Raw genomic sequence first — 144,179 nt, 5'->3', positions numbered from 1 at the left:
AATCATTATACATTTTTAACAGGCAGGATCAGACTGGTAAAGGGTTCTTTGAATTAGTCAAATTTACTGCTCAGTAACGGTCTTTCCCTTATGGCTTCTTAGTAAAATATTGACCTCCTCCTAAGAGTGGTTGCAGATTTTTCAAGTTGTCTTCAGAGCTCCTCAAGATGCATGACCATCTCTCCAACTGAAGGCAGAAAGCTCTGCACAAAAGAACATTTAGCATGTGTTATATCTGCTGGAGTGACAGATCCCAGGAAAAAGCAAAGTGCAAGTATGATTAAAGTTCTAAGAGCTTGATTTACATGTACTTTCTCTGAATGATTCCCCTCACTGGGCTTCAGAGCCTCTCCACTACATTTTCAGTTCAACAACAAAGGCAATCAGTGATTTGCCTTAATACCAATAGGAAACAAAAGCCTCTTAAATACCCACTAGTTTGGCTCAGAAAAGCAAAACTAGCTTGCAGTACTTTTCTCTACAAATATCAATAAAAGGCTCTTTCAATGACACTTAAACCCAAGTTGTACTGGAGGAACAGCAGCTATAATGCGATGTATGGCTGTTTTGAGATATTTCTCAGATCATCCCCATGGTCTCACCCATAAACGTGTTACAGAGTCTACAGTTTATTTTGCTATAAGACTAAAAATCTTTTTAATACTTTGAAATTCAATTTTATATAAACTTTTTTCATTAAAGTTAAGGATTAAGTGCTCCCTTATAGCTAACACAGTTTTACCTCTTTGAAATGATAACACGACTACATCCACTTAGGTTTAACTGGTAAATTTTTGTATTTACAAAATTCCATATATTCAATAAATTGGAAACTTAAGATAATTTTATCTTAACATTACCACAATCAGAATGTGGCAGATTTATGTGTTTTTATAGGAAAACTCTATGGATGACACCTAGTAAACCTTCATGGTATCAATGTAACTCATACATGAGTTATTTTAAGGGCTATTAAGTTACTTTAAGCCCATTTTCTCATATAAGGTTTAGACATTACAACCAAATTCTACTTAAAACTGAAGAACTTAAGACCTTAGAGATAATCTAATTCCACCGTTATAGAGCTGAAGAAACTGAGTTCCACTGTGATTAAGTGATTTGCCCAAAATATATCAAACAGCAGAGGCAGGACAATCCAATGAATCTAATACTATTTCCACTAAACCATGCTTTGCACGTTTTAGAAACTTCAATAAATTAAAAATACTATTTATACTTCATGTCTTCCTTTGAAGAAACAAAATAACTCAGACATTAAAAAAAAGATGATGTTTGGAAAGTTCACCTATTGTGTTATACCATTAGAAACAGATGCTTTTTTAAAAAGACATTTTACAAGGGCAGGAAACATATACACTGAAATTCCACACCAATCTTTATTTATATTTTGGGGCCTGAAACAAATCTTATAATTACCTCTTTCCAAATTACATTTTATTCTTTTAATGGTGTGGTTTACCCCCACTCCACAAAAACAAGTATGATTAATACACCAGAAATATTTGAAAAGAAAACCTCTTAAGACAGTTTTTATTAACCAATCCAGACCAATGATTGTCTCAAAAAATTAATCTATTAATTTTCTGGTGGTATCATTTTAGAAAAGACTTCATAACCAAATTACACATCTAATTAACTTACGTATAAGTTTTAGCATTCACATCCCAAATCACGGAAGCCCTATTTATAAAATCTTACCATTCAAGGTAAACATACTCCATTAATGTCAGTGAAATGATGAATTCTCTAAACTGAAAACCCAAATATCTAATTATAATACTGATGTATTTACTAATAATCACATACATCATGACTATGTTTTAAAAAATATCTACAGATAAGAAGCTTGCATATTATGGCAGAGTAAATCAAACTGTCAAATGCTACTTTTGGCTCTAGTTCATATCTTGCTTAAAAATGTGCATATCATAGCCAGTAGACTTTTTCTGTAGAATTTTATTCTGAAAATATTATTTCACTTGAGATTGATCTAAAAAACATTTTTAGATATGAAAATGTTATACAACTTATCTATTACAAATTAATCAGATAATTCCGCAATTAGGTACACTGTGTTAGCTCACCTACATAAAAAATATTGCACATTTTCCTTTACTTATCTCAGATGTGACTGATTCTAAACTATATAGAATTCCAAACTATTTAAAAGTTATTGTGTGAAATGTCAACTTAATAAATATCAGAACTAAATGCACTGTAAAACAATCATTTTGGTAAACATGCATTTATTCACAGTTGACTTCCTCTAGATAAATGCGTAACTGCTCAAAATTATTTAAGAACCTATGTAGAGGTACAAGAGCACACTATTATAAGTCTATTTCTACCTTCATTTTGAGGAAACACTGATCTTGGCAAAAACCTGGCTTACTTTAATATGAACTACTGCTGGTAACAAGGCATACTCTAAAACTCTTGTGACCTGAACCTGCTTTTTCCTTTTTAACTTAAAATTTAAAAGCATTTGTTTTCAAAGATTTATCTTTTGTGGCATAAGTGATTAATCATATAAAGTGGACCCTAAAAGCATTTCAGTTGAGCATTTCAGTGCCTGCAGAGCCTCGTTTTACTCGTAAGTTATGACTGCCTTAAACTGCTAGACCACTCACTGATCATAATTTTAAGAAACTGACAAAACCAAATTTTAATGTTATGAAACTGACACAAACCTGAATAATACAGTATTCCTCCACTGAGCTGAGGTCATATTATACTTTAAAAATATAAATAAATATATCAAATTGTGAGTTTTAGTTCTATAGTAACCCCAAAGTGTTTAAAATATGCTTTAAAACAGAAGTGGGAAACTGCAGAACATAGTTCCAGACTTGCACTGCTGCTACTGTCAAACACAGTAATTCCTTATAAATAATTCTAATGGTGCACTGCTCTGATTGATTCCAGCAATTTCATTTTACAGGAGTGAACCATACTTTATACACACAGAGAACATATTACTTGAAAATCCCCAAAACAGGAAGAAAAGTTTAGAAAGCTGTCAAATGAACGTAAAGATCTATTTCTGGCCCTCTTCTACACCCTTATAGTTAAAATTTGACAAAAATCCATGGGTACAATTTACAGATTTTGACAAACTATTAATTTAAAACCATTTTCTTTGGGGGAGATGAGAGGAAGTACCTTTAAAACCTGTTATACAAAACTCCAGCTGCCTTTTTATAAAAGTACGTTCCTTAGATTAAAATCATAAAATTAATGTGCAAGAGGTTAACAAAAATGAACTAAAGAGCTTTATTGACATCACAGTACATTCAAGAATAATTTTAAGAACATTACAGCTGAAAGAGAATGGCATGTTTATAGTCTTATTATGCACTATTTTTTGAAAAAATGTAATACAAAGAAATCCTATTAAGTAACTTGGAGCAGCATTTGGAAAAAGTACACCTATTTACAGATTAAAAAAAAAAAAAAAATTCTGGTTTCACCTACACAGCCACAATGTGCCTCTATAATGAGACAAGCCCTTAAAACTCATGGAATTTTTTAAACATCATGGCATTCTTGCCACATCATTCCTCAGCGTTTACGACGGGGAGGGGTTGTTGATCTGAAAAAAAGAAAGGGAAAAGATAAAATTTAAAAATAAAAATGTATTTTATACTAAAGAATCTGCAATTTTCAAATAAATAATATTATATAGGATTTCTAAAATTACTTAAGACTATGATCATTTATCAAGTACCAAACTGAGTTTATTAAAGAGAGAGAGAGAAAGGACACTTTCAACTTTGCATAAATTCAGTCAAAATTTTTTTTTTTAAAAATCAGACAAAATACTTTAAAAAGTATACTACCTTGATCGGGACTTAGACTTGTGTTTGCGGCTTGCCTTCTTACCAGACCTTTGAGATTTCTCCATGGATCGCGATCGACTATGTTTAGGCTTCTTAGCCTTCTTTTCTTTGCTACTTCCTGGAGATTCAGAACTGCTCCTTCCACTAGAATCAGAGCCTGAATGTTTTTTACTGTCTTTGGTAGTACTTTTCTTACTATCCTGTCTAGAATCATGTCTTATGATTTTAACAGATATAGAACCACTCCTAGAGAATGTTCTTTCACTTTCTCGTTTCCTTTTTAACCTATCATCCTGACTACTGAACTTAAAATCTTTTTCTTCCCTTTTTTGTTTCTCTTTTCTTTTATCCTGTTCACGCTCCCTTTCTTTGTCTTTCTTTTTCCTATCTTTATCTATACTTCGACTCCTCTCTTTTTTCCTCTCTTGTTCTTTAGCCTCACCTTTATGCTTATGACTGCTCCCACTAAGATTTCCACGTTGATCATCAATTTTACGCCTATCTCGACTCCTACTGCGACTGGACCGATTGGTTCGCCTATCCCTTGAGCGACTTCTACTTCTACGTCTCTCTCGGGAAGGACTTCGATTTCTTCGTCTTTCTCTTTCAATGCTAGTTCTATTAGACCTCCTCCTATCTCTAATCTTTACTCTAGCCCTATTGCTCTCTATTTTAATTCTGCGAGAGTAACTTCTACTCCTACTACGCCTAGCTTTAATTGTTGGCGATCTACTCCTACTATGTCTCTTTTTTCTTTTAGGAGAAGAAGATCGGGAAGAAGTGCGACTACTACCTGAGCTAGAACTGTACGAAGAGCTAGAGACAGTACTACTAGTACTACTACTTCTGCTATTGCTACTGGAACTACCACTACTGGAACTTCCTGATCTACTCCTTCCTTGTTTCTCTTTTTCTTTATGCTCTTTTTTTGGTTCTAAAACTGACGTAGTTTCATTTGGAGTCCTTTTCTTTTCATTAACCACATCACCATCTGCTTCTCTTGCTTCTAGTAGTGATAAACTATTTTGCTCTTTATGGATAAATTCATTCATCTCTTTTGTAACCCTTTCTGTTTGTTGCTTTTCTTCTGAAACAGAAAAAGACAAAAACAGTAAGAAAGGCAAACGTGCAATGAAAACACTCCCATGCTACCAAATTTCAAGCTATCAGACTACAAAAATACAGCAGCACTATTCAACAGAAATAGAATGCAATAAGCAATTCAGGGTTTTTTAACAGCTACATTTAAAAAGTAAAAAGAAACAGGTGAAACTGATTTTCATATTTTATTAACCCAACATATAAAAAATATTATCATTTCAACATGTGATCAGTTAAAAAGAATATTGAGATATTCTGCTTTTTTTTTTTTTAATGTAAAGTCTTTGAAATACAGTGTGTATTTTATACCTACAGCACATCTCAATTTGCGCTGGCTTCATTTGAAATGCTCAATAGCTACATGCAGTTAGCTGCCTTCCTGGACAGTACAGCAATAGAGTACCAAAGTGTAGAGGTACAGTAAAGCAAGTAAGAAAAGATTTCCCTTTTGTACAGTAAGGCAACTTGAAGGTAAGTAAGTAATTTATAGGAGATTTTTGGCTGTTAACTCTTAATAATTACTTCTCAAATTGTCCAAATAAGACTTTTCAAAAAAGAAATTCTAAATAAATATTCTTTCATTATTCCTAGTATCATTATATAAACTAAAACTGTATACATGTACAGCATTTTACATAAAAAACCTTCTAAAAAGTCCTCTATTATCCTTAAATATGCTAGCTACAAATTACTTTTCAATAGTTTACAATATATTTCCCCTTTCAAAAGTTTTTTCATTTTAAGAACTTTTTTTTTTCTTAAAGAATTTTTGATGTGGACCACTTTTAGTCTTTATTGAATTTGTACAACATTGCTTCGGTTTTATGTTTTGGGTTTTTGGCCTTGAGGCACATGGGATCTTAGCTCCCTGACCAGGAATCAAACCTGCACCCCCTGCATTGGAAGGTGAAGTCTCAACCACTGGACCACGAGGGTAGTCCTGTTAAGAACTTTAATAAGAAATAAAAATACACTAAATAGCTTAACTTACAGCCAATGGAACTAATGTCTCCCAAAACAAAACAAAAAAACTTTTATAAACTATAACTTTTTACAATCAATTTTGACTTTAACTTTGATAAAAACTGCAAATGAGCCAAAACACCTTAGTTTCAGTTACATCACATATTATTTATAATCTAGCCTTGATTCTATCGTTTGGTATTTTTAAGTTGGTTACAAAATAAAAAGAAATATGGGGCTTCCCTGGTGGCGCGGTGGTTGAGAGTCCGCCTGCCGATGCAGGGGACATGGGTTTGTGCCCTGGTCCGGAAAGATTCCACGCGCCGCGGAGCAGCTGGGCCCGTGAGCCATGGCTGCTGAGCCTGCGCATCCGGAGCCTGTGCTCCACAACGGGACAGGCCACAACAGTGAGAGGCCCGCGTACCGCAAAAAAAAGAAATAAAATTCAAAAAAAGAAATATGAACAGAACTGTACAAACATTGAGTCTAAAAGATATACCTTCCATCTGTTTATCATGTAACAGCTGCTGTTCTTTTTCTTTTCTCCAAAAAGCTTCCTGTTTTTGCCGGATTCGGTGCCGTAATTCCTCATCATCAGTGTCAGATGACTCAGAACCTCGGTCGCTCCTCTCATCTTCACTGTCTCCTGATCCATAACCACCCAGTCCACCTGTGTGCATAAAGCCCAGTCTATCATATGTAAAAATTATTCTAGGCACTAAAAACTTTTTAAGGTCCGAGAAGAAAGCTCATTTCTTTTTTCATTGCTTTTTCTTGGAAGAATATGCTTATTCGGGGTGGGGAGGAGTATAAATTACAATGCTTAATGAGAACACAGAATCCTCAAGAAAACTGATACTTAGTATCTTATTCTTTCAAGAATATTTCATATATTTCTCACCATAAGGGAATCTTGAAAATGACTGTCTTACTGTCCATGCTAACCAACAAAGCCATTTAATAGGGCAGTAACAAAGCCTTACTAAAGCATAATCAATTCAAACTACCTTACTCAAATTTATGATGATCCTGAAAATATTTCTAAAATTAACTCTTTCATTATTCAAAGCTTAGAAATCCAAGGGATGCTAAATATTTTTTTCCTAACAAAGTTGGAATACTGTAATTCTCACTGATACAGAAATGGTATGGTGCTAAAACTGCTCCCCACCCTGAAGTGATCTACAATAGTAATCATAACAAAATCACATGGGCATTTGGTTTTACCCATTTCTGTTGACCCTCACAAATATTAATTTGAAATGATGATGTGGAAAAGGCAAATTCAAGCTCTTATATACTTGATAATATATCATGCAAATTGCAAATTACGAACACATCAGTACTATCATGCTGTAAGATAAACCCTTTCCTCTATGTAAAAACTTGACTTGCTGCAACACAATCTAAATAAAGGTCCTTAAGAGCAATAGTGGATAGGTTTTTCCCTATGGCATGTATGTAATAATTCTGAAAGTGAGCTTAAATGCTATCATGGCTAAATTATGAACTATTATAACTTGTACTAATAAACTATGAATTAGTCACCACATTTATAATAATCCCACTGTGAATGCTTTAGTAAAAAAAAAAAAAAAAAACCTTTTAGAGGCTATAACCCTAAAACCTAAATTTTATAAACCGTGTAGGACTAGTACAGTTTCAAAACAGAACACGTAGAGAGACAGGTGTCATTTTTCCCTTTAAGGCCCTCTCACAAATAAGGAGAATACTTACCGAGTCCAGTGAGGGAAGCCAGTGCACTGGACTGTGCCAGCTGTTTTGCAGGAGCTTTGTATCACATCAACAACAGGAACAACATGTTAACACAAATAGCCACGATTTCATAGTCATGAGAGTCTATGGTATTGTTAAATCTACTACTATTGCTGCTTTTTGGGGAGAGAAGAAACATTAAAAACATAACATTCATTTTAAACCAGTAGCATGTCTGGCCTTGAAATTATAATTCTGATGTGAGCTGAAATTGGTTGATAATGAGGAAAAATGTTGACCAGTACAGTGGTATTTTTTTTTTTTTTTTAGGTATGGCCCATAATTCAAATTTTTCTTTCAATATACTTTTTAAGTGTTATTAAAAATATGGGGGGGAGGGGACATTAGCTGCTTCTGTAAATATTATAAGTGGTAAACTGTGAAAATTCTGAAGGTTCATAATTCATTAGGCAAACTAATTATATTAGAAATCATATACCAATACCATGGTATCTATATATATATAAAAAAATCAGGTGAAATTGAACATCAAGAATTTTCCACAATACATTTTATAGAACAGCAAAACTGCTAATCTGTCCTCAGGTAGGTTGGATAAAACAAAAATATCTGTATAGTTTTTAATATGGTGTCTACAAATCTAACCTTTCCCAAAGAGTTAAAACATGCAAGAGAATATTCAAAATCTGCTAGTAATTCAACAAGGACAACAAAAAAAGTCCAAAGTAGCCACCAAAACCAAAAGACCCCCAGAAAAAGAGAACCAAGAACACCCACAATATACCTTTCGTTGCTTTCCGGTGTGCATCTTTGGCTACATAATAAATTTCTTCATCTGTGACATCCAGTAGAATTTCAGTCAGAAGCATTTTTGTCAGCAACATCTAAGGAAGGATATTTTATATGTTTTTTTCTAATTTATTATAGCTACTGATACAGTTTGACATTTTCAAAAAAATTAAAAGGCAAAGCCATTTTATAAAACATTTTTAGAGAAGAGATCAGACCAGCTATTCCAAGGAATAGAGTATCTTGAAAATTATTGTATTATCAAAACTTTAAAAATTTTAAAATCATGTGGATTAAAAAATATATATATGAATTTATCTGTATAGTAGAGAAACTGAATTCTAATTCTAGAGACAAAGTATTTTTTTCAAGTTCCTATTAATAAAAGTTTCCACAAGTGTTTTGAGAGGAACATCCCTTCATTTGATAATATTATTAGTAAGCAGCACAATACTAGTTTCTTATGTCACTTAGGAACTTACATTAACCCTCAGCTCAAAGTAAAATTTGAGGGGAAAAAAACAAGGAAAATAACAAAAAGGCAGTCATTCCATTCTGTGAGATGAAGTCCTTTTTTTCTTGATTACTATAGCACAGCGTACAATCGACTTGAAATAAGAGCTGGATTCTAGCACTGGTTTGGCTACCAACAGCTGTTTCAAATGTGGGCCTCTCTGGGATTCAGATTACTCATCTACTAAAATAAGAGTATACTGAATCAGCTTCATCTAAAGACATTTCAAATATCACTGGTCTTTCAATATGAGAAACGCAGCACATTATATTCCCAATCTCAGAAACTGACAATACACATTATAGGCACTGAAGTCTTTGAGAAATCTTGCAATGAAGAAATATGTTTAACTGTGTTCAATCCAGTGCTTCCTAAATTTATATTTCTATGCAGCCTTTTAATCTTTTTCAGTATTCAAAAAACACATTTTAGAAAAATAATAAATGTTCTCTTGGGTCTCATGTAGTAAAACACTGTTTAAAAATGTGCTTAAATAACTGCTTTATAAGCTGTGATTTCCTATTATGTTACTTGGATTTTGCGGACATTATCACCCAGCAAATATACATTTTATAACTGTTCCACAAGTTCTCTCTCAAGTTTGATAGCCAACCAATAATTAAAAAAAATTATAAACAAGATAAACCCTATAATATAATGTAGCATGTCAATTACACCTCAATTAAAAAAAAATTTTTTTAAGCCTGTACATGGTAAAGGTAAGAAATTTAATGTTCTACCATTTGATACTCTTTCTCTTCTTCGGTCATTTCTGGTTCACTTTGATCTTCTTGAGGAACTGGAGATGGACTTCTGGTGACTTTTCCACTGCTTGCGGCCTCCACATTTTCAGTGTCTTCATCTTCCTCATCACTATCCTAAAAAAAGTAATAGCACTTTCAGGTAGCCCAAATTCATACTTATAATATAAAATAATTATCTTATATATTCTATTTTAAAACCCAAATTAAAGTCTATGAAACAGATATATAAAAATGAAATTTCTCTAAATTACATTTTTGTGCTATAGATTTCATTTAAAATGTTACCTGAGAAGAAATATTAAGACTACAAGATGACTTATGAGAATCAATTTCAATTATTTTTCAATTTTTTTCCTTAGTTAAGTTTTACCTTATTTTATAAATAACTAGAAGCACATCAGGCCCAGAGACTGATTTAATTAATATCCATTATATATGATGGTCCTGACATGAGTGGCGTGTAGAATTTTGGATAAATGCACCACAGTCATATTATTAGCCGCTCCGCGGCATGTGGGATCTTCCCAGACGGGGGCACGAACCCGTGTCCTATGCATCGGCAGGCAGACTCTCAACCACTGCGCCACCAGGGAAGCCCTCAGTGTAACTTTTACAGCTGTAAATGTAAGCTATTTACCTAAAATCATGTGACTTAAAAATCTAAAGTCAGTTTCCAGATATCAGCTAGCTAGTGAAATTTGCTTTTTTTTAGCTACGTAACAGACAGATAAGCAAGAAATGAGGTCTACTTCAGATAGAGGAAATACCAGCAGTTTGTCTCTCTGAATGGTTTTAGGTTTTCAGTATCCAGAGAGCATACCTTAAAAAGGGGACTCTTCTTTAGGCAAAGAAGTATTCCATAGTCACTCTAACAATCCTACTAAGTAAAAGACAAGGTGATCACCTAAATACAACTATGGAAAGACTATTTGAACCAGGGGAAGACACATGTGACACAAGTCCAAAAGCATCTGGGAGAAGAGGGAGGATAATCTCCAGTTTTTTTGACACTTAAAAAAAAACATCAAACCTGAAAATCCACTATTTCATGTCTTTTGAAAAAAATTTTTTTTTCTTTGTTAAAGGTGAACTTTAATAGTGGCAGCCTGTTGTTTCTTACCGGTATAACACCCAGAATAAAATCACATCTTTGTCATGGTTCTTTTGTTAAAAAATAAAAGTAATTTATGGCACTCATGGAATTTAAGCAAAGCCAATCTGCTTAAGTCTAGTTAATCTGCTGTCTTTGAGACTTATTGCTGAAGCAGAAAATGGCCTTGGGAGGAAGAACCATTTCCTGAATTGCATTACTGGCCAGTGCTGTGGCTGTCATACCATCTAGGAGCATACTGTTGCTAAACAAAAAAATTTCTAAGCCACTCAATGCCATCTAACTGATGGAATTCTTTTTTTTTTTTTTTAATATTTATTTATTTTGACTGCATTGGGTCTTCATTGTTGCATGCGGGCTTTCTCTAGTTGCAGCAAGCAGCGGCTACTCTTCGCTGCAGTAGGTGGGCTTCTCATTGTGGTGGCTTCTCTTGTTGCAGAGCATGGGCTCTAGGTGCGCAGGCTTCAGTAGTTGTGGCTCGTGGGCTCAGTAGTTGTGGCTCGCGGGCTCTAGAACGCAGGCTCGGTAGTTGTGGCTCACGAGCTTAGTGGCTCCGCGGCACATGGGATCTTCCCGGACCAGGGCTCGAACCCGTGTTCCCTGCATTGGCAGGCGGATTCTTAGCCACTGTGCCACCAGGGAAGCCCACTGATGGAGATTTAAAGAGTTAAAACTTTATGTTACTTTCAGCGCCTATGTCAAAAACTATGAAAGCTATTACATCCTTTGGTGTAAGTATAGTTCTGTTTTATAGTCCATCACTAAGGAGTTAGCTGTACTACAACAAAAGAACACAGACTTGTTAGTCAAAGTAAAGCCTATTATCTAGCACCCCAATGAATAATTTCTCTCTGGAATGAAATGTTCTATAAATTTGCTGTCCCCTTTCTCCTTACTACCCTCAACAATACATACATAAAAACAATCTCCAATATACTTACTGAAAGTAATCTCAAGGATATTACTCTAATACTTTTTTATAAGCTAAATTAATATCTATTTATTTCAGTACTTTTTTAAAATTGAAGTATCGTTGATTTACAATGTTTCAGGAGTACAGCAAGTGATTCAGTATACCTATTTTTTTTTCAGATTCTTCTCCATTATAGGTTATTACAAGATATTGAACAAAGTTCCCTGTGCTATACACTAGGTCCTTGTTGTTTATTTTACTTATAGTAGTGTGTATCTGTTAATCCCAAATTCCCAAATTATCCCTCCCCCCACCTTTCCCCTTTGGTAACCATAAGTTTTTCCATGTCTGTGAGTCTATTCTGTTTTATAAATAAGTTCGTTTGTATCTTGTTTTTTTAGATTCCACATATAAATGATATCATATGATATTTGTAAATGTAAATTGGTGCAGCCACTATGGAAAACAGTATGCAAGTTCCTTAAAAAACTAAAAATAGAGTTCCCATATGATCCAGCAATCCCACTCCTGGGCATATATCCAGAAAAGATGAAATCTAATTCAGGAAGATATATGCGCCCTCATGATCACAGTAGCACTATTTACAGTAGCCAAGACATGGAAGTACCCTAAATGGCCACTGACAGATGAATGAATAAAGAAGACGTGGTGTGCATGTGTAATATTCCATATACACACAATGGAATATTACTCAGCCATAAAAAAGAAATAATGCCATTTACAGTAACATGGATGGACCTAGAGATTATCATACCAAGTCAAATAAGACAGAAAAAGTCAACTAACTTTTCACACAGATGTCACAAGGAGTTTTATGTCAGGAGTGTCTACTTACAAATTTACTTCTCTGAGGTAAACGAGGGCCATCTCCTCCTTCAGCATCTTCTGCAGCCTTCTTTTCTTTTTTGGACAATTGTGAACGTTGTTGTTCCATTCTTTCTTTCTCCAACTTCTTCTGCTTTTCACGTTCCATTTTTTCAAGACCTTCTCGAATCCAAGCTGGAAGAGTCCTGCGTTTTACTGCATCTGTTTCACGTGGGACAAAATATTCGTAAGTCAGCTAAGTAAAAACTGTAAATGCATGAGTTTCTTATTCTTAAATTTCTACAATCTTTGTAACTTAAAAAATAATTCTGGTGCCGCTTGAGTGCTAGTGACAAATACTATCATTCTCCAGCAAGGCAGTGGTAATACAAACAATCCACCAGGGCTTTCCTGGTGGAGCAGTAGTTGAGAGTCCGCCTGCCGATGCAGGGGACACGGGTTCGTGCCCCAGTCCGGGAAGATACCACATGCCGCGGAGCAGCTGGCCCGTGAGCCATGGCCGCTGAGCCTGTGCGCGTCCAGAGCCTGTGCTCCGCGACGGGAGAAGCCACAACAGTGAGAGGCCCACGTACCGCCAAAAATAAAAAAATCCACTAAACATAATGCTTTTCTTTAAAATCATCAATTTTAATAGCAAGAGTGAACACTGCCTTAATGCTTATAATGTGCCAAGGCACTAGGGAAGTCCATCATCTCTCTCTTAATCCCCAAAAGCCCTAAAAGAGCACTACTATTACTCCATCTCTTTTTAAGTGAGGTAACCGAGGCTCAAAGAGATTAAGTGATGTGCTCAAGGTTACAAAGACAATAAGTAGTGATGTGGGCTAATTCAGAGGCAACTGTTATACTATGCTGCTTCCTAAAATGTGAAAACAGAACAGAATTAAACAAAACCACAAGCCTTCACAGTAAGAATTCATCTGAACTAATATTATTCCTTAAGTTAAAACAGAAGTTAGAATCTCTCTAAAATGTCTACTTTGTGATAAAAAAAAAAAAGAGAAAGACTTAAGTGCTAGATTTGGATGTCCAGATAAAAAGGAACATAAATATGTAACTTGTCAGTTGCAATAAACTAGTTCTATTATGTTATTTAAAAATTAAAATTTTCTGCCAAACACTATGGAAAGTGAAATAAATTAATCTGACAGCAGTAATATCAGATGAACTGAGAGTGCAAAGAGTCCATAGAGAACAAACAGGAGGTTTTAAAGGGGGAACTGATCATATACTGGCATAATGTAGCTATCAACATTGAAGAAATATCAACATGCTATGGTCACAATAAATTTAAATTTCATCACAAAACCTGGAGTTTAAGGTAAAGATTCATTTTAAAGAAACATATTCAAAACTTTAAAGATTTTAGATAGCATGCATCTTTTTTGTAATTTTAAGGTTTATGACTATAAAAAGATAGGATTTTAGGGGCTTCCCTGGTGGCGCAGTGGTTGAGAGTCCGCCTGCCGATGCATCACTATGGAAAGTGAAATAAATTAATCTGACAGCAGTAATATCAGATGAACTGAGAGTGCAAAGAGTCCATAGAGAACAAACAGGAGGTTTTAAAGGGGGAACTGATCATATACTGGCATAATGTAGCTATCAACATTGAAGAAATATCAACATGCTATGGTCACAATAAATTTAAATTTCATCACAAAACCTGGAGTTTAAGGTAAAGATTCATTTTAAAGAAACATATTCAAAACTTTAAAGATTTTAGATAGCATGCATCTTTTTTATAATTTTAAGGTTTATGACTATAAAAAGATAGGATTTTAAAGTATCATTTCCTAACATATCAGAGTATTAGAACAATTTAAGAAAAGAAAACATCCTTTTTACATGATCAAAAAATCATGCCAATTGTGGTTCACTAAACTTAAATAGCTACCAATTTGTGGCGGCTCCTGCTTCACAGGAAGTGCAATAGGTGAGCGCTGCCGATCCCTGAATGATGATGGTCTTTCTCTTCGATTCTGGGGAGGTGCCGGAGGTCCTGGAGGTCCTGGTTGCCAATAAGGAGGATGAAATCCACCTTGCGGTGGACCAAAAGCAGCCCCATGCTGAAAGAGTATTGCAGTTTATTTTTCTTCACATTAATACAACATACTCTCTGGGACACACGTGTGTTATGAACTGGGACAGTAGAAATCCATGTGTGCAGCAAATCCAAGAATTCCATGGTTCTAATATCCACCGATATTTCTGTAGCCCCAAGAACCTAGGCTTACTTTTCCTAAGAAAGATAAAGATTTTCTGCCTACGTAAATGCAAAGAGCCATATAAAATCCAGCTGATAATATACTATATTCAAGAAGTATAAAAAAGGATATATAAATGAGCTTTTTCATTCTGAATCCATTTATATCCTTCCACTACCAAGAAATCAAATAAATGCCAGTTTTTCTGTAACTAGAAAACCACAGGAAAAAAAAGTTTTAAATCAATTCCAACTTCCTAGTTATGAACTTATTTCTATCATCTTGCAAGAAATATCTATTTTAAGCTAAGATAAAAGCTACTGAATCATAACATTATATTTTTTTTTTTTGTAACTTTGCCATTTTCAGATGCTTTTCTAAGCCAGATGCCAGCAGAGCTCTTTGTCTTGTTAGCATGGGGATCTACCAAGCAAATGTTGTGTAAGTAGAAGCTCCCCACTACTACATTTTTTCAAAACAAAGAGAAACTGTCCTATCTGTATACCAAATATTCATATACAAAAAGTATCTGAATGAATAAGAGGATTACTGTCTCAAGGTGAATACTGTTTACGATTATGACCATTATCCATACAATTAGTGAAATGAGTTTTTTCCAAAATTTTAAATGATAGCTCAGTTTAAAGGTAACGATTGCAATCAATTATTTCAAAATGACACCTAGCACTATAATTTAAGGGTGGACCCTGGCAGAGTGATTAGAGAAAATATAGCCCCTCTTAACGACACTATTCCCCATAGAGTTCTATGTCCCTAGGAATGAATTAGATGCTACAAAGAAAATTATGTACAATTCCATTAACATGTCATGTCAGAATGGAAAAAAAACGACAACACTAGAAAATGTCTTAACTCTACATAGCCGAAGGAATTGCATTTAGGAAGATGATCTATGTTCTTCATGTATTTTATTCATGTCTTAACCATAATTTTTGGTAAATAATGTATTCAACTACCGTGCATTTTCTAAACTTTATTTAATATTTAAAGGTACCATCTTGAAATTAGAAAACAAAACATCATATAGCTATTGCACTTACACATTTTGCATTTATCCAAATTTTTCCCTAACAATCCTTTATACCATTTTCCTAAGCAAATCAAAAACCAGAAAATAAAAATCTAATGATTTTAATACTCAAAAACTGATAACTTTTTTTGAGACATAATATGTGCTTATCTGTACAAGACTGAAAAGTGAAACACATATCTTAGGTACTCTTGATGAGACACCTCCAAAGAATGGATTACGTGCACATCTACAATATTAAAGCAACAAAATATCTTTCACCTGATAGTCAAACTGGTTCACTGGCCCCACTGCAAAATTATCGGGTGGTCCACCAAAGTTGTGATTGTTCTGGTTAAATATATGCCTGTTGTCAGGGGCAAATTCCCCACTGTCCTGACTGTTGCTGTCTTCGGAAGGAGGAACAATGTCCATTGGGCCTGGTGTTGGTGGCATCCATGGCTGCTCTGGAGGGGGGTGTGGGGGCTGCTGATGCATTCCCCATTCTATTCAGGATTTAGGCATAAAAACATTCAACAGGGGTTATAACAAAATCAGCACACATCTTTAAGATCTCAAGAAAGCTACATTTTTTCAGTAAAGAAACACATTAAAAAATTTATGACTTCTTGGTCCAATTTCTTTTGTATACCTTAAAAATAAGCAATGAATTAATCTAATAAATAATTCGAATGAGCTAACTTCCACTCTAATTCATATCCTAAACAAATGGAAACCAAATGCCCAAAATTATTTTTAATGAACATAACAAAATCCAAAGCAATCTTCTGTTGAATTTTTCTATTTCTGTTCAGTAACAATACCATAAAAATAATACCTTGAGATTTTTATATAATTTCTTTCTTCCGTGAACACATTTATCCTCACAACATCCCTGTGAGGTAGGGAGAAATCAGGTACTATTTTTGCCAATTTCAGGAAGGGAAATTGAGGCACACAGAGGTAAATCACTTGCCTGGGACACAAAGAACACCAGCAGAGTAAAGTTGGGGAAGTGGGAATGCCAGGGTGAATCACTGATGAACTTAGGAACCAAAACATTTTCAAATGTGGGAAAATTTGGCACAGACTCCAGAAAACTAGAAATGAACTACTTCTCAGTATTAAAGATTAGAATATTCGTTATTCTTTTAAAAGTGATATTAGAGGATTACTTCCTGAGTTTTCCATTCTTACATTGAGAAACAATAAGTACTAATAAAGAAAAGGAGCTATGACTCCACCATTAGCATAATCAAAATAAGATTCACCTATAAAAATGTGAAGTGACTGTTAAATAATTAATAACACAAGTCATAGAAAACTGAACTAGCATCAAGGAACCTAGTCATACTGCGAAGTAAAAAAGCAAACAAACAAAAAAAAATAAACAGATAAAAACTTATGGAAGATCTTCACTATCTGAAAAAAAGGGAAGAGAGAGATGGGTGGATGGTAGGGGCAGAGTATATTTGACAGACTAATTTGTCACATAGTGACACAATTTTTCTTTAATTAGAGACTAGACATGTTTTGCTCTGCCAGTGCTGCTGCTGAAAAGGCCAGAGGTTGCAACAGAGAGACATAGAATGCTCTCTTCCCTAGATGCCAAGTGAGGTTTCCAGTGTTCCCAGCCCCTGTCAGCCTAGGAATGAAGAACCAAGAAAAGAATCAAACTGAGTGCCACAATGCTAGCAGATGAGTATAGAATAATTTTAACCACAAAATTTCAAGGTCAAATATAATTGAAACTGCCTAGTCTTTAAGAAGCATTAATTTCAAGAAGTCATAAAACTAAGCAAATTAAACAATTTAATTTTAATCCTCATTTTATTTTAAAAATAGTCCTAAAATTTGGAAAACATAAACAACAAACCTGGTTGCCACATTCTGTTAAAGTTCGAATCCCCTTGGAAATTCCCATGATTGTTTGGACCAGACTCCATTGTAGACATATCTTGTCCATTTGGCATCATTCCTGGTGGTTGTTCTACCATGCTTTGCTGTCCTGAAGCTTCTCTTTGGGCAATCCAAGCTTGAGCCAATGCAGCCCAGTCAATCTGGCCTAACATAATTTAACATAGCAGAATTTGGCATTCAGAATGTAGGAGCTAAAAAAACAGTGCCTCTATGTAAAACAAGCTTCTCAGTTATTCCTTACTAGAGATTTTAAATATTACACAATGTTATAGTTGAAAATAATACATAAAAATAACCCATACTCAGGCTATAAAATAATAAAAATTACTTAAGACATTCAGAAAATTACTTAAGACATCCACAAAAACACTTAACCAATTTCTAATATTAACTCATAAGAAAATTTATTCCCTGCACCTTAAGTTTACTGAATTTTTTAAAACTCTTATTCCTTTTTTAAACCACTATGAAAACAAATGATTAACCTCACTCTTTCTCTAACAGGTCTATTCTGGATCCTATATACCTCACGTGAATATAGATAGCTATTCTCGTTCCTTCTCAGTCACCCTTCTTTAGCATCTTTAACTCCCTTCTCTAGTCAAAATATATCTCCTTAACAACTTCTTAGCCATTCTTTATTCAAAATTCATTGTTTCTGCTATCTTAAAGTTCCTCCTTTCATCATATATCTATAGTTAACATTTTAAGATCTAATTCTATTAATAAAGTAAACAAAGTAGATTAAGATACAGTTTTTTACATCTCAGTTTAGCAAAGATTAAATAAATACATTCTCATACCTTTTGATGAAAATGAAGTTAAACTTGACAATGTACATCTAAAACTTTTAAACGTACAACTGTGATCTATCAAACCTAGCTCTTAGATTTTTTTTTCCTAAGAAAATAATTGGACAAGTAATAATGGTACATATACAAAATTATGGGAATGACTTCAAAAAGCAAAAAGTCACAGACAATCTATCATCTAAAAGTGGATTTATTACAGTACAGTCCTATAACAGAATGCTATGTAGCTATTAAAAAAAAGAAATAGGATAAGATTAACCCAGTCAAGGCAGGACAGTGTAAGGGGTCATATCAGGTTAAAATTGGCTATGAATTAACCACTGCAGGAGCTAAGTAATAAATGGGGGCTCCCTATACTCGTTTCTACATCTGTATATGCTTGAAATATTCCATATTAAAGAGAAATTTAAAAATGATACAGCATACCATCAGTTGACTATGATCTACATAGAATTTTAAGATACCGAATTAACAAAAGTATGATTAAGCAACACATTTAAGACTTTCCTCTTTCTTTAGAAAACAAGAACTAAATCAGTTTTAAAAATATTAAAATCTACATAAAGCTTTCTACTCTTTGAGGAAATCTTCCAAAGGGAAATCCATTCCCTAATATGTATGCTAGGTAAGATTATTTACAAGAAAAAATTAAAATCTGACCATAAAATGATCCAATAAACCAATCCCAACTCTACCTCCCTTAATTCCAGTGCCTATGTCCCACTCATCTCTATACACACCCCTCCCCCGCTCCCCAAATTTAATTTGTTTCCTTACTTGGATCCTGCTGGTGCTGGAATGACTGCATCCATTGTTGTTGATTCAAGGGCCATTGCTGCCAAGGCTGTCCTCCTTGATCCCACATCCTGACTTTTAAAGTGTATCTGGTTTTCTGTCTTCAACAAAATAAACATAGCTTAAAAATGAGAATGAGTGTTCTTTAATGTTAAAGCTCACACATCAGAAATTATTATATGATGATACATTTATGTGATCAGAGCTCTAAAATTCTGCTCAAAAGGTTGCCAAAGGCAATTGGAATTTTTTAGTTGGCAAGCAAGAGTAGAAAATTTCATGTTAATGCTGATGTCAAGAGTTTGGGGGCAAGCACAGCTCTATTCAATTTAGCTCAAAAGGGGGAAAAAATATAATTTTTCCCAATATAACTCTCTGAAAATGTAATTATTTTGAAGATTATTTAAAAAAAGTGATTTAGCCTCCCTCAAAGCAAGGCTCACTGAAGAGGGTAACCAAATAGCTCTAGCTAATGAAGGAAAACTCTTCCTTATAAATTATAGTTAATGAATGCATAAGGTAGAAAAGACTTAGAAAATTGCCATATTGTCAAACCTAATAAAAACAGCTGATTCAGGCAGTCTTTGAAGAAAAGTTGATGGGAAATCAAAAATTCAAAGGTTGCCGAAATATCATCTCTACAGATTAAGTGTCTCCTCACGAGATACAAAATTACATCCCCAGAATCACTATGAATATTTTCACCAAAAATGTTTACCTGAATCCAATTGAGCTTTCAGCTCTCACTTTCAGTGTAAAGAAGTTATTAGGGGACAAAGGTACTGGCCAAATAGTATCAAAAGAAACAATCAGACAAATCTAGAAGGTGAGACAGTCCACAAAACCAGGTATCTTTTCTTTCCTTTTTATTGGTGGGGGGCCGCACTGCACAGCTTGTGGGACCTCAGTTCTCTGACCAGGGATTGAACCCGGTCACTGCAGTGAAAGCCCGGAATGCTAACCACTAGGCCACCAGGGAACTACCCAAGACCAGGTTTCTTAACATATAATTAACATGGAAAAGAAGAGGGGAAAAACATACATTAATACCTATTAAATCTAGGTGATGAGTATGGGGGCAGGGGGGTTCATCACTAGTTTACTTATCTGTAAACTAGTTTGAAAACGTCCATAATAAAAAGTTTTAAATGCTTACAGTCATTTTATTTCTGTACTTCATCCAACACTGATATACAACCCTATTCAAGAACCAATGACACACATAGTAAGCAGAGTATGTTTCTTCATTTTTGTACCCCAGGACTTAGCACATAGCAGGCATTAAATAAATGTTTACTAAATGAATCCTGTCAGACTGACCTTTTCCTCTATTCTAAAAATAATACAAAACTACGCCTTAGTATTTATTGCAGGGTCACAAAAAGTGGGAAAGCCAGATATTAAGGAAGTAACAGACACCAACTTTAATACGACAATTGGCTACTACAATCCAGGCTCTTAGAGCTTGCAACCAGTCTTTGCAGCATTCTCAGAATGTTACATAGTTCTGTCAATGGCAGATCCTGACCTCTCAATTGAAGAACACTGTACATTAGGAAAGATGCATTCCTTTGTTATACCTTGTTTACTTATGAGTCAAGTGCACTTATCTTCTAGTTGTACAATATTCTATTATAATGGGATTATTAGAATACGGCAAAATAGGCACTAAATAGTACCACACCTGAGGCCAACAACTGTACTGGGTATCAATTCCAAGCTAAAAATACTTACTATACCTTTAAAGCCCTTTAAAGACCAATAACTCATTAGCACTCTTGAAAACTTTAATTAACTTTAATTAAAAGGTAACTAAATAAATAAAGAGGAACACCCAGAAGAAATACCAACTGCTATTTTGACTGACCTCAGAGGTTCACCTTCTGTTTAAAATTTAGGTTGATTCAGAACGACAGCTTGGAAGCATAGCAGCAAGATTACTTACGCCCTGAAAAAAAAAAAAGTGTATGTTTGCACTTAAATTATGAAGAGCTATTTGAACTAATAAAAATAAATTCTAGAGCTGCAACACGGAAGTGTGATCATCTCCAAATTAATTTGAACTTTCTCTTCCATTAATTTTATAATGAGAAAAGATTTACCATTATAAAGTTAAGGGAAACAGGTACATCACAAATGAGAAGGCAAAGCTTTAAAAACATTTTTCTTTCAAAAATATCTTTTTTATTTACTTGAACAATTCATTAACAATACAAAATAATGTCAAGCAATTTAGGAATTGTTATATATGCTGAGAAAAAAAGGAACAACAAACATTTTAAAAGATTTCATCCATCTGATATGAACTTAAATGGTACAAATAAGGTAATAAATTCAGATTTTTCTATGGAATTCTAAGTTTAAAAATTACATCAGCAAGGTGAGAACAACTTGTCCCTCAAACGGTTTCATCTTCTTCCCATTAGATTTTTTTTTTTTAGATTTTTTTTGATGTGGACCATTTTTAAAGTCTTTATTGAATTTGTTACATTACTGCTTCTGTTGTTTTTATGTTTTGGTTTTTTGGCCATGAGGCATGTGGGATCTTAGCTCCCCAACAGGGATCAAACCTGCACCCCCCTGCACTGGAAGGCAAAGTCTTAACCACTGGACCACCAGGGAAGTCCCCAGATTAATACCCAGATTAATACCTTTTTAAAGCTGATAGAAAGACAAATGCATTCATCTTTTTACCTTCCAAAGGTACCAGACAGCTTCTTGCTGCCCTAAAGCAAGTGACCAGCAGTCACTAAGCAGCAAATGAATAAACGAATGGTCTATAGGTTCTTCTTTCCCTCTGTTTACTTTTAAAGGTTAATGATAAGAAAGCTGTTGACTATATACAGGAGAACCAAAAAAGCTGGTGTAAGCAGAGCTTGCTATGTTTTCCAAAGCTCTAATAGCACATCAGAGTTCAGTGCATAGATTTTTCTGTCGCAGGTTGTAAACTCATACAATGTAGGCATTATAACTAGCGCTACACAGTGCGTACTGGAGTTGCAAATAGATGTGCACACAATAAAACCACTTTAATGATGAAAATGATGTATATTGACTCCCTATCATCCCTTCCAATACATAGACTTACTTTTCTAGAAATCACTCTAAACTAAGTTTCTTTTACTTACTCCTGTTTAATGGTTATCACGACCAACGTTTTCAATTCCCCTTTTAAGTTTTCTGATTACCACTTGTCACCTAGACTTAAGAACACAAGCCCTGGTTCATGATGCCTGCCTATACCACTCACTAGCTGTGTGAATATGTGCAAATTAACTACTCTCTAATCCTTGGTTTTCTCATCTGTAAAGTGGTGAATGTAATAAATGTCTACCTCATAGGGTTACTGTGAGGATTAAATGGGAAACATATAAAAACTTGGCACAGAAAGCTTCAATAAGTAGTGGTCAATATCACCACTAAGACTTTCTCAGTATTGTTTTTGATAGCACTCAAGTTTACAACTGGAGGTGGGGACGGGTGATCAAGCCAATCCACTTCTACTCAATTCCATTATCTTCTCTTAAAGCAATCTAAGACTTATCCAGATTTCATTTTATCTTTGGAATGTCCCTACTTCTCACAATATCATAGGTTGCAGCTTTTATTAAAACAAAACAAAAACTTCCATGTTTTCCTACGCACAAAGAGCTTTTACTTGCATATTTTCAAGAGTGATCTGTATTATTTGTAGCCATTTTTCTGTTTGTTAAAACCAACCGCTTCTAGTTTTACTATGCTTTCCAAAGCTCTTTTCCCCCTAAAGTTTTTATAGACGCTATTATTCAAATACAATGATTGATACACTTAGGCTGAGAAAAATATGGAAAGGATGTGAACTGTGAGAAACAGAGCAGAATAAAACGCAGCAAAGAAGGTAACAGTAAAAGTCAAGGAAGTAAGAAGTAAGAAGCTATTTAATAAAATGCTTCAATTAAATCTGCAATTGAGAAACTTTATTTGGCTACAGAGGGTGTATTGAACAAGGGTGTAGGTAAAACACCAAATGTTCAGTCTTTTTGGAAGACAAGTTAGCATTAAAGTATTTTATCAAAATTGTAAATAATCATCCCTCTGACCCAGCAACTCCACTTCAAGGACTTAAAACCATGGATGAGCATACACACCATGTAACTCAAAAACCTGCAGCATGTCTGTAACAGTGAACATCTGCTTTCAGAGACACTCAAAGGGCAGTAGGTGAGATAAGAGTGAACCATACAGTGGACTCCTATTCAGCCATTAAAATGAATAAAGTAGACTTTTATATGCTGACATACACTGATGTACGAACTGTATTATGAATTGTATAGTGAAAAAAATCATGTGATACAGGATGAATAATGATGCCACTTGACGTTCCTTTTTTTTAAAGAAGAACACAATTTAGTATAGAAAATTCCTAAATTACCAAAAACCTCTTAAAATTGGTAAGCTCTGGAAAGGGAAAACAGAGATGAGTTAATTTTAATTTTTTATTCACTATCTTTCTATATTCTTTGAATTATTTAACCATGAGTGTGTATTTTTTAAAATAAATCTACTACAGATTTTTTAAGATACGAAGAATCAGGAAGCTGGTCATGAAAATCTTCACGTATTTTGTCTTGGCTCAAACGAGAATCTTCTTGAGGGCAGTGGAAATGTCTTAATAGTTATTTGAATTCTCCAAAGTGCTTTGCCCATATTAAGTGGTAAAATAATTTACTCATTCACTGAAATTTATTATCAAGTAAATATATTAATATTCAACAATGAAGATGAAACTCTAGTACTGCTACTCTGACTTTATAACATCAAAAATCAATTCCAATTTATTTATTCTTCCTTTAGCTTTAATTTTAAAGATTCTTAAGCTCCATTTCTCAAGTTTAGAGAAATGTGATAATTGATGAGCCAGGCTACAAGACTTTCCCTTTACAGGGTTAAATTAATTGCTATTTCCTTGGAAACAACTGGGATTTGGGAAGAACAGAAAGATCAACAACCAGGATTTGCTGCAGATTATGCACATTATCGCACAGAGCTATAAAAATCTAGTTTATGAATTTGACCAGTGTTATGGATTGACTTGTGTCCCCCTAGAAGATATGTTGAAGTCCTACCTCCACTCCCATTAACTGTGAACATGACCTTATTTGGAAATAGGGTCTTGGCAAACGTAGTCCAGTTAAGTTGAGGTCATACTGGATTAAAGCAGGTCCTAATCCAGTAATGATTAGTGCTTTTAGAAGAAGACACAAGACAGGGAGAATGCCACATGACTACAGAAGCAGAGACTGGAATAAAGTGTCTACAGCCAAGGAAAGCCAAAGATTGCTGGGAACCAACAGAAACTAGAAAGAGGCAAGGAAGGATCCTCCCCTAGAGGAGAGACAGAAGAGAGAAGAAAGAAAAGAAAAGAAACGGGGAGAGAGAGAGAGACAGAGAGACAGAGAGAGAGAGAGAGAGAGAGAGAGAGAGGGCTGTCGAGCACACATGCATGAGCCTACCAAAACTTTTATTTCAGTCATATCTGTAGCCTGGAGAACTGTGAAAGAACAAATTTCTGTTGTTTTAAGGCCAGTTTGTGGTAATTTGGTACAGCATCCCTAAGAAACTAACACAGCCAGAAATGAGTGTCATTTATCTTATTTCTTAGATGACTCTATATTAGAACATTCATTGCTCTGAGGTTCTTAAAATTACTTGCTTAAATGACAAACATTAATATTTGCAAAAGTCATCCCTTAGACCATGTGACAGATAAATGAGAATGAAACTGTAGTGCTTGTTTTAAAGCCCTTAAGCATCAATTGCAAAATCAAAGAAATACAGTAACACACCCATCCTTTGGTGCATATAATGAAATGTTTCTCACATCAAACACAAAGTTTAGAAACCACAAAATGCAACAATCCTCTTCTCCCCTGCCATTTCAGTCTTACACTCCAGGTAATGGATCTCAAAGTCAAAAAGAAATCATTTGGATCAATTCAGATTAGGTGGAAATGGCACTAACAAAGTTAATCTTGTAATTATTTGAAAGGTAGTAACCTTTTTTGATACTTGATGTGACATGCATTTTAGTATATACTGAAATACTTTGTAGTCTGCAGCTCAAGAAAGGTAGTCAAAAAATATTGGAGAATTGAATACTTTGGTTATAGATACCAAAAAAAAGTGGTAATTGAAAAATAAATTTGGAAGAAAAAAAAAAGAAATGTAAAAAGCCTAAAGGAAACAACCCCTCAGTGGCAACAAGAACACATGTCTTGGTTCTAATACCATTCTCTAACAAAGGAAAGGAATCAGGGATCATTAGAGAAATAGCTGATTCTTAGAACTGGGGCAAGAAATACACAAAATGAGCCTGGAGCATCTTGTAGTGCCAGGAAGTAAGAAGATGCTCAGAAAAAGGGGGAGGGGAAAAAAGGGGGGAGGAGGAAGATGCGGGCATGTCAAAGGTGCACAGTAGACAACTGAAGGAGCTACCAATGTCCAAAACTGGAACAATCTGGGCAATAAAATAAAGTAGTACTGGATTATAACACAAATTATGACATAAAGATCTATTGAATCCTTACTGACATAAATAAATTGGAGGGAAGAGACAAATCTTCCATGCGGAGGGATTCCAAATAAATTATGTAGATACTCCACCCTAAAGGAGGGAGAGTTTAACTCTCCACTCCTTAAGTGTGCTTTGTGCAAAGGGACTTCCTTCCCAAAGAGTACAATATGGAAAGGAGGGAGTGGACAGAGGAGAGTAACTTTACGGTGGAGAAATTAGACAAATACTACCTCAAGCAGGTGATCAAGGACAATATCAACATGATAAGTCATGTTCATAGTATGTAGCCTTGATAGAATGTGATGAAAAAGGCATTTTACCTCTGTGATCTTATTCCTCAAAACCCCTAATACCAGTCTTATCATGAGAAAAACATCAGACAAATTCCAATAGCAGGTCACCCTACAATATCCCTAGCCAGTACCCCTCAAAACTGTCAAGGTCACTGTATTACTTTGCTAGGGATGCCATAACAAAGTACCACAGACTGGGTAGCTCAAACGACAGAAATTTATTTCCTTATAGTTCTGGAGGCTAGAAGTCCAAGATAAAACTGTCATCAGGGTGGGTTTCATTCTGGGGCCTCTCTTCTTGGCTTGTAGATGGCTGTCTCCTACCTTTGTCTTTATGTGGTCTTCCCTCTGTGTACTGCTCTTTTTATAAGGACACCATTATAGCACACAGGGCCTACCCTAATGACCCCATTTTACTTCTTTAAAGACCCTATCTCCAAATACAGTCATATTCTGAGACACTGAAGTTAGGTCTTCACTGTAAGAATTTTCAGCCTGTAACAGTCATAGAAAACAAGCCTGAAAAACTGTCACAACCAAAGAAGACTAAGAACACATGACAATTAAATGTTATAGGGTGTTCTAAATAGGATCTTGGGCTAGAAAAAGGACATTAGGTTTAAACTTAGGAAATGTGAATAAACTATGGACTTTAAATAACAATAATGTGTCAATATTGGTCCATTCAATGTGACAAATGTACATGTACCATACTAATATATGTTAACAATAGGAAAACCTCTCTGAGGGGGGTTGGGGGGTAGTTCATATGGTAACTCTGTACTATCTGCTCAATTCTTCTGTAAATCAAAACTGTCCTAAAAAAGCAAAGTCTATTAACAACAACAACAACAAAATTTTAACATACAGTCTCAATCAACACCATCTTAAAAGAACTGATTTACTGTTACCTTACCTACAGCCACGTAACACCTTACAAAACACCTTCAAGGTTCCGGTTTTTGTTGCGTTTGCCTTGCTGCACTCAAACCAGAAATTCCAAGTTTATTTTGTTGTTCCATGAATTAACCACCAACAACCAAAATGTGTCGAGTACCCATGATGTTCAGATGACAAAAATATCCATCACAGGATAATAAAACTGAAACGTTGGAAGCTACCTCCTTCTTTCCCGAACCTTACTTAACACAGTGTCTATGACTTTAAAAACACAAGGTTAATACAAACTAAGGAACCTAACTGTAGTTAGTTAAAAGGACACCGTTGCCCTTCGCTGCGCCTGCGGAATCGGAGGTGAACAGCAGAGAAGGTCCAGGTCCGGGCCCCTTCTTCCTCTGCTCCCCTGCACCCCCTCCCCATAAGGGGGGGGGGATTCCCACTGCGCACGCGCAGTGCTTAACGGCCGGTCGGGAGCCCAACAATCACTCCCTTCTCTTCCTAGAGGGAACTCTCACAGTTAGAGGGAGAGGTCGCGAGCACTCTCCTTAATACGAACATTTCCTTTAAACCGGGAGCAGCGCCGTGATTCACCAAGTCAAGCGGACGCCACCGCTTTAAGGGAGATGAGGTTCCAGCGGTCGCGCCAGGCAGCGTACGCAGCCTACGTGTTTAAGTTATACTACCTTCGCCACAGAAACCAAGAAGATTCTAATGAACCGGAAAGTCCCCACGCCTAATCGTTCTCCACCACTTACCCACTCTGATTCCGGAACACCGTGTCGCCACCGTTCCTATAATACCTCTCCAACCCTTTCGATGCTTCTACTTCTTCGCGAACAAGACAAGATGGCGCCCGATTAGTCTCACCCGGAAGTGAATAATAATAACATCCGTTTGTCATTTGAAGCCATACTGTCCCCCAGCCAGGTCTTTGACCACGTGACTGTACCCGGTTAACATTGTTTCAACGCCATTTTTGTTATGGGCAAAACCAGCTCGACTATGTAGTCAGCACCATGCAAATGTCTGGACATTCCTGTACGTTACCTTTTAACGTAGCCAGCGCCATGCCCGACCCACTTTTATCTTTACAGTGGGCAGAAAGCCAAGAGTTTGAGTGTTCTGTACAGAGCGCGCTCAAAATTTTTACTTTAGCAACGTGATCCTCCTTCAAGGGGAGGTATGTTCCCTTCCGAAAAGGTGGCTTGAGTTCGCGGCACTCCTTTCAGACTACGGAGGGGCCCCAGGGTCAAATGAACCGACTCCGGCGGGTTGCTCGGTGCGCCCTTAGCCGTATTTCACACCGACCAGAGTCTGCCCCGAACTTCCGGAATACTCCCGGCTTGTGTCTCACGGAGCGCCTCCGAGGGCTCCGCCTCCAGGGAGACGGGACGTTGGTGAAGTGACCGGTGTAGATGGTAGCTATAGCGGAGACCTTAGCTGACCCCCGCAGCGGTCACTCTTTGTTAACCTCGAAAACATAGCGCCCCCTTCCGGGGACACTTGCTCAGCTCTGCCTCGCCCTGCTAGTCCTGTTGTTTCGTTCCCTCCCCAGGACCTTTAGGGTAAAGTGGCGGAGACGTCCCGTTTCCATCCTGCTGCCCCTTTCTCTCAACCACAAGATGGCCTCCCGACAGGACTTACGCAATTCAGCTCTTCGAATGGAATACTTTGATGCCATGGTGTTTTAATATGAACGACGTTCAGGTATCAAAAGTATCGATTTCCAGGCTAGAAGCTACAAAGAAAATAAAACTGTTCCGAAGATACATTGGAGAATAAATGTTGGAAATAAATATTGGAAAGTGCCTTTCTAGAGAGTAACATGAAACTTTTGCGCACCAAGTATCTAAATTGTTTCATTGGGAATTGTGCAAAAGAAAGAGCAAATAACAGTAGAAATAAAATATTACGAATACATCTAGATGGATAAAGAAGATAAAGATAGACGTGAGAATAGATCCTGTTTGCATGAAATCCAGTCTTCTTGAAGAAACACTTGAAACCCAGATTCTCCTGCATCAGCGTTAGAACAAAGTCCTCAATAGCTAAAGATTCGCTGGTCCTCAAATCCAAGTGGCCCACAACATACAACTTCATCTTGGGAGAAACGATAACTAATTACACCTCTACCAACACAATAATGTGAGGGCATAGTATTACTGGAGGCAAAAAGAAAATTTGGTTCCTTTGACCCTTTCCATAATTTCACAAAAAAAGCGCACACACACACACAAAAGGATGACACAACAGTCTAGTGCGATTTTTATTTATTTTGGGGTATTTTTGGCCAGCCCTGCGGTTTGTGGGATCTTAGTTCCCCCAACAGGTATTGAACCTGGACCCAGGGCAGTGAAAGGACGGAGTCCTAACCACTGGACCGCCAGGAAATTCCCTAGTATGGTTTTTTAAATCACTTTATGGAACAAAAACTAGGAGATGTACCACATATTATCAGTGGTCGTCTCTGATTTTGCTCTGTGATCATTTTCCAAGTTTTTGCCCAGGGCCTGATTTTCAAGTTTCTCTGAGAAACATTCTAATCAGAGAAACATTCTATCTTCCTTGTGAAACCTGATTGCCCTAGAGAAACTTTCATATGTTCCCACTTTCTATAATCATCTTGTATTTGTTTGCTTGTTTCCCTAGTAAAGTTGAAGCAGTTTTCTGGTAGTTTTTTGTTTTTTGTTTTTCCCATCTCTGTTCTCCAGCTGGCCAGCATACTGCTTAGCATACAGAAAGTTCTCCATTTGTCGAATGAGAGAATTATTAAATAACTCACGTTTGTTCTTTCTGCCAGTTTAACGAGGCACTCTCAGCAATCACTGTTTGCCAGACCAGGAAATGAGTTTTACAGTCCCATAGTTCCCTTTCCCTCATTACTTTCACCTAGGATTTCCCTGTAACTTTAGGATTCGAAGGAGACATCATCAGGCACTTGTATTTCAACACCAGACTTTCTCACAATGTATTTTTGTATTAAAGTGTCTATTTGAGCAGCTATTGTGTACACGAGCTGCTGCAGTCCAGTCATTCTGCACCTTGATTAGAAAGTGCAGTAACAGTTGCCATCTTGCCAGTCTTAGCAATCTGCTGTCTATGACTAACAATCAGGGCGCTTCGTAAGTTAAATTTTTTATTAACTTGCCCTCGTTGCAGAGTGTTTGAAGGGGAGGATATATTCAAGTTAGTACTTTGCATTATTATGAAAACAAGTTATCCTTAAGGTAAAGTGGAAAAAGGTTAAATGAGATGTGGAAAAGAAACAGAAATAAATATTCCTACTTCTTGAGATCTGAACCTTTAAGGTGTTATTACGTTCCATATCACATCCATCTTAAAATTTAAGAATAAAAATTATTTAATGGTAACTAGACTTGTGGTAGTGATCACTTTGTAGTGTATACAGATGTTGAATTATAATGCTGTATATATGAAACTTATATAATAAAAAATTATTTAAAGCTGTGGTATATACATACAATCAAATATTATTCAGCCTTAAAAAGGAATGAAATTCTGATACATGCTACAACATGGATGAGCCTTGAAAAGATTACGCTAAGTGAAACAAGACAGACACAAAAGGACAAGTGTTGTATAATTTCACTTATATGAGGTCCCTAGAATAGGCAAATTCATAGAGACAGATAGCAGTTGCTGGGGGTTGGAGGAAGAGAGGAATAGGGAGTTATTATTTAATGGGCACAGAATTTCTGTTGGGGATGAGGACAGGGTTCTAGAGATGGTGATATTTGTACAACATTGTGAATGTACTTAGTGCCACTGAATTGTACACCTAAAAGCGGTTAAAACGGTAAACTTTATGTTACATCTACTTTACCACAGTAGAACTACAATGGAGGATTAAAAAGTATATAAAGCTAATATGCTACAAGCAAATTATTAAAAATTACAACTGTTTTAATTCTTAAATAATAATTCTTAAGACAACTGTTTAAATTCTTAATAAATTACAACTCTTTTAATTCTTACTTAAGCATCTCCTAGAAAGTAGTGAGAATATGTGTCATAATGAAATATGAGAACATACAATAATAATTCAGTTATTTAACAATGGACCATGTAAACTATTATATATAGAATGGATAAACAAGATCCTGCTGTATAGAACAGGGAACCTATATTCAATATCCTGTAATAAACCATAATGAAAAAGAATTTACACAAATATATAACTGAATCACTTTGCTGTACAGCAGAAAATAAGACAACACTGTAAATCAACTATACTTCAGTAAAATAAATTAAGAAAAAAACCCAAAAAAACAATGGACCAAACTGGGCTTTATGCATGTAATGACCATTTAGACCAGGTTGGAGAAAGTAAGGTACACCTACTATGTTCACTGACTGGCATATTCTTACTTAAAAATCTTTTGTGATTCAAACTACTGTTTCTATACTTAAGTCACTTGTATGATGTAGTAGACATTATTAGTATTCACCAATATCGGATTCTCCACTGACTTACAGCACACAGAAGGTTTAAGCCTCCTTAAAGTTTAGGTAGTACTCAGTGAATTACTTCTGGCCGATGGGCTGTGGGTTAAGTGATGACAGTTATTTCTGGACCTAAGCTTACAAGAACTGTAAGCATTGTCACATCAACCAAGAAGTCTACAGGCAGATAAAGGGGCAGCTACAGGTTGGTATATTCTCTGTCAGCCACGATCACCGAGTTGCCTTATGGGAAACAGTGGCCAGAAAGAGCCCCAAATCAGCGAAAGACTTTGCAATGACCACAAAGTAAGTTGCTGAGATTCTGGAGACATTTGTTAATAAAGCACAAGCCTAATTTAGCCTGACACATATAGATATTGGTAACAGGAGTTGGGTGCTGCTCAGAGAACTGAAAATATGTGGCATTAGCTTAGAGGTTGGTTGGTATACATAGGAAACTAATATTGGAGGCTAGAAACAGGGACATCACATTATGCAATGGTAAAAAATTTAATATAACTGTCACCCCCAATAACCTGAGAGGCAGAAAATGTACCTACTGACTTTTGAGCTAGGGGAAGAAGTTGAAAAATAAGTGTGTGTTGGGTACTATTGGATGTATTTGGCACGGTATTATGAGAAAGAGTGGAGCTCAGAGAGGAACGGTTGATTTGTAGAAGCTGACGCGAGGGAATAGAGGCAAGCAAAATTTGAGCCTCACGTTTGTGTTTTTCACCTCCAAGCAGTAGGAGATAAACTTGAGAAAGCCTTTAAATGACAAAGGATCATTAAAACTCAGCCTTGCAGCGAAGATCGTAACTAAGGGTGTAAACATCATAGTTATTTTGGAAATTTTCAGTGGGTTAATTAAGGATGTAATTAAGGTAACCTTAATTTTTTTCTCACTTGGAAAAAAAAATAAAACTAAGGATGGAAATGTGGTTAAGAGGATGGCTCTCCCATCAAAGCTTATAGACAGAAGGTACCTGCCATAAGGTCAGGAGAGAAGTAGGGAGGTAGGAAATCAAAGAAATACAATCAACCCAAGAACTAGTTGTCTCAAAAAAAATGGTATGGTTACTGGCATATAAATCTGACCGTCAACAAATAGGGCTACTAAGCTTTTAAGAGTGGTACTGGAAAAGAAACCATAAGCCTTGGCTAACAGAAATTGTGACTATTCCAAACTTGAAACAAACAAACAAACAACTTCAGCCCCCAATTATCTAGGAAACAGATTGAAACAAAGCTGTGCAACTTCCAAGGATGGCATATTCCTCAACGGCCATTCAGATGTAGGCAAGGAGGATAATTAAAAAAAAAAAAGATTCTTCCAAGGGGTGAAGTCTGGAGTCACAGAGAACAGTGGAAAAGGGAATTCTTAGGGAATAGAGGAAATGTCTAACAATGAACATTCCCCATGCCCAGGGTAAGAGATTGACAATATCTCCATTCTTCTTCCCCTTTCTGAATTAGAATGTTGATTGTGGTTATAGTTCCACTGGTTTCACCACTGTACAGTAAGTTTGTGGAAAACAGAACATATTCTTTTGGCTCCTGGGTCTCCAGACCAGTGGGAGCAACACCCAGACCTGACATAGCACTTCCAAAGAGCCTGGTTCTGGAATGGTGGATGGTCCTTTGGGGCTGTTTCTCTTGAAAAGGGAGTCACTGTGTTCCACGTGTAGAAAGAAGAGCTGAGTATTTGGTGACCAGAGGGTAGACTGTGAGAGACTTCTAGTCCATTCTCCTTTTCTTCTGAGCCCTGGGAGACTTACTCTTTCCTACCCATCTTTCCTTGCAATTAGGCAGGGCCAATGTGACTATTTCTGGCCACTGGGTTGTGCGCAACGCATCCAAGATGAAGAATTTCATTGCTGATGCAAGACCTTTAGTGTTCTCCTCCCCTGCCAGTGAAGAGGCCTGGCATTAAAATGATAGAGCCAGAAGACAATCAGCCAGAGGAATACAGAGTCACCAGTTGGAAAACAGTTGCTTTTGCAGATTGACCAGACTCACAGTGATTTTGGGTGAGGAAGAAATAAACTTTTGTTGTGCTAAGCCACTGGGATGTGAAGTTATTTGTTACTGCAGCATAACCCAGCCTATTCTAATACATATGGGAATGCAAACATTTTAGATATTTCTGCCTGAGTGCAACTTAAAAAAAATGTATGAAAATGGCTTCAGGGGGTCTGTGAGCCTCTGAAATTACATACAAAAATCTGGGGCATATATTTTTCTAAGAAGATGTAAGTGCCAAGATTTCCCTTCCCAGCCTCTCTATTGCCATTAGCAGGAGTGAGGAGAGGGCCCCAGAATTAAAACCCTCCACTTCCTCCAACACTCATAGCTTCTCTTTGGGACTATCAGGACTAATATCATACATCTTTTATCCCTAGAACATCCTTCATCCCATGGACCTTAATTCCCATATGGCTCTGTGGGTAATGTTGCTTGATTTTTCTCCATATCATTTACCATTTGAAATATCTTTTCTTTAATCTTCACTTCTTAGAATGTCTATTTCCTCACTTCTTAGAGAGATTTCTATCTCCCATGGTCAATGCTGTATCCCCAATGCCTACCACACAGCAGATATTCGATAAATATGAAAGATGGTCTATAACATTCATTATAATCTCAAAGAGCTTCATAACCTAAAAAAGGTTAAATACAAAAAGGTAGACAAAATGTTTCCTAATGAATTATCCTGCCTAAAAAACTCAAAGAAACATCTGAAAGGATGAAGACTCACCCTTGGCAGACACTGAAATATGAATGAAAGAGGCCCATGAGATATTTTATTTGGAAACGATAAACTTCTGAAATAGGAAGGATATTTTGAATATAGCTAAGTAAGTAAATACAGTGTTTGTACACAAAATATTCTGTCAATAATGTGCATTGAAAAAAACTCCAGGACCAATCTTGAAACATAAATATGAATTTAATATTTTATGCATGTTTATACAGTAACATCAAAATAATGCTCCATAAGTTACACAGCTATTTTCCAAAAACACTGCAAAAAAAAGATAAAATGGTAGGAATGATATATATAATCAATTATTATTCAAAATTAAAAAATATAGTCATCTATCTTTTAAATAGATTTGAATTGATGGATTTCTACATGAACCAGAACATTTTAAATATCTAAAAATAGTCTTTCTTAATGCAGCAGATAATATATAAAGAATCACTTTTATTGCACATAACATATCTGGTTTAGGCTTATTTTTTCAGGTAGCACGCAGACAAATTATGAGTATGAATTTAATAAAAGTAGGCAAGATACTATTTTATACCTCAAAAATTAGATGAAGGTTATATATTTCACAGCTTAATCCTCAGGAAATTTTATTCAGATATCATATAAAATCATTGACTAAAGTCAAACATGCGAACTAAGAGCTCTTAAATACGTATCATAGTAAAATAGTCTTGTTGGCACATTTACAATAAGAAAACAGGTATCAACTGCTCTTAGAACTGACACCACTCTCCCTGGCCACTCAAAAAGGTGGCCTTCACATCAGTTTTAAAAACATTAAATGACAAAATCTTAAATATAAACATACATTTGGTTATGTCAAAAATATTCACATAATTGGCATATAGTCAAAAATGTATCATTTTAAACATGGAAAAACTAGGGGAACCCGAGGTTAGATATAAACCAGTTTCTAAATAAAGCTAGTTAAACTCCCGTTTTACTTCTTAAATTCATTTCGCCAAACACTATAGTAGTTTTTTTGAGGATCTGTAAACATTCTCACTGATTTGTACTGTTTCCTGAGGTCATCTGGAAGCCACTGTTACTAAAGTAGCTCACAATTTAGTACCCCTGCAAATGTGCTTTGGAAATATTCAAAATAAAAACAAAAATTTAAATGTAGATCCATGTGTAACTTAACATACTTTCTCTATTACAAAAGCTATCTTTAGGAAAGTCTTAGATCTCAAAATCAAATTTATTCCATTACCAGCAGACCTGGACAAGCAAAGCATTCATAAACTTTAGGCCACAAAAAAACAGATTTCAGAATTAACTCATTTAACACTGTGGCAATGAAAATAAAAGTATCTTATTACTTCTAGAATAATGTCTAAAACTTACATAGGCCTCTTCATTTTAAAACATGTTAAAACAGTGTCAGCCCAGGGCCTGACCCTTAGTAGATGTTCAATAAATATATACTTAATGAATAAATGTAAAGTTAAGCATAAAAACTACTGTGGTATTTGAGTACTGAGGTAATGTTCTGAAGCTACAATGTATCACTCACTTAATGAAAAATCAGTCTTAACTGGTATTCAGAATAAAGCTTAAAAGATCTCCTAATTTGATAAATTTAGCACTAGTTCATTTCCTGGCATCCAATGAAAAGAGGAACTAGGCACTTTCCTTGATTCTTGCCCTCACTTATCACTTACCATCTCTACTTAACTCTAAGGGATAAGCCAAGAGGCAACAGAAAAGAATGGTCTTGTTTCTTTCCCTCCTTTCTTGCTTCCTTTCCCTCTTTCTTTCTTTCTTTCTTTTCTTTCTTTCTCTCTCTCTCTCTTTCATCTATCCATCTATCAATGAAATAAGAAGCAGGTGACCATCCAATGAAAAGTTCATGCCTCTTAATGGTATCTTTTCTAGGAGAAAAATGAGACAATTTAATATTTACATTTGGGGGAGGGGATGGTAATTGTCATTACCAAGACGGTTGACTTGAATAAAGAGGATTAACTAATAGTTTTCAAAAAATTTCACTGCTCTGGTACTGAAGTCTTCAATGTTAATGCATTACAATTAAACAGAAAACACTTTAAACACTGTTTACCTTTTACATGACACAACCTGAGTTTACAGGTTAACTTATAAAGATACATTTCTCCATCATTTCACTGTTAAAAATCAAGAAAACCACTATTATTGAAATTTCAACAGCTTGAAAATACAATTTATGCAATGACATTTTTAAGCTCTGAATTTCGTACATTATTACCATCTTTAACACTAATCACAATTCCATTCATCCATATATCAAAAGGCGGCACTGGTAACCTTGATAATATTACATATACTTAAATATTAAGAAGGGTGAGAGTCTTCATGAAATATTTCCACACATTAACTACAGCCATTATTCTTATCCTTCCTTAACAAGAGGAGAATGAACTAGGACCAGGCACTTACCCAGCATCTGCCTGTACTATCATTCGTTAGCCCTAATGATTAGGATGCTTGAACCATGCAGTTATGTGTTTTGATTTAATAATGTAACACCAAAGTAGTCATTTTTTAAAAATTTAAGCCTAAGTAATGGTAACATTTTCATGCCAAGTTTTGACAGCTTAATAATTTGTTTTCTAGGGGAGAAAAACTACCATATGTTTGCTATTAATTATTTTAAAAGAAAATCCAAAATGCCAACTTTATGCTCCATTAAAATAAAAACTAAACCTTTTTGAACTTACTGATGATGCTTGCTGAAGATAAAAGGTGATCTCAAAACCCCAAAACTATGATTAATATTTACTGATCTACAGAACTAGAAAATGTATTACATTTTCCTATTAAGCATAATAAGAATAGAATTCTCTATCATTTACAAATATGATTTGGTAATTTACATTTCAAAGGTATCCTATGGTCCCATATGGATTAACAACTTCTATTTACCAATTCTGCATGTAACAATTATCTATAAATATATTTTGACTGGCTAATCACTTGCAAATTATTCTCAACTCCATCAGGAATAGGCTGCAAATAATATGTTGATAAAATATTTCAGTATTTTTCCAGTTCTCAAAACCTCAAAGCAATAAGCTAACCAGTATATTATTTGTAAATCCATATTACTGAAGCTACAGTGGTACCTTTTTATATGGTTGAATCATACAAAATATGACCAGGTCAGTATGCCAATTGTGTAAGTATATGTTATAGCAATGTGTCCCACACAGCAGTGTAATATACCACTGGATAGCCCTGAGATGATTTTTAGTGAAGTGCTACAGGAATGAGCAATTTTTCTTTAGTTATATATTTATTTTAATGTTTATTAGGAAAAAATGTAACTAGCACATAAAATGTAGAATATGCTCAAAATAAGACTATGGCTTAAAAAGGCTAAAAAAATAAGCTTAAAAATAATAAGTAAACAATGGCATAGGAGATATATATACATATATATATGAAAACAGAAAGGTGGTATTGACTCACATTTGGGAAACACTGTTTTAAAGGAATGATTTGACTTAGCCAGCATCATTTCTGAATGCTTGTAGTAATAAGCCACATTATAAAGGAGTTTCCTCTACTACTGTAAATTCTGTGGTTTTTTTGGCCAGGACAAATATGTTTTTAAAAACATGTGTTTACATTTATTTTAAGAATATAATTTTGAAAGCATTTAGTAAATTTAATTTACTTTAAAAGGATTCACCAAAATGGTAAACATGTCCAGGAGCATTTGAGGGACATGCCATTCCTACAGAAAAGACTACAAAGACACATTGCATATAATGGTTGTCGCTGCAGCATTTAAATAAAAGTGATCTAAATAATCATTACCATTAACAATTAACAAATAATTATAATATTCTTTCATAAAAAAGAAGGTACGCTTGTGCGCTAAGTGCTCTTGATTCTGGAACCACCTGCACGTAAGTGTCACTAACATGGACCCACTGGCCTGCTGACTCACTATCAGGTTCTTTCAAACCTAACAAAACAAAAAGAAATATAATTTTACAATAAGTATGTTCTGACTTTACATTAGAGACAACACATTTATCACAAACTCTAATGCTAGACTTTATTGCATAAGGCTGTTTCTTCTTGGGCTAAACATCTTCCAAAATGAACTCTTTCAAAGCGTTAATATTAGTATCATTTACTTTAAATATCTATGAAATATTAGTCTTATGAATATTTATTTATTCAAGGAAAAGGGCATCTGCACTAAAAGAGAAGGAAGAAATTACACAGTTCGTTTGCTGAAGCAAATTTTCAACTCCAACTCTAGTCTGAGGACCTGGTATGTCTTTAAAAACTATTGATATTGTTAAATAAAATGCTATTCCACTGCAATACACGATGACTTAACACCTTGAAAAACTGGGTGTCACTTCACATGACCTGAAGGGTACAGTTTTATGATATTTAAGATTATCTAGGTACTCTTAAAGGTTTTCCTCACTTAAAGTGAATCCACTTGAAGTATCCATGAAAGAACTTACCTCTTCCAGAAAAGGAAGAATGAATTCATTTGTTTTTAGGAATAAAATAAACTTAGGATGGCATACCAGGTACATTTTTCTTTCCAGTGATATGTTCCAGTAACTTCCTGGACGGTGTTCTCACTTTCACGTAAGCAGTGTAGTGGCCTCCTCTCATTGAGCCACTATGTTCCACTACGCCATAGAGACCATAGAGGACTTTATCTCCCACACTTACATTCTTTTAGACAAAGAAAAAAACCTCAAATTAATTAGTAATATTTAGTGAACTCTTATTATAAGGAAAATTAAGCCAAATGCAAGTCCTACTTAAAATAAGAGCAATGCATTTTTTTTTTTTTTTTTTGAGCAATGCATATTAAAACTACACTGGCATATGTTCCCACCTGTATTAGACCAGCAAAATGAAAAAGCTTGACAACATTCTCTGTTAGCTGGGCTGTAGGGAAAAGAACGCTCTCATATGGGAACGCAAAGGGGTACACCCCTATTCAGGGATATTTCACGTTATCTAGCTAAGTTACACAGGTATTACTCTTGGATTTATCGATCCTTTTTCTAGGACAGGAACATGAGCAATATGTAAAAAGACATGTACCATACTAGTGATTGCAGGATTATTTGTAATATCAAAAAACTGGAGTAGACTCAAATGTCCATAAATTGGGGACTGATTGAATAAACTATAATGCATCCATACAATAGAGTACTATGCTATTTGAAAAACGGAGGGCAGACTATCTCTAAATACTACTATGAAATAATCTCCAGGATACAATGTTAAGAATAAGGTAGAAAAAAGGATACATATTGTAAGCTATAATTATTAAAGAGGCGAGATGCAGATATATATACCTATTTGTTTACATTTAAAAAAAATAATAGATGAATAAACAATAATTTGAAAAAATGGTTATCTAAAAAGGGAGGAAAGAAACAGGTAGAACAGACATGGAGAAAAACTACACTTGTTTGAATTTACCTTGTTTTATACATTTGACTTTGGAACTACATAAATATTTTATGTAATTATTAAAAAAATTTTAATTTAAGTAACAATCCCTAAAAATGAAAATTTTAAAATTAAGCAAATGAATATCCAGTTGGTGGCATAATCACTCAGAGAGCAACCACAAGGGTCATGTCAAAAGAACCCAGGAGCCAACTTGAAGTGGCTCTCAGTAGCCAACATAGACCCATTAGACTAACGTATTAGACCACGAATTAAAAGAAAAGTGCAGTAAATTGAAATATTATTAATGTGTTTAAATCCGTGAATTCATAATGATAAATTAACTGATCACAGTTTGAGGATGACAGTGAATTAATTCATTATTCTGAAAACTGGTTTAAAAGGGGGAGGGGGAGAGAACTGAGCATTTACTCTGTCTTTTCGGTAAGAACTATACCATAAGATAACTAAATAGATGAAAGGAATTTCTCTTTATATAGAAGTATTCTAGCAAATAAATGAAGAAAGAATAACAGGATTACAATTCTGTAATTCTTAATGAACTCATTGAGCAACGCTGGTTGCTAATATCACAGAAAGGTAACTGGCATTTATGTGCCACCTGATGAAAGAACAGAACACTCCCTATGAAATAGCCTTACCGGGAGTGGGAGGAATATCAAACCTGAAACTGTTCAAGCCTCTCTTGATCCAACTACCTATCTGTAGGAAATAAAGAGGATAGAGGAATAATCATCAAAATCTAAACTATAGGAAACTACCAGAAAGATGATCCAGTTTCTTCAACAAATAAACTGCAAGGGGCAGAGATGCGAAAGGGACACTGTATATTAAAAGGGACTAAAAGATATTTTTCAATCATGATGTGTAGTCCTTACTTTGATACTAATGCATTTTGAAAATTTCATTTATTAGACAACTGGAAATATATACACTAGATGATATGAAAAAAATTGTTAATTTTTTTAGTGTGAAAGTGGTATTGTGGTTACGTTTAAAAAGGTGGGGGTGATTCTTATCTTTTAGAGACACGTATAGGAAAAGATTTATGAATGAAATGATGTCTGATACCTGCTTCAAAATAACGTAAGAGAAAAAAAATAATATAAGAGGAGGAAGTAGATGAGCATGTGCATGGGGCAGGACTGGCCATATATCTAAGGTTTGGAGGCAAGGTGATGTGTGCTTGAGGTTCATTGTACTGTTCTGTCTACTTTGGTGTATGTTGGAAATTCTCCATAATAGGTACTTCTAAAAAATATGTTTCTGTAAGTTTAATACAGAGATTGCTAGATATTTTGTTTACCATACTATCAAATTCTGTGAATACTGAATGTGAATAATTGACAGATAGTGCTAGTATTCCATAGCAGATGAATTGGATTCACTGACAAATTGCATTTAAGATATTTCGCTTTGATTGATCAATGTATTGAAAGTATTAAGTTCAGTAAGTTTATGTATCACAAATCCTAGACTGCTAACCAGTAATTGTGAGCAGGACAACATGTTAGTTACCCTAGAACTGTGCAGTTCCCTCACGGAAAGCAAAGTCATCAATTTCACCTACAGAGTTCTTACATACAAGTACGAGCAATTATAAACCAATTTGCTTTCTATATCTAAGTATTAAAGTATTAGTAATTGTAAAGTATCATACTCAGTTCACAAGTACACTATTCTCAGTAGTGTACATGAAATGGCATGAAAAACAGTGCACTAGTATATCGATTTACAAAAGATAAAGACCTCTTCAACTGCTAAAACTACTGTCAATTAAGCACAACATTCACAAGGAACAGGAGAGGGCACAAAATCTGCTTACTTCTCTCAGCAGCTATCTGATTCTAGCAGCATTTACAAGCAGCTCTGATCTTCATGAACATCGTGCCCCGCTCATGCTTTATGCATCTTTTCAACTTATTCTATCTCCCAAAAGACAAAAGTGATAGTGTGTTAAGTGTTGGATGGAAGGAAGAAAGGGAGGGAAGGAGGGGGAGAGAGAGAGAAGGTGGGAGGGAGAGAGGAAGACACGGCCTAATAAACAATATATAGGATACTTTGAAGCATATTATTTGTATGACAATTAAATATCTTAATAATATACTATACCTTACAGGTAGCAGAACAGAATGGTGCTAAGTCAAGCGTCAGTGGGAAATCTACATGTCTGTTTACTTTGCGAAGACTCAGGCCAGCCTCAAAAAACAACAACAAATTTTTCTTAATGCAACAAACTTAATCTAGATCATTGCGTTTGTTAATTAAAACCAAAACAGGAATCCTAGGGCTTCCCTGATGGCGCAGTGGTTGAGAGTCCGCCTGCCGATGCAGGGGACGCGGGTTTGTGCCCCGGTCCGGGCGAATTCCTCATGCCGCGGGGCGGCTGGGTCCGTGAGCCATGGCCGCTGGGCCTGCGCGTCCGGAGCCTGTGCTCCGCAGCGGGAGAGGCCACAGCAGTGAGAGGCCCGCGTACCGCAAAGAAAAAAAAAAAAAAGAGGAATCCTTGACCTTTTTTCATAGATATAAAAATATGACTAATGAACAGTCCAAAACTGATATATGACTAAGTTCTCAATTAGGTTTCATAAACTGTTATTGCAAAGATCATTCATTTACATGGGTATTTTTACCACAAACAATATGAAAATAATCGCTTTCACTGTGCCTTTCAACACTTACGGGAAAATAAATTCAATGTGATAAAAGCTCAGCTACTGATACATATGCTATCATAAAAATGTACTCAACTGAAGAGTCAGGAGTCTGGTGTTCTAGGCCTAACTCAACGACTGGTTAACCGTTGTCTTGACTCTAGACAACCTCATCTAGATCAAGGCAGAAAACGGGTATAAATGGATCATATTAGGTCCCTTCAGTTCTAAAATTCAGTGATATTCATTCATTAAAAAGAGAAAAATCTGAACACTCAAATCATTTTAACAGTAAAAGTAAACATTACATATTATATAAATCAAAATGAATATTCATGTTGTTAAGCAAGCTCTATTTCTTTCCCTACTTTTAGTTTCCAAAGGCAGGCCTTGAAAAATGTACACTTTGCATTTAAGTAATGATAAAAATTTGCTGATAGACCACTGAAGATATTGGATAAGAAACCCACAAATAGAAACAGACTCTCTTGGAATAACAAGATACTTAAATCTGAGTTGTTTGGGTCGACAAAATTAACAGATGCAACCTTTTATGCAAAGCTTTCATGACTTACTTCAACGACTAGTCTTTTTATTTGCATACTAATCACATAACTTTTACTACAGTTCTGTTGCCTATTTCTTACCTTTAAAGAAAAAAAAAAAAAAAAACTTATTTTTTGACCAAAATATAGCCACATAGTGATTTGTATTTTCAAGTAATCTTTAGAAGTCTTAACATGATATCAGACATGAAATTATGAAGTCATATGTCTGGAATAATTATTTAATATGTATTTAATTTGTTTGCCTCCTTTCTTCTCATCAGGTGACCTCTATAAGCAGCTGGTACCAGCACTGTCTGAGATCATTTCAGGCTAATGTGTCCTCCCCAGACGGTACTTTGCTATTGAGAAATTACCCCTTATTAGAAGAGACTTCTATCAACACTATTATGATCTTTGCCAATTTGGACAGGCTAAAAAAGGAATCTCACTGCCATTTTATTTTGCATTTGTTTTGCTGGAAAGAGTGGACCTTTCATACTTTCTTGGAATTTTTACTTCTTCTATGAACTGTCAATTCATGTTCTTTACCATTTTACTATTAGAGTCTTGATATTTTTCTTATTGATCTTTAAGAGCTCTTTACATACTTACAATATTAATCATTTGCCATATTTAGGACAAAGAGCTCTATCTTGTTAAGATTTGCCTTTCAGTGCTGTGGATGTTTCTGATATACAACTCTAAAGTTACTACAGGGAAACAGGCTTTCAGGGACACTGAAAAACTAGAAGCAAAGACATTGCTTAGAGAATCTGATCCGTAAAATTCACAGTCCCAGAGAATGAGAACGTGGCTTTGCAGACATTACATTTAGGCTGAGAACAAGAAGGGACCGAGATATCTATAAAAATCTCCCTTTAAGGGCATGAATTCTTTCTGTAAGTTGTTCCTAAAAGGGATGCAAGTACCAAATATAAAATAACTGTGCTACATCATTCTCAGATCTGGCATGACCCTATCTCATTCACACAGAGTCACTGCAGATATACACCTTCTATTTCACATTCTGATGTAATGAGACTCAATACATCTGCTTCTGCTCTCCATGGCCATTTCATCTCCACTGGGTTTCTGTAATGTTGGCTATAGAAAATCAAGAACTTAATCGAATTTCCATGGATAGGGATGGGGGTATAGAGAAAAATCTCTTCCTGCCCATCTGTGGCCCACCTGAAATGTTGCAAATATATACTCAAAGCTTTCAATCTCTTCCCTTGAGATTTCTTTCAAGGGTTTTATACTTAGAAAATCTTTCACACAGAGGTCAGGTTAATAATTTTCATCAAGTTTTCTTCTAGTCTTTTGATAATTTGTTTCATACAATTAAAAAACATTTATCTGAAAATAGTATTGATATATATGGTCTGGAAGGAAGCTCTAAATTTTTGTTTCTTCAAACACCCATCTTTCCTAAGTCCTTTACTGAGTAATCTAGCCTCTTCCCCAACTGATTTGAGATTCATCCTGTATCATAACAAAAGAGCTTTAAATTATACTCAAATTTTATTTATTGACAATTCTGACCATACTGTTTTAATTATTAAAGTTTCTTCCAGAGAAACTTTAAAATCGTTTTATCAAATGCAAAAAAAAAAAAAAAAAAAAACAGAGAGAGAGAGACAAGGCATTGAATTAAAACTATGAACAATTAGATAAAAACTTGATACATTATATTTAGGTTCTCTCCCATTAGTCCTACAAGAGTGGGGCCTGCCTTGCAGCCCTTTTTGCAATTGGTCCCAGCCAACCACACCCAGCCCACGTACAACTCTCATTGGAATGAAAGCTCAGAAAGTTATGTGCACCCTGTTATTTCTCTGCTTCTAAGGGTTCTTAATAAATCTTATTTTCCATTCACACACACACGCGCGTGCACACGCACGCATGCCACTGAGGTTCCGACCACCTAAGTCTTCAAATATTGTGAATTAAACAATCTTATTTAGAAAAGTCTTGTAAGCTATTATGGATGAAAAAGCAATAAATCTTATATGACAAATTTTTTTTTAATATTTATTTATTTGGCTGCCCAGTCTTTGTTGCAGCGGCATGTGCAATCTTTAGTTGCAGTATGTGGGCTCTTAGTTCCCTGACCGGGGATGGAACCCAGGCCCCCTGCCTTGGGAGCACGGAGTCTTAACCACTGGACCACCAGGGAAGTCCCTCATATGACAAATTTTTAAATTCAATAAATTACTGTCTAATCCTTGACAGTAATTTACAAGACTTAGGGCTCTGCAAAACATATGATGAAAATGTATATAGTGTTACTAAAGGGAATTTACCTGATGAAATCTTTTAAGATGGAGAATTAGGATAGCTGGAACAGCAGAAATGAGCAATTGCTTCCTGGCATTAGTATAAACCCCTCCTGCTTTCTTTTCTGCATAAAATACAAGATAACAAAGTTACTTGTAAATTTCCATCTTATACATTATCTACCCTATAATACAGTAAACATTTAAATAGAAGCATCATACCACATTTTCAAAAATGTTAAAAAAGAAATTAGACCTCTGATTACAGGGAGCCTCTACTCGTCCCCAAAACTCCACTAATATGAAAGGGAGTATTTTTTAAGGCACACACTTATAAGGAGAAAGAATAGGGGAGGTGACACTTGCAACATAACTTTGGAAACTGGAAAGCAAATAGACCAGTAGTGACTTATGTCAATGACCACCAGTCAAAGAACAACAGAAACACACCTGTAGTTGAAAAAACTGGGTCATTACTCATTGCAGTGAAAAGAGATCATGTATCATGGGAATGATGGGTCATTTCAATGAGAGGTTGTTAAAAAAGACTTGTGATAGGATTTGAATATGGCTAATTGCATATTTAACTGGGATTAATGTAAGCTGGCATTTCTTCCTCTCCCATATAGACATTTCTTTAATTACTAATGTATTAATCATGTCTTTATTCTGATGCTTTGACATCTGGAGCCTTGCTGACACTGGAAAGGGCCTTTCCCAGATCTAGCTAATTCCTAGATACTAAACAACTTAAGTGTGCCTTTCATATGCAAAACAACCAATCCAAAACCCATATCCCAACCACCTCCTTTATTGAGCTCTAATAACTCTAGGCCACTATTCACCTTCCCTAATCACACCAGAGCCAGGTACCAGACAGCTAGGGACAGCCCCTATACTGCAGAGTCCACTGAAAATTTCAAAACTAGTCAATCCTAAGCCTGTCTATCCTGCCGCATCCATTCCTCCCCTTAGAAACCACAACAAAGGCTCCTGCCTGCATTTTCCCCCTTGCTCCCTCTGTCTCCTGACCAACACTGGTGCTTCCCCTTGTGGCCCTGTGTGGCGTGGCTCAGCATGCCACCTCCTCTTGGGAACTATAAGTAATAAACTATCTTTTCAGTGGCAATCGTCTCCTTATCTGTTAGACTCATCATACCTGAATAATAAAACCTGCATTTTGAAACAACTAGTCACCAAGTAATCAGAGTGTTCTCTCCATTTAATCAAGGCTAGAGGTACACCAGAAATTTTTACTTGACAAATCCCCCTTTTCTACTTTTCTCTGGTCAACAAAGTAGTTATTATATTGCTAGCTTTATAACATACAGTTACTTAAAATCTTCAAATTTATATCTTATGATATGACTTTACACTAGATTGATGGGATTTATGAAGAACATTAATCTCACTAGTGTTGTAATTTTAAGTTTTACAGAATTTTTTTCTGGAAAGATTTCAGATAGCTAGTTTCCTGAAATAAGATTATGTGGGTCTGCATTTTCGAGGCAGAGATGGATACTTCCTGTCCTTCAATTTATTTCAACAAAAATCTACTGAAAAGTCACTCTGCCCAGTCAGTGTCTTCAGTGTTGAGGTACAAATATGATAAGACAACCCCTGCCTCCAAGCAGCTAAAGTACGCAGACAAGGTTCTTAGGCTCCTCTTTGTGGGATCTATAACCCACTAGTCACTGTTTATCAGATAATCCATGAATGCTTAAAAAAAATTAAGCTAAATATTTACCTGCAGAACTGGTTTCCTTTGGGTACTTCTGTTTCTTTTCAGTACAGTTCTCACACAGAAGCTTGTTGTTCCCCATTAGTAATTCCATAGATGTAAACTGATAGAGACAGGACTGAATTGAACATTCTTTAGAAGTGGTTATATAGCTCTGAGAAAGGGTCTGAAAAGCATTTTGGGGGCTGTAAGACACCATATGCTTGTCCTCTGAAAAACACAAATTATTTGAAACGTTTAGTGGCTGATTTTCTCTGTCAAGAACCCTATCTCCAGTTCCAGTGCTGCTCAGATGAAGTTCAGAAATAGCTCCAGCCACTCCCTCATCACCACCGTCACCCTCCTTGGTGAGTGGTTCACTCTCTGACGGATGGCGAAGGTGTCCATTTGTGTGCACATAGTATCCACTGCTGGATCTCAACAACGAAGTCTGCTTAGGAGCACTTTCAGACTCTGAAGCCTCGCTGTCAGCACCAACACTACTTTCAGAAAGGCTGGCTTCTTTCTCACTGCCGTCGGTAGGGCTTTCAGTCAGAGCCGACTCAGTGTGCACGATGCTTGCAAACGATGAGGAGTCTCTATTCATTTCAAGGTTTTCATTTTTCTGGTATATGACAACAGCTTTATCTTCTCCAGGTGACAATTTTCTTGTACATTTTCTGCCATGAATTAGTTGATTCTGTAAGTTGATAGTGTTTTCAGAGAAAAGAATCTTGTGACCTTACTGAAAATAAATGCCAGTAAGTCTTATTTAAACATTCGACAATTTCTAAAATACTATTTCTAGTACCTCTGAAATCCATTTCCTAAATCTACTCAAAGTACAATCAATAGAAGATATGCTAACAAAGAGCTCTAATTTGAAAATAAACTTTTACACAAGAAACCGACAATAATGGTTACCTATTCATGGAGAGGGAACAGGACTTTTGTAGAACAGTGCTATGAAGGAGGCTTTTCAAGTGTAAACCTTTGCATAATCTCTGTAGTCTTGCCCCTTAAAGGACCTTCTAACAGAGTAAGTTAAATCTGGTAATACATCAATTTGCCAAGTTAGTACAAATCATATCATGTAAAAAAGTGTTTTTTTAATGAGGTGCAAATTCAGATTGATGTCTTTAAATGTAGATGGCATAATTCATCAACCAGGTATGTCCCTAGAGAAATAATGGGTCTAGACAATGGTCATCAATGACTGATAACATTACAGAAAGAGAAACATCAAACATGATGTGCACCTCCTGATGGAAATATACAACACCACTTAAAAGTTTTCTTGCCAAAAATTAAATAAATAATCAAACTTAAACCTAATAAGGCCCTAACTGCCTTAGAGAGGAAACAAAAGGAACAGAGGCACCTCTTAACAACATGCAGATGAATTACTGCATGCAAAATGAATTACCACAACATACAAACTGAATTACTATAGCATGCAAAATGAAACACTATTGATGTGGGAATGTGAGAGACTGATGAAAAAAATGATATGATCACTTCAACAAATGAACTGCAAAGAAAAAAAAAAGGTGGAATCTGTGGATTAAAAGACATTTAAAAGACATGGCAATCTATAGATCTTTTTTAGATCCTAAATTCAAATATGCTTTCAAAAGCAAAAACAAGTATTTTATGAGACAACTGCAGAAATTTTAATTATGACTAGATATTTATGCTATTAAGAAGTTTTAAATATTTTAGGTACAGTAATGATACAATAGTTATGTCTTTAAAAAGCATCTTTTAGAGATATACATTTAAGTATATGATATATTGGGGATTTATTTCAAAATAATCTAGGATGGTGAGGAGGAAATGTGGGATAGATACAGATAAAACATGGTTAGCTGTGAGATGATAACTATGACGCTGAGAAATGGGTACATGGGAGTTTATCATACTTCCTTACTTTTGAAATGTTTTTTAATAAAATGTTTTAAAAAACAGATGTCTCACAAATGCATATAATCTTACCTTATCTTTAGATGAAGAATGCTTCTTGGTGGCTCTAGGTTGATGAGTATTTTCTATAGTAATAGTGCCACTGTATTCACCATTATCTGTGTCCTGTAAACTTCTATATTTACTCATTCTTCCCAAAAGTACAGGTTTTGAAACCTATTAGATACCATATATATAACACAAAGCTTCTTTAGGAAATAAATTCTGGATATCATCTATTTTTTAAAATTTCTAATTCATCTGAAATGTAATTTCCTAAACATTAATTCTCAAAATATGAAGCATAAAAGTTTAAATTCCTTGAGAATAAGAACTATATCATAGGGGCTTCCCTGGTGGCACAGTGGTTATGAATCCGCCTACCAATGCAGGGGACATGGGTTCGAGCTCCGATCCAGGAAGATCCCACATGCCGCGGAGCAACTAAGCCCATGCACCACAACTACTGAGCCTGTGCTCTAGAGCCCGCGAGCCACAACTACTGAGCCCGTGTGCCACAACTACTGAAGCCCGCACACCTAGAGCCCGTGCTCTGCCACAAGAGAAGCCACTGCAATGAGAAGCCTGCGCACTGCAATGAAAAGTAGCCCCCGCTCGCCGCAACTAGAGAAAGCCTGTGCACAGCAACGAAGACCCAACACAGCCAAAAATAAATAAATAAATTTATATATATATAAAAGAACTATATCATACTTTACACATACATATACAAACTCCAATATCACATACACTGTACAAACTCAATTACTGTATATAAAAAGTAATGACGCTCAGATGTCTAATAATATACTCAACAAATGCCTAAATATATGAATTTATAAATGCTCTTCACAAAAAGACTTAAGTTTTTTTCTCCTTACCCTTTCTTCTATTATAGGAAGTGAAATATCAATAAAAGGATCTTTTACTGTGGAGATCTTAAAAAGAAAACATATTGAGAACTTCAGTTAGAATTCTAATATAGACAATGTAGTTTTGTAAAGTCTTAAAGAAATCAAACTTCCCAGGCAACTAAAATCTTAAGTTAAAAAACGTTCCTGGAACAAACAGTAATTTAATTGGGTATAGCAACACATATTGTTAATCAAAACAAGATATCCCAAAACGTCAATAAATGCAACCCAGCTGAATTTTATAATACTGTTAATATGACTAACCTGTAATACATAAAGTAACTAAAATAAACTGTGTTTAATAAAAGTGATTAACTGAAGATATAAACATATTTTTGGTGAAATTATGGCCATAACATAAATAAAATATGAAATGTTAAGAAAAAGCCATGAAAAAAGCCAGAGAGCTTGACTGTGTTTTGTAGATTCCTTAGGATAATTCTATTTTAAAAGATACTTGGGCTTCCCTGGTGGCGCAGTGGTTGAGAGTCCGCCTGCCGATGCTGGGGACACGGGTTCGTGCCCCGGTCCGGGGAGCCATGGCCGCGGAGCCTGCGCGTCCGGAGCCTATGCTCCGCAACGGGAGAGGCCACAACAGTGAGAGACCCGTGTACAGCAAAAAAAAAAAAAAAAGATACTCTCTAGCTTGTGAAAAAGAAATTAACTTCTACATTGAATATACTAAAAATTTAAGTGGGGTTTGACCATTGAACAAGGCGGGGCTTAGGGATGCTGACCCCCATCCCACCCAACTGTCAAAAAACACAGTATAACTTTACAGTTGGTGCTCAGTATCCAGGGTTCCACATCTGCAGATTCAACCAAATGCACATTGTGTGGTACTGCAGTACTGATAGCATTTATTGAAAAAAATTTGCGTATAAGTGGGCCCTTGCAGTTTAAACCCATGTTGTTCAAGGGTCAACCGTAATATCATGATGATACATTCTGTGCTTCAGTATGACAGGCTAGAAGGAGATATAATATATAATCCTGACTTTATAAAACTAGAGGGGAAATGTACTCCATAATCTGGGACAGGAAGATGGACATAAAGACTCCTTTATGATTAAAATCTGACAGAAGTTGAAACCTATCATACGTCACACGGTTTCAGAAATATTCCTTACCAAGCAACTGGAAACCTATAAAAATTTATACATTCTTTAAGAAGTTATTAAAGTACAGACGGCATTCAAAATGAAAATTATCACTAAATTCAAAGATGAGTCAAGTCTGCTTAAAAACAACTCCAACAAATCAAATAAATGTAAACTTTAAAAGCAGATCAGCCAGGGGCTTCCCTAGTGGCGCAGTGGTTGAGAGTCCGCCTGCCGATGCAGGGGACACGGGTTCGTGCCCCGGTTCGGGAAGATCCCACATGCCGCGGAGCGGCTGGGCCCGTGAGCCGTGGCCGCTGAGCCTGCGCGTCCGGAGCCTGTGCTCCACAACGGGACAGGCCACAGCGGTGAGAGGCCCGCGTACCGCAAAAAAAAAAAAAGTAGATCAGCCTAAATTGTGTTATGACATTAAGTTATTTCTATTGGGATTACAATTTAGGGCAATGCATAATTATATTAACATAGTTACTCTCTTCGCAGAAGTTTCTCTTTCATTTTCAATCCAAATGAGTAGCTAACACATTGGAGCATATTAAAATAGGCTAAATGAACTTCACAGGTGTGTCAAGAGGAAAAATTAGATAACACGTTTACTTAAAAAAATTATACATTATGTTTATTTTCTAGGAGTGAAGGATATATTTTTAAAAGACTTTTTAAAACTACTATGTAGTCATGTGTGACAAATAAAAATAAATGACTGCAGATGATTACATGTGAAAGAAAACAATAAAAACAATGTGACCATAATCTATTCCATGTTGAAGTGAATTCCAAAGTACCTACATTTGCACATTCTTCACACATGACTGTGCTAGTTAATTCACCAATAAAGATACGATCTATGAAGTTCATTTTCACACCTTCTCTTCCATATGCTGTAAAAATAATACTTTTAATGCAAAAAACATGTCAGCCATTAACCTAACAATGTAATAGGCTTTTTTCCCATTGAATCAAAAGAAATCTGAATAAGGCAGATCTCCAGGACCATATTTAATAATATATTTCACTATATGATGTTATAATGTCTTTCTCCTTTACAATTCCACAGAGAAAATGTGACTATCAACTACTGTAGTCTCAAAGAAATAGCAAACTGTTCTTAAACTTAAGAAGTAAAATAATTAGAGTATTAACCACTATTCATACCACACTCAACTGCTCCAACCAAACCCTTTAAAGCCTCTGTGCCTATCCTAGAGGCAGATAGAGGGATGGGAAAAGAGATTATGATTTAGGACTACAGATGCCAGGACCATAACTATGGAAACAACAGAGTAGTAAAGGACAAGTAAACACTGCATAGGATAAAGAACTAACATGGCAATTACTAACTCAGTTATATATGTAACTCCTGTTACATAAAAATGTTTAAATTATTCTCTTTGGGAAATATTTATAAATAAAAGAAAATTATACTTATGATTTGCTTCAAAATAATATGTAGTTGGGGGAGAACAGATGAAACATAATACACCATAAGTTGAATGTAATTTAAGTGGGGTGATGGGCACACAGGTACATGGTCTTCATTATACTAGTCTCTCTAATGGAAATTTGAAATTTTCCATAGTAAACCATGGGGAAAAACATATTAAAAAACATATTCACTCCTCTTTCAAACTTTTCTTCTATCCTTTTTTGATCTCTACCTTCAAATTTCATGAAAACATTTTAAATCATTTTAGAACATTACTTGAAGCACTGAATGACAGAGCAGACTTTTATCTGGATATATCAATAACTATTTATTAATTATGATGATAACTATTTAGAAGTTATGTTAAACTAAGATGTTTCATTAACAAAAATTGTACAAGGGATTGAAAATAGTTAAGATTACAAAACTGGAAAGAAGTGAAGGAATAAATGAGCAGTTATTCTAAACATGCACTAGATGGCACTATCTGAAAACAAGAGAACAAGTATACTTGAGAGTGTATTTTTCAAAATCTTGAACTTTTAACTGCACATAAAGTTTTGTAATATACAATCATAATGTATGTATATTTGTTTATAAATTACAGACGTGTAGTATGTACACGTAATGCTACCAAAAAAACCCAGATGTTAAAAAAGAGAGTAAAATACAAATAATATTTGTAAACATTTTCTATAAATGATGACTACACATTACCACTGGTTACTATCTCAAGGCAGAATATACTTTCCAGACAAGGTAAATCGTTAATAACATGGGATATAAATCCACACTTAAATACTGATCACTGTAAATGATCATCTTTGATTAGTTAATCACGGTTTCTGCCTCATATTTTGGCTGATGAAGACTCAACATTAGGAGTAGACATGTAAGCTTGATTTAATAGTACTCTCATAAATAATGGTTTCCTTGCATTGGGAGCAATTTTTGGAGAATTTTTGGAGCACTGAAGCATTTTGTCTAGTTAAGACTAGACAATATCCATAAATCCACCTATCTAAGTACACTTCAACTGCAAAATGATACAATGTGATAAAAGTGAACTTCTAAGCAAGGTTGCTACTTTCAACAACCTTTCAAGTCTCCCATAAGATACTTCACTTAAGGGCATCAGTGTCAATCTGTATATTTGATATTATTTTTATTTTTTAAAATTCACATGGATTCTAACATTTTCTTTCGATGACTCATTAGACTGTCTTGCAGCCACAGGAGTAAGTTCACCCTCCTTTTAAGGCCATTAGTTCACATAATGCTCAGTTCCTTTCCCTGCCCCAAAAAGAAACTTACAATATTTTCTTCTAGAAAAAAGTTTTAATAGTGAAATAGTCAACATACCTTTGACTTTTTTTCTAGTTTCATCATCAGCAGTTTTAGTAGTTGGGTTGTTAAATGCTTTGAGAATGCCAGCTTGTATTCGCTATAAAACAAAGTAATAAGAATTTATTAAGAATCTATACTAGAATATATTCTTTCAAAGCATTATTTTGTGTTCCTGTAAATAGGATCTGGTTTTAGTGCCAATCAACTCAAGCTTCATCCTCTTAATAAGACGAGGACTTTCAAACAGCAAGGTACAGTGGATCTCAGTTCCCTAGTAAAATAAAATGACTGAATTTTTAAAAAAATCAAATATGTCCTTTCTTCTAGTTCTAAAATTCCACTAATGAATAATGCTCTAATGCCAAATCCTCCCCCAAACAAAAGTCAAAGATTCCCAAGTTTAGGTTCTCTCTTGGGTTTAAAGCATTTTCCTCAGTCGACAAAAAGCAAGCAGCCTAGTTTCATTTTGCTTATAGGTTTAGAGTAAGTTCTCCTTTTCCCTTCTCTCCCCTATCTCTCCCCGTCTCCTGCCCCCTCTCTTCCTCTCCCCCACTCTGTCCCTAAAATGATTTACTCCTTAATTAGGACAAAAAGTAACAAATAGACCATAGGAAATTTCTTACCTGTGAAGAAAATCTTAATATAAATATATAAGAAGCTATTAAACTGGTCACTATGACCTCCATGTAGATTATTTTACTTATATACATAGATGACTAAAGTCCAGAATATCCTCCACAGCAAGAGCCCAAATCTTAAGTGTTGTTTTATTTGAATTTAGTTGTCAATAACAATCATGTGTTAAAGTCATTAGCAACTCTTAGTAAATGATAAAGTTTATGGTTCCACATCTGTTGCATGTGTTTTAGGAAAGATCCAACCTCACAAAAAACTCTCAGAATAAAACTATATATATTCCAAAAATAAAGACATTTAAACTAATAAATTATCATCTTTTACACTAATTATGGTCCTACTTAGTGGATGAATTTAATCTTCTTTAATTCACATTTTAACAGTGGGGTGAGGGGAAAGCTTATTAATTATTTTTCAAAATATATTTTTTAAGTAAAGTCTTAATCACAGGTTTTCATATATGTGAAACCACTGTTAGACCTGGACTTCTTGGTGTGAAAATGATACATAAATCTGCTGTTAAAAAATTATTATGTCAGAGAAATTAAACCCAACTGCAGACTTCCCAGAGAATAATAAAACTTTGCATATCAGAATCCAAGATACTTCCCACCGTTCAGAAGAAAATTCACAGCTTTATATATTTAAATCAGTTGAAAAGAATAAAAACAAATGAATTAAGCAGCCAACTTATAAATTTAGAAAAGGACATCAAACCAAACAAAAGTATAAGGAAAGAGTTAATGAAGATAAAAGTAGAAATTGAAGAGAATAAATGAATCGAAAGCTGACTCTTTTTTTTTTATTTTGCGGTACGAGGGCCTCTCACTGCTGTCGCCTCTCCCGTTGCGGAGCACAGGCTCCGGACGCGCAGGCTCAGCGGCCATGGCTCACGGGCCCAGCCGCTCTGTGGCATGTGGGATCTTCCCGGACCGGGGCATGAACCCATGTCCCCTGCGTCGGCAGGCAGACTCTCAACCACTGCGCCACCAGGGAAGCACCCCCAGTTTTATAAAACTAAACAATATATTATTTAAGCATACAGAGGTAGCTCTCAAAAACTATAAGAAAAAGCAGTGGAATGATTTCTGTAAAAGTCAAAATAGTGGTTGCCTCTGATGAGGAAGAAGTATTTGAAAAAAAGAAGTAGGTAGTTTTTATGGTACTAATAACATTCTTTTCTTTTAACTCTGGGGGTGGTTGTAGGGAGAAGTGCTAATAATATTTATAATAATATTATGCTTTAAACTATATGTATATTGGTACACATTCTTCTGTATGTGTGATATGTTTTACAATAAGTTTTTAACACCCTCCCCCAATAATTAGGAAAGTGAGTTTTGTTTATTAACTAGCCTATGATCAGCACATTTTATTTCCTAGAACTGCTCACTATTCTCTTCAAGTGTTGTTTTGAAAGTTAATGCAATGTATACCTTACATATATACAAAGTAGGGTAGAAAAGTGAACATACAGCAATCCATACCATGTCACACTCTCCTGAAATATACTTATATGTGAAGGAAACTGAAATAATGCGTCCCAGAAGCTATTAAGTATTGAAATAATCTCCAATTCAGACTCAATAAACTTGAAAGTTTATATAATTTGGATATTGTCCAAGCTAAACTTGACTTTTATACCTTGAACAGAGAACTTATTAAACTAAAATATGAAAATTAGAATGGTGTGAATTCCATGTAAGAGAAACTTTTAATGGACTTAAATGAAAGATGCCAATAAATACCCATGTTCACCTATAAATATTTAATATAACTGTAAAAAGCCTCTCCAGCCACTGAAGATAAAGCCTCTAATTCAACTTAGAAGTCTATAAATTTATTCTACAATTTTGAACATTCAGACGACTTTCAATAGAATTTAATGAGCCTTTACCATACTCTAAAATGTAAGCTATGATATCACACTTTTAAAAAAGTAAAAACAATTAAGCTGTTTAAATTATTGACTTTTAAACTATTAGACTTTTGCTTTTTTATTTTATCCTAGCCACAAATTTATATTCTCTGCTCTAAATTGTTAAAGAGTTAATAGGTAGTTCATCAAGCTGAATAAAATAAATAGGCTTAGGTCCATCTCCAACCTTTCATTGTTGTGCTTTGAACCATTTAGGTTTAAAAAAAAAAAAGACTTTGGTTAGGGAGTGACTAACAACCACAGCACATAAATCATTTAGCAGTAACCATGTTCGACTAGTTCAAATCTCCATGTTAAACTTCTTTCAAAAATAATGCAAACACTCATAATTTAAGTTAGCTGAGATATTCTACCTTTAAAATAATCTTACCCAGTAATGTATTAAAGCGATATAGCTTTGATAATGCAAATGTAATTACCATTAATTTAGAGATAGCTCAAATTAAAAGGAAAAAAGTAAAGAAGCATATATTTCTAAGGTAAAAAGGTTGCCTATAAAAGAAGTTCTTATTGTGAATTTTATTTTGTTTATTTCACACATAAAAAATTTAGAATTTTTGCACAGATGATCCCTTTCTTTAGCTCTCTACTCAGCGAGTTATATTCCTCGACTTCAGAGTCATAAAAAAAGACCCTAATGAAACAATATGAAAAGAGGTCAGTAGTTTTTAATCATCACTAGAAGAGTCTGGTGGCAGACATACCGCTGTAGCCTTCCTTCAAGCAAAAAACACATGGCAGAGACAAACTACAACAGCAGCCCGATTAACAGCTGCGGAGTTCCCAGGCCAGACAATGCAGCTCCTGCTTGGGTACTCACTGTAACTGACTGGCACAACTGTCCTTGCTTACGAGACTGAATAGATCCACAGACTTGACATTTTAATTGTGCCACACCATCTAAAACCCTCAAATAAAGGAAGAAAGATAAGAGCTTTCAAAAACCAATGTTTCCTGCTGTACTGCCTGAGTTTTCAAGATACTGTGAATCATCATAATGTATCATTATGACAAAAGAATAATTTCATTGTAACAAAGAATGCCATCAAGTAATACAAGTAAAACAGAAAAAAATTACAGGGATAGATTATTGTTTTATTTGTAATATCAGCAGAGAAAAACATTGTAAAGAGTGACTTTTAATTCCATTTACAATGATACATGACCACCATGTAGCAAATGTATCCTGCAAATCATAGGGGAAAAAATATTATGCTAGCAACTGATGGTTTGAATTAATCCTAAAGTAACTACTATGTCATCTGTAGGCTCAGAAGGTCAAAATGCATTTACTACTCATAACACAAAGACAGAGCATCTCTTTCCACCTTACTACCTTGCATCGACCCCTTCAATAAGAGTATCAATATATCATAGTTATTAAATCAGAGTTAATACTTTTTTCAAAGAGTGAAATAATTATGGTTAAATTTTAAATAGCAAGCTTAAAAAATGGGTGATTTATACTAGTCACTGATGACCAAGAATTAAAATTAAACTTTAATAAGCAGTATTGGATAAAATTAGATAATTAGTTTCGAGGTCAGAAAGACTTAAGTTTGAATCTCCATTCTTGATATCAGTTTCTAGATCTAAGAAAATGTGATCAAATATTAGCTCAGGGGGATTGTGTTAATGTCCCAAAACTTAACTAATTATAAATCTCTTTACTGACTTTTTTCAAAACAAATTACAGGTAAAACATAACGCAGAATTACCCTGTCAATTTAACAGTTTATCCAAATTATAACATATTCAAAATAACTGCAAATCCCCAAGTAACTAGCTAGTATAAATCATTTAAGAGACTGTTTTCTTCCCAATTCAAATTCTCAAGAAATACTGTCCATTTAAAGGGTAAGCACAGGGAATTCCCTGGTGGTCCAGTGGTTAGGACTCGGTGCTTTCACTGCCAGGGGCACAGGTTTGATCCCTGGTCTGGGAATGAAGATCCAACAAGCCATGAGGCGTGGCCAACAAAAAAAAAAGGGCGTGGGGCAGGGGGTAAGCACAGGCAACATATTCAACAAACATTCACTGAGCACTACTGTGTGCAAGGCACATGGGATACCATTCCTTGAGGAGACCACAATCTAAGAGAGATGATAGACGTAAATCTAAATAGAAGGTAGTAGGGTTCATAATCAAAATACATAAAAATAGATGGCAGAAAAGGAGTGACACCTTCAGAAGCTGAATTCAACTAATTTAATATGAAAGTCTAACAACAGCCAATTAAGGATAGGATTGTAATATACACTGTTTGGTAGCAGGAGGGGGTAATTAACTCATTCTTTTTTTTTTTTTTCCGCTGTACGCAGGCCTCTCACTGTTGTGGCCTCTCCCCTTGCGGAGCACAGGCTCCGGACGCGCAGGCCCAGCAGCCATGGCTCACGGGCCTAGCTGTCCGCAGCATGTGGGATCTTCCCAGACCAGGGCACGAACCCGTGTCCCCTGCATCGGCAGGCAGACTCTCAACCACTGTGCCACCATGGATGCCCTTAACTCATTCTTTAAGATAATTTACGAAAAAATATTAGAACCATAACTCTCTCTTCACTAAAAACTGGCCATTAGGAGTAAAGAAACACTACAATGTTATGTACAATTCAAACAAAGTAGAATTTAAAAAAAAAAAGGAGGGTCCACCCTGCCTAGTAACATAGTAAACACCTACCACAAACATATCAGCACTTCATTTTCACCTGGTTGCTCTACTACCATATTAATATTTAGATTAAGAAGGGTATTCACCTTGAACAGAAAACAGGATTTCACCTGTTATTAACAATTATGATTGGCAGGGGCTGCCCAGAGTGCTGTGTTGAGAATGATTCTGAGACTGAACACTGACTCAGTGGAACTGTTATGAATGATGAGCAGGGTCTGCTATGAGAGAGAAAGGGAGGAAGTGGAGGATATGTGCTGTGTATTTGATATCTTGCATCTTTAATATCTTGTATTTTCTCTGAAAAATTGTATACTATTTGCATACGACCCCACCAAAAAAAGTGAATATAACTTAATATTAAAGTCAACCGACAGCCAATCAATTAAGGGACAGGATTACAATAAACCCTGTTTGGGAAATCTAACCAGTCCTTTTTTACTCAGAAACAGTCCCTGATCCAGGAGGCTGGGACCCCAATTTCCTGGTTCCTGAGTGGACTGCAATCCAACATGGGATAATGGGACTTCTCTCTTTCGGGAATTTAGAATTGGGATTCACAAGCAGCAAGCCATGGTGGTCAGGTGCTACCACTCAGACAGGGAAACAAAGAAACTATTCTGTCCACAGAGAGATGGGTAAAGAAAATCTATAGAGCCATAGAAACTGGGGGGAAAAGGAGAATACTTTCCGGATTCCTGAGAACCTTCCTGTCCTATGTCCCCCTTTATTTGGATTATTAGATTTCCTTTTCTTTATTTAAGCTAGTATTAATTAATTTCTGTTATTTATAGCCAAAGGGCATTAACTAATAAAGGGTAACAGAGTTGCGAAAGAGTGAAAAAATAATCTTCTGGTAGAAGGGGCAAAAAAGTGGGGGGAAGAGAAGAGTAAATAGAAGTTTAAAAAAAAATCAAATTACTCTCAAACGTACATTAAAATTTTGGTAAAAATTCCTTCAGTTTTGTACCCTCTTCTTAAAGAGAATATGTGATAAACACAAAGAAACCTGACCTTTGTTTCTTCTGTCCTCACAGCATCAAGCAGATAATGAAGAAGTTCCTGACTGTCCTGTTGTTGAAAACTTTTAAATCCAGGGGCCCTATGATTTAAAAACAAAACAGGAAAGAAAAAAAGAACATTTTATCAACAATATATTATTATTATTTAAAATCACCTTGAAATAACATATATTCAAAGATTCAATTTACTCCTTTTTCTATAAATAGAAAGACAAAATGTGGTTACTGTTCCAATTAGGATGAGATCTTCAGTACACTGAGAATAATATGGCTAAACACTTATTAAGCAACTACTACATGCCAAGTACAGTACATATGTTAAGCTTCACATAATCCTGAAACAAGCTTGGAATGTACTATTTTCTTTAGCTTATATATGAGGGTTCAGAGGGACTATTTAATTTGCAAGGTCACACAGAACGTAAAAAAGCAGTATTCAAACCCAAGCTACTGTGATCTATTATCTTCCTAACTTATATAACCAAAAGAAAAGCAAGAGATTATTTATATTAATATAAAGAACTATAAACTGTTATCTCTATGAAGGTTTTCATTTTATGAATTTGACAATCAGATTTCCTGTGTATTAATTAAATAAAAGAATAAGGGGTTATTCATGGAGAAATCAGCACAGCAAATGTTTAGCTGATTTCAGTAACTTTAAAAAGTAATATTTACTACAATTAACTCAATGCTAAAATGAATATTTTTGCCTTAAATGCAAACAATTACTAAATTTAAAAAGTGCTCTGAGCTAAGATGAAGAAAGAATTTTGTCAAAATAATACAAAATAGTAAGACTATCTCATGGTAGTACAAGTTTACAATGGTCTTATTATGACATATACCACATATTTCATTTGATGTACACAACAATGCTGTTAAGGAATTATAAATACATACTCCGCCATTTTATATAAGGGACTTGAGCATCCATGGATTTTGGTATCCTCGGGGGTCCTGGGACCAATCCTCTGTGGATACCAAGGGACAACTGTAATACGAACTCCACTTTACGCTTGAGAAAACTGAAGAACAAGTTGAGTGCCACTGACATAAATCCAGGTCTTCTGATTCTTGAGTCCAGTACTTTAAGCATTATTCCTCATCATCTCACGATGATTATTCATCCTAGTAATGTACTAGTGTGAGTCCCTGGTGCTAAAACACTCTCTGAACTACTGGCGAATCTAGCCTGAAACAGGAACCATCATTTCAGTTACTCTTGCTAAGAAGTAGCAAATAGCAGCATGATGTAGAGAACACTTTCACTTACGCCCTTGGTGGGCTTCCCTTTCTGTGTGTGGTGGATAGTGCCCACCTCCTAGATCGGAGATGAGGACAGAAACCAAGATGGATACAAACTCCAACCCCCTTAGGGCCTCCCCAGTTGGAATTCATAAAGGCAGAAATTGCATGACACTACACTTAGGCTGTAGGTATCAGGAAAGGTCTGGGAAGTAGAAGAAGACTGGGAGGGGAAATGGGGATCCTTCAGAGAGCCTCACAGCCAGGCGGCAGGTAGGAGGAGATAGTTTATGGCTTTCGAAGCAGACACACAGGCAGAAATAGTTCCCAAACAAAGGAGAAACTGTCTTCACCAGGTCTCTACCTATAGCTCCATCTCAACCATGCACAAAGCACTTACTGCCTTCTAAACCACTGAAGAAAATTTAATAAACCTAGATTTTTTTCTTTCTTCTTTCACTTAGGGCTGGGGAACAAATCATATGATGACTTATAGAATCTCTACCAATAAATACCAAAAGAGACCTTCAAACTTAAAGGATAAACACAGAAAAATCACTAAATATATGAAAAAATTCACCCTATTCAAAACAAGGGAAACTCTAAACATTCACAGGAACTGTGCCTTAGTGAAAGCGTTACTGTGGGAAAGAGTTGAGAACTTTCAGAAATCTCAAATTCTAAGAGGAAAATGTATAGACACTCATAAAACAGGAACAGACTGCCAAGACAAAGAAATTTAAGACAAGAGAGACTTCATGGAGATGTCTTCTGGGTGCAGATGAATCAGTCTGTTCATAATCCAAAAACTCTCTGCTCCAAACATAACAAAATATAAAAAAAGAAAACAAACAAACAAAAAAGGCTTAAGTGGGATTCAATACAAAAAAGTCTCACAGAACAAAAATATTAGAACATGAAATTGTAGGCAGACTAAAAAACAGACTTGACAGGCTCTAGGCCTGAAAGAGCTCAGTCCTGAAGGGTAAAGAAAACTAAAAGTACTTCAGACAGAGACCAGAGCCAGGATCATTGTTTAAGGATGGTTGATCTTACCAAGAGCCTGAAAGGAAGCCCTTAGGCAAGTGTTACCTAAAGCTACAACAGAACACAGGCACAGCCTAGGGACCTGAACCTGAGCCAAACCTTCTACAGACTCTTCTCCCATCTGCTAACCAGGGCAGCATGGTAACTGAATCATTAAGAGAGCTGGATCTCCAAGGCCAGCCTGGAGGGAAGGGGTGAGGCTATCATAAAATTTAAAATTTTTAGGCAGAAAGAGGAGGTGGATATGAGGAAGGGAGAGGATGGGAGAAAGCAAAGGAGTCGAAGACAGGAGCAGAAGAACAAAAAATTCACTCCAAAGAAGACTACAATCCAGTATTATAAAACACATAAAGAAATCTAATGTTAAAAACAACTGAAATGAATTTACTTCACTCCAAATAAATTGTATAGAACCGTCCCAAAGGTGTTATCATAAATATGTTGAGAATGTCCAAAAGCATAAAATAAAGGCATAACTGCCAATAAAAGCCCAGATACTACAAAAAATAGAAAAAAATTTAAATAAGAACATGTAGATATAAGATAGCAAATTAAAATATTAGAAATAAGAAAACTACAGATATAAAAATACAAAATATAGGATAAACTCTAAACTATACACAGTTGAAGGGTAAATTAGTAAATTAGAAGATAATACTGAAGAACATACCCAGAATACTATATAGCACACTGAACTTTCACCTTTTTTTTCGGCTGGGCCGCCATGCAATCAGGATCTTAGTTCCCCGACCAGGCCAACCAGGGACTGAACCCATGCCCCCTGCAGTGGAAGCGAGGAGTCTTAACCACTGGACTGCCAGGCAAGTCCCTGAACTTTCAACTTATTTTGAGACTTTGATGGCATCCTTAATGTACGTGACACACCACAAAATATCACAAAACTAGGAATATATGTGTGTGTGTGTGTGTGTGTGTGTGTGTGTAATTTCTTCATGGACAAAACCCAAAGAAAGCTCAGCACATCAATACTAGTTAGCAACATGAAGGAATAAAGGAAGCAAAAAGGTGGGTGTGAATGAGGGACTTCCCTGGTGGCACAGTGGTTAAGACTCCGAGTTTCCAATGCAGTGGGCCTGGGTTCGACCCCTGGTCCAGGAACTAGATCCCACATGCATGCCACAACTAAGAGTTTGCATGCCACAACTAAGGAGCCCTCGAGCCTCAACTAAGGAGCCTGCCTGCAGCCACTAAGACCCAATGCAATGAAATAAATAAATATTTTTTTAAATGGGCATGAATGAGAATGGAGACATAGAATCACTCTAGCATCTCTGAACCTTTCAGGGAAGAGTTCATGTAAAAACTAGTGACACCCAAATAAGATCTATACCGGAGTTGATAGTACTATGTTAATGTCAATTCTCTGGTTTTGACAATGCACTACTATCATATAAGATATTATCACTGATGGAAGCTGGATGCAGCGTACACAGGAACTCTGTACTCTTCTTGTAACTTTTTGTGAGTCTCAAAACTATTGCAAAATAAGATACTGAAGGGGAAAGAAAAGCCAGAGGAAAGCTGAAGAACTTGCTCCCAACAATTCATCACAAGTGGTCAAAGTGTCTGACAATCACCATTATAACAGAATCTTCAAGAGATTGGCTCAACTTCCAAAAATCAATCAATGTATGCATACAACATGGAAGAATATCAAAATAATTATGCCAAGTGAAAGAAGCCAGACCAAAAAAAGAGTACATGTTGTATGATTCTATTTATAGTTGACCCTTGAACAACACAAGTTTGAAGAGTACGGGTCCATTCACATGCAAATTTTTTTCAGTAAATACATACTAGAGTACTACACGATCCTCAGTTGGCTGAATCAACAAATGTGGAACCTGGGATCTGGAGAGCCGACTGACTGTAAAGTTATATGCAGATTTTTGACTTCAGGGAGGGTTGGTACCCCAAAACCCTGTGTTGTTCAAGGGTCAACTGTATACAGAATTCTAAAAAATGCAAACTAATCTATAGTGGCAAAAAATAGGTAAGGGGTAGCCCTGGGGCGGCGCTTGGGGAGGGAGTCCAGAGAGGGATTACAAAGGGGCCCAAGAAAACTTTTAGGGGTGACAGATACATTCATCATATTGACTGTGGCAATGGTGTTACAAGTGTATACATATGTTAAAACTTAAGTGATATTACACTTTACATACATACAGTTTATTGTAAATCAAATATGTTCACTAAAGCTATTCAGAATATCCATTAATACAATTCACTATTTCAACAGGTTAAAAATATATATGATTATTTTAATAGATGCAGAAAAAGCACTCAGTAAAATTTAATACCCATTCTTTTTTCTTATAAAACAACAAACATTTATTATCTCATTTTCTCTGGGCCAGGAATCAAGGTATACCAATACCCATTCTTGATAAGATCTCTCAGAAAAAACTAGGGATGAGAATTTCCTCAACCTGATAAAAGGCATCTATGAAAAACCTACAGCTCTTATCATTCTTATGTGTGAAAGCCTGAATGCTCTGCCCCTTATATCAGGAACAAAGCAAGGATGTCTATTATATCACTCCATCACCACACTAGAGATCCTTGCCAGCAATATAAGGTAAGAAAAATATATAAAAGGATACAGCTTGGAAAAGAAGAAATAAAATGGTCTGTGTTTACCAATGACATTACTGTCTACATAAGAAATCCCAAAGAATCTACATAAAGCTACTCTAACCAGTAAGTGAACTGAGCAAGGAAGCAAGAAAAAAGGTCAATACACAAAAATCAACTGTATTTCTCTATATTAGCAATGAGCAACTAGAAATTGAAAAAAAATTTAAGTACCAAATTACAATAACTACCATTAAAAAAAAACATGAAATTCTTAAGGTAAATCTAACAAAATGGGTGAAGGATTCATAGGATGAAAGACATAAAATTTTGATGAGGAAAAATCAAGGACCTAAATAAATGAAAAGGTATCTGATAATCATGCATTGGAAGACTCAACATTGTTAAGATGTCATTTCTCTCCAAACTGATCTACACATTCAATGTAATCCCAACTGACAAACTAATTTAAAAGTCACATAAAAAGTGAAGGACCTAGAGCAGTAACCCACCCCCCCAAAAAAAGAAAATTTGAGGACTCACACCATCTAATTCCAAGACTTAGTATGAAGCTATAGTAATCAAGACAGTACAGTATTGGGGTAAGAACAGACATATAGATCAATGGAACAGAACAAAGTCCAAAAATAGACCCAACATATATGGCTTAAATCTTCACCTGACTTTTTCTTTTTAATCACTTTTGTTAATATATACATATCTCTTTTTAAAATAAATACAATAAAGCAAAAGAAAATGCAATTTAAAAATATTTTCAAATAACATTTGATCCAGTAATTCTATTTATCCCACAGACATACTCTCATAAGTGCAATGATATACACACATATCTATATGTAAAATCAAATAAGTTATAGCCACATGTACTAACATAGAAAGATGTATAAAACACATTAAGCAAAACAAGCAAGTTGCAAACAACTTATTTTTATGTCTATGTATGCATAATCACTTTTGGATAGCATAAAGAAAACAGATAACAGTAGTCTGAATTTTTATCTATGAGCACTTATCATTTTAATAATAATTAGAAAATGTTTACAAATCTCTATAAAACCAGAAAAAAAAAAAGACACAAAACAAAGTTATTTTGGGGAGAGTCAAAAACAAATTTCTAAAGTACATAATGTCCTAAAAACTTTTTAACTCTATGAGGCACCCAGGTCTCTGAGACTTTTAAAGGCTTTTTTTGTTCTTTAGGCTTTGAAAAAACAGCACCTGGCAACCAAATAAAACATATAATAAACCCTCCATATTTTGGACTACCTTTAAAATACCATGGCACATTATGCTAAGTGAAATAAGTCAGTTACAATAAGACAAATAATGCATGATTCCAATTATATGAAGTACCTAGAAAGGGGGGAGGGGAAAAGTGGAGTTACTAATTAATGAACAAGTTTTCGTCAAGCAAGATGAATAAGCTCTAGAGATCTGCTGTTCAACACTGTACCTACAGTCAACAATAACACATTGTACACTTGAAATTTTTTTAAGAGGGTAGATCTCATGTTGTGTTCTTTCCATGCATCGGCAGGCAGACTCTCAACCACTGCGCCACCAGGGAAGCCCCACAATAAACTTTTTTTAAAAAGAAAGTTAACATTGGTACAATACTATGAGATAAAATAAAATGCAATAAAATATAATACAATACCATGGCTTAGGTAACTAGCTTAAATTAAAATGAAATTTTAAAACCTGGAGATATACAAAAATGCAAGTTCACATTTAAAGAATTTTGTTTCTACATATTTTACTAATTGTGGACTGGACTAGTTTATGAGCTCCTAAAAGGGTCTGTTTTTAATAAATTATAAGCTGTGTACCCCTGGACTCTAGCAACTACTTGTAGTTGATCTCAAATTTCTATAAAGGAATAAATGAACGTCAGGTCCCTTATGACATGTGTTTATTTCTAGGCACACAAGTATTTTGTTTTTAAATATACTGTGATATCTTGGGAAATTTACTTAAATTCTGCATGCCTCAAAGCTCATCCTTTTTTTTTTTTTTTAAAGCTCATCTTTAAAAATAAGAAAACTAGGTTAGATGATCTATTATAGCACTCTTAGATTTTATAATTCTATAATTTTCTCACTTTATGGTATTACATCATGGGCTTCTGAGTCAGGACAGGTATCTATTTAAACCCTATTTTTGTCACCATGAAACAAGGTAAGCTACTCAACTTCTGGGGGGGGGGGGTCTCAGTTTCCTTATATATAAAATGGGGATAAACAATCACTTCTTCAGAGTATTATGAGATATAATTTAGATAAGGCACACAGCTGCAACTAAACGAATGTTAGTTCTTTCTCTTGGTAGTCTAGGCAATAACAGCCATGTCACAGTCAGAGTCAAACTACTCATATTAAGTGATAAACACATTAGTGTTTTGTAACTCATGATTATTTATATTAAGAATGTAGATGTACCCACTTCTGACAAAGCTGATTAAAAAGAACTCTGGGAGAAAGCGGTCCTCTTTCAGTCTCCTTCATGCTGTGAAGAAACAGGAACAAGGCTGAGGTCAATGGTCCAGGGCTTGAAAGTTCCACCACTAATGGGTCCTTTAAAAACATGATCAACTCTATATCAGAAATACACAATTTTTAAATAAAATATTTTTAAAAATCTAAGTTACACTCTGTTTAAATGATGACTAAATCACCTCAAGTGTATATAAGATGAATATATAAAAAATGAAATTAAATGCCTTACCTTGAAAAATACAGGTATTTTCATATCCTCTGCCCTTTACTTAATAAAACTATTAGCTTAAGAGTGAAAAACCAGCTTGTAACTGTCCCTTAATGTGCTCTCCTAAAATAAAATTACTCATCGACTTGATATTTGTACAAATTCATAAATTTGTACAAATTCACAAATAATCACAAATTAAATTTATGAGCAAAACCCCATACTCTTCTTTTCCCCAAATATTTTACTAACAAAATAAGGAATGAGAAATTATGTCACAAATTGGTACACTATCTCCCTCTTTTAAAGGAGAGAGACATACAGTTTGACAAAAGCAGCTACAACTGTGTGAAGGAGCAACACTCTTTATTCTAGAATTTTTTCCCCATCAAGTTTTATCTTCTAAAATGTTATCCTTGCTAGTAACCCCTCTCCTTACAGACAATGAATAAAAAGCAGATCCCAAATATAATCCTCAGACTCTATAGAATGTTATCTTCTAAGACAACTATCACATACGTTGTCTCATTCATAAACTCATGAAATACAAATTACATATATATTTCATACCAACTATCCTTAAAAATCAGCCATCTGGCTAAAACCACAGAAAAGACAGGCTATAATTTTCTATAGCTTTTGAATATCATAAGTGATTTCTGCAATGTTCAGTAAATTGAAAGCTACCTCAAGGGTCAAAAGTAAAATCTAAGGCAGTTTCAAAGCTCAAGCACTAAGGTGCAGTATCCCCTGCTCCCAACTTAAGTATTTTGAGACAGTTTAAAAACTTCAGAACTGAGTGAGTAAATAACCTGTTTTTAAAAGTATATTTAAAATTTGAAAACAAAAGCAAGTTTATTGATGAGAATGCAATATGGGTGAATCTCACTAACATGTTGACAGAAGCCAAATGTAAAAGAGTCCATATTGTATAACTTCATTTATATATAATATTAAAACAGGCAAAACTAATCTGCCCTTTAGAAACCAGGTTAGTGGCTCTCCTTGTGAGGCAGGAAGGCAGGGAATGGAAGGCAACCTGAAGGGGGCTTCTAGCAGCTGGTAAAGCTCTGTTTCTTGAGAAAAATGTTGGTTAGTTTCAGTTCAGTGTATTCAGTTTGTGAAAATTCATCATCTATTTGTAGTAAGCTGGATGGATCTAGAGTCTGTCATACAGAGTGAAGTAAGTCAGAAAGAGAAAAACAAATACCATATGCTAACACATATATATGGAATTTAAAAAAAACAAAAAGGTTCTGATGAACCTAGGGACAGGACAGGAATAAAGATGCAGACGTAGAGAATGGACTTGAGGACATGGGGAGGGGGAAGGGGAAGCTCACCAAGTGAGAGAGTAGCATTGGCATATATACACTACCAAATGTAAAACAGATAGCTAGTGGGAAGCAGCCGCATAGCACAGGGAGATCAGCTCGGTGCTTTGTGTCCACCTAGAGGGGTGGGATAAGGAGGGTGGGAGGGAGGCGCAAGAGGGAGGGGATATGGGGATATATGTATACGTATAGCTGATTCACTTTGTTATACAGCAGAAACTAACACAACATTGTACAGCAATTATACTCCAATAAAGATGTTAAAAAAAAAGTAAGCACACTGCTGATATTCATATAAATATTAACAAATTGAATCCAGCAACATAGAAGAAGAAGAATACATCATAACTAACAGGGGTTTGTCCCAGGAATACAAGATAGGTTTAACATTTGAAAATCAATCAATGTAACTTACCACATTAACAGAGAATAAAGAAGAAAAACTATGATAATCTCAGTAGATGCTGGAAAAGCACTTGACAAAATTCAACATCCATTCATGATGAAACGCTCAGAAAACTAGGAATAGAAGGGAATGTCCTCAACCTTATAAAGAACACCTGTGAAAAACCTACAGTTAAGTTCATTCTCTTTGGGCTTCCCTGGTGGCGCAGTGGTTGAGAATCTGCCTGCTAATGCAGGGGACACGGGTTCCAGCCCTGGTCTGGGAGGATCCCCCATGCCGCGGAGCAACTAGGCCCATGAGTCACAACTACTGAGCCTGCGCCTCTGGAGCCTGTGCTCCACAACAAGAGAGGCCGCGATAGTGAGAGGCCCGCACACCGTGATGAAGAGTGGCCCCCGCTCGCCACAACCAGAGAAAGCCTTCGCACAGAAACGAAGACGCAACACAGCAAAAATAAATTAATTAATAAAAACTCCTACCCCCAACATCAAAAATTAATTAATTAAAAAGTTCATTCTTTTTTTTTTCGGTGCAGTGTCTAGTCTGTTTTTTTTTCTTTAAGAAGATGTTGGGGGTAGGAGATTATTTATTTATTTATTTATTTATTTATTTTTGGCTGTGTTGGGTCTTTGTTTCTGTGCAAGGGCTTTCTCTAGTTGTGGTGAGCGGGGGCCACTCTTCTTCATGGGGCGCGGGCCTCTCACTGTCGCGGCCTCTCTTGTTGCAGAGCACAGGCTCCAGACGCGCAGGCTCAGTAGTTGTGGCTCACGGGCCTAGTTGCTCCGCAGCATGTGGGATCCTCCCAGACCAGGGCTCGAACCTGTGTGCCCTGCATTAGCAGGCAGACTCTCAACCACTGCACCACCAGGGAAGCCCCTGCAGTGTCTAGTCTTAAATCCTCTTCTTTTTTTTTAAATTGAAGTATATTGGTGTACAATATTACATAAGTTACAGGTGTACAATATTATTATTCATAATTTTTAAAAGTTATACACCATTTATAGTTATTATAAAATATTGGCTATTCCCCGTGTTGTACAATATAACTTGTAGCTTATTTTGTACCTACTCTTTTCTTTTTTTTATGGCCTCACCATGCAGGATCTTAGTTCCCCAACCAAGGACAGGACCCATGCCCCCTGCATTGGGAGTGCAGAGTTTTAACCATTGGACTGCCAGGGAAGTCCCTGTACCTACTCTTTATAATGAAGGACTGAGTGTTTTTCCCTTAATTTTGGGATTAAAGCAAGGATGTCTGCTCTCATCACTTCTATTCAACATGTTACTGGTGGCTCGAGCCAGCACAATAAAGTAAGGAAAAGAAAGAAAAGGCATACAGATTACGAAGGACCAAATAAAACTGGTGACTGAAAGAGTAGTGATCTACACTGATAGTCCCACAGCCCAGGTCTGCTGTATGTCCTAAAAAACTAAGACCTAAGATTGAAAATTCCCCTCTTAGAATGACACAAACCTACAGTGATCAGCTGTAATATGATTGCCATATATAGTAATTTCACAGCTCCACATGTGAAATACTTCAACCTAACATCCAATCACAGTTAATAAGAAATCTTTTCAAATGACTAGCATTAACTCCCATTTAGTAAAGTAGTCTTCACTATCTCACTACAATCTAGAAGAGGGCACTGGGCTCTAACATAAATATTTTAAGAGGCTGAACAGGCAATGAGTTTACAGACTGCCTTTTCAACAAAAAAATACAACAATATTGTCTTTAAAAATTGCCTCCTTGGAAGAAAAATCTAAGATTACTACACTGGGCTAAGAACTTTTAGAATTCCTCTTTCTTAAGTATTTCAAAAGCCAGATCATGAGCTATACATTCACTCTCTGTTCTTCTAAAACACACACACACAAATCAATTTCTAACTGAAATCATAACTATTAGTGTAAATGCCCTCCAGCCCAAGACCACCAGGAACACATCTGTAGTTGAACAAGGTGGGTTTATTACTTGTTCTACTGAGGGAGAACACACACAATGGGGAACCATGGAGTGTCTCTCAGAGGGTATTCAAAAGAACTATTGTAGAATTTGGGCTTTAGTTGCGTGATTTAGGGAAGAAGTTAATCTAAGGAAAATAATCTAAGGAAGCAGAGGTCTGCTCTCAATTGGATGCTGTCCGAAAGTGAGGGTATTTCTACAATTGGATATCTCAATAAAAGGAGGCTAGAATGAGGATAAAGCTGTAACTAGTTAAAAAAAAAGTCGCAGTGACTCATTTAGGCCAAAAGAGGGTGTTTGGGATTTTCTAAGTGGTAGAGTTTGTGTTTAGAGAAAATTATGAAGTGGCCTTGCTCTGTCTCATTGTTAACAGTCTTGGAGTAACCTAGCTCGAGTCTGGTATTCTGTGAGATTGTTTGAATAACATGGCCTAACTGGGGGGTGTCAGGCTAGCTTCTGAATGTCAAAGGCTGCCTTTTTTCCCCTTTCTCATTAGTTTAAAAACCCAATGTCAAATTAGGCTCCAAAAAACCTTTAGATGGTCACTATTAAAATTAAATCTACCTTTAAAGAGCAAAAATGCTGTATTTAAGTAGTTGTCACCAGTAACTACGAAACAGGAATCCTAGACATTTCATTCAACAAAAGGCAAAACCGTTTGTCTTTTCTAGTATGTCTGTTTGAAAGCTGCCTCAACATTTTTTGTGCTGTCTGACCCATGATACGTTTGAACTATAACATACCTTAAAGCTATAACTTTAGAAGCTTTAAATCTTATCATTTATTTTTACAAAACGCTTCTGAATTATTTTTTCAAATTCTTTGACTACCATCTCAATTGATAGTTGTGACAAATAAGAAAGGTAGGTTTTGGCAACATCACTGGCTTATCTAAACAGAGCTATTATCCAGCTAATTATATTTCTCACCAGTGGAGAGTCTGAGGAAGGAACAATCTTGAGTTTTGTACCGTGTTCTTTGATCTCATTCATCAGTTCAGTAAGAATGTAAGACTGTGCCAAATTCTGAAAGAAAACAAAAGCAACATGTTTTGATTCAGTTATAATATGCCTCTGATTTTACAGAATAAATACTCTCCCAAAGCTTCAAATGTCATCTGGTCTAGCAAAAATATTTTTAAGTTTTAGAAAATTTAACTGAATGCATTTTACATTTAATAAGCGTCACTACTACTGACAGAGCCATGGTAAAATACAGAGATCTTTCAGAAGCACTGTGGAAAAAGAAGGTGTATGTATGTGTATGACAATGGCTAAAGATAGCTTAACCAATCAAAAAGAAAACAGACAGACTTCTAGACGAACATTTAGCAGTCATGTGACAGTCCACAGGCGTGCCAATAAACACAAATTAATTAATATAATTTTAATATATTATTTTAATTTTAATATAATATAATATTAATTACATTTTACAAAGTTTTCTCATGGCTCTTACCTGCATGACTGCATTAAAAAAGCAAGTATTTCCTAAATTTGTAATTCCTTTTACAGATGTTACACTGCTGTCTTTTCTTCCCTTTTTATCACCTGTTTCACATTTTTCTTCATAAAGTTTTATGATTCTAGAAAATGCATCTAAGTTAGAGAAAACATAATGGACACGAGATTTAAAATTAAATACATATCATTTGACATAATTTAAATGTATTATTTAAAATTAAATAAGATTTTCCTCTGAATCAATGTTCCTGAAGGGCAAGAATACAAACGCAAAGAAGCATCTCCTGTTTTGTATCCTACTGCTAAAGCAGTTAATTTTAATTCATCTTAATATACACATCCGTACCTCAGACCACACTGTAGAATAAATTCCAGATGAATTTAAAAATAAAATATTTTAGGGGCTTCCCTGGTGGCGCAGTGGTTGGGAGTCCGCCTGCCGATGTGGGGGACACGGGTTCGTGCCCCGGTCCGGGAGGATCCCACATGCAGCGGAGCGGCTGGGCCCGTGAGCCATGGCCGCTGAGCCTGTGCGTCCGGAGCCTGTGCTCCACAGCGGGAGAGGCCACAACAGTGAGAGGCCCGTGTACCGCAAAAAAATAAATAAATAAATAAAATAAAATATTTTAAAATGAAGTTAAAAAAAAGTAGGAAGGACCAGATCTTGGTTTCTAAACACCATTCCCACTAAAAGGAATGAAGACCCCTTGAAGGAAAGGCTGATTCTAAACCTGGGGCAGCAAAAGAGGCAAATGAGCCTATAACATTTTTGTTATGCCAGAAAATAAGGAAGTGCTCAAAAAAAACACAAAGGTACATCAAAACACACAGGCGTCATTTTAAACAGGTTCCCAGTGGTCCAATCTGGAACAATTTGAATATCAAAATAAAGAAGGGTACTGATAAAATTATTATTCACTGAACAAAATGAGAATGAGTCTGCCCTGATAATAGATTTTTAAAATGAGGATAAAAGAAAAAAAGTTTTCCTTACAAGAGAATGCCAACTAATAGAAAGAAGATCTTCCCAGACCAGGGCTCGAACCCATGTCCCCTGCATTGGCAGGTGGATTCTTAACCACTGCGCCACCAGGGAAGCCCTCACACGGTTTTCATAAGGATTAAATGAGCTAAATGTTTTTAAAATACATTTATTTATTTATTTTTAAATTTTTGGCTGCATTGGGTCTTCGTTGCTGCATGCGGGCTTTCTCTAGTTGTGGCGAGCGGGGGCTACTCTTCGCTGCAGTGCGTGGGCTCCTCATTGCGGTGGCTTCTCTTCTTGTGGAGCATGGGCTCTAGACACACAGGCTTCAGTAGTTTTGGCACGTGGGCTCAGTAGTTGTGGCTCACAGGCTCTAGAGCACAGGCTCAATAGTTGTGGTGCACGGGCTTAACTGCTCTGAGGCATGTGGGATCTTCCCAGACCAGGGCTCAAACCTGTGTCCCCTGCATTGGCAGGTGGATTCTTAACCACTGTGCCACCAGGGAAGGCCCTAATGAGTTAAATTTGCTTTGCAAAGCACCTGGCATGCTAAGCACTATTTAAGAGTGTGAAAAACAGCCCAGAGAGGCCCCCGAAATTATTTGTGCCAAAATCCGTATCTTCATGAACTATCCTTCATGTCCTCTGTTTATCTGCTCTCACTTTTCTCTCTTTAATCATTTCCTATATTTTCTGGGGGTGTTCCCCTCAAGTTTATCTCATTTCTAACTGGATTTTCTGAATTGCTAATATGAGTTTTGCCTTTTACATTGACTTTGTGGTTTTCATGATCGTGGCTTTTCTTTCTGACACGTGGAAACCTCTCATTGAGAGAAATAAATTGGTGGTTTCTCAGATGTTTCTTTCATTAAGCAAATCTATTACAAGGAAAAAGATTTTCTTTCAACTCTTAACTTTTATCCTGTGATGCAATATTTTATCATAAACTCTATTACCTGTTTTTCCCCTTTATTCCTGTTTGTTTATTCTTTAAACATTATTGGTTGTTACTGGATATCTGTTGTCTAGATAATGAAGAGCTGTTTTTAACGCCCAACCCTAGAATTCTGAGTTAACAGAGAAAAGAACTAGCAAAATAGATCTCTTCTCCTATCCTCCAGATATTAAAATAAGTGATAAAAATTAAACCCCATTACAGAGCTTGGGGACAAAGGCTGGTACAATCAATGGAGAAGGTCACTGAGGTGCAGAGTCCAGGCACAGAAAAAAGGAAAAGCAGGAAAAGGCCAGACAGTATTCAAACCTACAAGGGAATGTAAAAGCAAATGAAAAAAGCCAGCCAGTGCGTAAGAAGCACTACACAAACAAGAGGAAGCCCCATACAGATCCTGGCTGGGTTTGCAAACAAGAGCAATCCACCTCTTAATTATATCTGAGATTCTAACTAAAGCCCAGAATTAGCCGGTTTCAGGCTCACATTATAGCTGTTGCCACTAGATGGTTTCACAGTGATTTTTAAGAGATTTAAGATGAAAGAGTAATTAAATCCAAGCAGCGCTCCATCTTTTGGGGCAAGGCTGTTACTCTGATTTTACGTTAACAAAACTCAGTTTCCAACAGGTTAAGTGATTTGCCCAAAGGTATAATGATAATCTTTTGATTATAAATCTGTTGTCATTTTGCCAGGTAATTTCTCTTCAGTGATTCATGCACAATGAGAAGAATTACAAAAACTAGCAGGAAAGATTCTTACAGATTTGAGTATATGCAACCACAAACAAACATGCCTTCTCAAAAGTATTTCCTTTCGTTAACATCCTTAATAAATGTTGCCATAATATTTTTTAGCTTATTAATATGAAAACAGAGTGGTTGGGGAAAATAAACTATATAGATTATATTAACTATATATAAATATATAATATATATCATAAATATATATTTATTATTCACTTGGAAAAATACTTCCAGAAATAAATTATATTTTAGTCTTATAAGCCCAAATAGCATTTTTTAAACCATAATATGCAAATGATTTATGTATCTGTGTACCACATTTACCCATCAGTTTTCAAAACATCTGGGATAGCATCCTAAAGTAAACAATGTTCATAAGACCATCTGGTCAAAACTGCAGGCAAAAAAAAGCGTAAGCATATGGAAAAACAGATTTTACCCTTCCCTTCAGCAGTAAGGGATGACAAATGTCAAACCTAGATATATCCACGCTTCACTGTGCGATGCTTTTCAGCACCACCTGGCTCTCCATGCATATAGCCACCAAATATGGACAGCACTGCCAGAAAGAACATATCCACGGGGCAATGGCAATAAAAATAGTTTATTTCATGGTTAAATAGCCACTTCACACAAGTGGCAAGAGTCTGTTTGTTGACTTTTACATTTATTAAGTCTGTAAGAATATGCTCAAAATTAATTAGGCTATTAGACTTGAATATTAAATAAATCAGATAATATAACTAGAAAATAGAATGACATTTTCTAAGAACTATTTATATGTATCTTAAAGTGCAATTTTTTCATTTTCTTAATACTAAGTAGCATGTTTATAAAATGTAACAACTCAAATAAAATTGATTTATCAAATGTCCACTGTGTACCAGGTACTATATGAACCACTATCTGTAATTATTTATAACTAATTGCCTATGATTTATGAATAGAGTATAAGGACATATAGTGAACAGCATAGAGATATTAAGCCTTAAATTCATGATAACACCTTGGTAAAACTTTTAGAAACTGAGTATTTATGTACATTTGCTCACTAAGAAACTGTCAGCCGAGAGTTTAAGATTCTAGTTTAAAACAAGCATGTTTGAATCAGTCTCTCAATTATCTGACCTACAAACAGGTATGCATTTTAATAAAATGCAATTTATTATTTCCAATGAAGAATAATTATTGATCATTTTGTCTTTAGAGACAACAAAGCTTTCTCAATATGGCAGTGATTTTAGATCATATTCACTTTAAGAACTCTTCCTTTACAAACACAGAATGAATGCACTAAGGACTGAACTTCAAGATGTTTTGAAGTATGATATAATTAAAAGGACAAAGCTGCTACAGCAATAACAAAAAAGATAAACTATACAAAATTTTGATCATTTGTTGTTTTCCTCAAGTTTTACCTGAACCCATGAAATGCCTGTAATTAAAAAGAATCTTCACAGAATTTCAGGGTTAGAAGGTTATTAATAATATATATCACATATATAAATATAATATATGTAAGATATATTTATAATAAAATATATATATATCATTATCTCACCTTACTTATCTCCTTTATATTACCAACACTGTCATCAGGTATTGCACTTATGTAATAATATAACAGAGACCCCAGAATGCAAAGAACATTAAGAGGAAACTTCAGGCATTCTAGATAAATTTTTTATAGGTCTTTTATATTCCTATCTTTTTATAGGTCTTTTATAGGTCTTATATATCTTTAAGCCTATAATCTGAGTACTCAAAGAGTAGCTGGTTAATTGAGCAGACCTGATGGGCTTTGTACATAACTCAAGTCTCATAAGACAGAAAACTGGCTGAAGCACCAGCAAAGCCAAAATAAAGAGAAGAAAAACACCGTTTCCACACTTGGCTAAGACTAAGGCTATCTAATATCTAAAAAGTAACCTTAAGTATGTCAAATTTTTCTACCATAAAAACGACTCCAACACAAAGATCCTCTAATTACTTTTTTAAACCAAGTTTAAAGATATTAAGTTATAAATTTTAAAAAACCCTGAATGTACCAGAAAACTGTGGGTGAATATCTTTATAAACGTGGAGTACAAAAGACTTTCAAAGCATGACCCCAAAGGCTAAAAAACCATTACAGAAAAGACTGATGGACTTGGCAACAATGACACTAAAAACTTCATTACTGCCCCCCCCAAACCAAACCAAAAAACCTAAAAACTATAAACAAAGTTAAACATGGAAAAACAAGTATTCTTGTCAACTATACCCTTTGTATAATCTTTCTGGAGGCAGCTAAACAACAGTAATCAAAATTTAAGATGTGTTTATAAATTGGCCAGAAATTCCAAAAAATTTAACCTACAGAAACAGAAGAATAAGTACACAGAAATGCTGCTTTGCTCATCTTGGAGAAAACTGAAAACAACCAATAGTGGATTTGTTGCCAAGTAATATTAAATGTCTCTCTTTTCTCAAAGGTATAAATATTTGTGAATTGCCTTGGTTAAACCAGAAACGGAACACTGGTACATCCCAAGTTTCTCACAGGCACGGGAAAAGCAAACTTATTTTGCAGTTTGCTTATTTAAGGAAAAAGTCTGAGAGCATCATCTCCTCTGATAACTTTCCCCACTGTAAAGATGATGATCAAACGAAGGCACACAGCTATGTGTAGGGAGTAGATTTAAACCCAGGTAGTCTGGGTTCAGAATCCACACACTTAACCATTATGATCTGCTATCTGTCTGTATAACGATGGATGATAAGGTTAATACGTGTGACAAGTTAAGACACTAATGAAATGCTAGTAGTGATATGAAAGAAAAGACCACTTCTTTTAAGCAAAAGCTGGATGTAATCAATTGCTGGATGCCTTTGGGGTGTGAATTTACAGTTTGTTTTTGTTTTCTTTGCGGTACGCGGGCCTCTCACTGTTGTGGCCTCTCCCGTTGCAGAGCAACAGGCTCCGGACGCGCAGGCTCAGCGGCCATGGCTCACGGGCCCAGCCGCTCCGCGGCATGTGGGATCTTCCCGGACCGGGGCACGGACACGCGTCCCCTGCATCGGCAGGCGGACTCTCAACCACTGCGCCACCAGGGAAGCCCGAATTTACAGTTTTATTAAAGTTTATAGTAGCCCTTCTCAAAGGGTTCCTCAAAAAAAATTAAGCCCTAATGCCATAGGTACCCACTGTACCCAATTAACTTCTCCCTATATATATCCACAAGTTAGTGCCATTTTGGGGGGGAGCTCAGAAAACAGTCATTCAAGTAACTCTGTGTTCTGTAGTTCGGATGAGGAACCACAGATTTACATCCCTACAGGTAAAACAAATTGTTTTTGAAGTGTTCAACATTTTTTGTCCCTAACCCCTTTTATATATGGAAATAACTATTTTTAGTACTTATTTATGAAAATGCAAATTTCTTAGGCATATGGACTGTCACTTTATAGTAGAACAAAATGTATTACTTTATAAAGAAAAGTCAAAGTATTACATTACAAACTGTTACTGTAAAAGGGTACAATATTATTTATTCTCAGATACATTATTTCAGATCCCAAATGTACCATACTTTCTTATTTCAAAAAGATACAGCAGGGCTTCCCTGGTGGTGCAGTGGTTGAGAGTCCGCCTGCCGATGCAGGGGACGCGTGTCCGTGCCCCGGTCCGGGAAGATCCCACGTGCCGCGGAGCGGCTAGGCCCGTGAGCCATGGCCGCTGAGCCTGCGCGTCCGGAGCCTTTGTTCCGCAACGGGAGAGGCCACAACAGTGAGAGGCGCGCATACCGCAAAAAAAAAAAAAGATACAGCAAACTTATACTTAATAAAACCAAAAGAACCAACATAACAAGTCTTTCTATACCAAGAGCATAAGCTTAATGAATTTAACAGAATATTTTATGCTCTCTTTAAGTTCTTTGAAAATGGCATCCCACCAGTATTAAAATTATGGGCCAAATTTATTGGTTTAGAAAAGAATGTGGGATTATCTATCATCTGTCTAGTTCACACATAGCAAACCAATATTCAATGATATAATTTCAACAGGAATTCCCGTATTCTATAAGTGTTTGTTGAACACTTGCATGACATTTACTAGACTACCAAAGTGAGAAATAAGCCCTTCAGAGAATATTGGCCCACTTTTGTTTTTTTTTGTTGTTGTTGTTTTTGTTTTTGTTTTTTTCTTTTTTGCGGTACGCGGGCCCCTCACCGCTGCGGCCTCTCCCGCTGCGGAGCACAGGCTCCGGATGCGCAGGCTCGGCGGCCATGGCTCACGGGCCCAGCCGCTCCGCGGCATGTGGGATCTTCCCGGACCGGGGCACGAACCCGTGTCCCCTGCATCGGCAGGCGGACTCTCAACCGCTGCGCCACCAGGGAAGCCCCCACTTTTAACAACACATATTTCTGGGTGGGTCTCACAAGAAAGTTTTCTTGCTCTTTTTCAATCTTGTGTTATATGACCTTTTCGTTATATGGGGATTTTATTTGTTGTTTTTAGTTTTCTTGTACATGTTTGAGGGGGAGAGTGTGGAGAGATTTTTTTTTTAAAAGCAAATCCTAGCATCAGATGTGGCATCTACACAGCTGTAAACATTCTTCTGGGAACCAGCACTGGGATTCCCTCAACTGCTTAATGCAATTACCTAAACCAGTCATGTAGTATTAATGTAATTTGCCCATTTCTACAGCTGAAAAGAAGTTTAATCTTTAAAGAGTAAAAAGGAAAAACTTGCTATTCCACTACTTGTCTACTTTGGAACCAACTAAGAATTACCTCATATGTTTGTTCTCAAAATTCCACTAACTCCTAGTTAACCATTAGCCTTAGAAATCTTTATTTGGTCATATAATAAATTGATATTGACATATGAATGGGCAGGTATACATATTAAGGCATTCCTCTGTATCTCCCTCCATAGTACAGCAAGTGATCTTTCTGAAATACAAAACTGATCATCCACTTCTCCTCTTAGAACCTATAAGTGGCTCTTCATTGCCTCCAGGATAAACTCTAAACTTACAAGGCTCTTCAACAGCTGCTTCTACTTACCTCCAGAGTCTCACCTCTCACCACCCCCGCATCATCACAAAACTCAACCCTGCAGCTCTATACAATCCCCTGAACGTATCAGGCTCCCTCATTTATGAGCTATCTCCTCTGCCTGGAGCACACACCCCTTCCCTCTCTGCCTACCTAACATCTAGCTATCCTTCAGATTCCAGCTTAGAAATCTCTTCCTCTCAATAAAACCTTCCTGGATCCTCTAGTCCAGATTAGATACTACTCCGAAGTGCTCTCACAGGCCCCTGTTCTTGCTCCTCACAGCACTATTTAAACAGCAATTATAATTGTGATTTGTCAATATCCCTCACTAACCAAAAGATCAATAATGGCAGGAACTGAGAAATAGATCTCATTCACCACCGTATCTCCAATATCTAGCACAGTGTCTGGCACAAGGTAGAAACTCAAGTATATTAATAGACTGAATGAATAAATAAAATAATTTGATAATATTCAGGGGTGTTTTGGTGAAAATGCCAAGCGTATCTACTTCCTCAGTAAAAACTGCTCACATGCTAGTTCAGTTCAATTCAGCAGTATTTACTACCTAGATATATGAGAATCAAAAAGAATATAGGCCAGGGTACAATCCTCAAGGCATGTACAGTTTTATAAACAAGACACAGATACATATGAAAGCTGAACGCCACAAAATCAAGTGTTAAGATTCTAAAGTATGCTACATAGAAGAAGAGATAAAACAAAGGATTGGGAAAGTGTCACTGAAGTAGGATCTGAGCTGAGCCTTAAGGCAAGAAAGACTGAAGACAGAAACTATAAAGACAGAAATGTGCTAGTTTAGCAGTTCTCAAAGTGTATCTGAAGACAAGCCCCCCCTTTTGGGTGTCCTTAAGCTCCAAGATATTTTCATAATAAGCCCAAGATGTTATTTGGTTTTCTTACTTTTGTTCATTCTCAATTATACAATGCAGTCTTACAGAGGCTACAGGACATGTGATATCAGAACAGACTGAATGCAGAAGTAGATATGAGAATCCAGCTGTTTCTATTAAGCCAGACATTCAAGAGATTTGGAGAAATGTAAAACAATGCCACTCATTAGGTTTGTGTTGTTTTGGAAACCATTATCTTTTCTAAAAATATGTTATTTGTGTTAACATGTAATGGAATTACAGCTATTTTTTCAGTAAATTAATAAATATTCTAATTTTTTATATTTAATTTCTAATATGATAAATATTAATAGATATACCCTACCTAACCAAAGCTCTTTAAGTCCTCAATAATTTTTTAAGAGTCTAAAGGGCTACTGGGAACAAAAGTTGAGATTCACTGAGCAGAGAAGCTGAATTAGATGTATCAGACATGAAATTAGCCCAGGCATCGTATAACTTAAAAACATGTTTAAGGTACAGGCACAGGCTTTCCTCTCAGTAGTTATATTTACTTAATGCAAAATATAAAAAGGCTCCATTTAAATCACTCTCATCCTGCCATCTGAACACAATATATACAGTTTCATAGTCTTTTTGAATTACCATATACAGACATTTCTACAATCGTCACGATTATCATTTAAAATAGCTATATAATCATATCCAGCATTCTTACAAACCTCAATAGCAACTTTCATATTTGATTTGTAAAGTATCTTATAAAAATATTACTACCCCAAAAAACTTACTTCTAAAATACCAAGGGATATTATTTTAAATCAAACTTGCCTGAGAGCTACTGTAACTTGGAACACAAAGATACTAACATTTTGCCCTAGAACTTCTGGAAACCCTGGATTCAGAACTATGTCTCACCCTAACTTTTTTTTCTTGCAGTACGTGGGCTGCTTCACCGCTGTGGTCTACTCCCGCCGCGGAGCACAAGCTCCGGACGCGCAGGCTCAGCAGCCATGGCTCACGGCCTAGCCACTCCGCGGCATGCGGGATCCTCCCTGACCGGGGCACGAACCCACGTCCCCTGCATCAGCAGGCGGACTCCCAACCACTGCGCCACCAGGTAAGCCCTGTCTCACCCTAACTTTAAAGGCTCTACACACTCTCAAACTCTTTCAAGAACCTGTTTCCCCCATTCCAGGTGCTACCCATGGTTGCATAAACACAATTAAAGCTTCCATTGGTGTTTCCTTCCCGGCACCTGAAATGATTTCTTCTCTCCTCTCTACCTACTCAAGTTCATCCTTTAAGGGTCGGCTTGGAAGCCAGCTCCTCCACGATTCCTTTTGAGTTCCTTTCAATTGAACACTGCATCCCGCTTTGAATGTTTGAAGGACTCTGAACATCACTCAAAATACAAACAAATTCTTTTCGACTTACATCATTTTTTAAATCTCACACCTTTTTTAAACTTCTTTAGGAAAGGTCTTATCAATCTCTTTTCCCATGGGAAAGAGGAAGAACGTGCTGAGGAAAATGAGGCTCAGACAAACTGTAATATGCCCCAGGTCACAGAGCTAGTGATTGAAAGAGTCAAATTTGAATGCCAGACTCCCCTGACTCAAAGCCCATGGTTTTTCTCCCATACCATTCCACGCTCCCTACCTTACATCCTTTGTGATAATAAATATTCAAGAAATCTGTAAAACTGAATGGATTCAGACTGGCTTTGTTCTTAACCTCAAGGAACCTGTAACGTAAAAAATCCAGAGAAAATAATTTCTACAGTTGTACTTTTGCCACCCTTGCCATCATACCCCTACATTTCTTCTTTTTTTTTTTAATTTATTTTAATTTTATTTTTGGCTGTGTTGGGTCTTTGTTGCTGCACGTGGGCTTTCTCTAGTTGCGGCGAGCGGGGGCTACTCTTCGTTGCAGTGTGTCGGCTTCTCATTGTAGTGGCTTCTCTTGTCGCAGAGCGTGGGCTCTAAGCGCGTGGGCTTCAGTAGTTGTGGCACATGGGCTCAGTAGTTGTGGCTCACGGGTTCTAGAGCGCAGGCTCAGTAGTTGTGGCACACAGGCTTAGTTGCCCCACGGCATGTGGGATCTTCCTGGACCAGAGCTCGAACCCGTGTCCCCTGCATTGGCAGGCGGATTCTTAACCACTGCGCCACAAGGGAAGCCCCCTACATTTTTTCTTATGGCCAACAAAACTAATGGGCAGCTTTCAGGAGACAGCATTAAGACCAGCCTCTGTTCTATAAGTATTAAATGCCTATAACCACCATATTTTCCAATGAATGAGTGATAAAATTAATCATTTCTTCTGCTGTCCAAGAACCTGAGTTTACCTCCTCTAGTTCCTCCTCCAATGTCTTCATCATTACTGTCTCAGAGCAACAGCTACCAAAAATCATTCTATATTGAGCTACAGAAAATACAGCTGAAAACTATATTTCTACATAATTTTTCAGTTTCTGATGCCACCTACTAAGCAGTTCAATTCCTGCTCTAAAGGCATTTCCAAATTACCATGGCCATTTATTCCCATTCACCTAGTTAATCAAAATCCTGAGGTATGTACTTGATTCCTCCTACTTTCCCTCACTCATTACACCTAGTCCACCCACTCTCCACCAGAACCCCTACTCATCTCTCACCCGCCCTACCACAATAACCTCCTTTTACCTCCTTAAGGATCTCCCCACCTCCAATCTTAACCCACAACAGTCTATTCTCCATTTGGTAGAGTTATCTTTATTTTTAAAAAGATGAAATGACTATTACTCTTCTGCTTAAAACACTTTAATAGCTTCCATTACACTGCCAATAAAATAAAAATTCTTTACCATGGAATTCCTTACAGTATCCTTCATGACCTGCCCACCTACATCTTAACTTTAACCACATTCTGCTTTCTCCCAGCAAACCACACTCCAGCCATATTGGCCTTTCTTGATCACTATGACCATGAGATTATTACTTATCACTGCAATCTGTTCTTTTCCTTTGTAGCACTTATCAAAGTTACATATGTGTTATGTTTCTGTCTGTCTCTCCCACTATGCTCTAAACTTCATGAGGGCAACATAAAAACTATTTTTGCTTTACCACTACATATCAAATAAAGCATAAAGCATGGCATGTGGTAGGCACTTAATATTTTTGAATGAAGAAACTCCTTCCCTATATATTCGTAATTTATATTAATGTGTATTATATACTGCTTATATGTTAGACAACAAAGTACAATATATAATACGTTACTATTGTATAATAAAGGATTTGGCTGTCTTTTGTCCCAGGTTCCTGAGAAGCCCCCTCTAAATCCTTGGATTTCCAGAGTGACAGGAGTGTCTGTTTTACTCATGGTGGACCCCTCAGACCACACTTGATAGTTTATGTTAACAAAGTATTTTTTTTTTTTTTTGCGGTACGCGGGCCTCTCACTGTCGTGGCCTCTCCCGTTGTGGAGCACAGGCTCCGGACGCGCAGGCTCAGCGGCCATGGCTCTCGGGCCCAGCCGCTCCGCGGCATGTGGGATCTTCCCGGACCCGGGCACGAACCCGTGTCCCCTGCATCGGCAGGCGGACTCTCAACCACTGCGCCACCAGGGAAGCCCCAAAGTATTTTTTTAATCATTGTGGGACCTTAGACAATGTATGCGAATGAGATGACTCAGGATGGGAGCCAGCCATGCCAGAAAGACCAAACGTGTGATTAGAGGGTTGGGATCCTGGAGACTGAGTTCCATCATGTGGCCAATGATTCAGTCAGCCATGCCTATGCAATGAAACCCTAATAAAAACGCTAGACACCAAAACTCCAGTGAGCTTCCCTGGTTAACAACAGTCTGTGTGTATTGTTACACATCGATGTGCTGAGAAGGTGATGCATCCTGACCCCACAGGAAGAAGACAGAAAAGTTTCATGTTTGGTACCTTCCCAGACCTCACCTTACATGTCTTTTCTTTTGGCCGGTCCTGATTTCTATTTCTTTTTGTTGTTGTTGCTATAATGAAACTGTAATTGTAAGTATAGCACTTTCCAGTGTTTTCTGAGTCATTCTAGCAAATTATTGAATTAAGAGGACAGTGGGAACCCCTGTAGCCAGTTGGTCGGAAATGGGGGGGGGCGTCCTGAGAACACCTAGCTTGAGAATGGTGTCTGAAGTAAGGGCAATCTTTTGGGGGAACTGAGCCCTTAATCTGCAAGGTTAGCCTAATTCCAGGTAGTTAGCGTCAGAACAGTATTCCAATGATATAACAGATATCATTTCATAAATGTGTCAGGGACTATGCAAGTATTTTTACACACATTATTTCTAAATCTTTAGAAAACATCCCTAAGCTTCACAACATTCCCACTTGATAGAATTATCGTACTAATTTTTTACATGAGGAAACTAAGGAGTCAAAGTCACACAGACAGTAGGTAATTTAGGTGGAACCTAAATTCAAATTCAGCATTGTTTGATTCAAAAGCCCACAATCCAGTCACTATCCTCTCCGACTTCTCATTATTAGTTATGTAAATACAACACAAGATAACATCACAAAACTGCTACCTAAGAATTCATGGCACTCATACTGAGAGGTCACAGTAAAATCCAAAGTACTCTTTATGAATTTATTATCTCTTTATAAGAATTAAAAAATATGATACTTTAATACAAATTTCTTTAGCAACTGCTGTTAACTTACTTGTTTGTGTTTTTGAAACATGTTTCTGGAGAAAATCAACTATCTGAGCCAAAACCTTCTTATTACAATGTGTTGATAATTTTTCATCGCACTCATAACACCTGAAAAAATATACAATGTAAGCAAATATTATGAAAGCATCTTCAATAATTTTGCACATCAGGTAATAAAGTTGGTATTTATCTACTTTTGTCTTTAAGTCATGGGGTAAGGGGGATACATAGGGTGAGGCAAGAGAAATGAGGTAAATAAGTCTACAGAAATAAGCAGGGGACAGTTCATACAGAGCCTTAGCGTTCAAATTAGAGTTTTGGTAGTTTATCCTAAGTGTAATGGAGTGCCATGAGAGGCTTAAAAAGCAGGCGAGTGATAAGATCCAATTTACATTTTGAAAACATCACTCTGACTAATGTCAGATTGGATGGCATCAGGAATAGAGAGAGATCAGGGCAGATGCAGTGGATCTGGAGAGAAATGAACAGACATATATTTTCAGGTAGAAGCAGTTAACGAATTGGATATAAAAGATAAGGAAGAGGAAAGGGAGAAGCTGATGTGGGTATGTCAGTGATTCTCAAACAGGAGCAATTTTGTCCCCCAGGGGACATTTGGCAGAATTGTGAAACATTTTTGGTTGTCACAACTGGGAAAGCTGCTACTGGCACCCAGTGGTTAGAGGCCAGAGCTAATCCTGTCCCCTCACAGGACAGCCCCCCTCACAACAAAGAATTATCAACTCAAATGACAACAGTATTGAGACTGAGAAATCCTGGTCTAGATGAAACAAGATATCCTGTGAGCACACAGTGTTTAAAGCTGGGTGGTGGATATAGAGGAATTCATTATACCATATGTTTACTTTTGTTAAAAGGTTGAAAAATAAAATAAGATAAAAAGGGGAAGGAAACAACTGCAAGGCTCCTGGCTTAAATACTTAAGCGATGGAGGTTCCACTTACAGAGACAGGGAAGACTGGATGAGGTGTTTTATTTTGTTTGGAGTTTATTTGTGAAAAGGGGGTTAGAGAAGAGATTTTGAAAAGCACATTCCTTTTCAGAAAACTACCCTCCACTAAGTTTACTCATTAGTGCATATAGTTAATAAAGGTTTCTTCTATCTATTCTCATCTTAATGAGATCCAATGATCAAATAAGAACAGTGTTTGACCATATTGAAAGTGTTTTATAAATGTAATGCATTATACCAACATGACCTTACATACTCACAATCTTTAAATTTCTATAAATGCATGTGACAAACCTGAATTTCTTTCTTTGAAAGAGAAGTAATTCTATGGACCCCCAAATGTGACTTAAAATTATTTTCAGTATAATATAAATCTCACAAATCCATAATCTCACAAAACTCAATAAATTCACCATCCTTGTAACTCTATATAACTATGAAATCAAAATTACAATTAAATATAAAATAAAATTTTAAAATAAATTTAAATAAAATTTAAAAAACAATTAAATTATAACAACCCTAATTGATTATGCTAGGTAAGGCATTTTTGCTGAAATTAAATCATGATTCATACCATAATCGGGGTCCTAAGAGCTACAACAGACGTTCCATTTCAGATTCACTTGAGATGAACCTATTTTACCAGGTGCCACTCAATTCTCCCACCATCTTTTTCTACTTCAGTGGTCCTCAAACTATGGTCCCAGGCCAGCAGCACTGGCAACACCTGGGAACTTGTTAGAAATGCAACTTCTCAGGCCCCACCCCAGAACTAGTAAATCAGAATCTCTAAGCCTGAGACCCAGCAATCTATTCCAACAAGCCTCCCAGTGATTCTGATACACCCTATCGCTGCAGACCACTGCTCTATTCAGACTACAGAGAAATGTTTATTGAGCTGCCACACTGTGGGATCATTCCCCTCTCCCTTGGCTCCAATGTTTCATTTACATATTAAGTTCTAGCAATTCTTTCCTCATTCACCCCAATTTTATTACTTGGGGCCAACAACAAAAACACAAATGCAGCAGCCATCCAACCCTGTGGCTGAGTTAAATTATATGATGATGGTCTCTCTTACAAACCAAAATATCCTTATATTAATTTTAGAACCCTGAAATGAAGCACAAAGTTAAAATATTTTTGTCTTAAAACTTGAAAACGCCTGAAAGTTCATCTGAATAACCCTAGGAGTCTATAAATTCATGAGAAAAGTTTTGCTGTAAAATATAGGAAAAGCTTTTCAATACAGTGTCCAGTTAAACCACTGAAGCAGTGTGGTATGCTGGTAAGGGACTAAAGAATCAAAAAGACTTGTTTTAGTGCCTGGATCTTTACTTTGTAACCACAAAAAGGTAAATAAATGATACTCAGTGTCCTTACACATAAAGTGAGGGAACTGGACTTAGTACCCAACCAGGCTTAAGTAGTAGAATCCCCTGAGAAGTTTTTACAAACTATCTATGCCTAGGCTTTCCTTGTCCCCTGCAGAGAATGGCCAACTGGCTTGACTGCTTGAAGTACCTTCCTCCACTAGAACTCTGACATTCTAATTTAGCAAGTTCATTACCAAAATGTCAACTAGCAACAATTTTTCTTTACTGTACAAAGAAAGTGTTAAAGAAAACTACAGGGATGACTAAAATTTTTACTTACATTTTATATTCATGGATACTGTTAATTTTCTTAAATGATTCCATAGGTTGTGTTTAGGCTAAAAAGTACGAGCTGGTATATCATCTTTAAATATCGTACCTTATAAAACTCAAAGACAGTTTTTATAGTGAACACAAGTACTAACGAAATCTAACTTACCAAATGATCCATGTGCTCAGACTAATTATAATACAGTGAAACTGTGCTCTCCAGCTCTTGAAGTGCTTCAGTGAATGCTGGCTTTCTGAGTTTTTACCACATCCCTAAAGATGAACAGAACACTCTTTGTATGATTTACATACAAGTTTATTTCAAATTAATCAAAACTTAAATCATACTCAAACACACTAGAAGTTTTGTTTTGTTTTTAGTTTCAAGCAGGAGGGAAAAGTTTCAGAAAACAATAGGATTCTCATTAAATTCAATTTCTTGCAAAAAGGCTAACTTGTTTCTGTTACATAGAAAAACAGTCATGAGCCAAGCTAATTTCCATACCATTTAAAAGTGTACACGCTCTCTGTCTGAAGCATGGTGGGACACTGAGCATCCTCACAGGCCAGTGGTGCCCCTCCCCTATACACACATCTCCTAACACCCTACACACCTCCACCCAACTCCACTGAAAACTAGTGAGACAGACCAATCACAGTGACTTCCATCACCAGGTAAGTAAAGAAATGAGATTCAATTCCAGTCAACGTCCCATGAGGGGCAGTCTGATGGATGTTTCTGGAAAAGTTTTACGTATTTTAAAAAAGAACACAGGGAAGGGATGTACTTTTTGCCTTCTTTCTGGCCTTTGGGGATTGCTGTGTGATACACCATGCATGAAACGTCTTTTACCATCCTGAAACCATGAAACTGAGGGTGGCACAGCAGAAAAATGGAAGAAATCTCAGTTTTTAATGTTCTTTCCATTGAAGCAAGTAACTTTAAGTGGCCCTACTTCTGGCTTTCTATGTGAGATAATAAAGATGCTTCTTATTCTAAAAAATACATATATACTTTTAATTTTATTTAAAAATTCCTTTATTAAAGATATCAATAGGTTCTACAACATTGTAAACCAACTATACTCCAGTTAAAAAAAAAAAAGATACCAATAGCTTCTAAGCTCTGAAGAGAAGTTACTTTGCAAAAAAAAAAGAAAGACAGAATAATCACTTTTCATAGAGAAAAAAATGAATCCAAAAAGATTTTTAAAAAACCCCAAAACTTGGATCCATTTCCTAAGTAAATACAAATAGGTAAAGGCAGGACCACATATAAGAACTACTGCAAGTGGGCTGGATTCCCTTTCAAAGTATTTATAAACCACACATGATTAATTTCTGAACATACACACATTTTACTTTACCTTAAACATTTCTAAGCTCGGCCTTGGAGAGTTATATCTAAACACAGAATAAATTAATCTTAAGTTCTAAGCATTACCAACAGTCAGAGCTCACAGTAAGATTTAAGGAAAATATTTAAGACAAACTCTCACATAAAAGAGACTTTTCTCACCTGAAAACCACACTTGAGGCACAACCAAATATCAGAAGGAAGTACTGGCTGTCCATCATAGAATTTTCTTTCTTTTAAACATTCCAAGCAAACTGACCATAGATTCTCAACTATTGCTTTTTTCACATGATTCACACTGATAGCATTACTTACATGTTGGCAAGTGAAACCTACTGAATAAGACAAAAATTTGAACATTTTCTTTGCTAAACCAAAGTGATACCATTAGCAAGCAAAAGTCAACAGTACTAAAATGCTATAACTAAAAAGCACAGAGATTCAAAAAACAAAATAACTCAAAATGATACATACTGCATGATTCCATTTACAAAACATTTGTGAAATAACAAAATTATAGAGTTGGAGAACAGATTAGCAGCTGCCAGGGGCTTTAGATGGGGAGCAGTGGTGGGGCTATGAATAACTAGCACTCAAGGTGGTGATACTGTAATCAAGTATTTTGACTGGTGGTTATAGAAAGCTACATATGTAATTAAACTGCATACATATATACACACACACACACACACACAAGTGCATGTATATCTGGTGAAACCTGAATAAGCTCTAAGGATTGTACCGATGTCAGTTTCCTGGTTTTGGTACTGTGCTATAGAAATACAAGATGTTACATCAGGAGAGACTGGATGAAGGTTGAATGGGACCTCCTTGTATACATGTTGTACCTTCCTGTAAATCTAAGATTAATTCAAAAATTAAAAGTTTAATAAATAAGAAGATTATTTATTGAACAGCTACTATGTATCAAGCATTTTGAATGTATTTTCTTTCACTAAGATACACAAGTAAAAATCTTCTCATGGGCTAGCTCTGCTATGATACTATTTTCACCATTGTTGCGAGAAAGAAAAGAGAAGAACAAACAAAGGCATAATTTGCAGGAACAAGAATTCTCAGAATTCTCCTTAATGACTATTCCCAAATAACAAATGATTTTGCATGGTCCTTCATTATCCTTTATAACAGATTCTTACTGTGTGCACTGTGGGGAGACAAATGGCCAAAATGAGCAAATATGTTTTTAATTTATCAAATAACCATATTCTTCTCTCAAGGGTTCAATAACACTTCCATTCCTCCCAAATACCTGAACACTTCAATTTCTAACCCTCAAATATCCCAAACACCAAATCTACAGCTATCTGCCAAAACCAAACAACAAAAGCAGAGACTGAATACCTTGAAGAAGGAAACAAAAGGAGTATGTACATTTCAACTTTCTCCACTTCCCTTTCTGAATGCAAAGCATTCCTTTTCACCTACTGGTTAACTAGGGAGGAGGCATTAGTTCCACTTCATTCTGAAGATAAAGAATGTGATTCCTGACAATTACTTATAATAAATACTTTCAACAAAAATAATATGTAAATCTGATAAAAGATTAAAACTTCTAATTTTACACCAAGAGTAAGTTATAGACATAAAAGGAGTAATTCTGAAGTCCTATGTTTGAAAAGCAAGGATGCATGCCATTAAAGAAAGGGCTGTTCAGGGCAAGACCGACAAAACTGACCACACAAGTACAGGACCTAGAAATGGTTTACCAAATGTCATTGCTTTGAGTTTTTATATTTTAAAATTCTAAGGGAAAAATCATTCCACACACCTTCTATATCATCTGGCCAGAGTAAAACTTAACCATTCTCTGATTCTACAATTTAGACTTATGAAACTGAAACTTAATGAATTCAGAGATAAGTGAATTCAAGATAAAAAAGCTTCTAGGCCCCTAAATTAAATCTATTAGCTTTTAAATATCTCAACCATATATACTTTTTATAAGTAAATTAAAAAGTCTGAGGTTTTCCTACAAAAGCTAACCAATGTTTAAACAGTATTCACTATCTTTTGTGGGGGGAAAATGTGAAAAATATCCTCTATGTTAATAAGTAAATTTCCTCAGTTTTCTGCAATTCATTTAATCATATAATTGTCTAAATTTCATTTGGCAAATAGGTCCTCTAGAGATTCCTAAATAAAAATATAAAAATGTATTAAAGTCTAGAGTTGTTTCACATTAACAAATCAAAAACAATAATCAAAATCTCCATATTTTTTACTTTAAATATTAATAAACATTTTACAAGGAGTCTTCCAGTTTGCAAATGGTGGCATAAAATTAACACTTCCCCTTTCTCCTCCCCAAAACTATCCAAGGGCAAAAAGAACAGAAAAAAGAAATACAGAGTTCATTTTCAGAGAAACCAGGAGACAGCTGAAGCCCCAAGTCACAAATTAAGTGGAAAGCCTCCCACCTCAAAGCAGCAGAGATCAAACAGGGGTGCGCACAGAAGGAGGCAGAGAGAACACTGCAGCAGTAGATTTCACAGAGAACAAGGCATGCTTTGCAGACATAGAACAAAACCTAAATCTCTGTGCTGCAACAACAGTGGCAGGAGCACCCCTCTATCCAATTTTGTTTTGAGAAGAATCGAAAGAAGGGGATTTCTCATTCACTAAGTGAAAAGAAAAAAGCAAGCCATAATTGCAGGGAACAGCCTTATCTCTATGGCAGTTGGAAAGAAGAGATAATTTGGATTCTGAAAAAAAACCCAGGGCTGCATAATCCTGGTGGCTGGAAAGAAGTAAAGCCTATATGAGCTCAAATTGAACAGTTAGGTCTCAACAGTGCTCTGGCCCACCTTCTTACACAAATATTCTAAAACGAACTAGTCCAAGAAAAGCAACCCTACATCAAAGAAAATCAAAGCCACAAATTCTTTGCTAAGATAATATAAGAAAAAGGAAGGAAGGAAAAGGAAAAATGGCAGAGCAATCGCTGCCACGCAATAAAACCACAAAAAAGAAGCAAACGCTTTAGGCTCAGGGGGCAGAGCAATAGGAAGTGACTAGCAGAGTTTAGGATCAAAAACTAAATAAATAACACCACAAAAACGAATGCAAAATTAAAAAGAGTGTAAGGTGAAAGCAACACTGCTGAACACACAGTAAAAACTAAAAATGAAAACAGCACGCAAAGGGAAAGGGAATAGGAGTTTTAGAGGATTTGAGAAAAAATGATAACTATGGAAGATAGGCAAAAGAGAGTTAACATAAGAATAAGAATCCCTGAAGAAACCTTATTAACAGAATAGAACAAACATTTAAAGACATAATTCAGACTTCTTTCAATACAGCAATCTATCCTGAAACATTATCCAAGTTAAAAACACTTAAAAATGGAAATAATATATTAAAAACCTCTTTTTAAGTGGAGAACTGAACTGGTAAGTCAGTAAGGAAAATCCTCAGAAGCTAAAACCCAAGACGTGAGGCTAAAGAGAAAAGCAAGCCAGGAGGCTAGCAGCTCCCCAGGGTCATCTGCCAACCTCACTGGCTTGAGGGCTTGGTTTTCACAGCCAGGAGAAACAAACAACAACAAGATGCCAATTCTAAGTCAAATATAAAATAAACAAAATCTCAATTAAAAATGCCCACAGGATCTAGACAAGCTGATTTTACAGTTCATGCAGAAAACAGTCATTAAAAACATATATTAAAAAAAAAACACACATATATTATTATTTCTCTTCTGCAACACTATTCAGGATGCCAGACATCATAGTTTACCAGCAATGTCATCTGAAGAGTCTTCATCATGAGGTATGGTAGGCCTTCTACTTCTTTTGGCTTTCTCAGGTAAAGCTTTGGATGGCTCTTTCACCCGCATCTGTTAGTTACTGAAAAGGTTGGGGGTAAAAATACACATTAATCCTCAAAATTAAAACTTTATGTATTTTACTTAACGCATATTAAAATGGAAATGACTTCAAGTTTAACGGGCCGAGTAAATTAACAGAGGAGGAAGAAGGGAGCACCAGCTGAAACCAAAGAAATCTTTATTAAACCAATAAACTTTTTTTATACAAAAAGTCAAACTACATTTGACTTTTACCAACGGTTCCCTACATGTATGATGTCCAGGTGAATAAAAAAAACCTGAAGTGTACGCTGCTTCTGGTTCCTGTGCTTCCCTTGCCCTTTCTCTCGTTTCACCAGGTAGAAGACAGGCGGAGCTGCAAGAGCCGTAACGGGCCAGGGGTGGAGGCCTAGTGCCAAGCATAGCAGGGCCGCCCTACGTGCAGTGAGCGGCCCTGCGCTGGGCGGCCCAGCACTGGACAACTTAAAGAGAAATACATTTCTACCTTTTTAGGCGGACTCTCAACCACTGCACCACCAGGGAAGCATTTTTTGTGAGTTTTTCCCCCACTTTTTTATTATGAAAAATTTTAGACTTCCAAGAAAGTTACAAGAACAGGATAATGAACACCCATATACTATCTAGATTCCACATCTCAAATATCTTGCCCTATTGGTTTTATCTAAATATCAATGTGTATATAGACATATCTATACATATGTATACACATTGTATGTTTGTTTGTTTTTGCTGAACTATTTAAAAGTAAGTTGCAGAGAGCATACATCCCTTAAGGCAGGGGTCCCCACACCCTGGGCTGCTAACGGTCCACGACCTTTAGGAATCGGGCCACAGAGCAGGAGGTGAGTGGGGGGGCGAACGAGCAGAGCTTCATCTGCTGCTCCCCCTCGCTCACATTACCGCCTAAACCATCCCCCTCTTCCCATGGAAAAACTGTCTTCCACGAAACCGGTCCCTGCTGCCAAAAAGGCTGGGGACCACTGCCTTAAGGAGATTCTCCTATACAGTCCTATCATTATCACTTCTAAGAAAATTAACAGTAATTCCTTAATATCATCTCATATCCTATCATATTCTAATTTCTTCAGCTGACCCAAAGTATCATCTGTACTGGTTTTCTGAATAAGGATTTAATCAAGGTTTGCACTTTGTACTGGTTATGTCAGTATCTTTTAATCTACAACTGTTCTTCCCATAAGAAATGGAGAACTAATACTGTCTTACTTTCCTAAGACACTGGCTTTTTTTAAGAGATCAGGCCAGTACGTGAGTCAAACTGGAGATCTTGTTAAAATGTGGATAGCAAAGTGATTCAGAGACATATATATATTTGTGTGTGTATATATATATATATATATATGTGTGTGTGTGTGTGTATATATATATTCTTTTTTATATTCTTTTCCATTATGGTTTATCATAAGGAAAACTTTTTTTTTGGCTGCGATGGGTCTTTGTTGCTGCGCGCAGGCTTTCTCTAGTTGTGGCGAGTGGGGGCTACTCTTTGTTGCGGTGTGCGGGTTTCTCATTGCGGTGGCTTCTCTTGTGAAGCACGGGCTCTAAGCGTACGGGCTTCAGTAGTTGTGGCACACGGGCTCAGTAGTTGTGGCACACTGGCTCTAGAGTGCAGGTTCAGTAGTTGTGGCGCATGGGCTTAGTTGCTCCATGCTCCGCGGCATGTGGGATCTTCCCAGATCAGGGCTCAAACCCGTGTCCCCTGCATTGGCAGGCGGATTCTTAACCACGTGCCACCAGGGAAGCTCCTCTAAATATATTTTTAAGAAATCCCTTCTATTTCTTAAAAACTCAAAGTTAATTCTAAAGATTTTAGATACAAGTTAATGCATTTTTTTAAACCACTATATCCTAAATCCTACTTAATACCATGCTACTCCATGGCTAAGCTATACTGTAATTTTTGTGGTTGTTTATTTGCTTTCATTGATCAAGGTGGAAGAATCTTTCAATTCAATAACAAATTCTGAATCCTGATTTAGTCATACTATGTTCCACATAAGGAAGCTTTTGAGTTTACCATTTTAAGAGCCATTTCCTTAAGTCCAAGGATCATCACTATTGAACAAGGCTGCAATAAATTAAGGCCTTAGGGGTTACAGAGATGCAGAAGGTCTCCAAGTTCCTTGACCACTTCATTTCTGACTGCCTTCGCCCTCCAGACTGCCTCATCCACTTATCCCTACAGTTCCACCTTGCAAAATCACTAATTCAAGTATTCTGTTCTCTGATCACAACTTCAAGTTTTGCCGGCTTGCTTCCATCAGCCACTCCAATACTCCTTTAGTGCCCAGGCTGACAAGAGGCTGCATCTCAACAAGTGCTTCCATGATCACTGTAGCAGGGAAGGAAGAAAGGGAAGTGGCAAATCGAGTGCTGGTCCTTCAAGTTTCACTTGCAAGTGTATTTTACTGGCCAAAGCAAGTCATATGGCCACATTTAGCTTCAAACAGACAAAAGGGGGAGGGGCACGGGGGGTAGTGTACAAAGAGTACAACCTTAACATGTACCCAGAAAGAACAGAATATGTGTGCACAGCCTTAATGACTTACCACACCACCCCTCTAACAGAACTCCAATCCTAGACAAATCCAATTAACCACTTTCTCCATGAATGCATCCAATCAGGCTGGAGAAAGTCTTGTAAGAAAGGAGATTGGGTCCACTAAATTCATAATCATGACCACAAACGGATCAAGACACCCCATTATCTACTACACCTTCTGGCCAACTCACTTATATACTCCTCACACAGCCTTCTGAAATCTTTTTCACTCTCCCAAACCTCCAACTCCTCCTCTCCCTACTCCTCCAAATTATCATCTGATCTTCTACTTGACTGAGAGAAAAGAGATGTAATCAAATAGCAAATCGGATCTTTCTACCCCCCAATTTACAAACTTACCTCCAACTCTTTTAACTTGATGTCTTGGAAAGAGATAGGCGTAACTAAGAGAATCCAAGAAAAATGGCCCATGAGAAATTGGTCATATTTTTACACCCCCTGCACAGGTAAACTCTTGATAAGGTTGAGCATTAACACATAGCTAATACTGGCAGAATAACCAAAAGAACCAGGTAGCTGACCTAGAATCTATAAAACACCTATGCCTTTTTTCAAAAACACTGACTCATACTTAACTTGGCAATGTAGAGTCAATTTCCAGTGATTTTTCTGACACATGTATGTACATGTCTAAACATACAGAGTCATTTTGGATGGTAACACACTATTTAGCAGTCACCTATCTGTATAGCTTTCTTCTTCAATTCCCCATTCAGGCAAAAAGAGACAAAATTAAAGTCCGATTATTGGAGCTTCAAATACTGTCTATCATCAATATTGTGTTTGGGGAGTTCCGAGACCGCCCTCTCACTTGGAGATTTACTATAAGGACTCACAAAACCCAGCATATAGTTGTATTCATGGCTAACACTTATTACAGCAATGTAGTATGGACGTACAGCTTGATCATAATGAAAAAGACACAGGTGAAGTCTAGAGGAATCCAAGTGCAGGCTTCCTTATCATTCTCTCCCTCCCAAGAGGGGTCACCACACTCTTCCCCCAATAAGTAAAATCCAGTAATGTCTATGAAACGTTTCTGCTCAGGGAAGCCCATTACAGACTCACTGGTGCAGATTTTTAGGGGGCTAGAAACTTCTGCATAAACTGTACCCGACAACATAAAACATGTTGTTCCCAGATGCCAAGCAAGGGCTAACCTTTCTAAGGACAGCAGTCTCAGGCACGCTATGTTAAGTGTTTTCAGCACAAATAAATTCTGGCCATTTTTCTCACGTGGTTTCCCAAACAAAACTTTCGTTTTCAACTTCCGCGTTTACCTACACCTGTCTTTTCTCTAATATAGGATGTGCAACTGTTTACAAATGTTTGATTTTTTTAAAAGGCCGTGCATACAAAAGCCCATATTCTCAAAAAAGAAAAAAAAATTTTTTCCCTACTCTTGGGCGATTATTTTCGGCGTGGATGCCGGGGGAGGGAAGAAAGAGACAAAACTCTCTTTTTAGAAGCTCAAAAAGATGACCAGCACTTACATACTTTTTTGTGCATCGCACTCGGTTCTCAGCACTGAAGAGATACTAACCCACTTCATCCTCCCAACCACCAACCACCTTATGAGATAGGTTACTATTATTTCTCCCATTTTATACTTGAAACTGAGACACACAGTAGTTAGGTGACTTGCAGAAGCCAGGAGCCAGTAAGCTGTGGATGGAGATTTGGACCCAGGCAGTCCATCTCCAGGGTTCCTAATACTACACGATGCTCCCAGACACCCGCGGTAAGACTCGTCCTCTCGTCTCTAACAAAAACATCCCAAGTTTCTGAAGAGAAAATGCGCCGTGAGGATGAGCGCGGAAAGGAGGCCGGAAGGGTGCTGGGTCGCCGCGACCCTGGTCAAGGTGAGGCGGCTCCTCTCCCGCCCCACCTCGCCGGCTCCTCCCGCCGCAGCCCGGACACCCGGCCAGCCCGGCCACGCTCACGCGGCCCTCGGTGATCGCCTGGAGCCCCCAAGGATCGGGAAGGCGAGGGAGCGTGGGAGGGGCGGGGGGCGTTCTTTCCCAGGCCAGTCAAGCCACAAGGGCTCGGGGTTGTGGAAACGAAGACGGAGAAACTGCGGCGACCCCAGCGCCGAGCCCCAACTCACCCTGCCAGGCCCGGCGGCCGCCTCTACAACTGGAAGAGACTGCGCCTGCGCGTCCGCCCCTCCCGCTGGCAGGGGCGGGGCCTCGTGTGCCCGCCCCCACGTTCGGTGGGTGGGGGGTTGGGGCCGCCCCTCGCGTGGCCGCGCACCCGGAGTTGGGCGTGGACAGGGAGGGGCCGACTCGCGTCGCGCCTGCGTCCTGTAAGTTTGCAGGTCTAGGTAGGCCCCGGCCAATCTTAGAAAAATGTTAAGTGGACTGTTAATTGGATCCTGATAGTGGCCTGGAGTTCGCGCAGCTGAGGTGTTCTTGGAGTCAGGATTAAGTCCCACTTGTTGCCGGACAGCGTGCCCGGACAGCCTCCGACTTCTCGCCGTCACATTCTTCTGTGCAATAAAATCACATCAGACATCATATATTTTCTTGTTTTTTCTCGTTACTGTTGTCTTACCTGTCGTTCTCTTTTTTAAATTTTTTTTTTAATTTATTTTTATTTATTTATTTTTGGCTGCATTGGGTCTTCATTGCTGCGCTCCGGTTTTCTCTAGTTGTGGCGAGTGGGGACTACTCTTCCTTGTGATGCACGGGCTTCTCATTGCGGTGGCTTCTCTTGTTGCGGAGCTCAGGCTCTAGAGCACAGGCTCAGTAGTTGTGGCACACGGGCTTAGTTGTTCCCCGTCATGTGGGATCTTCCCGGACCAGGGCTTGAGCCTGTGTCCCCTGCATTGGCAGGTGGATTCTTAACCACTGCAACACCAGGGAATTCCTTCACTTCTTTATTAGAAAATTTCTTGACCTATACCTAGACCTCTTCGAAGCTCGATTACCCGTTAAAGTGGTTTGCACTTTGCATATGTTTAGTAAAAGTAATTGGTTGAAAAATACTTCGTTTGAATGATATTGCAGACATCAACACTAGTTACAGATAAACTCTACGATTCTTGTAATCTTTCACAATTCTTCAGCCAGGGGACAGGTGTGGCCTTATGGAAAGAACCTTGGATTCCTATTTGATGGATTCTTCAAAGGAAGGAAATTATTTTTAAATGGTACCTAGTAAGTATATTTTTACTGCTATTGCAAAGACATTATGACAAAACATCAAATAGAAATATAAATGTGCTTAAGGTCAGCTCTGTATACATTTCAAATAATGTTAAGTATCTTAATTTTACCGTCATTGTTCTGTCTGAAAATGTATGGAATACTTTGCTAAGCTATAGGCTATACATATATTAAGTTTTATCGTGTATTTTAAAAGATACATTCTTTATTATAAAAGTAATACATGAAAGTTTCACATAAAGTTCCTCACCTTTTCCTCCTTCTCTCATTCCCATTTGCTTTCCTCAGAGGTAACATTTCCTCTTCTCTATTTTCTGTTTCTTGTGTATAGTTTCAGGAATTGTCTTTGCACATACATTATGCCTTTGTACTACATTTTTATATGATTACCATTTGTTAAAAGAGAACACAGTCAGGTTAAATTACGGTCTATTTTCTATTCTACAACTTGATTTTTTTTCACTGGATCGTATATCTTGGACATATCTCCACACCAGCCTCATTCTTTTTACTTGTTGCTTAGAACTCCAGTGAATGGATGTATCATTTTTTCCCAATCAGTCCCCTGTTAATGTACATTTATCTTTGCCTACTTGTGCAGGTATTTTCAGTAGATAAACTATTGGCGGTGAAAATGCTGAGTCAACAGATGCTCAAGGGCTTCCCTGGTTGCACAGTGGTTAAGAATCCGCCTGCCAGTGCAGGGAACACGGGTTCGAGCCCTGGTCCGGGAAGATCCCACATGCCGCGGAGCAACTAAGCCCGTGCGCCACAACTACTGAGCCTGCGCTCTAGAGCCCGCGAGCCACAACTACTGAAGCCCGCGTGCCTAGAGCCCGTGCTCCGCAACAAGAGAAGCCAACGCAATGAGAAGCCCACGCACCGCAACGAACAGTAGCCCCCACTCGCCACAACTAGAGAAAGCCCGCGTGCAGCAACAAAGACCCAACACAGCCAAAAATAAATAAATTAAAAAAAAAAAGATGTTCAAGTTTTGATAAACTTTTGGAAAAAACGTTGCATGAAAGGCAATACATTTCCTAATTCTTCATTTGATTTGTCTAAAATCTGCGGGCTTGATGTGGATTTAGAAAGAAATGGGAAAAATCCCAAGTCTCTTAAAAATCCTCTCCTTTCCAATTGTCTTTCACTTGCATTGTGGTGAAAAATAAAATGAGTTGTTTGAGAATTAATGACTCATATCAACTCAGCACTAGTAGACCTTTCCCAGAAAACATTACATTATTTCTCTGCCTTTCATTCCACTTCAAGCCTTACTTCCCTCGGTCACACTGACTCTGAAGGAAGAACTTGGACATTTGTCCAAGGAGCAATGATCAGTACTCCTGTTTGACAAGATCTTTTTGCTCTAAGCCCTCTTTAATAAACCAAGTTCGGCACTGTGCTAGTTATAGGAGGACACATTCATCTTTTCAGAAAAAGAAATCCTACAGGAAAATATTTCTCAAATAATCAGTCATGAACACTTGAAAAGAATTGTTTAGTAATATGTGCTCTTGCAAAAGTGTAAATTAGATCAAATGTGATTCATTGAGGCCAAGTACATTGTTTCCATATCTGTGTCCATACTACCTGTGGTTTATGATGTGGATGCCACAGAGAGTACATGAATCTACAATATTTAATGACATCTTAGTTCAAAGTCAATCCACAAAGTAGATTACACAGAGACTATGGTTAAACTTCAAATGACTTGGAAAACATAACTGTAAACGTTGTCATTGGTATAGAAATCTGAAGTCATTTTATTATTAAATTATTGAAAGCTGAATAATTTTAAAGTGCATGCTTAATGAAATTATTCCTTGAACACATACTTTAATAATGCCATTTGGAAACTAATTTTAAAAAATTTCACTGTGAATCCATTTGCAGTTAAATATGGCTTTCATTATCCTTGGGAACCAAATTGAGAATAAATTAAAAATAAGGTAATGAACCAAGTTGAGAATAAAGTAAAAACAAGGTAATAAGAAACTTTATATGCTGTAGGCTGAATATGCTCCCTCCACAACCACACACCAAGGTGTTCTAATTCCTGGAACCTATGAATATGTTACCTTACATGGCAAAAGGATTTTGTGCATATGATTAAATCAGGATTATCCCAGTGGTCCCAGTGTAATCACAAAGGTCCTTATGAAAGGGAGGCAGAAGGGTGAGAGGAAGAGAAGAGGATGTGACAGCACAAGCAGAGGTCGGAATTAGAGATCTGAAGATGCCAAACTGTTGGCTTTGAAGATGGGGAAACGGACCAATAGCCAAGGAATGCAGGCAGCCTCTCCTAGATGGAAAAGTTTAAGTACAGAAATTCTCCCCTACAGCCTTCAGAAGGAACACAGGCTTGCTGACACCTTAATTTTAGTCTAGTGACTTCTGACCTTCAAAACTGTACATAATAAATTTGTGTTGTTTTAAGTCAATAAGTTTGTGGTATAGTAGCAATTGGAAACTAACACATTTTATAAATTAGTTGGACTTGACTCTGAGTTATCATCAAATATAGTCAAATATCATCAAGTTGTGGGGAAAAGATGACAGCATGAGATTAATACTGACATCAGTTGAACCAGCTATGGGAGTGAAGAGCAATTCTTAGAAAAGTGCACATGTGCTTTGCTTTAATTCAATGCATGAGAATCCTGTTATGAAGTAAATTGGAGAAATTTATTTACTTTATATATTTAAATACTATCTTTGTTATATTCTCTTTCCACTTTTAAACTTTGTCTCTCCTTAAAAAAATAATAATCATAAGCAAAAAAGCAAACCCAACCCTTAGTTTCTTACCAGGCAGTTTTACAGCAGGGCACGTTTCCGTCCGCGATTACTCCTAGTGGCAATACCCGGTTCGGCCGGAGCCTGGCTGGAGGGCGCTCGAGAGCCCGGCGCGCTTCGCCGGGCGGCGGGAGGAGGAGGAGGACCAGGAGGAGGAAGTGGTTAGTAGCCCCGAGGCTCGATCCGGAGATGAGGCTGCTGCAACTATTGCACTTGAGTGGGCGCCTGGCGATCCTCGGGTCCGCAGAGGCTGCTCTCTGGGGTGAGCTCGGGGTTCCCGGGGAAAGGGAGAACGCCTAACCTCGGGCCCCTGAGAAGGGATGGCGTTGGTGAGGGTGATCGCTTCTTTTTTAAAGGCTTCCAGTTAAAAGTCAGACCCAGGGCTTCCCTGGTGGCGCAGTGGTTGAGAGTAAGCCTGCCGATTCAGGGGACACGGGTTTGTGTCCCGGTCTGGGAAGATCCCACATGCCGCGGAGCGGCTGGGCCCGTGAGCCGTGGCCGCTGAGCCTGCGCGTCCGGAGCCTGTGCTCCGCAGCGGGAGAGGCCACAGCAGTGAGAGGCCCGCGTACCGAAAAAAAAAAAAAAGTCAGACCCAGTACACTTGGCACCTGGGAATGTAACACCCACTTGCGGTTCTTGTTCCTTCAGATTCCGGGCTACTGGGGTTGCTCTCGGGGTACGCACGGAGAAGGAGAGGGGCAAACTGCTCCAGGGAGCTCGCGTGGGAAGGCAGTTATAGATGTACGGGTGCTTGACTGAGCAATGAAGGTCAGTTCGCGACTCAGTGAAGTGAGCTCAGTGGCCAGTTCCTGCCGGGGAGAGTTGCAATGAGGAACCCAGTCTTGCGAGTTATACTTGTGACCCACTAGAGGGCAGCACTCATGGGCTGATGAAACCTACAGTTGCCACGTTAGGGCTGTAATAGTACCACCCCTAATTTTACAGCTGGCGGAACAGAAGCCAGAGAAGCGAAGGTGGTCAGTGGAGGAGGTGGGTCTAGAACCCAGAGCAGGCCTCCAGTCCCTTCTCTTTGCTTTACGTGCTGCCTCTCCTTTAGCAACAACCTTTGTGGATAAAGATACAGGGGCCCCAGCGTAACACTTTCTCCCCGCCCCGCCCCCGCCCCAGTTATTCCATTTTAACTCTTGGTACAGCCTCTGTAGTTGAAGAGGTGTCATTCCTGCAAATTCTGTTATTTGGTTTTACCTTTAATCAGCAATCATTTATTGAGCTCCTAATCTGCCAGACGTCCTGCTGGGGATACAGTTTACTTCACCATTTTGGGGTTAGACACACACAAACCATCACCACACACAGCCCAGTCGAATGAGACTGCAATGGAAAGGACTGAGTTGGAGAAGGTGTTAGAGAAAAGGTGCCTGTTTCATTTAAAAAATTCTACTTGTAATACATGATTATATTCTCATTATATTAAAACAAACAATAAAGCACAGCATGAGTCCCCTTTATGCACTCTCCCCAGATATGAGTATACATAAATATATGTACACATGAAAATACTATGTGTGTTAATATATATAATAGATTAGTATATATATGGATATCTATAGTATCTGTCTGTCTGTATATATACTATACACCATAGATACATATATTCTATATACTATAGATATCTATATATAATGTGATCTACACTGTGCTTGCTTTTCTGTAATTTTTTTCTCACCTAGGTATTCAGAAGCTTTCTATGGCAGCACATATAACTCTTTTAACCACTGCATATATCCCCTACTATGAATTACCACAGTTTATTTAACTAGTCCCTTATTGATGGATATTTTGGTTTCCAAGTTTTTTGCTATTATAAAAAGTTCTCAATAGTTATCATTGTACATGCTTCTTTGTGCATATGTACAAGTATTTTACAAGAATAGATACCTAGAAGTGGAATTGTTGTATCAAAGGGGAGGTGACAAGTGACATTTAACAGGGTCATAAAAGAGACTTAGAGTATGAGACTTAGACTTAGAGATGAGAGAGAAAGGTACTCCCTTCAGAGGGAACAATGTCCATAAATCATGAAGGAAATGTGAAAATAGATATTTATTGTGCACTGTATAGAGTATTTAAACCTCACAGCAACTCTAAAAGGTTAAATAATATTATTTGATTTTACAAATAAGAAGCTAAGTACCACAGAGTTTAAGTAATCTGCCCAGGGTCACAGAGCCAAGTGGGCAAGCCAGGATTTTAACCTAGGTTTATCTGACTCTAAAATTCCTGCTCTTTCCACTATAAAAATGAGATTAGAGCACATGTATACTTTTTATGTTGCTGGAGGGTAGGATAATTGGGGCAGAGAAGGAATGAGGAGGTTTGGTAAGTTATATTGGTAAGGGGTGTGGGTTGGAGGACATTATAGAACATACTAAGAAGCTTGGACTGTGAATCCTGTAATGTAGGCTGTAGGGAGTAACCAGGTGAGGTTGGATCTACCAGTGTGGAAACAGCAAAATTGGAGTTTATTCGAAGTTTAAGCTCAAAAAGTGAAAATTAGGTATAGCGTGTATTACTCTTGAAAATCCCTCAAGAGAACCACACATCATCTCTCAGTGTTTCCCAAACAGCCAGTTTTTCTTCACTGTAGGAGCAGTCCACTGTTTCCTTGGTTGAGCATCAGATGAAGTGGTTAATTTACAAGTGGAGGCCATGTTGTACAAAAACACACACACACTATAGCTTTAAATAATTAGTGTGGAGTACAGACTCATACCGTGAGAGGCTTGGGGGAACTGAGACTCATCAAGGGACCATGCTTGGGACTTCCCTGGTGGTCCAGTGGCTAAGACTCCGCGCTCCCAATGCAGGGGGCCTGGGTTTGATCCCTGGTCAGGGAACTAGATCCCACATACCGCAACTAAAGATCCCGCATGCTGTAACGAAGATTCCACGTGCCACAACTAAAAAAAGATTCGGCATGCCGCAGTGAAGATCCCACAGGCAGCAATGAAGATCCCGCCTGCCACAACTAAGACCCGGTGCAGCCAAATAAATAAATAAATAATTTTTTTTTTTAAAGGGACCATGCTTGCTTCAGGCTTTTGCTTACCAAGTGGAAAGGCAGGAAATCCAGTCTTACTGATTACTCTTCCCGTTCTCCACACCTCCCCCCCACCCCACTCCTTGCTGAATTAGAGAAAGTTAAACGTCGGTTTAATATGACTCTACTACACAAGAAAAACTTAGATTAGGGTAAGATTTACAAACTATTTGCAAAATTCAGTTACCAAATGTTGAATGTGTATTTATAAACTCTCCCTCCAATTAAAGGGCTTAGAGAGAGTAGAATATTGGAGGTGGCCCAAGACCAGCCATAAGTATGCAGGGCAGGAGGATAGGGTTGCATCTTATACTGTCCAGTCAGGCTGTATGTAAAATATATACATTGATTATACAGTTTAGTAAAGTCAAAAGATCAATATGGTTAGCTGACCGGAACAATGGGGAAAATTCCTTTGACCTACTCTTTCCAGATATTAATAGAGATGTCATTTTGAAAGTACCTAAATTATTTTATTCTTTCCAGGTTTGAAGTCACTAAAAGGAAGCTGCAACAATTTTTGTACTGCTATTTGTAAAGATGTCACTTATATGGAACTTAAAAACCTCTTGAAGTCCAAAAAAATTATGTTAATTGATGTTAGAGAACCATGGGAAATTCTTGAGTATGGAAAAATCCCCGGGTCTGTCAATATACCATGTAAGTGACATGTGTCTTAACTGATTCATTAGAAATATATATCCAGTAACTGACTGTATCTAAAATTTAATCGAAATTCTTAACATTTTCTTTCAGTGGATAACGTAGATGAAGCTCTACAGATGAACCCAAAAGACTTCAAAGAGAAGTACAATGAAGTAAAGCCATCCAAATCTGACAGTCTAGTGTTTTCTTGTTTAGCTGGAGTGAGAAGCAAGAAGGCTATGGACACAGCAATATCTCTGGGCTTTAACAGGTGTGTAGATGAAGGATAAAAATGGGTTTAAGAGTATGTATTGCAGTATTTCATGGGTATATTTTTATTGGCCTACTGAAGAATTTCTTATAATTACTATGTTAGCAATGGCAGGATAGACTATAGACTCTTATAGACTGAGTCTCTACTTTTCATCCTACAATCTTTCAAATAGGCTCAAAGTCTAAATAGTATGGTGAGAAGCCATTGCATCTCTAAATCTCTAAATTTCTTATCTCTAAAGTTCCTATGAACCTTGTGCTGTAAAGCAGGAGAACTAATTATTTGATGTATGTTTTTAGTGCTCAACACTACGCTGGAGGATGGAAGGAATGGGCAACCTATGAATTTTCGGAGAAGAAACAAGGAAATTGAATTTTGGAATACAAGCAGGCCCTTTCCTTGTGTACGTGCAGCCTAGGATAGTGGAATAAGCAAAAGAATCAAAATGTAGCCCTGGAACCACTGGTTAATGGGAAGGGGACTTTGTGTAAGTCAATTATTTGTTGAATCTTTTTCTCACCTATAAATTGGGAATACCACTTCCCCCTGCCTACTTCCAAAGGCTAATGAGGCTTGCTATAATGTATGTGACTTGCCATGGAAACATAAGGGTTGGGATTCTAAAAATTAATTTTTAAATAGTTTACTATAGTTCAATAGTATTCCAAAAGACCTGGTTACTTGTATTACCTAATCATAATGTGTGACCACTTCTGTTAATATAGTGCCTATACTCTTCAAAGAGGCTATGAACTAGACCCGTCAATTAAGACTTAACCTTAAAACACCAAGAATCTGGGGTGCAGAAAAGTAGGTGAAATATGAACAATGAAAATACAACATTAGCAATATCCAAAGACTTATGGCACTGTGACCAGCATGGTAGTGATATAATTTGCAGTTTAAAAAAGTAATATGATCTATGGGGAAAGTAATCAGAACAGTGGTTGCTTCTGTTGAAGGAAGGAAATTAACAAGAAAATCAAGGAGGAAAATTTCTAGGGTGATGGAAGTGCTCTATATCTTGACTGAGGCGTTGGTACTTAGGTATATACATTTACCAAAACTCATTGAACACTTTAAAACTATACATTATCTGTAATTACATCTCAAAAATAATGAAAATAGAAAAAAGTTTAAATGCAAATGACTCCCACTAGCATATTTCTTTGGAATGTTAAGTCCTACACTTGTCAGTGCACTAGTGCACTGGTGAGTGGTAAAACGAATTTGTGCTTTCTTCCATCCATGTCTCTTCAGACCCATCTGTTTTTACTCTCATTTATATAGTCACTCAGAACATGGAAGGCCTGGCAAGTAAACTATAAGGACTTGGTTTTGTCCTAAATGACTTATTAAGCCATTGGAGAATCTGTGGTAGGTATGTGATATTATCACCTTGAACTTCGATTTCTGATATGTCAGTCTACTTTCTAGCAACTCCCTACAAGAACTAGAAAAGCTGGAAAATACACATAATACAGACACAGACACAGACACAGACACAGACACACACACACTTTTCAATGTTGGTTCATCCTCTACAGCTTTCCTTCTCCCAGGATCATGACTCTTCAAATCCTCGCTGTCTCTGTAATTCTTTCATGCCTTTAAACAAAGGCATGAAAGAATTACATATTTATTTATATATTTATATAAACAAATATTACTAGGGCATATATATTAAGGAAGTGAGGATCTGAAGAGCCACAAGCTCACGGAGAAGAAAAGCTATAGAGAGTGAACCACCATTGAAGTACTGGGCCCAACCAGGAACAGGTAAATACACCAGGGTATAGAGTCTAGGGAAACACACCAGGCTTTTCCGGAAAGACAAAAAATATTCTAAAAGAAAGGAAATACTAAAGAACACAACATTATCTATGTATATGTAATATATACTGAATATGAGTTTAACAAAAATTATGCAATTAAATTGGGAGGATGATGGGAGTATAAGTCCCAGGGTAGAACAAGTTTAGGGGTGGGGAGGGGGTGGGAGCTGGAAGTGGAGAGCAGGTGTGTGAGAAAGTAAAATCTTCATCTTCCAGAGTAGGAAGTTAAGAGATAATATTTACAAGTGAAAAAAAAAAAAAGGAAACTGGAGGGTAAGCAGAAGAGGAGTATAGTAAAGTGTTTAAGAGCCTGGGACCTGCAGCCCAGATGCCCAGGTTTTAATAAGATTCTAATCCAAGCTCTTGTCACTTACTTGTGACTGCGTAAGTTACTTAACCTTCTGTTCCTGAGTTTCCTCATCTCTGAAATGATTGCTCTGAGAATTAAATGACTTCATAATGTAGAGCGCTTGGAATATACTTGTCACATAATAAGTGCTCAATAAATGCTATAATTATAAGCTTGTTACTTGGAAGTGTGGAAGTAACACAACAGCAGAGAAATGACTAAAAGTTGCTCTGGGGAGCAGGAATAAGAAGCAGGGAAAATGGGACTGGGACCTAACATCTTCCTTATATCTTATAGCAACACTGTCCAAAAGAATTATGATGCAAGCCATTATGTGATTTTTACGTTTCTTACACTTAAGTAAAATAGGTGAAATTAATTTGAATAGTGTTTTATTTAGTCCTATGTATCTAAAAAATCATCATTTAAAACATGTAATCAATATAAACAAATTAGATATTTTACATTCTTTTGTTTTGTACCAAGTATTGAAATCCAATGTGTTTTTACATTTATAGCACATTTCAATTCAGACTAGCTACATTTTTAGTGTTCCATAGCCACGTGTGGCTAGTGGCTATCTCACTGGACAGTGCAGCCTATGGTAATATTTGATGTTTAGAAAGAATACACATCATCAATGGCTGCTAAATCACAGAAAGAGACAACCAGCCATTATATACCTCCTGAGAGGAGATACTTTATACAGTAGTCTATAATGGAAAAAAAAAAATTTGAGCCTGAACCTGATCAAGCTTTTGCATTCAATTACCAATTTATAGAAATACAGAGAAGAACAGAACATGTTAAGTAGCACCTCAAGGATACACTCAGCAAAATACATATGGTGGGAGATTCTTAGTGGACAAGCAAACCAAAATGGGGAATTTTTTTAATGAAATAAAGGAGAAATCCATGAATCTTAAAAGATTTAAAGGATTTATCAATGAATTGCATGTGTGGTCTTTATTTAGATCCTAAGTAGAATTATTTAATAATATTTATGATATTGAGATAACTGAAAATGTAAACACTGGATATTTGATATTACATAATTACTTTGACTAACTCTTTTGGGTACAGTAAGACTTCTATTGGGTTTTTGGGGGGTTTTGTTTTGTTTTTTAAAGAGCCATTATCTCTTAGGAATACATACTGAAATAATTATGGACAAAATGATATCTTGTATTTGCTTCAAAATAATATGCATGTGGAGGAAGTGGTGGGAGTTTAGATGAAATGAAATTGGACATGTGTCGATAATTGTTAAAGTTGTGTGATAGGTATATGGAGGTTCATTACAATATTTTATCTACTCTTGTATATGTTGTGTTAAAATTTCTACTTAAATAAGAGGTTGGAAATAAAACTACTAGGCATATGTATTTTCAAAATAAAATTTTTTTAGAAATATAGGTAAGCTTAAAGGAAAAATTAGGGTTAAGTCAATGATTACAATATATAATCACTCTGCCCTTCCAACCCAAGCCCAATCTTAATTCCTTCAGACCTGAGGAGAGCTTTTTTTTCTTATTTCATAAGCCTAGGAGACCTACTTCTGTCACTGGTACTGACTTTATAATCTCTTTCCAGCTTATGTGATACTATCCACAAGGAAGCAGAACTCTAAAAGTCTGGTTATAAACCATTTGAAATTAATTACCTACTTGATAAACTATGAAGGCTTTAATACTTATCCAAAGGAAGAAAGACTCAGAAGACAACATAAGGCAGATTCAAAAAGATAAATTCAAGACATTAGTCAATATAGCTGGAGAATTTACTTTTATTCTTGCAGTTTTATACTAGGAAGTCAACATTTAATAATCCATTGTTCACAATTGATTTATAAAAAATTTTAATCCTTAAATTGTACATCAATATCCTATGATTCCAAATCTTATTTATCACTCTCCTTCAAGTCTGAAGAAAATGATCACGTAATTGATTAACTTCCACAGACAGCACAGTCCCACTGACATAACATTTAGTCTGAAGTCCTACACTCATATGAGAATTAAGAATAGCCAGTATCAAACTGGCCTGCAACCTGACTGTGTTCCTGGCTCAGGATACCTGTAGTACATTTGTAAGTCCACACTAAGACACAAAAATAAACTAGGGTGTGTATGTCATATAAAAAACTTTTCACAGTAGAGTAAAAATAACATTAAAATGTTACCAAATTTCAATCATATTACGGTGTTTTATCCAATTCGCTTTCAAAATGCCTGATTAACTGAATTAAATGCAAATAACTTTGTATAGGATTTTTTTTTATGTTTGCCCAGCATTTCAAAACGGTTATGGAATATAACTTTTAAAATGTCAAAATATGCTATACATATTGCACTTTTATGCTAGGCTGGGCTAGTATCCTCCATGGCAAGATACCAAAACTATTGAATAAAATACGCTTTAAAATCAATAGGTACTTGATTAATTTCCCTGAAATTATCATCATCATTATCAAAACCTTCCAGGATTTTGTAAGATTTGATTCCTTAAATACAGTTTCAAAGTTTAACTTAAGGAGGGAAAAAAAAACCCTCATATATTTGACTTTTTATTTCCTTTTTTGGTCGCTCAATGACCAAAGAGAATTTTAAACAAATTATGCTTCATCTTTCCTGGCTTAATAAAAAGCAACAATTTCTATTATCCAAATTAAGAAAAATTATACTAATCAAAAGCTATTAACTTTCAAATGTCTATGTATGTCTGTCTGTAGGTCCCCTTAGAACCTTTCCAAACTTTCATAAACAATAGATTTTAATCAATCATGTACTAGAATCAAATTCAGTAAGGAAAAACTTATTTTGCAAAAATAAAATCACTTCCCAACATGCTTGACAGAAACAAGCTATTCATTTTCATTTGTGTTCCATTGAAGACATTATTGAAATCTGTCCAATGGTTTATTTCCAACTGGTCCACTACAGAATTCTTCGGAATGTTTTAAGATTGGCTGTAGCTAGAGTTCTGACTTCCATTTGGACCCTGCTCTCCTTCACTGTTCAAGTGGGGAAGAAAGAGATTTTACACCAATTAAAAGACTCGTTTTCAACACCCTGATAAACCTACTAATTTTTAAAGTTATTCCACGCTACAACTCTACAAAACAAAGACGTTCCCAATTATAAGACACAGATGTGGAAAAATTAAAATCCAGAAGACTAACATTTGGTTTTATGTTTTTATTCTTATGTAACTTAGTGCCCTCACACATAACAAGCATTCTGGAAGTTAGTGTCCATTACACTCCAAAATTTAAATTAGGGTATGGGATTTTGTTGTCATTACAGGTATCACTCAACATAGAGATTAGAGCTTCTTCTAGACAAATTTCCTATAAAATTAAATCGTACATAGAAAATCTTATTCCTACTAATTATGAAAATCAAGAAGTGTTCTTCCAAAAAAAATTATTGTCCAAAGGCGTAATAAAACCATATGTAAGTACAGCAAACCTTTATAATTAAAAGTCAGAAAGAAATATGGTAATTTCCTGGAAAACGCTGAATATTTAAAATAAAAACTAAAACTGAAGATACCAGTAACTGTGGCAATAGGATTATTGCCTTATCTTGTCCATCATCATCTTGCAGCTTCAGGCCCTGCCACTAGTGAAGAATCACTCAGGGAATTTCTGCAAAAAATGCATCCAAAGGCAGCTGTTTGAATGACTGCCTTAAACAGCTCCTTGTATAAGTCAAGTATTAATTTTTTCCAAATGGTAACATTAACATATCAGATCTACAAATCTATCTTAATGTTATATAACTTATTTATTTTTCTTAATAAATGATTAAGATGGGTAGCATTTCTTTGTTTCCCTTCTGACCTTTTTTCCCTACCCCAAACGATCTGATGTACAGTGAGAGCTGAGAACCACTGAACTTAAATGAACAGATCCTATTAAAAAAAAAAAAACAAACAAACAGAAAAACACACAAAAAAACCCACCACAACAAAAAAACCTTTTTAGGACAAGTGACTCATACTTAGCAAAATTATGTTACTGTTTACAATGGATCTTTGAGTCACTCAAAAGCCAAAATTATTTATTTACCTTTACAATATCAGATCAATCATCTATGTTTTTGAAAAATGTTACTGAAATTTATAAATAGGATAACAGCCAGTAGTGGGGGGAAAAAGTCAAACTGACATGGAACTACTACAGAATTCTTTATCCCTAAATTTTAGATGAACTTGCCTCTCTCTGTTCTGTTTAAATTTATGTACAGTATATAATCATATGTTGAGGGATACCTGTAATAGACCTGCCATTGCATTAGGAAAAGTTACTTAACAGATGATCAGATTAATGTATTTTTTTAAATGAGATGTTCTCAATCTATCAAGTCACAAATTAAGAAAAAATATGTCATGAAGTTTCGGAAGAAATTTTACAAAAACAAAACAACATAATCTATGAAAAATTATGATAATGCATATGAAATATATAATTAAATAAAATCAATAACTAAAGTCTACAAAGTACCTGTTTGGAGGAGGTTTTGGTTTTGGCATCTTACTAAGAATAGTTGCCATCTCTTTTCTCTCATCAAAATTCTTCCACTGCTCATACAGTTTTAAAATAACCCTGATTATTTCCAAAATCTAGAAGAAAATATTTGAAAAGTTCTCAATGGCAAATTATCAAGCATCATTTAGTATACAAGGAACACACATCATATCCTAGACATCCCTTAGAAAACAATGAAAAGATAGTCTCTATCCTTCAGATTAGGTTAGACAATCCTGATAAATGTGAAAGTATATGTATGCTCAGTCTATCCTCATCCATCTCTGTAGTTGGTTTCCTTCTACCTACTGATACCTTAAACCAAAACAAAATAGTGAGGTACTAGAAATAGAGGTCTAAATCATGAAAGAGTATGTCACTATAGAGTACACTCCTCTAATACCAATTGTTTCAAACAATTTAATGGGAGGTAGTGCACAAAAGACTGTTTTGATTCTCTACTAACTACTCTGCACATGAGTTAAGGTGCTCAAAAACCGGCAGCTATACAAATCTGTCAAATCCAGTTTCCAAATTAGCCCTTCTTCTGCATCTGAGTAGACCTAACCTTGGATTGATTCTAGAACATTTCAGCAGAAAAGGTAGAAGGACAAAAATCACTTTGTCAGGAGATAGTCTGTGTTACAGAATTTACAGTAGTCACTAGGTAGCTTTTAAAATAGCCCTGGCAATTAGAGGTGACTTTGCAACCAATCAAACATATATTTACCATTCTGTTTAATCCTAAACTGAAGAGAAATATAACCTAAATGGTCAACATCAGTTCTTCTTGCCAACACATTTCTTAACATTTCTTTACCGAAAATATTCTTAGCCTGGCTAAGAATTTTAGGCTCAGGGTAAGTAAATATGACATTAACTTTAAAATGTTCAAGTTATATTCAGTCAAGGGAATCTTAAAGATTACCTTCTCCATATCCACAGAAAGCTCAGCAAACCACTGTCTGGCATCTTTCTGCTGTACAACACAGGCTACATGCAGGCAAGCTGGAGAGAAAATGAGACACAAAGGTCCATGTTTAACTGCAAACATGGAATGTATGGACTCAGAACAAGATATTCACTTAAATTTTTATGTGTATTTTCTTATATTCTTTTTAAAAATTCTATAGATTCATATAATAGTTACCACTGACCATCCCATCAACTTAATCTTACAGGGAGGAAAAGTTACTGGGCTATATATATATTAAGGTCCTTACATCTGCTCTCACTGTGAGCTAGTCATGATGCAGGTGCCTTGAGAGGGCACGTCAGAGAGGAAGAAGTCCACTGAGGAAATCAGAGCAGGGAAAGGATCCCTGCATAGCAGTACACAGTAGTGGTCAAAATGCACCCAAAAGTCAGAGTGACAAAACAAACAAACCAAAAAACCAGCAAATCAATATACTGATAAATTTCAACACTACTCTGTTTTGGTATTTCAATTAAAAGCAGTGTTGCCTCTGCTTTTTAAAGTTATTAGCGAATGATCAAGTTAGGTGAAAACTGGGCACCCTAGTACAGAGTTCAGTGTTGTAATCAAACAGAGCTGAGAGGAAAAAAAATGTAATGCACTGCATACAATGTAATTATATACATTACTTACAACACAAACTAACAAAGATAGTGAAAAAGCCCAAAGACAACAGTCTACATCATAAGTTTGCCTAATATAATTCCTCCCAAGCAGCCTGCCTACCTTGATCCCACACAAGCTTGTTAAATGTTATATTCCCTGGTCTGGTTACCCATATGACTTTGCTAAGAATGACATTCTAGGCAAACAGCAACTCAAACGTGCATGAACATTCTGGTTGCCCCAAGTTAAAGAATGCTATAAAGTAGGGCTTAGGTTCAGGAAGGATTGAGAGGCTAAAGGACAAATTATAAAAACAGGTAATAAAAATACAGTGGAAAATGCCACGACAGGGCATACATAGAGTAAATTAGGGAAAGAGACATCCTAAACCCAGACTGAGGTGATGTGGAGAGTGCGGAGTTGGGGACTGTGTCACTAAAGAGATGATATCTGAGCCAAGTCTTTAAAAAAGGTGAGAGTGGGAGCAGAGAATGATATATACATAAATGGTAAAAAGAAGCTATGGATTTTATCCAGAAATTGGGAGGAGCACTGAAAGATTTTAACTGAAGTGCAAATTCTGCATTTTAAAAAGCTCTTTCTAGCTGAGTTTCTCAACCTTAGCACTACTGACATTATGAATTGGACAACTCTTTGAGACTGCCCTATGCACTGCAGGATGCTTAGCAGCATCCCTGGCTTCTACTCACTAGATGCCAGTAGCATCCCACCCCAGTTGTTACCACCAAAACCATCTCCCAACATTGCCAAAAATCCTGTGGGGAACAAAATTATCCCTGGTTGATAATTGCTAGCCTTGCTCAAGTGTGGAGGATAGACTGGCTCTCTGAGAACAGGGATGCTGGAGGCCAACTAGCCAGGAAGGAGACTGCTGTGATAACCTGGATAAAAATGAGAAGGTGGCTATGAGATTACTAAAGAATGTGGCACAACAGGTGTTGGTTACCAACTAGACGTAGGTATCGAGGAAGATGAAAGAGCCTAACTACTGGGTTTCCAACTAAGGTAACTAGTGCTATTCACCAACATAGCAAAGACATTAAAAAGAGTATATCTGGGGGCACACTGATGAGTTCAGTCCTAATCATGAGTCTGAAGGCCAGTGAGATGCCAAAGGAAGCTATCCAAAAGGCAGAGATTGATATAAAGGCCAGTTCAGGAGCAAGATCTTGGTTAAATAAAGAAATTGAAATGTTCCAACACATAAGAGATAGCAGAACCCATGGGTCTCAGTGAGACTGCCTGGGAAGAACAAAAACAGCAAGGATGACAAAGATGTGGCACATGGCCTTCCTACCCATGCAGATGCCAGTATTCCTTCCCACTGAACCCAGATGACACTTCAGAATCCTTCCAGGGAGCCTCCAGTACTACAAAAGTATAACCTATTTACCACCCCTCATGTAAGAAGGTGGAGAAACACTAACATTTAAGGGGTAACTGAATAAAGAGAAACCAACAAAAATTAGTCTGGACGGGTAAAAGAATGGGGGGAAAATCAAGAAGACAGAGTCATAGAAAGGAATACAAGACAGAAAGGGAACAGAAACTAACAAGTGCCTAATATATGGCAGGCATTATTTAAAAGATAACTCGTTTAATTCTTGTAACAACTCTATACTGAGTTTTTAGTACCCTCCCCCTATTTTACAATTAAGGAAACCAACTCAGAAAGGTTAGATAATTTTCCCACGATTGTAAAGAAAGAAAAGTTTAAACCTAGGACCATCTGTTCTAACTCATGACAGTACTGCCTTCCACAGATAATAGAATGGTGGCTAACTTTCCCTCTAGCAAGGCATTAAGGACCACAAAAGGCTCCTTTACTTGACTGCTGAGGACCTAATTGGGCTCAGGAAATAAAAGACCTAGTTATTTTATATAAGTTACAACTAGTATTAGAAGGCTTAATTCCAAACTCCTCCCACTAAACCAACAAAAATGTTCTATTCAGACACTGGTTAAAATTATTTTAAACGATTTAAAAAAAAAAACTTACCAAAAAAGGGGGGTGGGGGGACAATAATCCTGATTTGTGATAGTTGCAGTTCATATTATTGAAAGTTCACATGCAAGGAATAGTCTATTACTTCAAGGAACATAAAAACATAAAGTACAATAGGGTGAAATTTCTTTTAGGATGACCTAAATAGGTATACAACAATTTAGCTGCTAAAGGTACACCACATTTACATACCTAAAGCTATCATGAAAGGAGGATACAGTAGGCAAAGATCCGTTCTGTAGGTATCATTCACTATCCTCCTATAGAAATGTAAATCATATTATTACTGAAAGCAGAACTACCTAATATGACTGTACATTACCCTCCAGAGAGGGCCAGATTTCCCGTATCTGTATATATTTATATCTCTTTTATATTACCGTAACACAGAAACAAAGGTGAACAACAAAGGAAAAAGATGGATACATGAATGTGACAATGAATAAGCATATTTTAATGAATAAAATTACAGCTAAATATATTTAAAATTTTAAAACCTCACAATAAATTTTAATATAAGATAAACATTTTTCTAATTTTCCAAAAATTAGAAAATCAGATAGGAAACCAGAAATTATACAATGAATTAATATATATGTTGAATACCACCAAAAATATTCTGATTATTTTAAAGATAACATTTAATTTATTTTACGGAAATACAGTTGAAATCAATGTTGTGTTAATTTCTACTGTACAGCACAGTGATTCAGTTATACATATATTTACATTCTTTTTCATATTCTTTTCCATTATAATTTAAAGATAACAATCTTAATTTTCATGTAAACAGTCTGTTTTTCATAAGAATCAAATTTTACTGGAAATATTCATCAAATAGATAATTTAAAGATCTATCATTTTAGCATTTATACCAGTATAGTTATTAGAATTCAACAAGCAGATATTTCACTCAACATAAAATATCTTGGGGCACTAGTTTAATTACTTTAAAAATACTAAACTTCATATTTAATTGTCAACCTTCCTAGCTAATAACATGTTACACTATGAATAACTTCTGTTCTAATTACCATGCAAGGGGAAGCAACATGTCTTCTTGGCCCATGTCCTGCACATACTGGAGCAAAGGTCTATAAGGATGATACACTATCAAGCAACAATCCTAGAAACAGTTTAAAAAATGTGTATGTATAAAAACAGATTTATTATAACACAAAAACCTTACCATTACCCAACTGATTTTTAATTGTGTATTTCAAAATGTATTTTTCTAACTCATGCTTGCTTCCCTCTTATTGTCTTAAGCAAGCAGTATGGCAGCCCTAAACTCTACTGTAATAGTGAAGGCAGTGCTCTCTCTGAAATATACCTTGGTAAATCGGTTGGCAGTCAGTCAGCATCCATTCCCTTAGAGACTCAAAGTGTCACATCTGCAACACACTGAAACCTCTTATTAGCCTATAAATCCGTAATTCCCAACTGGAGGAGCAGAATTCTGCCAAAGACATAATCTATCTTTAAATAACACCACACACATACACAAATTGTGCAAATAATTTACAGTGGTTTAATGTCCTGACTGGTTTGCTTGTAATCCTCTTATTATAGTTACTATAGAACAGAAAAAATTTCCCATCCTAAGTAGTATATACAAACTATTTTACAGGCTTCCAAGAGCATATAGGTGATGATGCCACTAGGTACTATGATTTACCATCACATATCACTTGGATGGTTTTAAAATGCACCTCCCTACAATTATTTCTTTAAATTTATGACTTCACTAAATTTGAAAGTAAGTTTTACTCTATTAATCACAAGGAAGAAATATACTTACCATTAATTCTAAAAGATAGAATTCACATTCTAATATCTGTTAAAAAGAAAGATTATAAATGTCAACATGAAACCAAATTAGATGAGTCTACTTAGTCTAACATAAGAATGTAATTAGGATTTATCAAAAATTTTACTAAAATTTTTTTAAATCAAGAAAACACAATAGCTTATATCAGAATGAACATATGCTATAAACAATTACTTGTTATACAATGCATGCAACTGTGATTATGAAACATTTTAATCCTTGTAAGGAAAAGCCAGCCTCATATAAGTGTTCTTATTACTTATTATTATTTTTTTTCTTATTACTTATTTTTATTTAAAATAATCCTGTATAAGCTTCAGATTTTCCAATATACTTCCCACTCAACAAATGCAAAAATGTAATTATCTCTACTTAACTGTTATTCTTGTTATATTACAAATTAATAATAGAAGAGAATACTGAAAATGAAACAAAAATACAATTTAAATAGAATGAAAAAATCTCTTGCAAAGTGGAAAAAGAAAAACATGCCTATTAAAATGGCAATAGAAATGCATCTTCTAAAATAATGTAAAATTTCAAGTATCTTTTTCATTCTGTTCCATTATAGTAATTCTCAACCCCAGCTGCACATTGGTAGCCACCTGGGAGCTTTAGGAAATACCAGTGTCCAGGTTTCAAGCCTGAAAATTCTGATTTAGTTGATCCAGAGAGGCCCTGACATCAGTATTATTAAAAAAGCTCCCAACGTGATTTAATGGGCACCCAGGGTTGATAACCACTGCTACAAAGTATTTTTTTAAATGGTAGAAGCACTTTAGCTTTAATTTAGAAATAAATTCCATATTCTCGTAGAATCTGAAACTGCCATTCCTAGGAGACTATTCAGTTTATTTTAATATAAAATGTTGCTAGTTTACATACAGCTTTAACAAGTAGTTTTATTTTTTACAATATACTTACATGATTCATCCTATAAGGAAATTCCTTTGGAAAGGCATATGAAAATCTAGTTTTCACTGCAGAAAACAAACAAACAAAAAAACCTTAAACTGAGAAAATGGGGAGTGAATAAACACAAAACTTCTTTAATACAATGTAAAATATTAGAGGTAGAGCTAAATCATTTTTAATTTTTAGTAGGAGCTCTTGAATATGATTAGGGATGCAGATTTTTTTGTTTTCAGGCAAGGGGAAAGACTGAGTGGCAGAAAGCCCTAGGCCCCCATCTATATTACAATTAGAGAGTTTCAATGATATATTTAATATATTTAATGATATATTTCAATGATATATTTCAATGATATATTTAATATATTAAGAAAGAGTTCTGCTGCTTAAAAACTAAAGGAAATGGGAAATGGAAAATGGGAAAAAAATGGGAAATGGAAAATGGGAAATGGAAAATGGAAAATGGGAAAAAAAACATTTCATTTCTAAAATCTTTCCAGCTCTAGAATGGTATTGCTCTATTTAGTAATTTAGCTTAAAAGGAACATGGGTTATATATGTGTTCACAAGTATATATATATATATATGTTTATATTTGTAAATATATACAGTTGACCCTTGAACAACACAGGTTTGAACTATGCATGTCCATGCATACACATATTTTTCCAATAAATAGGTACTACATGAACCAAGATTGTATATGTAGATTTTCCAACTTTGCAGAGAGTCAGAGGGTCAGCACCTCGAACCCCTGTGTTGTTCAAGGGTCAACTATATATATAAATATTGGAATGATAATACAACCAAAAAATGTTAACAGTAGTTATCTCTGAGATTTAAGGATTTTTACTAATCTGAACTTTCTAAGCTTTTTATAATAGGTATTTCTTTACCAAAAGACATATTTTAATAAAATCATGAATATGTGCAAAGGTCTCTAGGACTTTCTTCATACCACACACAAATATATACACACACACTCTTAGTCACTAAGAAAGTACAAACGAAAAAACTGTTAATTAATCCTCTATCTCCTCAAAAATGGTAGGAATTAAGTATTCTAACAGCTAATTTAGATACGTAACATTTGCCAAGATTTGAAACCTAAGCCATTTAAACTTGACATTAGGAAATGTCTACTTAACTTTTCCTTTCCTCTCCTTTTAGTTAATTTAAAAATGTACCCATCAAGGTTACTGAGTTTTACAAATCCCGCCCCCTTTTGTAATTTTTTTATTTTTTGGCCATGCTGCATGGCATCAGGATCTTAGTTCCCCAACCAGGGATCGAACTTGCACCCCTGCAGTGGAAGCACAGAGTCTTAACCATTGGACCACCAGGAAAGTCCCCACAAATCCATTTAATGTAAGCAAGATATGAAGTGTCCAAGCAAAACAGGTACTTACATAATGTTAACCAATTAACAAGGTAAAATTATCTCTGTATATAAAGCAAATTTACATCCCTAACCCCTGGACCTTGACACCTAACTTACTGAATTAGATTTTACCTGATGCTGTCAACTTCTCTCCTATTCCATGATAAAATTGCTCTGCGTTTTGATTTTCTACTTCCTAATCCTTTTCTTCTGACCTGGAGGAAAATGCATCTCTCCTCTCTATTGCTACCCCTACCACTTGTACATTTGCTTTCATCTACTCAACTGACAGTCAACATTTTTCCTTTGCACCTTTAACCATTCCTCCTCCAATAAATCTGTCCTATCACTTACTAATATGCTCAAATTTCCCTTAAAAGCAAAACAAATGAAACCTCTACCAAATTATATGCCTCTACTTTTTAAAAGTAAGACTCTTGAGTAGGCTGCCATGTAAGAACTCACTGAGAGGGAGGCTGTCTGGAGGCCAGGAAGCTAATCATGGCCAATCAAGGAACTGATCAAGGCACGCACTTTGACCTTGGACTTCCCAGCCTCCAGAACTGTGAGAAATAAATGTCTTGTTTAAGCCACCCAGACTTTGGTGTTTTGCTATAGCAGCTGAAGCAGACCAAGACGCCCCCTCACCCAGAATCCTGTTATTAACATGTTACATTAGTATGGTATATTTATTATAATTAATGAACTAAGATAGATACATTATTACTAACTAAAATCCATAGTTTATTCTGATCTCCTTAGTTTTTAACCTAATGTCCTTTTTGTTTTAGGCTCTCTTTCAGGACGCCACATTACATTTACTTGTCATGTCTCCTTAGGTTCTGTATGTGGTGGCAGTTTTTCAGACATAACTTATTTTTGATGACTTTTAACAGTTTTTAGGAGAACCAGTCAAGTATTCCGTAGGTTGATTCCCTATTGGAATCTGATGTTTAATGATTAGACCAGGGTTTGGGGTTTTCAGAAAGAAGACCACAGAGGGGAAGTGCCATTTCATTATATTACAGCAAAAGTACATACTATTAATGTCATTTATCATTGTTGATACTGACTTTGATCACCTGGCTGAGACAGTGCTTGTCAGGTTTCTCCACTGTAAAATTATACTCCCATCTTCTTTCATAATATACACATTAGAAGAAAAGTCACTATGCATAGCCAACACCTAAGGAGTAGGAATTTATGCTTCCTCTACTTGAGGGGGGAGTTGGCTATATAAATTATTTGAAATTCTTCTGTATGGGAGATTTGTCTCCCCCCCCATTTATTTATTTACGCTATCATTTATTTATATCAGTATGGATGCATGAATATTTATTTTATACTTGGGTTATACTTTGGGTTATAATGCAGTATTATTCTTTTTTATTTTGTTGCTCAAATTCTTCCAGCTTTGGCCATTGAAAGCTCTTTCAGTTGGCTCCTATATGTCTTCGACATACCCCCATTAATAAGGGGTTTTGTTTTTTTGTTTTGTTTTGTTTTGTTTGTTTGTTTGTTTTTTGCAGTACGCGGGCCTCTCACTGTTGTGGCCTCTCCCGTTGCGGAGCACAGGCTCCGGACGCGCAGGCTCAGCGGCCGTGGCTCACGGGCCTCGCCGCTCCATGGCATGTGGGATCCTCCCGGACCGGGGCACGAACCTGTATCCCCTGCATCGGCAGGCGGACTCTAAACCACTGTGCCACCAGGGAAGCCCTGTTTTGTTTTGTTTTGTTTTTTTTGAGTACTTACTTACTTATTGGCACTATAAGATGCTCTAGGTCCACCTTGTATGTTTCCTGCCTGATCACAAACCCAAAGGTCTGGTTTTTTTATCTGGTATACATCTTCTGTGCAGCGAAAGACACTATGCAGCTCTCTTAAAAGGTATCAAGTCTCAAATTTCTATCACTGGCTTCACATTTCTAAGAGGATGTTCTACTGATACATTTACACTCAGAATGTTGAAGAGTAAATCTTAATTCTTTTCAGAACCAACTCATTCTCCTCTTCCAGTACCACCTTCACCTCCCAATGCCCAGGTATAAAACCTCAAATATCATTTTTGACTCTTCTTAAATCTTTTCTTTTCAAAAGTCCTGCTGACTCTATCATTCAAACCTAGCTTGCTTATTCTCCTTGCTGGCTACCAAAACATTATTTTAAGGCTTCATTAGTGTTTACCTTATTATTTCAATAACTTAAAAGTTTTTTCCTACCTTAAAATAGTTAGCTTTACTTCTTACAGCACCCAGTGGTGACAGTACTCACTACAGTTTGCCGTATATATAAAACTATTTCGGAAAGGGTTTTTTTCGGTGAGTTTTTTTGATTGTTTTTTGGGGGGTTTTTTTGGCCATGCCACGCGGCTTGTGGGATCTTAGTTCCCCGACCAGGGGTTGAACCTAGGGCCATGGCAATGAAAGCACCAAATCCTAACCACTGGACCACCAGGGAACTCCCGGTGGTTTTTAAATTGTGGTAAAATATACATTACATATAATTTACCATCTTTAACCGTTATTTTTTTCTTTTAACATCTTTATTGGAGTAACTGCTTTACAATGGTGTGTTAGTTTCTGTTGTTAACCGTTTTTAGATATACAGCTCAGTAGTATTAATTACATTCACACTGTTATGTAGCTATCACCACCGTCCATCTCCAGAACTCTCTTCCTCTTGCAAAACGGAAACTCTATATTCATTAGGCAACAGCTCCCCATTTCCCGCTCCCTCCAGCCCCTGACAGCCACCATTCTACTTTCTATGCCTAGTAATTTGATTACTCTAAGTACCTCATATAAGTAGAATCACACAGTATTTACCTTTTTGTGACTGGCTTATTTCACTTATCATAATATCCTCAAGGTTCATCCATGCTGTATCACATGAAAAACTTCAAATTTTGTCTACTTCGACTCACACTCTCCTCCAATTCATCTTACACAATTCTGCCAGAATCATCTTCCTAATACACAACTCTGGTATCACCCTCATATTGAAAAATAAAGCTTTCATAGGTACTGCCACTGACAACAAAACAAGCTGCAAATTCTTCACTGAAGGCCATTATCTGGCCTTAGCCAGGTAGGGGGGCTATTTCCCACTATTTCCTTACTCACCATTCACTGAATGTAACTCAGTAGATTTTCTTATATTGATCAAACTGTTCAATGCTCCTAGACTATCTTTCCCCTGCATTTCCCCAGGTTCAAATTCTTTCTTCACCAAATTCTATTTAAGCCTTTTTGGATTCACCTAACAAATCAACTTTTCCCACTCAAAACATTCATTACATCCTCTGTTACTCTCTTATGCCACTTAGTTCCTTCTGTATTAATATTTGTATATTGATGTCTTATTTTCTTGTCCTTAAATTCTTTGTTTTTATTTTTATATCCACCACTGCATCCAGTCTGGTGTTTTCCAGTGATAATGATGCTGTTGTTGATGACAATGATAGTAACCACTACAGTTTACTGAGTATTATGAATTGAATTATCCCCCCAACACCCACCAAATTTACATGTTGAAGCGCTAACCCCCAATGTGGCTGTTATTTTGAGACAGGGCCTTTAAAGAGGCAATTAAGGTTAAATGAGGTCATAAGCATGGGGCCTAATTCTACAGGACTGGTATCCTTACAAAGGGAAGAAACACTAAGGATGCACACACACAGAGAAAGGGCCACAAGAGGACACAGCAGCAAGGCAGCCATCTGCAAGCCAGGGAGAGAGGCCTCAGGAAACTTAACTTGTTGACGCCCTGATCTTGGACTTCCAGCTTCCAAAACCATGAGAAAATAAACTGTTGTTGTTTAAACCACGCAGGCTCTGGCATTTTGTTATGGCTGCCCTAGCAAACTAACACACTGGACAAAGCACGGTTCTAAGAGCTTTATTGATATTAATTTATTTGATCCTCACAACAACCGTATGACATAGATGTTATTAATATCCTCATACAGCAGAGAGATTATATTTTGCTTAATTTGTCATGTCAAAAGCACTGGGGCTGAAATTTGAAAACTAAGCTGTCTGGGCGATATAATACACTGTAAAATTTATGAAATAAGTAAAATAGTCTACTATAAAGTTCCCTATTCATTGGTAAAATGAATATGAGTGTGCCTTTTACCCTTTGCATGAGAAATAAAAAACAAACCCTGGTAATAGGTATTTTACATTTTCAAAAATATACACCTTCTAAAAAATCTGGAAAACAGAAACTAAAGTAAGAAGAAAATAAGGCATCTATAATCTACTCAGAGATGAGCACTGCTAACATTCTGGTACATTTCCTTGCAGTCATTTTTCAATTTTTTTAATAATTTTGATTTTCCAGAGGGCAATTCAATACTTCACCAATGGGATATATTTGACATATTAAATTCTATGGCAAAACTGATTATTACTCTTCTATCCTCAAAATAAGATATGACATGAAAAAGATTGAATTAGATTATTACACTCCTTTCAGAAAGGGAAATGACCCCAAAAACATGAAATTCTGGCTCAGAAACTTAATACAAAATGCCTCTGCCTCTTCTGTGTAAGATCACAGAAGTAAAAAATAATAATTTTAATTCTCTTTTGTTAGGTGATATCTTTTTGCTTAACCTATGAAGATGGAACACAGCATAATATTATTACCTTGTGTACAATACTTTACGATTGCTACTTTACAATGTTATTTCCTTTAATGCCATGATTCATAGGCACGTAAACCCCATGTTTGTAGGTAAAGAACTAAGGCCAACAGGTAAAGCAACTTGTTCAAGGTTATACAGCTGCTGCTTAGAGACAGAACTGGTGCTTAGAATCAGCTCTACGGACTAAAGAGTCAGAATATTTTTCTGTGCCATAGTTTTCCATAAAGAGGGAAAAAACACAATTCCCATCAAAGACATAATTACAATTGCTAAAGAAATAGTTTATTTCACCCACAAGAATGACTCAATAGCTAGTTATTATGAAGCAATAAAGTACAATAAAATTGAAGAATAAAAATTCTTTCTTAACCTTATTATAAAATTAAGAGCCACAGAGTTGATGTTTTTGGCTCAATAGTTACTACCCGTTTTTAGCATTAAAAGTAATGTCTTAGGGCTTCCCTGGTGGCGCAGTGGTTGAGAGTCGCCTGCCGATGCAAGGGACACAGGTTCATGCCCCGGTCCGGGAAGATCCCACATGCCGCGGAGCGGCTGGGCCCGTGAGCCATGGCCGCTGAGCCTGCGCGTCCAGAGCCTGTGCTCCGCAACGGGAGAGGCCACAACAGTGAGAGGCCCGCGTACCACAAAAAAAAAAAAAAAAAAAAAAAAAAAAAAGTAATGTCTTAGAGATAATACTTTAAGTGGTTTTAAAATTTTTTGTATTTTAAAATTTTTAGCCAAATACATTAGGCATAAAGGTGATCTCACCTCAGGAGATTGAATAGACCCAATTAATCTCTCATAGGTCTCATAAACTGAAAAACATCTATGTCCTATGGAGCTTTCTTTAGAATTACAATCTTAAAGCAGGATATATTTTTTGCACTTACATACAGAAGTAGCAGCAGAAATCAATCTTGTATTTGAGACTACTCCAAATTCCTAGAAAAAGAAAAGTAAACGAGATTAGGTAACCCAATGAACCTAAGTATATCTGAGGTCTATTCAAAACAGAGCATTTCCTATGTTCCTCTGATGTTTGCAGTTATCTACCTACTTGAGGAATGATGTACTTAAATCTCTAAATTTATGACCTTTCCTTAAAATTACTACACTTTAACACACATGCTTAAATAATTTTATAATTTAATATTATTAGAAGGTACCAAATTAGAAACCAGACCCTAAAGTGACAGTGCCAGTTTTTTGCACTTAAATTAGTTTCCAAGAGTTTTTAGATTCTACACTTAGTTGCCAGAATAAGTATTAAGTATGCTTCCTTTCAGTTGAACCTGGACTAACAAACAGGTACTTCAGGGAATTTAATAATAAAACAGTTGAATCGCTGAAGAAAATAAACTTTAATATCACCAAAAGAACTCAAAAGACCGTACAAACAATTATTTTTCTTTTTGGAACAGGAAGACAAGAATGATTAGCATAAGACTTCGGATGTCAGTTCCCATTTCCTCTTTGAACTTAATATACTGCCACTGTAAAAATTTATGAGGTGATCCACCTTACACATAGTCTCATTTAATTTGATTAACCTTATAAAGTTATTAAAGGCTTCTTTTTTTTTTTTTTTTTGGCCGTGCGGTGTGGTGTGGCCTGTAGGATCTTAGTTCCCTGACCAGGGATCGAACCCAGGTCCTTGGCAGTGAGAGTGTGGAGTCCCAACCACTGAACCACTAGGGATTTCCCCAAAGCCTTAATTTTTTAAAGCTGAAAAATCAAGAATTGGTTCCTTAGCCAACAGAAGAAACTAAACTGAATACAGTCTGTTCAAAAACCTTCAACCTGAATCCTTATCTAACTGTGTGTGTTTGTGGGGGTGGGGGATATGTATGCCTGTGTATGTATTTATAGTTACATTTAAACCTCACACCATAATAACTGATACTGAAAATTAAATGCCTGAGACATCTTCTTAAATGCCATTTCAATACAATTCTCACACAACTGGACAATACACAGAAAGATTTGGTCATAGTTAAAAGATTTTAAAAAATGGTACAACCAAATATGAAAGGATACATCTCTTTCCAGGAATAATTCTTTACCCCAAATTCTTAAAGGAAAAACTTTCACCTAATAAATCATAAAATAGGTTTCTATTCAGTAAATCACGTAACAAAAGATATTTAACACACAAGACAAATTAAAACTCCAAGTTAATCTACAGGAGTAGAAGTTTATAAAGATTTTGTCTTGGTTTCTCATACTGGCTGTCCTTCAGATACATAAAATTACATGGCAATATTTGGAAAAGCCACCCCATAATACAGGCCTTTTATAAACACCTTCTTTTCCATTAAAGAACTTAAAAACAACAGAGCTGGTTCTGCCTCCTTAAATTACCACTTACAATTAAATTACATTTAATATTCAGGAATACAATTACTAATCTAAAGACATCATCTAAAAATAGAAACATAATACAAAGGATTCATATTACTGAAGATTACACGGATTATTATGAAGACCAGTTAATAATATCAGCTATTATTATCTGGATTTAGCAGAGCTCTCTCAAAAATACTAAAAAGGTAAATAAGGTGAACAGAGATTTGGTCTCAGCTGCAAGTTCCCATCTCTCTTCTCTCCCTCACCTAATTTCTCAACCCTCACTACCCAAACCATTCCTCGTTAGAACATATATTGCTATAGCCACCCCAATCCTTGCTTTCCCCCTTGCTTTCCCTATGGCTTGCTAGGCAGCCAATCATCAGGAGGCAGGAAGGGAAGACAGCAGAACACAGGAAGCATATGAAGGAGATGGAAGAACATTCTCAGGTTATAGTAGACAAGCTGTGGCATTCATGGAATACTTCTTAGTGCCAAACAATAAATGTCTCAGAGGCAGAAGAGCAAAGCAGTTAAGAGCATGGGATTAGGAACTAGACTCCCAGGGTTTAAATACTGGCTCTGTCAATTATCAGCTATGTGAACTTAATTTCTTTGTGTCTAAGTTTCCTCACTTATAAAATGAGATTACAACTATGTAGCCCATAGTTTGTTATGAGGATTAAGTCATAAATTGTAAGAGGAGTCAGAATAGCACATGGTACATAGTAAAATGCTACATGTTTGTTAATTGAATATATAGAAATATGTATATATTTCTTTGATTTTGTATAAATTTCAATATTTTATATAAATCACCGTTATTATTTTTACACAGTTAATGTGAAAACTGGGGCAGATTAACCAATACACGTTGACTATACTTTGATAAAGAACAGAAAACTAGGACTTCCCTGGTGGCGCAGTGGTTAAGAATCAGCCTGCCAATGCTGGGGACATGGGTTCAAGCCCTGGTCCAGGAAGATCCCATATGCTGTGGAGCAACTAAGCCCATGTGCCACAATGAGTGAGCCTGCGCTCGGGAGCCCATGAGCCACAACTACTGAAGTCCGCACGCCTAGAGCCCGTGCTCCACAACAAGAGAAGCCACCGCAGTGAGAAGCCCACACACCACAATGAAGAGTAGCCCCTGCTTGCCGCAACTAGAGAAAGTCCACGCGCAGCAACGAAGGCCCAACAGAGCCAAAAATAAATAAATTAATTAATTTAAAAAAAAAAAGAAAATTATTTCATACCTCTACTTTGGATGCCAAAAACACACATGTAGGAGCCATTAATACAGGATCTATACTCTTCAGAGAATACCTAAAATATGATTAAACAAACTTAAATGTCATTCATATAGAAAAACACATATGAAAATAGAATTCATATAGAAAACATTTATATGGAAAAAAATCAGGACAACTCTATGGCAAACACACGATTCACTTATATAAGGTTCATCAACATGAGATAAGAGTTTCAAATAAGCATTAACATATTCCCAAAATAACACAGCCCTACCTGGCATAGAATCTCTTGAAATAGACCGTAGCAGTGGCAATAACTTGTTGTCTTAATTTAAGATGTTCACCTAATGCTTGGATAACTGAAAGAAAAATAATAAAGTTAAATGTATTTCTGAAATCATTATATTAACATTTAACAATAACTTCAATGCAGTTAAATCATGACTATATTCATTTTTAACAAAGAGAAAAACCTACACATGCTATAAAGCTCTACGTGGATCACAGTGGTCTAGTACTAGGATTGCAAATTTGTCAAAAAATATATAGGTATGCATAAACAATAACAAAAAAACAGAAACTGCCTCATAGTAAAATCTATTCTTGAATCAAGGAGGTTGAATGATAGTTATTTCCCCTCTATCTTCCAAGTATTTTCAATGCTCTTCATATTATTACTATTATTAGACCCTATCAGCGTTATAACTACTGCTTAATAAAGTTTATAAAAAACCCAAAATGAATCCTCAAAACAACAGAGAGGTAGGTTTGCATAGAAGTGAACTGAGGGTGAGAAAGATCCTGTGACAAAGTTACCATGTGGCAGAGCAAGGATCTTTTAACTCTAAAACTCTTCCATCCAAAGCAAACTTGTAAGATAGGAGTGACCAATACAGGATGTCAATCCAAAGAATCATTTATCCTCAAAGTACTTTGCTTTAGCCAATCTTAAATTAGGTTTAATGATGCATTATAAAGCTTAGGGAGATTAATATTTTTAGACCATCTTGAGTGTCTCTGACACGTAAGATTCACAAAAGACTTTAAATCACTTTAAAAAAAGATATATAAGTTGTAAAAAGAATACACATGTAAATAAAAATGTAAAGTAGGGATTAAAACAGTTCATCACAAATTACTAAAGAAAAACGTTTTAATTCACAGGTAACCAACTGTACCAATTCAACCAATTTAAAAAAAACTTTACCATTTGTAAAAAATATCTGTAATTTCCAATACTCTTCTTCTGAGAGAAACTTTAAGTCCTTCTGGCGTTCCTTCAACAGATCTTGTTTATCCAAAATCCACTGCAAACTAAAAAAAGCAAAGATTCAGACATCCTACAGAAAATCAACTAACAAAGTTACAGGAAATATTCTAAGATTGAAGAGGTTGTTAATATTCTGAGAAGTACAAAATACAAGTAACCTTGAAAGACAATATTTTTCACATTCCTTGAAACTCTGACACTGAGAATTACCTAACTAATAAACGTAAATATGCCCTGAAAAAAATCTGCTCTAATCTTTTCTCTCTTCCTTCTCAGTCTATCTCTCCCCCCACTCCGACCTCTGTCACTATTATAGTGTATTTCATTGACTTTAAGACTGAAATCAAGATGCATCTTCAGTGCTGCCTAGCATTTTAATGGGCAGTAATGTTTACACTTTCTTAGTGATAAATAATGGTGAAATTGACACTGACTGACGATGCCTCAGATTTGAAGTATATCTTCTCTCAGATGTTCATGCGTAACTAGAGTAATATTCCTACTTCACAAGTTCCAATCATGTTAAAAGCTGCTTCAGGGCTTCCCTGGTGGCGCAGTGGTTGAGAGTCCACCTGCCGATGCAGGAGACACGGGTTCATGCCCCGGTCTGGTCTGGGAAGATCCCACATGCCGCGGAGCCACTAGGTCCGTGAGCCATGGCCGCTGAGCCTGCGCGTCCGGAGCCTGTGCTCCGCAACGGGAGAGACCACAACAGTGAGAGGCCCGCGTACCAAAAAAAAAAAAAGCTGCTTCAGAATTTATTTTACCAATAGCCTCCACCTCCTGCCTAGTCTAGTCTATTTTTAAACAGACATGTAATTGACGTGATCCCCAAAAATATTCTGCATCATGCTTTTGTCACTCAGTATGTATTGGAAGTTTTACATCAAAGAATTTGTTATTCAGCATCCTTTTAAACTGCTGCACAGCATTATGGATGGATCATTATTTATTTAGTTAATTCCTGTTGATGGGCATGTAAGTTATCTTTTTCACTATTACAAGTAATGCTTTAATGAACATCTTTGTAATTCACCCCTGTGTATTTGATTAATATTTGGAATCATTTCCTAGAACTAATGGGTCAGTTTTGCTGGTAATTTTGATATGCATTGTCAGCTTGCCTTCCACACCAATTTCCATTCAGAGGAGTGACACATAAGGGTGTCTTAAAACACTTAACCCTACAGGTCACTGCCAATCTTTTAAATACTTTACAACTTAAAGGCAAATTAGTATCTGTTTTTTTTTTTAATTTACTTCTAAGGTTAAACATTTTTCCATGCCTTTATTGGTCAAATATAGTTCTTTGGTACATCGTAACTCTAACATGACCATTTTTCTAATGGGATGGTCATCATTTTATGATTAAGATAATCTTATGATCTAAAATGTGTGCATTATGGATAAAAGAATCATTTCTTTGTCAAATATGCTCTAGACATTCCCCAAGTTTAGCATGATCTCTCAGTATTTAATGATTTGCAATGCAGAAATCTGAATCACGTATTTATTCAAATCTATATTTTACTTTGATTTTGTGTTTGTCACACATGGGAAGGCCTTCCCTGACACAAAATGATTTAAAAACAAAATTCCCTCATATTTTCTAATAACCTTAAGGCTTTTTTCTTTCAATTTGTGATCAATCTGGAATTTAATACAGGGTAGAGTAGGGATCCAGCTAAATGTTTTGTTAAATGGTTATCCAAATGTCACCAAAGAATTTCAAGAAATATAATTCTATCATTATATTTGGATCTTCTTTATAATTTCCTATTTTTAATTTGTTTTTCTTGTTCCTGTGCTCTTTTTTTTTTTTTTTTTTTTTAATTTTTATTTGGCTGCACCAGGTCTCAGCTGCCGCACACGGGATCTTTGTTGCAGCATGCGAGATCTTCATTGCAGCATGCGGGATCTTTTTAGTTGCGGCATGCAGGATCTAGTTCCCTGACCAGGGATCCAACCCAGGCCCTCTCCATTGGGAGCGTGGAGTCTTAACCACTGGACCACCAGGGAAGTCCCTGAGATGCTATTTTAAAACATAAAATTGAGTAATTAAAAACTGGTATGGGGGCTTCCCTGGTGGCGCAGTGGTTGAGGGTCCGCCTGCCGATGCAGGGGTCACGGGTTCGTGCCCCGGTCCGGGAGGATCCCACGTGCCGCGGAACGGCTGGGCCTGTGAGCCATGGCCGCTGAGCCTGCGCATCCGGAGCCTGAGCATCCGGAGCCTGTGCTCCGCAACGGGAGAGGCCACAGCAGGGAGAGGCCCGCATACCGCAAAAAAAAAACCAACAAAAAAACAAAGAAGTAACTCTCTGGTAACTTTGTTTTGGCTTTCAAATTTATTTTTTAAATGGATTTAACCCAAAGGTATATCTGCGATTATTTACTTTTCTCATTCCGAATTTTGTATTTCTGTATCATCCCTTTTTTCCTTTATTCAGCTAGCATAGTTTAGTCTACCGTTTTGGTTTTCCCTTCCAAAGAACCAGTTCTTATAATTTCTGACTATTTTTTCCCTTTTAATATATTAATATCAGTGTTAACTTTATTAAGTCTGCTTTCCATAGGTTTATTTCACTGTTTCCTTTTAATACTCTTAAGTAAAATATTTAATTTTTATTCTTTTTCAGTTATTCAAAATGTTTTCTTATAAATTTGGCTTTACCACCTCCCATAAACATGAATATATATTGATCTCATTATGTTATTTCCTAGATAATATGTAACTGTTTTCAATTTCCTTTGATACAATAAAGTATCCAGAGTTGCTTTTGTAGTTTTAATTTTTGTTACCTGTTCATTACGTCAGTCGTCAGTCGACCAGCAAATGTTTAGTGTCCTTCTAGCTTTACTGCATCACGATCAAAGAATGTGTTGTGTTCTACTTTAACTTTCTGGAAAATACTAGGATTCTCTCTGTTCCAGAATTATCAATTTCTTCTCCACAGTCATTTTATGTTTTTAAAAAGATAAATTTCACAAATATTTAAAATTTTTCCTCACAGCATGCAGTATGGAAGATAAACCAATTAACACCACATATCACCAAATTTAAGATTACACTGATCGGGTTTCCTTGGTAGCACAGTGGTTAAGAATCTGCCTGCCAATGCAGGGGACACAGGTTCAAGCCCTGGTCTGGGGAGATCCCACTTGCCGTGGAGCAGCTAAGCCCGTGCACCACAACTACTGAGCCTGCACTCTAGAGCCCGTGCGCCACAACTACTGAAGCCCGCGCACATAGAGCCCGTGCTCCGCAACAAGAGAAGCCACCGCAATGAGAAGCCCATGGACTACAATGAAGAGCAGCCCCTGCTCGCCACAACTAGAGAAAGCCCTCGCTCAGCAACGAAGACCCAATGCAGCCAAAAATAAATAAGTAAAAGAATTTATTAAAAAAATAAAAGATTACACTAATTGTAAGACTCACCATTATTTCATATGTTACTAAGAAAAAAATTGTCATGCTCATAGCAGAAATGTTAAAATGGGCAATTTAAAGCCATGAAAACAGCATATTTCATGTCAATTTTCCTCTTTCACCAAAATCACCTAAAACAATGGCTTTCATAATCTTTTTGTTTTTACTGAATTGATTGCCTTGTCTTTCATATTTGTCACCTTTTGCAGATGAGGGACTCCGTGATTCTCAAGGGATCTGAGTAAGACAAAGTGGCTCCTTCCTCCAGGGCTATTTGAATTGGGAGGCAAGGACAGTTTTCCAAAAAAGCACATTTAATATTGTAGTATTTTATATTTGAAAAAACAGTTGGTTTTATAAAATAGATCCTGGCCCCCTTTTGATAAGCTGACAGTAAATGAAAATGCTTATCAAAAGAGGGCAGGATCTTTTCTTAAGTTGAAAAAGGGCTGTAACTTCTGATAATCAACAGCTAGCTACCTGTCAATTCTCTCAGCTTCTTTCAAAGTTTTCCAGAGTACCTCTTCTTCACTACCGAAATTTTCCATATTTTAATTTTGCCCAAGCAAATATTTCAGTGAATGAACACAGTGCAAAATAAAAATATGATCAGAAGTGAAGCTTCTATAGCATCACATCTCCACAGGATCACTTATAGCAAGAAGAAAACCTGCTTTTCTGAAAACAGGTTTCAAAGCCCATTGTTTCTTTTTTCTAGTGCAAAAGGCTAAAAAACCGAATGAACAATATAGGAATCCATCTTCTTCGCACTCAAAATTTAGTTACGAATGCTCTTCTTAACATTAAAAATTACTTACACTAAGATATCATCTTTATAAGGTTCTGTTCATCTTTCAAGTATACAGTGTACAGCCTACCCAAAGTTCAACTAGTCCTATCACCCACCTTCCTACCTGCTTAAACAGATGTATTTAGGGAGAAATGTTTTCAATATTACTCTAGCTCTTCCATGGTACTGACAGAAACAAAAATTCATGAAAAAACGTTAAAGATATTGGCAATGTCCCTGGAAAATACACTTTTAAAACAAAATATGAGACAAAGACTAACGAAATGGACTAATGTTGAGAGCACTTGTCCTATACCTTACAAACATAAAACTCTATCTAGGTTTAAGGTAGTGGCAGAAAGCGGTTCATGAGCAGAAACAAGCCTGACTCCCTCCTCTCCTCGGAGTAATATTAAATCCGCACAAGACAGAAGATGAATGACAAAAGATTACGATGCCGACCAACTTTAGAAATACCAGGCAAAAGCGAACCACAACTGTCCTGAAGAGCCAGCCTCACAGTTCTACACTGTGTCACATTTCCCATACCTGTGCCCATCCCATCCCAACCCTCACCGGCTCCGCTCCTCCTTCCCCCCACCACCCCCCGGCCTAGCTAAACCAAGAATCAGAAGTTCAACTCCCGAACCTTCCTTCTCCGGAGACTGAACCCCCTTCCCTCCCCGCAACAGATTTTCCCCCCAAAAGAAACCCGGCCAGGGGGCGGGGTGAGGGGAGTCGTCCGAAAAAAGCTCATCACGCTTCCGGCCGCCGCCGCTTCCCGGGAGACTCCGCGGCGCTCGGGACATGGGCCGGGATCCAGGCCAAGGGGAGTCGCAGGCCCCGTCCACACAGCACCCCCAAGAGCCAGCCCCGGACAAGAAGACGGAAGATCACTTACTAGTGGGAGCTCTGCCAAAAGTTCCCTGCCATGGAACACAGCTTGCCCTGATAAAAAAGCACCAGCCGGCGGAGCGGCCCGCGGAGCGACCATAGACCCAGCCCTCCCGGTAACCGCGCTCCTCGATCTGATCTGCACGGCTCCGCTCCGCGGCAGCGACGGTGAGAGGAAGAGGAGGGCACCCTATTCTTCTTGACGCCGGCCGGCAACACTCTACTGTGTAAATCAGTTCCTATGCATAAAAGTTCCGGCCCGCCCCGCGGTAGCGGAGGAAGCCGGCGGGGAGGAGACAGCCCTTGGGAGCCCTGAGAAAGGAGACGGGAACTAGCTCCCACGAAGGCTCGCGGCTGTCGGGAGGCTCTCGCGAGAGTTTCGCGTGGATTTCGGCCGGGACCCCGCGCAGTACGGTCTTCTGCTGCAGCTCCAATTCGTTGAGAAGGGATGAAATGGGGAAGGCCGACGCCCTGTTCGGGCTTTTACTATTGCGTGGTTGCAGGCTTCCAAAGCAGCACAATGGCTTTGTATTAAAATATACGATTCCGTCTTCATTTCTTCTTCCTGTGTTTGGAAAGAGACATAAAGATTATTTTGGCCTCAAAGACCTACCAAAACCTACCGGCACCAAGCCAGATACGTTCTTAATGGAATTCTTTTGGAATGAAGCGCAAACTTTTAGAGCAGCAATGTTTTCTTTTAATGTTAGAGACTAACAGTTTTGCAGAACAGCCTAAAACATTTTTCCTTTATTAGATATATATGTATGTGTGTATATTCACATATGTGTACCAAATGGAGAAACATAGAGCCAAAAATGCAGTAATTTAATTTTACGCGATGTAATCTGTATTTCACATTTCTATTATCGTAACATTGCATTTATTGTAAAGCTGCTAATCTAATAAGTTGACACACCTGAACGTTTTTCACAGACGATCAGTGTTCTGAGGTAGCTTAAGAGTATTTTCCACACTGGGTGGGGGGGGAACCAATTAGGTTGTGAAATTGAGTATGATACGCATTTTACTAAATGAAATGAAATATCAGGTATGTCAGAAATAGCAAGGGTATTATTTGAAAATTTTGATTCAGTTATATATGTATATGTGTATTAGGTCAAGATGTGAAATGCATTTTAGTAGTTTAACATAAAAGTATTTTATGTCACATGTCATTCCCATAAAGTCTGATGTGGATTAGACTGCTCTCATTGTTGGTTCTCCTCCAGATCTTCAAGGATCTAGTATATTTCCATCTTTCAACTACAGTTAATCTTTGAGCAACAGGGCTTTGAATTTCAGGGGTCTGCTTATAGGTGGATTTAAAAAAAAAAAATACTACAGTACTACATGATCTGCGGTTTGTTGAAGCTTCTGATGCGGAACCTGTTTGAGGTTGGTTGAATCCTCAGTTGCAGAACCGAGGATACAGAGGGCCTCCTGTAAAGTCATATGCTGATTTTCAACTGCTGGGCTGGAGGTGGGAGAGCTCTGGGCCCCTAACCCCTGAGTTGTTCAAGGGTCAACAATACTCCATCTTGGATCTTTGATTCCAGGTTTAAAATCTTTCTAGAGAGAGTGCAGAGGACTCTCAGTGGGGCTTTTAATCAATGATAAGAGACTTGAACCTGAAACAACGCAGTCACCTTCTCTTATGACCTGTTGACCTGAATAGGCACATGCCTCTAACTTAACTTCAAAGTAGGCTGAGAGATGTAGGGAGCGTGAAGCGTGGCTAACACTACTGTCTGCTACACTGCAAATCATAGTCAAGAAAGTTTGAAAGGCAATAGCTGAAGAAACGCCAGGCCACAGGCTACTTACAGAAGTTCAGAATTTCTTCAACTCTCTGAATTTTTGGTCAGCCTGATGTCTTTTAGAAGATAAGGATACTGCAACAAAATAGCATTGTTCAATGTTTTTTTCCTGTGTGCCCCTGTAACACTTTGTTTCTACCACTAGACTAGCATTCTGTTTCATACCTAATTCTGCACTCTTCTTCCCACGAAACTGTGAGCCCCTTCATTTTTGTATCTTCATTAGTTCTGGGCATAACACTTATTAGGCACAGCAGATACTGGCATTTGAACCTGACTTATACAATGGGGGGTGGGGTGCTGTGGGCTTAAAGAAAAAAGAATATAATATTATGGACAAAATTAGGTTGAAAAGTGAGTGCAAAAGAATGAAAGAAAAAGAAATCACAACAAAGTACTAGAGCCTTGGAGATTCAGGTCGCTTCCTTCTGTGAACTTATAGGCAATTTACCAGAAATGCTACATAGAAATGCTTCCTGTGTGCAACTTGGTGTCTGCTTCCTACCCAGAACTCCAAATGACCAGCAGCCTGCAGTGCACATAGTGGCTGTGCAAGTCAGGGGCATGAAGCTTAGGCTTCATTAGTTTCAAAGTAAATCATCTCTGAGGGACCCTGTAAATGTAGGTTGAATTGAATTGACTTGAACCAAAAGCAAATTCATTTTAGGATATCTCTGGTGGAATAGAGCAATTTACAAAGGCTGTTAGAATGCCTAGATACCTCAGCTTACCTGGATGCAAAAGATGATGAGCCATGTTAGTTTGCTTTTTTGTTTTCTGATACTTTTAAAAAAACGTTTCTTTATGATTTTAGGAGTATTATTTCTCAGTCCTCACTACCCATATAATTTAAACTCACGGAAATCAATCAATCTGGTCCCTTCTAATTTATGCTTTGTGCTTTTCACATAGGGATGTGAACAGTAAATTCTTGGTACTAATACTGATTATCTTGTGACAAGAAAGTATTTATCATTTATCTTGTAGTGCTTTCTCCAGCAGCATGAATACTATTTCTTGGAAACTAGAGCCTAGAAATTTGGCAGCTGTATCAAGCTTACTTAGCTAGTTAGTGTCAAGAACAGCTAGAATACAGTTCTGATTCCCAATGCAATGAGCTTTTCACCCAACTATACAGCGTCAATAAAACTGTAATGACCAACAGTACTGTAAACACATTATTCTAAGAGCTTCCCTGGTGGCGCAGTGGTTAAGAATCCACCTGCCAAGGCAGGGGACACGGGTTCGAGCCCTGGTCCAGGAAGATCCCACATGCCGCGGAGCAACTAAGCCTGTGCGCCACAACTGCTGAGCCTGCGCTCTACACCCCACGAGCCACAGCTACGGAGCCCACATGCCACAACTACTGAAGCCCACGTGCCTAGAGCAGGTGCTCTGCAACAAGAGAAGCCCCCACTTGCTGCAACTAGAGAAAGCCCATGCGCAGCAACGAAGACCCAAAGCAGCCAAAAATAAATAAATAAATAAATAAAATAAATTTATATTAAAAAAAACCCCACATTATTCCAGGTTCTTAGTAGAGGTTTCTCTTCCCAAATACTATTATTGGAGACTATCCGCTCACTTTTAACCAAATTACTATTGTAATTTGCTTTGGTACTAACAGTCTTTATTGTGAAAATGTCCTCTATCTAGTCATTCACTGTGCCTCCCTTTATTTTAATTCATGGATATCTGCATTTGTAGACAATGGCTAAACCTCTAACTTATGGTAAACATACTAGTTAAGAACTCAGTCTCTAAACTAGACTGATTACTTGAACCTTCAAGTAATAACTCTGCCACAAACTAGTTGTGTAACTATCTTAGCTTTGACTGCTATAACAGATACCATAGATTGGATGGCTTAAACAGAGACATTTATTCCTTATAATTCTGGAGGCTGTGAAGTCCAAGATCAAGCTGCCAATAGATTCAGTTTCTGGTGAGAACCACCTTTCTGGCTTGCAGGTGGCCACCTTCTTAGTCCTCCCATAGCAGAGAAAGGACACTGATCCCATCAACAGGGCCCCACCCTCATGACCTCATCTAAACCTAATTAACTTCACAAAGCCCTTCCACCAAACACCATCACACTGAAGATTAGGGATTTAACATGTGAATTTGGGGGCAACACATATGTTCAGTCTATAAAAGTAACTACTACTGGTCAAACTACTTAGCCACTCTAACCTGTTTCGTCATCTGTAAAAACAGGTTTAATTGTAGTTCCTAAGTCATAGGGTTCTGATGAAGTTTAAATGAACCTTAAATGAAACTAGAATAGTGCCTGGTACATGGTAAGAGCTCAATAACTCTTACCCTTTTCTTTTTTTTTTTTTTTTGTGGTACGCGGGTCTCTCACTGTTGCGGCCTCTCCTGTTGCGGAGCACGGGCTCCGGATGCGCAGGCTCAGTGGCCATGGCTCACGGGCCCAGCCGCTCCGCGGCATGTGGGATCTTCCCGGACCAGGGCACGAACCCGTGTCCCCTGCATCGGCAGGCGGACTCTCAACGACTGCGCCACCAGGGAAGCCCTTTACCTTTTTTTAAAACTCAGTTTTTATTATTTAAAAAAAGTTTAGATTCTACAAGCTGGACTATAAAGAACTTTGTTTTCAGAGTTAAGGAAAATAGTGCTCCTTTGATGCAAAGAAAGATGTACTCTATCTCTTAACACTAACCCTTAACATTTTAATGCATTTGTACTCCACAGGGAAAAGAACCAAATGTGCTGATTTACAATGTGCCAGTTTACTCATATCATTAGTCATTTGTTCTGCCCTGTACACTCCTAGGTTTGGAATACCCAAACAATTTGGGGGATTCTGGAATTCAGTTAGTCTGGTTTCAGTTAGTCTGGAATGACTTTTGAGAGAACACAATGTGTCAGTTATAAATGTTAGAGTCAGAGCCCAAATATCCCTATTGTCTGAAAATTCCCAGGAGCAGGAAATGGAACATTTCCAAGAAGATTGTCCAGAACAAAAAATTTCCAAATAATTAATAAACATTTTAAGCCCAGTCAAGGTGAACCAACTAGGGAAGCTTGTCTGGATTGTGATTGTAACCAAAAGTTTACATCAAGTTATTGTATCATTTTGCTTAAAAAAGAAGGTATTTAAGAAAGGGAAATTTGTGGAATATATAACTGGAGGTCAGGAAGATCAAATATGGCAAGGTTTCTGTTTGTTTATTACCATAAACTTAGTGATGTAAATAACAACACAGATTTATTATCTTAGTTCCAGTGGTCAGAAGTCCTAAATTCATGGGTCTCACTGGGTTAAAATCAAGGTGTCACTAGCGCTGTGTTCCTTCCTAAAAGCTCTAGAGGAGAATCTGTTTTTCTTGTCTTTTCCAGCTTCTAGAGGTTGTCCACAATCCTTGGCTCATGGTCCCCTTTCATTTTCAAAGCCAACAATGGCCAGTTGACTCTCACATAGCATCACTCTGACACTGACTCTTCTGCCTCCCTTTTCTACATTTAAGGTACCCTGTGATTACTACATTGGGCCCACCTGGATAAACTAGAATAATCTATTTTTTTTAATAAATTTATTTATTTTTGGTTGTGTTGGGTCTTTGTTGCTGCACTCGGGCTTTCTCTAGTTCTGGCGAGCGGGGGCTACAGTTCGTTGCAGTGCGCAGGTTTCTCATTGCGGTGGCTTCTCTTGTTGCCGAGCATGGGCTGTAGGTGCGCAGGCTTCAGTAGTTGCGGCGCACGGGCTTAGTTGCTCCGCAGCATGTGGGATCTTCCTGGACCAGGGCTTGAACCCGTGTACCCTGCGTTGGCAGACGGATTCTTTAACCACTGTGCCACCAGGGAAGTCCCAATTTCTTTATTTTAAATCCAGTTGACTAACAACCTTAACTCTATCTGCAACCTTAACTTCCTTTTGCCATGTAACCTAACCTAGTCGCAGGTTCTGGGGATTAGGATGTGGACATCTTTGGAGGGGGTGCATTATTCTGACTTCTGCAGTGCCTTCAGATTGTTCAAAGGCTCTGGCTCACAGAGTTAAATATCTAGGCTCTTCAAGAGGTATGTGCTTAGAATAGAAGTGAATGCCTCAGAGTGATGTAGCTTGATAGCAACTCCTATTGATCTGATTGTAAACTTACCAAGCAATCTTCCAATAATAATTTGGCTTTTCACATGGATTTGCCTATAGAAATATAATACTCTGAGCAGTGAACAAAAGTATCTGGTCAATTTGGTAATTATTATTATCCTCACACATTAATAAATATATAGTGGTCTTTTAATGTATGAATTTCTGTGTGCTTGATTAGTGTGTGTCCAAACCTAAGAGATGGTCTAGACTTGGTAAGCTGGCAGCTCAGGTTTCTGGATCTGCAAGAATAAAAGGCAGATCCTCAGACCCTGAGGAAATCCATCTGTCTCAGTGGTCTTCCCAAATGATTGAAATCTGACTTTAATATACTTTTCTCTTCAAACTGATACTCAAAATGGATCTCATTATCTGGCTGTGGACTGAATGCTCTCCTAACTGCTCCCATCACATCCTTTATCCCTGGAACACTGACCAATTTCCTTCCATCTTTTCAGTCATTCTTATTTCAAATCTGTACATTTTAATTAGATGCTTTTGATTGCTAATGTTACTTCCAGAAATCTACAGTTCAATATAAAAAGAAATATGGATTGACACCAGAATTGTAACTAGAAAACTATACAGGATTGAGGCAATTTTTAATTGCCTTTTTGAGCTAAGTTTCATTTTATACTTTTCTTAAATTGAAGTACAGTTGATTTACAATGTTCTGTTAATTTCTGCTGTACAGCAAAGTGATTCGGTTATATATACATATATATATACACACACATATATATATATGCACATTCTTTTTAAAAAAATACTTTTTCCATTATGGTTTACCATAGGATATTGAATATAGTTCCCTGTGCTATACAGTAGGACCTTGTTGTTTATCCATTCTGTATATAATAGCTTACATCTGTTGACCCCAACCTCTCACTCCATCCCTCCCCCAACCCCCTCCCCCTTGGCAACCACAAATCTGTTCTCTATGTCTATGAATCTGTTTCTGTTTCATAGACAGGTTCATTTGTGTCATATTTAGATTCCACATATAAGTGATATCATATGGTATCTTTTTAAGTCTTTTTATGACTTATTTCACTTAGTATAATAATCTCTAGTTGCATCCATGTTGCTGCAAATGGCACTATTTCATTCTTTTTTATGACTGAGTAGTATTCCACTATATATATGTACCACATCTTCTTTATCCATTCATCTGTTGATGGACATTTAGATTGTTTCCATGTCTTGGCTGTTGTGAGTAGTGCAGCTATGAACATAGGGGTGCATGTATCTTTTTTTTTTTGCATGTATCTTTTTGAATTATAGTTTTGTCTGGATGTATACCCAGGACTTGGATTGCTGGATCATATGGTAGTTCTATTTTTAGTTTTCTGAGGAACCTCCATACTGTTCTCCATAGTGGCTGCACCAACTTACATTCTCACCACCAGTGTAGGAGGGTTCCCTTTTCTTCACACCCTCTCCAGCATTTGTTATTTATAGACTTTTTAATGATGGCCATTCTGACTGGTGTTAGGTGGTACCTCATTGTAGTTTTGATTTGCACTTCTCTAATAATAGCAATGTTGCACATATTTTCATGGAAGCATACTTCTTTCTGTATGTTTTCTCTGTTTCCTTGTTCCCAGCTAGCCTGTATTATCTCCCCGTTCTGTGTCTACTTCCTAGTCTCTGCTCATTGTAACTTTAATTTTTGTGCTCTTCAGCTTTTCTCTACATCATGAAGTTTGAGCTTCACTTCCACTCTACTTCATTCTCTATTTCTTTTGTTTATTTGTTTGTTTATATAGATAGAGGTCGCACACACAAAATATTTTTCTGGGACTCTACACAGCTAGGGGCAGTCCTGATTAGAATTACCATGATTGGCTTGGAGGATGGCCCTTAATCTTGACTGTATTTTAGAGTTACTTGGGGGGTTTCTAAAACATTGTATTTCTCAAACTTTACTTCCAGACAAAAATCTTCTGTAGAACGAATGTACACATACATGTATTTATATACCTGTTTGAGCAAGGAGAGAAACGTGGAAGAATATGCTTTGACATTAAAATGATAATGGGATTAGTGGGATAGTTAGAACAGGGCCACTGCTAAGATATGGGGTCTTGGGCAAAATTTTTTGTGGGGCCTCTTTCTGTATTAACATTCTGATTAAAAGACGTTCTCCACTGGAAACTGTAAGGTTAAAAACAAAAGAACTGTAGAAACATTGTACTCTGGTTTCTCATAAGAATATAGGTTAACAATTCTGAACCTGCTTTACATGTATGCTGAGGTTGAACAAATAAGTAAATGGATAGTAGATAATGGGAGCCAGGTTTCTTACTGTCAGAGAAAGAAGTTACACACAATCAAGGGAGGAAGGCTAGACTGAACTCTATGGTAATGAACGAGAGTCAGAGATCACAGAATTAACTCTGTTTAGCTTATTATATACACAGACATATACATATTTGTACCCATGGATTAGTATGCATATATATATTTCCTAGTCTGCCTACTGAGAGAAGCTAGAAGCAGTGACACTCCAATTGCAAAGAGCTCACTCACACCAAATCTTGGTTTCTAAATACTATTCTCCAATAAAAGGAACGCAGGATCCTTGGAGAAACGGCTAATTCTAAGGCTGAGCAGGGGAAATACAAGATAATCCTGAGTCACACTACCAGTAAGGAAGGAAGTGCTCAAAAATACAGAAGGATGGAAATATATCAAAAGGACAGAGGAG

At 36.8% G+C, this 144,179-nt stretch overlaps 5 protein-coding genes across 26 annotated transcripts in view; 1 reads left to right on the top strand and 4 right to left on the bottom strand.

Annotated features, from left to right (window-relative positions):
- The window catches only part of COQ3 (coenzyme Q3, methyltransferase), a 32,525-nt gene extending 31,138 nt beyond the window's left edge, over positions 1-1,387 (bottom strand). For 6 of the 7 annotated variants that reach the window (XR_003005141.1, XM_024759341.1, XM_024759340.1 and 3 more), the window contains exon 1: positions 115-1,387. Coding sequence is in view for 5 of the 7 variants with exons in the window: in XM_024759341.1 (XP_024615109.1) it covers positions 115-226 (112 nt within the window). In the remaining 2 variants the exon portion in view is untranslated. The other variant, XM_024759342.1, reaches the window with a different exon arrangement.
- Positions 1,388-3,270: 1,883 nt separating this feature from the next.
- PNISR (PNN interacting serine and arginine rich protein) lies at positions 3,271-27,966 on the bottom strand. Of its 6 annotated transcripts, none has more exons than XM_024759330.1 (13): positions 27,864-27,966; positions 21,230-21,310; positions 19,345-19,463; positions 17,712-17,900; positions 16,118-16,341; positions 14,496-14,667; positions 12,609-12,799; positions 9,705-9,842; positions 8,446-8,545; positions 7,662-7,715; positions 6,424-6,594; positions 3,861-4,947; positions 3,271-3,613 (listed from the first exon to the last, which is right to left on the bottom strand). In XM_024759330.1, the coding sequence occupies exons 3-13, from the start codon at positions 19,430-19,432 to the stop codon at positions 3,583-3,585; spliced, it is 2,445 nt and encodes an 814-aa protein (XP_024615098.1). In that variant the 5' UTR covers positions 19,433-19,463; positions 21,230-21,310; positions 27,864-27,966; the 3' UTR covers positions 3,271-3,582. The 6 variants fall into 6 exon arrangements, with proteins under 6 accessions (XP_024615098.1, XP_024615099.1, XP_024615097.1 ...); XM_024759331.1 differs by having other exon boundaries at positions 19,345-19,483; positions 27,864-27,963; XM_024759329.1 differs by having other exon boundaries at positions 19,345-19,459; positions 27,864-27,963.
- Positions 27,967-34,539: 6,573 nt separating this feature from the next.
- On the bottom strand, positions 34,540-98,688 carry USP45 (ubiquitin specific peptidase 45). Of its 10 annotated transcripts, none has more exons than XM_024759301.1 (18): positions 98,619-98,688; positions 93,840-93,949; positions 90,249-90,421; positions 88,899-89,002; positions 86,115-86,215; positions 72,805-72,944; positions 72,276-72,371; positions 67,377-67,507; positions 60,016-60,103; positions 53,774-53,855; positions 51,775-51,866; positions 49,835-49,891; positions 48,987-49,130; positions 47,019-47,691; positions 45,299-45,396; positions 41,903-41,989; positions 38,884-39,037; positions 34,540-38,300 (listed from the first exon to the last, which is right to left on the bottom strand). In XM_024759301.1, exons 2-18 carry the CDS (start codon positions 93,937-93,939, stop codon positions 38,170-38,172), a joined length of 2,451 nt encoding a protein of 816 aa, XP_024615069.1. In that variant the 5' UTR covers positions 93,940-93,949; positions 98,619-98,688; the 3' UTR covers positions 34,540-38,169. The 10 variants fall into 10 exon arrangements, 9 of the variants coding, with proteins under 9 accessions (XP_024615069.1, XP_024615071.1, XP_024615070.1 ...); XM_024759303.1 differs by having other exon boundaries at positions 90,249-90,418; XM_024759302.1 differs by lacking the exon at positions 98,619-98,688 and adding an exon at positions 96,851-96,863.
- Positions 98,689-102,654: 3,966 nt separating this feature from the next.
- LOC112409302 (thiosulfate sulfurtransferase like domain containing 3) lies at positions 102,655-107,083 on the top strand. The gene is made up of 4 exons (XM_024759300.1): positions 102,655-102,739; positions 106,025-106,198; positions 106,295-106,454; positions 106,757-107,083. The coding sequence occupies exons 1-4, from the start codon at positions 102,667-102,669 to the stop codon at positions 106,827-106,829; spliced, it is 480 nt and encodes a 159-aa protein (XP_024615068.1). The 5' UTR covers positions 102,655-102,666; the 3' UTR covers positions 106,830-107,083.
- A 3,326-nt stretch (positions 107,084-110,409) lies between these two features.
- CCNC (cyclin C) lies at positions 110,410-135,695 on the bottom strand. Of its 2 annotated transcripts, none has more exons than XM_024759297.1 (12): positions 135,543-135,695; positions 130,362-130,468; positions 129,429-129,513; positions 129,158-129,227; positions 126,446-126,497; positions 119,536-119,591; positions 118,582-118,617; positions 117,815-117,906; positions 116,973-117,040; positions 114,101-114,180; positions 113,149-113,267; positions 110,410-111,654 (listed from the first exon to the last, which is right to left on the bottom strand). In XM_024759297.1, the coding sequence occupies exons 1-12, from the start codon at positions 135,572-135,574 to the stop codon at positions 111,600-111,602; spliced, it is 852 nt and encodes a 283-aa protein (XP_024615065.1). In that variant the 5' UTR covers positions 135,575-135,695; the 3' UTR covers positions 110,410-111,599. The 2 variants fall into 2 exon arrangements, with proteins under 2 accessions (XP_024615065.1, XP_024615067.1); XM_024759299.1 differs by having other exon boundaries at positions 110,410-112,290; positions 135,543-135,694.
- Positions 135,696-144,179: the final 8,484 nt, after the last annotated feature.

This window comes from Neophocaena asiaeorientalis, unplaced genomic scaffold, assembly GCF_003031525.2.
Source record: "Neophocaena asiaeorientalis asiaeorientalis breed wild unplaced genomic scaffold, Neophocaena_asiaeorientalis_V1.1 scaffold505, whole genome shotgun sequence".
NCBI lineage: Eukaryota > Metazoa > Chordata > Mammalia > Artiodactyla > Phocoenidae > Neophocaena > Neophocaena asiaeorientalis.
Note: the sequence above shows the minus strand (reverse complement) of the source record. Positions and strands in the feature narration are given on the sequence as shown.

Bases quoted from the DNA above. Each gene is read 5' to 3' on its own strand.
- CCNC (XM_024759297.1), bottom strand. From the start codon at position 135,574: ATGGCAGGGAACTTTTGGCAGAGCTCCCACTA. The intron at 118,618-119,535 runs GTAAGTATATTG...TCTTTTTAACAG, and splicing joins TTCCTTATAGGATGAATCAT to ATATTAGAATGTGAATTCTA. The intron at 113,268-114,100 runs GTAATCTTTAAG...ATTTTCTTCTAG, and splicing joins TTTCTGTGGATATGGAGAAG to ATTTTGGAAATAATCAGGGT.
- LOC112409302 (XM_024759300.1), top strand. From the start codon at position 102,667: ATGAGGCTGCTGCAACTATTGCACTTGAGTGGGCGCCTGGCGATCCTC. The intron at 102,740-106,024 runs GTGAGCTCGGGG...TATTCTTTCCAG, and splicing joins CGCAGAGGCTGCTCTCTGGG to GTTTGAAGTCACTAAAAGGA. The intron at 106,199-106,294 runs GTAAGTGACATG...ATTTTCTTTCAG, and splicing joins CGGGTCTGTCAATATACCAT to TGGATAACGTAGATGAAGCT.
- PNISR (XM_024759330.1), bottom strand. From the start codon at position 19,432: ATGTGGGATCAAGGAGGACAGCCTTGGCAGCAATGGCCCTTGAATCAA. The intron at 16,342-17,711 runs GTTTGTTGTTTA...AATCCTGAATAG, and splicing joins TAACAGAATGTGGCAACCAG to AATGGGGAATGCATCAGCAG. The intron at 9,843-12,608 runs GTAAGTAGACAC...TACTTTTTTTAG, and splicing joins TACCTCAGAGAAGTAAATTT to GATAGTGATGAGGAAGATGA.
- USP45 (XM_024759301.1), bottom strand. From the start codon at position 93,939: ATGCGGGTGAAAGAGCCATCCAAAGCTTTACCTGAGAAAGCCAAAAGA. The intron at 90,422-93,839 runs GTAAACTATGAT...TGTCTTATTCAG, and splicing joins CTCTTCAGATGACATTGCTG to TAGGTTTCACTTGCCAACAT. The intron at 45,397-47,018 runs GTAAATATTTAG...TATTTTATGCAG, and splicing joins AAAGGAAACCAGTTCTGCAG to AAAAGAAAGCAGGAGGGGTT.